This window comes from Paroedura picta, chromosome 11 (assembly GCF_049243985.1).
Source record: "Paroedura picta isolate Pp20150507F chromosome 11, Ppicta_v3.0, whole genome shotgun sequence".
Classification (NCBI taxonomy): domain Eukaryota; kingdom Metazoa; phylum Chordata; class Lepidosauria; order Squamata; family Gekkonidae; genus Paroedura; species Paroedura picta.
Window position 1 is genome coordinate 13,161,558 of NC_135379.1, and position 116,634 is coordinate 13,278,191.

Here is a 116,634-nt window from a genome sequence, read left to right on the forward strand (position 1 = left end):
TCCATTGGCATGCTCTTGCAACAGGGACCTTTTGCGGCATGAATAAGGACAGGCAGCCACACAGGCTGGCGTTTTAAAAGTAACCCCCATCAGTGAGTGTACTGATGCCGCCAAGCAAACCAAGGGAGATATTTGTTCTGGGATGTTATCCAAATATTATGGTGTTTACTTGGCCTTGGCTTTCTTTCTTGCTACCCCTTGGAATCCTCTGGGGAGCCATCTGCCTTGAAGAAGAGTTGGTTCTTATATGCCGCTTTTCCCTACCTGAAGGAGGCTCAAAGCGGCTTACAGTCGCCTTCCCATTTCTCTCCCCACAACAGACACACTGTGAGGTGGGTGAGGCTGAGAGAGCCCTGATATTCCTGCTCAGTCAGGACAGCTTTATCAGTGCTGTGGCGAGCCCAAGGTCACATGTGGGGGAGTGCAGAATCGAACCCAGCTCGCCAGATTAGAAGTCCGCCAGTTTGGTGTAGTGGTTAGGAGTGCTGATTTGTAATCTGGCATGCCAGGTTCGATTCTGCGCCCCCCACATGCAACCAGCTGGGTGACCTTGGGCTCGCCACGGCACTGATAAAACTGTTCTGACCGGGCAGTGATATCAGTGCTCTCTCAGCACCTACCCCACAGGGTGTCTGTTGTGGGGAGAGGAATGGGAAGGCGACTGTAAGCCGCTTTGAGCCTCCTTCGGGTAGGGAAAAGCGGCATATAAGAACCAACTCTTCTTCTTCTTCTTCTTCTTCTTCTTCTTCCTAATCACTACACCAAACTGGCTTGAGACAAGAGCCCCAGCAAGGGTTTAGTACGGGCAGCAGAATTGGGTCGCAAACACATACAAAGCTCTCCCCAGGGGCAAAAAGATCACCTGGTTTGCATATTGGGGCACAAGGGCTGTCAGGCACTATCTGCCTGGCGTCTCCATTTGCTCATCTTCCTTCAGTTCAGCCGCGGCTCCTGGGACAGATCTGGTTTTTCTCACCAACAACCTCATGCAGGACTGCCGCTTTTCCCTCCGTCTAGGATGGAAAGTTCCTCGTTTGTTTCATAAGCACTATGTTATTGTGGTTTTCTTGGCTCGAGGATTTCATTTTTTATTTCTAATCTCTGCCATGTGTCGGTCAATAAGAACGGGGAGTTTGCCTAATCTCTCCTCCGCCCCCTCCTCCGCCCGTCACCCGTAACACATGCATGCAATTCTCCCGCCCCATGTTGCAAGCACATTGTTCTGAGCGGGTGGGAGGCCGCCATGCGGAGCCATGAGACTTTCCCAGCAAACTGAACATGAAAGATCAGGGGAGCAGCATTTGCCCCACTCCTCTGCAGAGAGATTCAGCAGATAATTGCAAGCACAAAAGCAATTAGCAGTAAAACTGTCTCTGCTTTGCCTCAGTCGCTCCAGAAGTTTAGCCAAAATCTGCAGACAGACTGGGTGTGAATTGCCAATTCTCTCTCCCAGTAACTGCGTGAGCCGTAGTGCTTGCTCGTGAATCAGGAGATTCTTCAAGCCTGTAAAAGCACCACCGAACAAAAGCTTGACAGGTCTGTAAAACACACCATTCCACCCCCTTTGTTTTCTGAAAGATAAGACACTTCAGGATACCTTACACAGAGGCAGTTAAGAGGGTGGTAGGGAGGTGTGGTGTGTAAAATATCGGCAAAATATGCCGGCTTGCAAGTGTATGTGTGTGTTAGTGCTGTCAAATCATTTCTGACTCATGGCAACCTCAGGAGTTAATATCCCAACCAATATTCTCTTGTTAACAGTCTTGCTCACGTCTTGCAAACTGAGGGCCGCAGCTTCCGTTATTGAGTTGGTCCATGTCAGGTTGGGCCTTCCTCTTTTCCTGCTATCTTCCAACTTTATTATTATATTTATTAGATCCATCCACTGCCCCTCCCTAATAGGCTTGGGCCAGTGTACGATGTTGAAATATTCTCCACAAATATAAACTCTGATAAAGCAGTAAAGCAATGAAAACCATAAAACTAACCCTGAGTGCCCCAGTTCCCTCCCCTCTGAAACCTTAAAATCAGAGTCCAGGAGCACTTTTAAGACCAACAAAGATTTATTCAAGGCGTGAGCTTTCAAGTGCAAGCACTCTACCTCTTAAACCTTGTTATTATTCCTGTGCTGTATTCCATCTAAGCCAGCGGGGGGGGGGGGGGGGGCAATGATTGTATTTGTTTGCCCTGGCTTCAACTGTATGCCTGGTGGAATAGCGCCTTTTTACAAGCCCTGCAGAAGGTTGATATTTCCATCAGGGTCTGGGTCTCCGTTGTCAGCATATTTTCCCAGGCTGGCACCAGAATCAAGCTGCACTTATTTAGGGCCAGGGACCATCAGCATGTTAGCATTTAGTGTTCATCTGAGTGTATCTTAGGAGAGGTGGTCCCTCAGATACACAGAGCCCAGACCGTGTAACGCCTTGAAGGTCCAAACCAGCACCTTGAATGTGATCCTGAATTCAACCAGTAGTTAAAGCAGCTGGTGGAGGACAGATCTAATATGCATCCACCACAATGTCCAAGAGAGGACCTGAAGACCTGCATTTTGCACCAGTTGCAGATTCTAGGTCAAGGCCAAGGGTAGACCCACATAGAGCGAGTCACAGTAATCTAGCCTGGCACAGATGGGGAAAGCCTGGCCATCTACCTTCATGATCTATTGTGAGGCATCAAAGATCACCCCCCAAGTTCCTGACGGAGTGCAAAATTGTTAGTTGTACCCTGTAAAGGCAGGGGAGATGCGCTTCCTCTTCAAACTCCTTCCTTCCCTGTCTCAGGCTCTGTCTTTTTGGTATTTAGTTTCAGGCAGCTGTGCTGGAGCCATTCCACTACAGCCTCTCCTAGCATCATTTTCTTTTCCGCGGACGTTGTCTACTCATAATGTGACCAAAGTACGAAGGCCTCATTGCGGTCATTTAGCCACGCTGCCTTACAAATAGCAATACGGCCCAGGGGTAGGCAAGCTGCGGCCCTCCAGATGTCCATGGACTACCATTCCCATGAGCCCCTGCCAGCATTTGCTGGCAGGGGCTCGTGGGAATTGTAGACCATGGACATCTGGAGGACCACAGGTTGACTACCCCTGGCCTTTGACTACCCCTGCAATACGCAGTATAAACGCTGTAGTCAGAATTCCAGATGAATGTATATGTTGAACAAGGGGGGGGGGAGGAGGAGAGCACAAGGGGTGTTAATATTACTCTGAAAACAGCGCTATCACAGCCTTGTGTGAGGACAGAAACAGAATGGACCCCCCCCTGCCCATGCCCTATTCATTTATTTAGCTGTTCCTGTCCCACTCCCCCCCCCCAGTGGGTATCCAAAGCAGCTGACCAGGACAGTGTGTGTATAGCGGCTGGTTTCATCTGCCCCCTTTCCCCACCATCCACTTGAGTTACTGGGAGAAGGGATAGGTTTGTTCTATTTTTCTGCCATTCTTTTACATCGTTCATTTGGATGGTGATGTTTTTATGTCTGGGTTTTAATGGGGTTTTATTCAGACTAATAATGTATCCCGCCATGAGCCACTGGGAATGGCGGGCAATAAATCTAAATCTAATAATAAATCTAATAATCATAATAAAATAATAATAATAGTTTAAAATAAGGAACAAACCCACAAACCCACTGAAATCTTGATGGGTGAAAACGCTGCAGGTGAAGGACCAGCTGCTTCAAGAATTCTGTCAGGAAAAGAAGAAGAATTGGTTCTTATATGCCGCTTTTCCCTACCCGAAGGAGGCTCAAAGCGGCTTACAGTCGCCTTCCCATTCCTCTCCCCACAACAGACACCCTGAGAGGTGGGTGAGGCTGAGAGAGCCCTGATATCACTGCTTGGTCAGAACAGTCTTATCAGTGCTGTGGGGAGCCCAAGGTCACCCAGCTGGTTGCATGTGGGGGAGCGCAGAATCGAACCCGGCATGCCAGATTAGAAGTCCGCACTCCTAACCACTACACCAAAAGGCTTTTGCCCCTTCCTTCAGTTGCCTTTCCCACCTGACCAACCCCACATCGAATGGGGTCACTGTGATAACTGTGCACAACGTCTGACTCAGGTCTCCATCGGCTCCTCAGCGACAAGCCTGAACCTTATTCACCCAGAACAACGTTAAGAACATTCTGCTACGCTTCTCTGCACAGGACTCCCAAAGCAGCTGAACAATGTAAAACGATGAATATTTTAAATTAAAACGAACAGCGGCTGTAGAGAAACTCCTGTACTCACAATCACAGACATGCCACGGAACAGCAGAAAAATCCTCATACCTGCATGAGCCGGAAAGTGGATAACCCAGCAATTCCCTTGATAACACTATTCTCTGGGTTGGGAAGGCATATGACAGGGAAGAGAGCTGGAAATATTATTCCTGTTTGTATCACTTCATCTCTCTGTGGGAGGGTTTTCCTTGCAAATTGCAACTATGGGTGAAAGGAAACGGAAGGATTCCAGTAAAGCAACCCGTTGAGCTTTATTATAACATATATAAACAAACTTTAAATATTTAATAAAGATTCTATGTAATAGAATCATGTGTTACAGATAAGCAGTGACGGCTGCCAAAAGCACATTAGGTGGACAGGTTAATATTTGGCCAAATGGGGCCGCTGCAACATGAAGACACAAGAAACTTGAAATGCTTAACAGACAGACATGGCTACAGAGAACAGAACCAAAATATTAAATGGCCAAGAGAAGCAGACACAAATAGATGTTCAGGTGGGTGTTAGCAAACAAAATACAGAAGCACAGGCATGAAAAGATCTAGATAAATAAGCGTGGTGCACATTACAATGGAATAAATCCTAGAAGAACATATACAGTTTTCTATACGTTTGGGAGTATTTTGAAACGTGGTTTTTTTCAAAGGTGACAATATGGCTTCTTCTCTTTATGGCGGCAGGAGTGGATCAGGCGTGGAATCCTGGCTTTAGAACAAATCAGTGTATTACAAAACCCAACACAGCAACACCCCAGGCCTAGAAGCTACTGAGTCAAGGCATCTGCTTGTAAGATCTGGCTTAGCAGTTCCAGTGTGGACATGACCATTTCTGCTGCAGCGAAGACCTTGCACCGCAAAACTGGTGGAGTCCTCAGCTCCTGCATGGCACCAAAATGCCAGCCAGAAACCATTAAAGTCACCAGGGCATGTGCATGTGCCTTTGTGTGTTGTGAGTACCGTAAAAGGCAGGTGTAGATCGAGTAGCAAGAGATGGGACAGAGCTGCCCTAAGAACTGGGAAGGAGGCAGCCAACTGGGTCTTGTTCCCTGGACAGCTTTGCACTGCTTCAGGGCGAGACTTGCACCACCAGAAATGAAGCCATTCCAGGGGGGTTGAGCACAGCCAGCCCTCCACCCGTCTTTCTTTGGTAATTCTAGTCTGCGGAATGTTCTGGCTGGAAGACCGCACCGGATCATTTCCAGCCACGTCCCAACCTGAAGAGCAATGATCCGGCTAAGAAAACTAAAATCTGCGTAAATACACAGGCATTTTAAAGACAAGATTTATAGGCATACACCCACACCCGCGTGTGCACATAGCACACTTCTTTTGTACAATAACAGAAAGTGGTGGCCATTAATAGGGGGATAATCCGGGGGGATAACGTGGAATGTGCACGCGGATATGCCGGGGAACCCCTTCCGCTTCTCCGAAAGCTGCGGCTGCTTAAAAAATAGACAAGGTACATCTTCTCAACTTGGTCAACGGTTCACAATGGCTTACGCAGTAGAAAAATAGATCCCGTTGTACAAAAAAAAAGAATAAAAGAGGAGAGATTTGTTCTGTTCTGCTGTGTTAAGTGAGCAATTTGGTCACATAAGGATCTTGCAGCTATGACATGAACGTGTGTGTGCAGGGGGTAGAGCCAACACGTCGCTGAGTGCAAAAAAAGGAGGCAGGATGGGGCCGCGATTGTTTTGAAACGCCAAGTCCATCGTGGCGTCTGTCCCAATGATTGTTAGTAGAAAGGCATGGCCTCTTCCCTGCTGGAGCTTAAGCGCGAAACTTAAAATCATGGCTAACCCAACTCCCAGCCGAGTTTCCATTCCGTCCTCTTACCCACCGGCTCGTGTTCGCTTGAGAGAACAGCGGCGCTGGATGCTGCTTACGGCGAGGGTTAAACAAAGCTCAGAGTTCAGGGGTTCAGGTGGTTAGCAGGGGAAAATTCACATTCTTTCCAAAATCATTTCGCTAATCTCCTCTGTTTACGCTCCACGCAGAGAAATAAGCCACCGCTCCCCCCCCCGTCCTGTTTACCATCCTGGCTGAACATTGTTAAAATGACCAATCCCTGCCAACTGGAGGCATTAAGTCTTAATACTTAAAAAGAAAGAAAGAAAAAGACAGATGACTCCAAAATGAGAGGACATTTTCTCCCTTCTCTTCTGTGCAAGCTCCATAAAGCAGTGGGAATAAGAAGCACTTATTGGTCCTCTAGCTTTACCAATACGCTCGAGAGCAATCAAGCTGGAAGTGATGTCCGTGTGGTGGAAACCTGCAGAATGCTCCACGGAGGGTGGAGATCTCGTGTACCGGTCTTTCATATCACACCCTTTCCACTCTGCTGGGATCATACGCCTCTGGAAAACAGGAAAGGCAGTCATTCGTATTAGCCACAATTTTGCCATCTCCTGGCTTGGTAGTGTGTTCGTGCAGGTCCCTTTCATTTTACAGAGGACTATTTGGCATAGGATTGTTGTTTGATGCAACATTTTCAACCAGTCAAGAGCTCAAGTGCTTTTACGTTGCTCATTCTCAACCATCATCTTATCTCATAGGTCATTAATAATCCCGTTTCACAGACAGCTCTTTAGGACTGGATAGTTTGTGTACGGATGCCCAATGAGTAAAACGCTATGGTAGGACACAAACCCTATCAGATGCAAGCTCTCAATATTGTTAATGCTATATTAGGATATCCAGTTCATACTTTCACTGGGGTTGGTGAAAACCCATCATGGGTTGAGCCCTGGGAAAGCGGAGAAGTCCTCCCAGCCAATGGAAAAGCTGAGGCCTACAATGAAATGGGGGCAACTAACACATGCATTGCAGAATGCAGCTTGTAATGCTGCTTCCAGATCAAACGCAAGTGTTTCCTGTGTCAATTAAACCTTTAGGATCAGCTTATTTAGTAGACTGAAGACATTAGCTGAACACTGCACGGGTTGCCATGGGGGTTCTGAAAATATAAACTGGTTCAGAGGACGTCTTAGCAATAACCAGACACAGAGTAAATGTTTGGGAATTCTATACAATTCTTCTCCAAGCAGGCCAGGTGACAACTCTGATATATGCATCTACTTATTTAAGGGCCTAACTCTGTGATAATCACACTGTGGCTCAGGAGTCCCATCTGGCTCTTCGACATGTCACTGGAAGCTCTTCTGAGCACCAATGAGGGACCCCCCGAACTAAGCATGGTCATTGCCAGAAGGCTTCTGGTTGGTAGGTGGTTCTAGGACTCCAGTTGCCAGGACTGGAGGATGAGAATGCTACAAGCCTCCCTAGAGTACAAGTCTTATCTCTTTATTTAGGCTGTTTCTGGGCTGGCACAGCTGTAATGAGGAAATCATGCATGCTTGTCCAAGTGCAGAACATACCTTGATTATCTTTTCTCTCCCCTCCCTGAGTTACTACACAGTCATTTTGACCTCGGATCCAACCAACCCGTAAGGTATTGAAGCGTTGACCTGACATTCCGCCTCCCACGTGGTGTTTTTAGGACCTGTGCGCATATCAACGCTGAAAGTCAATAGCCAAATCTTGCAAGTGGCCCTGCCCTGCCGTTGACAGCAGGGCAGTACTATGTGCCCTTGTGCATGGACTGGTAGTGGAGTGGTCCTGCCAACATGTAACGCTGCCCCTGAAAAGCAAGGTTCTTTCTTTGTTGTATGAGGGAGTTATCCTCAGCAAGAAAATCACAAAACCTAAAAGGGGGCGGGGAGAGAGGTTGAGATAACTATGTAAACTGTTTCACAAAGTCAGGCTATCATAGGATAAGTGCCTTTCTCTATGTACTATTCTATATACAAGCAGGCTATCATTGGATAAGTGTCCTTCTCTATATATTATTCCATACACAAGCAGGCTATCATAGGATAAGTGTCCTTCTCTATGTATTATTCTATGTTATCACTGGAGAGTGATAACAGGTGAAAACAGGAAAGAAAGGGATGAATGGGTGTGTGTCATGGAAATAGCAATATCTAGTGGGAAATCATTGGGGGGGGGAATCCTACTTTGCAGTAGGGATGTGGCCAGGGACCCAAGGGGCGGTAGCCCCCAAATGTTTGGGAACCACTGCTTTCACACATGCGTTGGCTCACAGGTTATGAGGTCACCTCTATGCAATGCAATCGTTCCCAAGTTCTCTCATAGCACACAGAATTTCACTCATATCCCCAAAATGCCACTGACCCATTAAGACTCTTGTGTCCCATTCTTAACGAACCACAAGGCAGATGGTTGGCATCATGGCCTTCTCTTTCTGTGGGATTCAATGTTGGTATCTAAGCAACAAGCTCTGTACTTTAGAAGCAACCTTCACATTTCTGAGGGAAATCTGTTCTAGTTGAGGGGGCCAGAACTGAAGTTCAGACCTGGAGAAGGTTCTCCTAAAGCTGTCTGAGATGCAGTCAGCAGGCATCGTACGTACCAGGAGTGCCTGCCTCATCAACAAGCATCCATGTGAACGTTTATAACTAGAATTAAACTTTGTCAATTTTAAAGCTGCTGCTGGTCTCCAACTATGTCCTGCAGCAGACAAAGAACATTATGCTATTACGTTTTAAGAGGTCCCTCTTTGGGTTAAACCTGGAGAAAAACCATGAACACCAGAGGACGTTAAATTTCATAGCTTGCATCTTATCGGCTCCAAAGATCTGGCAGATTCTTAAGACCACAGGCCATGTAAACAAGCAGGCAGTTTCTTGAGACCGACTCTTTTCTGAGGCCTACTCTCTCATTTCAAAATTATAGCCACTTCTTATGGATCACTCAGGAGTTACTTAGTCAATGACCACTCTCTTTGAAGAAGAGGCAGCAGAGAGGGCATGCGGCCGCGGGGAGGGGGCAGCAGAATCCCCACCCGCTATTTCAGATTATTTTCAAGGGAGAAGTCGCTCTGTGTAACTGGCTATTCTCGAGGCACCAAAACAAAAAGGGAATTACAGTAAATACGTTTTAAAAACACATTGTTTTGTAGCAGGACTTTGAACCCTGCTCTGAAATCTTCCTTCCACTCCAGTCCCTCACCACTGCTCAAGCCCAAAACAACAGCCCATCTTTAAATTACAGGAGGACTTTTATAGAAATGGATCCTACTGTCTAAAGCAGGGGCAGTCAAATTGCGGCCCTCCAGATGTCCATGGACTACAATTCCCATGAGCCCCTACCAGGTGGCAGGGGCTCATGGGAATTGTAGTCCATGGACATCTGGAGGACCACAGGTTGACTACCCCTGCTCCAGAGGGTGCAGATATCTCCCATCAAAGCACTAACCATTGGACCCTCCTGAGGAAATTAAAATCTTACCTAAACAAAATAAATCTCTCCCCATCTTCCTGTCACTTATGTTGCCTGAGAGTCCATTTTCCGCCAGTGAGATTATGCGCTTGGAAACAGAACTTCCATGTGCCATCTTGCGGGCAAGGTCGTTGCTGGCAGTGGGAGTGCCGCATCCTCTTTCGTCCGCCTTCCTCGCCTGTTTCTCTTCTTCTACGTCTTCGCTAGAATCTGCGTTCTTGATGCTCAGACGCCTCATGCGAGAGACGGAGTCCACCTCTTTCATCCTCACCAAGCGATCCATGGCAGCCCGGCTAGGCGGAGACGCGAGCTTCCCTTGCAGGGTCTCAATCACTTTTGAAGTGCTTCTGGCTCTTTTTTCCAGCCCTGATGGGACTGAGTTTCTTTCAGGGAATGGGAGCACAACCGACTCGGGAGGGGGGGTTTGGCCTTCTCCGTGCCTCTCCAGGCCTTTGTGATGCTCACAGTCCTGCTTAAGGGACGCAGCTTCTTGATCAGACCTCTGGTCTTCAACAGAACCGAACAGGACGTTTCTGTCTCCGACAAAAAGGGAGCTTTCCGTCCAGCCACACTTCCTCCTTCCCTCGTAAGAGGTGGCTTCAGCCTCCCTCTTGCTACGCGGTGCCCACTCTGCGGACAACTCAAGGCCCTGAGGAACGTCATCAGAGTGAAAATGCTCATCTGGCACCAGTGACTCCACAGCTACGTCTATGCCCAAAATCCTGGCAGCCCTTTCCTGAAGCGACTCGTTTGGGGGGATCTCTGCAACTTCCGGCTTCCCGTTACCGAGCAGCAGGGTGCCTGGCGCATGGCCGTTTTCGAGCCCCACAGATCTCAAATCTGGCTCAGACAGACCATGGGTCCTGTTTGCTAGAGACAAACGTACTCCAGACCCTCTCTCTAAAGCGAGGTTATTCCATGGCACTGTACTATTCTTAATCCTATCAAAATGAACCACATCATCCCTGTGGCTTCTCACTGGAGCCGTTTCTCTGAAGCTGACCCCATTGAACGGATTGTCGTGGTTCCCATCGCTGTAGCTACTCAACAGAACCTTTTTAACTGGCCTGGGACTAATCGCCTGTTTCATTATCCTTTCCCCAACTTCCTGTTTTCTTGGTTCTGCAGTGATAGACCCATCTCCTGGCATAATGGATTCACCGGCCTCTTTTCCCTGGACACAGCTTTGTGATCTACTATAAATACGAAAGTCGCTCCCTGCAGCCCTGGCTCTTGAACTTTCCGACCGGCTCAACCGTTGTGCTTTGATTGTCTCTCTGACCTGCTGGAACACAGGAGCAACTGGCATGTCAGCCTCTGATTGCACAGTGGGTCTGCAGCCCTGGGCCCTTCCCTCTACTCTACAGGCCCCGTTCTCTTGACCTCCTTCCTTCTCCTCGCCTCTCTTCCTCTTGTCCTCACTTCCCACACCGTCCTCGTTACTTTCTTCTTGCTCTTGAAGCTCCTTGTTAAAACTTTCCAGTTCACTTATCACATCCCATGGGCGCCGGCCAACAGGCTTCAGAAGGAACTGCCCAAAGAGCTCCTTGCTGCTGCAGGCAGCGCTGGCTTCCTCCCTGAGAACGGAACCGGTCATGCTCTCCTCCCCAGGAAGTCTTGAACATGATGTGCAAGGCAGGTTCATCTGGCATGCCTTTGGGGCTACTACTGCAGTCCTAGAACAAACCCTACTGCTGGCGGTGTCAAGGTACCCTTCACTTTTCATCCGGTACGCATCTTGCCAACATCTTCTTCCATCAGCAGGTAGCCCAGTTGACTTGACGGGTTCCGTAATGGATACTGCATTTCTTGACACCTGGATCGATGGCCTCTTAGTTAGTCCAGTGGGTTCAAAGCCGTGGGAAAGCTGTAAGTGTTTTGGTTCTTCTGCGAAATTGGTCTGCGTTTGCTGGTCTTTGTAGTGGTCACCTGGCCACGAGCCAGAGTACTGGAGCTCCTTGTGCTTTGTGGGCTGCGAGAGTCTGAGGTCATTCGTTTGTTTGAACTCCGGTCCCCACAACTCTTGTTTGTGCAGCTCGTTCTTATTGGCCATGTTTCCTGTGAGGGCTTGGAGCTCCAAGTCGGTGGAAGAGGTACTTAGGAGACTTTGTTCCTGCAGGACCCTGCTGTTATCAAATCCATTCTTCTCAACGGCACCCTGGGTTAAATTGTTGTTCCTATCAGTATCTGGCAGGTTGAGTTCTGCTTTAACTGGGACGGAGACCAAGCAAAATATCGTCTCGTTCATTTTTTTCCTTGAACTCCTCTTGTGCTGGACTTCTGTTCCAGGTTCAAAGGTTTTTACTTTCGTAACAGTCTCGTGGGGCGGTTCCGCGGAGGGGCTTTGTGCAAGCAGCCTGCTCTTGGAATCCTTACGACCCGTGTCGTTCCCTGCGTCATAACAGTCTCTTTGGAGGAGTAAGGCACAACTGTCTTGATCTACGTTAGACTCTGCTAGCCATCTGCTACTGTTGACGGAGCCACCAGAGACCTGCGGGCATTTCACAACGGCACCGGCGAACGAGTCTGACATATCCAAAAAGGCACTGTTGTACTCCGTTTCCAGAGCACTCTCTTGGAAGGCACAAGGACTTACTCTGTTGGCATCTCCAGGTACTTTGCTCCCCGGGAAGCTCTCTGCGTTGGCTATTTTAATATGCCTGATTCGAGGGTCGTCGAAAGGAATGTACTGCACAGAGGACAGGTGGCTCTCCACGTGCTTACGGTGCCTTCTCTTGTCACAAGGAATCTGATCATCTTGACGGAGCTGTTCCCTAGTCCCAAAGTTACTCGCAGAGGGGTGATAATTGAGGCCGGCTCTTTCCACTGGATGCTGCAAGCTACTATTAAAGCAGACGTCATAGTCAGGCACTTCGCAGGGCAAATGTTGATGTGTACTTTGCTGGGGGGGAGATTTGTAACACGGAGGGGGGATGTACCCGGGGGGCTCGAGACTGGCGTCCGGAGCAGAGGCGTCCTGACTGTGCTCGTTACCTTTGGTCAAATACGAGGCGGCCTCCTCTTTCGGTTGGCCCTCCGGAAGCAAGTTTGCTTCCAGCATCCCTCTGGTTTGCCGATGAAGTTCGTACGAAGGAGGCCTGAGCGGTCGGCCATACTTGGGCTTGGCCAATGGAAGAAAAGGAGCTGCTGGCTCAGGGTGTTTGGAGGTTCCCCCCTGGGCCAACCCGGTTTGGGGACGAGATGCCCTTTTAGTTCCACTCGACGCGTGACTGTCCCCCAAGGAGGGCATTTCAACATACCTCAGGCTGTCCGGTGAAAGGACTCTTGGCAAAGACTGAGATTTCCCTTTATTGCAGGAAGGAACAGTGGCTTCTCCACCGTGCTGGACTGAGTACGGATCTGGAAGCGGCCTTTCTCTGTCAGCATCAGATGTGAGCCTCCCTAACTTGGTTGGTACGGTCCAACCTTCTGTTCTTAAGCTATGCCATCGGTAGTCATCAGGGGGATCCCACTTCTCCTGCAAGTCCATTCGCCTCATTCTCTCCGTCCCTCCTCCTACCTCCCATTGGCCATCTTTCTCATGCCCATATAAGGCGCGGGAAGCTGCTATGCCTTTCATTTCAGCGTCTCCTCTGTCGGTATAGCCAAACAATGAACTAAAATCTTGGCCTCTTCTTCTCCAGTACGCAAGATCTTTATCTCTCTTGGGGTGCAAAGAAGGAGCTAGCTGAGGTTGGTCGTAAAGCCTACAAAAAGAAAGAAAGAAGTCAGTGAATAGGAGTCTCATAAACACATGTCCTTTCTTTCCTGCATAATAATGAGAAGTCAATAGAAAATCAAAGCCCCAACATTATTTCCTATGCTAAGTGCACAATAGAAGATGCTCTTACAGCCTTCCCATGGGGAGCTACACAACAGCTCTGGCTATAGCGGTACTTAAATTACCAACACAGTAATGGTATTTAATGCAATACATATATGTTAGAAAAGTTTTGTCACAAAGGCATATGAAGAGCATCATTAACCTTGCTCAGGAGAGTCCACAGGTACGCAGGAAAATAACTGACCAAAGAGGAAATAAACAAACAATAAAAAGCTACTGAGAACCAAGCATGTTCTAGGAAGCAGGGGATTTTGAGGGCAGTTGGGAGTCGACGGGGAGGGAGGGGTGGGCTCTGAGAGAAGAAGGCTTCAAAGACTTAAAGAAAGGGAGATTCAGTTGAGTTTATTTCCCACTGATTTCTTCCCCTGACTTAATCTGGAAAACTCAGACCAGCCCAATCTCATCAGATCTTGGAAGCAAGGCAAGGTTGGCCCTGAATAGCACTTGGATGGGAGATTTAGAAAGAAGCCCTGGACAGTCTTTTGCCTTAAAAACATTACAGGGCTGCCGAAGCTGGCAGCAACCTCATAGCTCTTTTCCACTATCAGTTGATTCTGCTTCCCCCTGCCTGCAGGGACTCTCCTTCTGTTTGTTCCTTCTGAAAAAATTCGCTGCCAGGAAGACTGCAATCCCACAAGGTGTCATGGCATAAACCAGTCTCATCAGATTTCAGAAGGTAAAGAGGGTCAAGTACTTGGACAGGTGACCTCCAAGGAGGGCTCTGCAGAAGGAGGCCATGGCAAAGCAAGTCTGCTTCTCACTTGCCTTGGCTTGGGGTTGCCAGACGTCTGTTGCGACTTGACAGCACTCACCTACACACAGTCATCAGGGGCCACGACTGACGGCCACAAGGCCCCAATGGGACACTCCTGTCTCCAATCCAGTCCTGCCTCTGCATATGGGATGCAATGACCCTCCCCCGCCCCCGGCACATGTCACGGTATATGGGAGAAGAAAAATCAACCTTGACAGTAGCCCATGGATGGAGAAGAAATAGGAGAATATTCTTTGATTCTCATGGATTCAGATTGCTGGAAGTAAGAGCCCTGCTAAAACAGACCAAAGGTCTACCTGGTTCAGGATCCTGTTTTGTTCAGCAGCCAACAAGATGACTTCAGAAAGTGGAGTTCTCCACTTCAATTGAGTAACATTCTGACTCGATATTTAGCCAATGCTGCTTCAATGATGAGTTTAAATCTTAACATCTTTTTGACTTTAAACACCCCTTTTGTATTTAAATATTTCTTTTTTGCATTCATTTATATTGTGTATTTAAACTTTGGTCTGAATGACCATGAATAAAATTTGATATTCTCTCTCTCTCTCTCTCTCTCACACACACACACACACGCGCACACACACACACACACACAGACTGATTCACATTGTGCATCATTCAATCATTTTTTTCTATTTAAGGACCTGGGTTCATCCTATCAAGCAAAACTGTTCAGCAGAAGCAGGGACTTTATATTTCATCAAAAAGATTAAAACAAATAATCTGGACAAAAAAAATGTCCAGCATGAAAAATTACTTCCTCCCAGGGCAACAAAATGAAAAAAAAAACCAATAATGAAATAGCTTCTATTTTTAAAGGAATAAAATGCTTCTTAAGAAAAGTGTTTCACGTGCACATGATCAGGTCTGAAGACTTTCTCAATTTTTCCTGTGGAAAAATTGGGAAATCTGGAGAAGTACTGGAGGGAAAAAAAAAACCTGCACTGTAGAATTTTTCCCCCAGGGTATTTGTTTAAATGTAAATAATTTTAGCAAAAATGAATCTGTTATAAAGTGTTTAATGATAATCCATTATTAAAGAGTTTAGTGCTTTCAGTGTTATAAAGTTGAGTTTAATATCCAGACAAGCTGGCAGTCCCACTAATTGTGACTCTGGGGCAGACTCTCGGGCCAAATAATATGCTTTCTTTTGTTTACTCCACATTTTGTTTTCTACCTTCAACCTTCAGCTTCCCTCTCAGGCAGCAAAAATGAAGCATGTGTGTGCTATGGCAGGGGTAGTCAACCTGTGGTCCTCCAGATGTCCATGGACTACAATTCCCATGAGCCCCTGCCAGCATTCGCTGGCAGGGGCTCATGGGAATTGTAGTCCATGGACATCTGGAGGACCACAGGTTGACTACCCCTGTGCTATGGTAGCAGAGGATACAGCCATCTGCAGAGCTTTCTCAAGCACCGGGTTCACTTGCATTTTACATCTCTAACAGAAACCCAAGTCCTGTCTACTCATTACGATTTGGGTCCTCTGGTGCTGCATAACCCCAGTCCTCCCGACAGGTACGGATGCCATTTTGGGGGAGCATGGCAACATGTGTATTTCTTAGCTGTGGTAGACAGGAGCACACATCCTAAAAGAGCTGGCCTTCCAATCATGCGTAAGAGACAGAGCAATCCAACGGCATGACAGAGGAGAAAGCACTAAACACCGCTGCCAAAATCGTAACTACCGAATGACGCTCCAGGCATGAAGAGAATAGGGAGCAGTGTTTGGTTTTAACGGGGAACAAGTTGTGGTCTCGGCACGGTCTTCTAAAATAATCTGCGTCTATTCCTTTTGCTCGTGTTTAGCAGACCGGCGGCTGCAAGAAGATGGTTCCAGAGCATGTCTCCCTGAAAGCCCCCAAACCTTCCTATCCCAACTGTTGGAGTTCAAGCGTGCACACCCAATCAGCTGCAGGGCAGTCAAATTGCAGCGACACAATCAACAACAATGGCTCTGGGTGGTATTGATGATCCTTTTCAAGAATTGGCTTTCGAAACCCATTTTATTCCATTGACAGCACATCCTTAGGGCTAAGAATATCTGAGGATCCCCCCCACCCCAAATAGCTGAGATCCAGGAATTGACCAGGCTGTGCACCAGTATTGCTTCATTATCACCGGAAGGAGGGAGGGAGGGATAGATGGATAGACAGACAGACAGATCCTTGCATAACCTCAGATAAATGGGGTTTTTTGAAGGGGGTTATTTTCTTGTAATGGAAGTATCCCACTGTTGGTTGCTCTATTCATCCCTTCAAAAAAAGGAAACTGGCATCTTTTAAAACATAACACAGCCAGGCTCTTACATAGGAGTCACTGGAAATACTCCAATGCCTAGTATTATCTATTTACTAACAACAAAGTCAGCAAAACCTTTGGATACTTAAACCTGGTGACTGGAGCTGTGAATAGGCAAGACAGAACTTTCTGCCGGCCCATTATGCCAGCCATCTCCAGTTTAGAAAACCCAATATGGGAAAGAGTCCAATCGTCAATAAACATCCTCAAAATGTTCTTATCGAGATGCTATCACATTTGTCCAGCAGGGAAGGCAACATGGGCTGATCTCGTAAGACCTCAGCAGCCAAGCAGCATTGGTGCTAGGAAGGGGGACCACCAAGGAAGACTCTGAAGAGGAAAGCAGTGGCCCACCACCTCTGCTTTTCACTGGCCTTGAAAGAACCTTGCTGGGGTCACCGTAAGTCAGCTGACACTTGAAAATACTACACACATACGCATCATATTGAACTGATGTGTTATTTTGTGACTGTGTTATATGTTCAGACTGTTCCATGTTGTATGTGAACCGCCCTGAGCTCTATGGGAGGGCGTTAGAGCAATCAATCAATCAATCAATCAATCAATCAATCAATCAATCAATCAATCAATCAATCAATCAATCAATCAATCAATCAATCAATCAATCAATCATTTTTCCCAGGCTAATTGACACAGACTGGTCACTTTAGACAGCTAGGGAACCCATTAAAAGAAGTTTCAAGTTGTCCTGGATTTCTTCTTTGTATTTTGATTCAAGCTACCTACAGAGACAGCATTCAGAAGAAAGACCCAAAGACAGAAAGGCCAACATCAGAATGTGGTCACCAGTGAAGCGAAGAAGATGGTGGTGGAGAGCTAAACAAAAACTTTAGAGCAGGGGTAGTCAAACTGCAGCCCTCCAGAGGTCCATGGACTACATTTCCCATGAGCCCCTGCCAGCATTCGCTTTGTAGTCCATGGACCTCTGGAGGGCTGCAGTTTGCCCACCCCTGCTTTAGATGATGTCTGCAAATCGAGATGAAGAAAACTCTTACCTCCCTTCTGAAGAATAAGTATTGGCCAAGCTCCGAAAGTCCTTCTGATAACCAGGACCAGGTTGCTGTCCTTGGCTGATGTAACTACTTTCATTGTCATTCAGGTAGCTTTTTGCGGCACTCTTCTTCACACAAGCGTAGGTCCCGGAGCTGGCTGGTAATCCATTCAGTGTTCCACGAGCTGGCCTCCTCTCTGCCACTTCCTGCCGATATCCATCGCATCTGTCCTCATACGAACTGGTGGGCGTCTTAGACAATTTGTATCCATGAGAAATCAGGAGGTCCTCAACGCTGAACATGTTGCAGGGCCTTCGTTAACTCCTGTGACCCCAGAAGTTCTCTTGAGCTGGGGCCATCACTGAAACGAGAAGTAAAAGGGCTTCATAAGTAAGGGAAAACAGTTCTGCAGCTCATAAAAGCTCCACCCAACCGTTTAAAGAACAGTATGCACCGTATGCAGACATTTCAGAGAATCATAGTAGACCTTGCAATCTGTATAGTACAATGAATTTGTTGGTTTATAATTTAATTCATTGATTATTTGAGTTCTACAACCGCCCCTCTGAGCATGGCTCCCTGGAACATTCTTCAGGCTTTCAGAAACCCCAGAAGTAGAACCATCATGCAGAATGTGGTTGGGAAGCAGAGCCGTGTATATACACACACACACACACACACACACACACAGCCCTGAGGCCCCTCCTCTTCCTACCCCCTCCAGGCCCATCATTGGCCATTAGGGAGGGAGGCAGGATGACATGTCCATATATAGTCGTATCACCCAATAAACGTTCAACAAATTTTAAAAATACATTAAATATTAATGAACTCCCACCCATTCAACAAACCCTTACAGGGCCTTAAAAAAAACTGGTTGAGGTTGGTGCTCCCGGCATCCTACTCTGTTCCCACCCTGCTGTTCTCCCTCATAAAGCCCTAACGTAGTTTACAATATCATCCTCCACTCTTCTTATTTTATCCTCACAACCACCAGCCTGTAAAGCAAGTTAGGCTGGGAGAGAGAAAGGAACTGGTCCAAGGTTGCCAAACAATTAACACAGAGAGGAGAGCTGTGGCAGCCAAGTGAATGAGAGAGACCCACAGAAGGCCTCAGAGAGACAGGAGGAGACACTGGTCATATCCTTGGTTACACTTTCAGTGGTGTTGCCCAAGTGTGAGTTAAATATGTGTGTGTCCTGCCTTGATTTTCCAACCACTTCTAATCTGGAGAACCAGAAGGTGGGACGGGGAAGGGCCCTGGGCGGGCGTGTCCAAAGCTATTCTTCCCAACCATATTCTGCCCAACTGTGCCATTTCTGGGGTTTCTCAACGTCTGAAGAATGTTCCAGGAGTTTCTCAATGTCAAAAAGTTGAGAACAACTGCAGAAGTCAAAGAGAGGAATCGCCTCCATGAAAAGAAAAGAGAGGGAAGCTGCCACATTCGAAACAGTCTTGGAACAGAAGGAGAGACTGGTTCAGGCCATCACAAACTCTATTCCATTCCCAATGGCTTTTATTTATGAGCACAAACACCTGGGATTCTGTGAGCCACATGTACGCACAGAACATGGAACAGCTGGTCACTAGAACAATTCAGGCTTTCAAAAGCAGATCCACAGTGACTACCGTAAACAAAACATGGCGGTCGACAGGTCACAGGTGCAAGGACGATATTTGCCCTTGTGGATTATCCACGGACTAATAAAAAAGGTTGTGCGTGTGCAATATCCACTTCCCTGCCATTAACTCACTGCTGTCCGGGTTCTAATGCATCAGAACCAAGAACTGCTCTAAATATGAGACACAATTAAAGCAGTGTATAATCAGAGGCACAATTACAAACAAAGTAATATGCTCTAGATGGAGCTCCAAACTTTTGCTATGCCCCTGAAGGTGAATTGTTAGCCATCTTACTCCTCTCCTGCTCTTTCTCCAGTTCTAAGAGAAGCACAAAGTATTTCGGAGAAGAACATTAGCAATTTCAGAGCAAGGATGCTCTGGAGTGGAGTGGGGGGGGGGGGAACCAAATGTGCTGTAACTTGGAAGCTGAAAACACTGCCCAATTTTTCCCACTGCCTGAGGGAGAAACGGCACCACGAGTTCTTCTCAATAATTCAGCGGTGGGACTCCAACTGGGCAATGGGAACCCATGCTGCGCACGATTCTCCCAATGTGCATAGCTGCAATTTTGTGCAAATGAGGCAACACACGTTTTCCATGCACGTACAAATTCGGTATGCACAAAAAGAACCCCATGCACGTTCATGGGTGCTAAATGTGAAAAGTATACATTGTGTATTACTTCCAGGAAGACCCAAATCTCTTCTCTGCCATGAGCTCTCTGGGGACCATAGGAATGCGATGCTGTCCAAGGCTGTGTTCACAATCACAGCTCAGCCTCAATTTGTTCATGATGGCTAATGGTTGTGCCACAACACTCCGGCCCCTTACATGAAGAAACTGAAGAGTGAAGTCTTTGATTAACTCTAATTAGCTGCCACAACTGAAGGAGGGGGTTAATCCTGGTTTTAAAGCATGGTTTGTGAGAAAGAAACCAACTAACTGGAATCAGCTTTGATCTCCACTTGAGATGGAAAGAAGACGAGTTGGCTTTTATACCCCGCTTTTTGCTGCCCAAAGGAGTCTGAAAGTGGCTTACCACTGAGGAAAACCCCTCGGAACCAAAACATGTCATCTGCAGTTAGAAATGTGTTTTAAAATTATGATGAATATGTTTTTAATATGCACTTTATTTAATAAATATTTGCAAATATATATATATTTTAAAAATTTGCCCCTCAACCATTGGGTTCCTTACTTTTCTGGTTAGGTTGGGTTTCGGCTTCCCGTTTTGGTTTTGTATTGACCCGCCTAGCCTCCCAAAATGGCCAATGACAGACCTGGCGGGGTGGGCAGGGGAGGTGCCCCGGGAGGGCATGTACACAGCTATCTTCCCAACCATATTGTGCACCATCCCACCACTTCTGGGGTTTCTCGAAGCCTGAAGAACGTTTCAGGGGTTTCTCAATGTTAAAAAGTTGAGAAAGGCTGGCTTAGAGGCTCTGGAAGATTTTTGCAAGAAATATATCTGCGTGGTCGGTGGTTGTTTGGTGACACGTTGCAATACATGGGCGGGGCAGAGAAAATGGATGGGACGTGACCGTTACCAGCAAAGGTGACAAAAGAACTTCCGCTGGACGGAAAGAGCCTGGGGCCTCTCCAAACGCACATTTTGCTGGGGAGTGGGGAACCCAGCACAGCTTTGATCTTGTTCAGTCCTTTGTGCAGTTCATGGCTTTGCCCTCAATTAATGTCACAGATTAAAAGGAAGCCCCATCTGACAAGTAAGGGGTTTGCCATCTGAGAAGCAAGGGACTAACTGTGGGCCATGTCTTTCTTTCCAAATACTCTTCCCAGCGGAAACCACCAGAGATTGAATATGCAGACTTCCTGATTCGATGCAACAGTAAAAAAAAATAAAACCCTGGAAACAAACTGACTTTCCTGGAGCTACTTTGTGTTGCTTGCCAATGACATCACAGATGTCAGATAGATTTCGCTTCCTCAGGATGCTTGTTATCTCCGCAGGGTTTCCGACTTGTGGATCAGTGGGAACATAAGCCAGACCCTCTTGGGCTGTCTCTAAGCACTATCAAACTCGGCTACACTGGAAGACTTGCTCAAGTGGCTTTTGCAAAGAAGGGAGAGAGGGAGCTATGAGATCACCTTCTTCTTACTGATCGTTTTTCCTTCTCTGCGCCAGAATAAAGTGCATAAATAGGCACATTTGGGACTGTGGGCCAGCAGCAGACAACATGCTTTTCATGCAGATGGTCTCAGCGTGAGACCTTGGCCATCTCCCGTGAAAGTATCTTTAGTAGCAAGGTTGGGGAAAGACCTTTCTCTGCTTGAGATCCCAGAAAATCTCCACCACTCAGAGAAGGCAGCAATGCACTCAGAGGGGACCCAGTGGAAGGCAGCCTCTCATGATTACAATATGATGTTCTTAAAGAAAGGGTATTGTTCTGGAGCAACACACATTCCACATCAAGCATCACCAGGTCTTATGGCAAAATAAATGCTGGCAAGGATGCTGCTGAAGGTAGCTCTATTACAGTAGCACCCAAGTTAGGAATTTCTGGCAGCTGCTTACCCCTAAGCAATGTGAGCAGAAAATGGGGTTTCTAGAGAAGAACGTCCAACAAAATGCACATCGTCCTCAAGTGACGTTTCTTTGTGCCATCATTCTGCCAAATGCACCGCATGACCGGATTGATTCTTGGTGTTCCTTCTCCCACCCCTGCATCAAATTATCCATGTTGCAATGCTGCTACTCCTAAGCGCAAGGATACCAAAACTGTTGGTGAGCAAACAGGAAAAGTGCAGTTTTTGTAACACCAGCTTAAAAAAATAATTTTTAAAAAAGTTAAGTTTTTTCCCACTCTTCCAGTAGGTCACGTGAAATAAAGCGTGTAACTGTATACAACAGATGTGCTAAACTCCACTTGGCAAAAGTTGCGGCCGGCGGGACTGTGGGCGGGTGAGGAAACAACGCAGCTACTGATATCTGTACCAATTGAGTAAAACTGTTCACCGCCAAAAAGTAAGTTTCTAACCCTTATGGACTTCACAAGGAAGGGCTAAACAAGGCCTAGGGATGTCTGCAGAGTGAGAAAAGGACTCGGAGCTCATAAGGCTTTGCGATGGTCATAGGGCAAGATTTCAGTCCTCTGCATCACGCCTTGAACCATCTTTTGGCTACGAGAACAAAAATCAATACAGTCCCCCCCCCCTGTGCAGTTACTGCCCATTTTCTTCTGTTCTGTGCCCTGATCAGACCCGTACCACTGAATTTTAGAAATGCTACTTTCGTTCTTTAACAGCCAGCCACGTACTAAATCATGGTCTACAAAACCAGATTCTCTCTGGTGCAGAACCGAAGCCAAAGCCTATATTTGGGAATCAAAGCAGCATTCCCGCCCCCCCTCCCCGCATGCACACGGGTAGGTGTTCAGCCCGAACTGCTACTACACACATGTGTCCTACATTTCTTCTTCCCATTTAGCTCGAGGCAACCAAAATAAGATTTCTTTCTTTCCAACTCTTTGAAACGACAGAACAAAAACATTTAATTTATGCTGCACTGCCCACGAACTCCCCTCTCTGATTTGCCCCTGGAGCTGCATAAATAACTGGGAACATAATGAAAACAATATAACATCTATCCCTGAGCCCCACCCTCTCGTTTTTCAAACAACAAAAATATTATTACACGGATAGGGCAAGAAGATGTAGGATTTAAAAATAACAATAAAGCAACCGCGGCCAATATGATTTAACAAAAAACAACAAAAACATCCTGGAATCAAAGTTATGGATTTTTCTTTTTTTTTTCATGAACAGCAAAAGGGGGAGCCTGTGGTTTGAGACCTATGAATTGAGAATTACAGGAACACCCACAACCAGGAGTCACTACACAGGTGTCAACCTGAGGTAACACTCCTAGTAGATGTGTCAGTGTTTGTGTTTTAACTTGGATGCAGGGGTGGGGGTAGCAGAGGGCCTGGCTCGGCCTACCGCCAGGCCACAGCCTGAAATTTGGGCCATAGCTGAGCGCTAGTCCGTGGAAGGCCCCTGGCAAACTCCGGGGATTGGAAGGCAGCGGAGGGGCCTGGCACTTCCGGGGTGTGTGACAGGGAGGCGTGGCCAGCTGACGTAACTTCTGGTGTGCCCTGAAGTCTGAAAAAAATTTCACGGGTGCCTCCACAGTCAAAAGATTGAAAAGGGCTGCTCTAACCCCTTGGAAATTCTCCTAAACGACCAACCTTTCCCCCCAAGAGAATTCTGCGGTGCCTTCAAAGTTGTGAGCCCTGGTTCTCCCTGAGTTGTTCAACAGGCTTTGAATGACAGCCTCACAACACAAGACCGCCCTTTTCCAAAACCCTCCAAAATAGAAGTTCTCTGAACTCCCATCTGTTCCCCTCTGCCTAGCTGAGTCACCTTCTTTGCCAGGCGTAGTCAAACTGCGGCCCTCCAGATGTCCATGGACTACAATTCCCAGGAGCCTCCTGCCAGCGAATGCTGGCAGGGGGCTCCTGGGAATTGTAGTCCATGGACATCTGGAGGGCCGCAGTTTGATTACCCCTGTTCTTTGCCATCCAACCCATTAGCTCCTCTTCCTCCCACAGAAAGGCTGGGGCTAGCCCACGTCCCACTCTCTCCCACACCTTTCACATGCACTGCTGTATTCTTACCTTCTGCATCCTATTCTTCCCTCACACGGGCACGTCCCATCCTTGCCCGAATCCCTGCTCGTTCTCCGCCCCCGCCCCAGCATCCCGACATCCTGCAAAAACATCTGGGAAGGGCTTTCAAAGCACGGGATTGGCATTTGTTTTTCATTTAAAGATCCCACCGAAGGAAGAATGTCAGGAGCAAAACTTAACTATTTCTATCCTCGTCCCCTTTGGGAAATAAAGCCTTCAGCCCCGTCATCCCTTCCAGTGGGTTTTTAAACACACCTGCCGCTGGCAAAGGTGACAAAGTATTGAGTTCCCCTTGGGAGAACAGCCCAGGTTTGTTCCTGCAAAAAGGGGGAGGAAGAATTCCTCAGTAGATTTTACAGGCATTCTCCTCTGAAGATGTCACAGCCTCCTCTACGACTTGGCAGGGACACAAGAGCACATTGCTTCAGAGCAGAACTTCTGCTTCACAGTTTTTGATAAGCACTGCCCATCACAGTGTAAATACACTAGTCAGAATTCCCAAACTGTATCCACCAAACCAAACCAAAGCTGCTGTACTTTCCTGTTGCCCAGCAGCTGCCTGTGGATTTTGCTCCGGGAAAGCTTCTGTAGGGCCAACTAGTCAATATTATTACAAGAAGTTACAAGGGAAGCAGACCAAGTTTTGGGGCAGGCAACATTTCTCCGGGGCTTCCTCCACCGGTCCCCCGAAGCTTCAGGCTTGCCGGTATTTCTTCTTTCATTTCCTTCGATTGATGATTGAATCATAGCTACCGGGTCTCCCGATGGGGGACTCCTTCAGAAGTGACTATGGAAGAACTGCTGCCGCTGCCACACTGGCCACCGGATGCCACAGCCCCTGTCTCCATGAGCCAAGAGAAAACGAGGCAGGGCCTCCATGTTGCAGGAAATCACCCTTGCTGCAGCTGGAGATGGTTTCAATAATAATAATAATAATAAGAGCTTTTTATATATATATATCCCACTTTTCACTACCCGAAGGAATCCTAAAGCGGCCTACAAACACCTGTCCCTTCGCCTCCCCGCAACACACCCCCTGTAAGGTAGGCGGGCCTAAGAGAGCTCTTGGAGAACTGCTCTGTGAGAGCAGCCCTAAGAGAACTGTGACTAGGCCAAGGACACCCAGCTGGCTGCATGTGGAGGAGTGGGCAATCAAAGTTGGCTCTCCACTGCTCTTTAACCACCACACCATGCTACGCCACTAAGCATGTGCTTCAATGCTGACAGCGTGAATGCACAGGCTTTAAAAGAAATGAGGGAGAACGGGGGATCTAGGAAAATGCTTCTTTTGCCAGACAGGCTATCAAGGCAGCACAGGCACACAGAGGAATGTGATGTGCCTCCTGAAGGCATCTTCCACACTGCTAAAAGGATCTGCTCAATAACACTATACAGTCCAAGCAGCCTGTTCCATGGAATCCAATAGAATCTATTCTCTAGGGCAGGGGTAGTCAAACTGCGGCCCTCCAGATGTCAATGGACTACAATTCCCATGAACCCCTGCCAGCGAACACTGGCAGGGGCTCATGGGAATTGTAGACCATGGACATCTGGAGGGCAGCACTTTGACTACCCCTGCTCTAGGGTATGTGCTGCAGCTTCAGAGGCCAAACTCACTTCCAACCACCAACTCCGGGAAGATAGGATGACCACCAGTGTAGTGTTCTTGGCAGAGGTTGAGCCCACTCACTATCGGATCTTGCACCGCTGCAGCCGTTTTGGTCTTAGGATTCTCTCACCCGCTCAGAGAAATCCAGCAGCCATCGATGGCTGTAGCACAACGAAGGCACAAGAGCCTACGTGGTGGAGGTGCCACTGTGGAACTTGCAGTCCATCATCGAAGACTTTGGGAATGGAAATATCTAGATCACATTGCTGCCCAAGGAGCACTTGAAATAAACTGCCTTTCAAAGGTTTACTCCCTTTCCTGCAAGCTACAAACAAGAATACTTTAGTCATCGGGTCGCAAGAGTTTAATAAGGAATCTGCCATGAAGCATGCAGCTCTTGGGAGACGTCAGTTAGAAAGCCCAGGCTCTATGATCAAAAGGAACATACACATTAGCATTCCCCGAACCACAGCAGGATTGATCAACCATTCAGGCTGGGATTTAAGTGGGTGTTTGGAGAGGAAGAGACCTAAACAAATACTTTCCGGATGCCTTTCAAAGGCACTTGATGATTGCAACGTAGACAGAGCTGAGACAGATTACCAACTGGGCAAAGAGGTAGAGATCATACGCAATTACAGGGGGGTGGGAGGTGGGATATGCTGAACACATCCTTCACACAAATAAATGTTTTGCTTGCTTTCAAAAGCACCAGTCTCTGGGCTGATCCACACAACCTTTAAAGTGGCTCACGGAGGGAGGGCTTGTTTTGAGTTGGCCTGGCACGATGTAGCCTTTGATGGGATTGGCCTCGCAATCAGATCGGCAGCCGAGGCTTAGGGGCTGTGAACAGAGAAGTGACCAGGCCACATGACCTGTTTGTATGCCCAGCCGCTAAAGACTTCAAAGAGATTTGACTGAAAAATCCCAAAGTCCAACAAACTCTTAACAAGGTCCCCGAAGCATCAAGCAACCTCCTCTTCATCCCTTGCCTTATCTAAGTCTGGGTTTCCGTAGATCAGATCAATCTCCCATTCTGTAGTGAATTCCACATCTACTCACCATTCTTCATCTTTTTAACCACACTTTGACGGTTACAGTAATACCCTATTCTGCAGAGAAACCTCAACACGCCCATGATGGCTGCATCTGTGAATGCTGGTTAGTGTTGGACTCAGATGAGGGCGATCCAGGTTAGAAGATCCCACCTGCTATGAAATTTACTAGATAACTTTAGGAAAGTCATTCTTTTTTAGTCCAGGGTCCCACCGAAGAGGGGAGAACCATGGTGAAGAAAGTGAATGCAGTCTTGGGACATCACATCAAAATTGCAAGATGTCACAGTCTCACTGTATATTGCATTGGTCAGATCACACCTGGAATACTGCGTGCAGTTCTGGAGGCCTCGCTTCAAAAAGGACGAAGACAAAATTGAGAGGGCGCAGAGGAGAGTGATGAGGATGACCTGAGGCCTGAGGACCAAGCCCTATGAGGAAAGGCTGGAGGACGTTCAGCTTGGAGAAGAGGAGGTTGAAAGGGGACATGATAGCCCTCTAAGTATTTGAAAGGTTGTCACTTGGAGGAGGGCAGGGAGTGGTTCCTGTGTGGTCTTTAAGCAGTGGCTGGACAAATACTTTAGGCTGATCCTGCAATGAGCAGAGGGTTGGACTAGATGGCCTATATGGTCCCTTGCAACTCTAAGATTCTAACCATGCACCCTACTCTGAGTTCTGTGGAGGAAGTGTGAGATAAAAATAACCTACAACAATGGTGGAGTTCTCTACTCATCCTCCTCAAACACCAGCCCTATCTTCCAATAAACAAAAAGCAGACCTGTCCACATTCGTCCTCTCCTCAATTGGGTCGCACCACACTATGTGACCAAGGGAGGCCTCAAATTCCATAAAGGGTCCGGGCTGAATTTTAGAGAGCAATTTCCCAAGCAAGATGGTTTGCTTTACATGTCAATGTGCTAGAAAAACAATGGTTTGTTTTAATATTGGTAATTATTATTTTTATAACCATTTTTTAAACCTTTTGAGCCACCTCCAACAAGTGTCTGCCAAGGTGACCTATGCATCTTCTAAATAATAAGAATCAGTGGCCCCTTACAGAGCTCTCAAAGAACCAATGAGGAAAGTCCTAAAGGACTGGCAGCACCAACCTAATGCTGGGGATGTTGACAAGACAGAAGGTCCAGATAAGAAACACTTCCGGGAGGGGGTTGGGACAGGAACAAATGCCAGGTCTTTCAACCACTGATGGTGAAATCAATGCGGGAGAGAGGAATAAGTAAGATTTATCTTGGATGAGACCTATCCAACTTGGGAGGGTCATCAACTCTGGTCTAAATTACATGTGGTTACAGTGAGACAAGGCCCAAAATAGCCCGGTCCTTCAGACTAGCTGAATGATAAACTCCAGTTGCTTAAAATATTCTCCACTAAGCATAGGGAAGTGGGGGGAAGTATCTTAAACATACAATCTAATGAAGGACAGCACATCCACTTGTGTTGAAGCTATATAAAAAAGACTGAGAAGGAACCTCCAGGTTTCATGACTAGGAACTGAGAATGATATATATCATCCAATGTTATAAATCAGGGGTATTCAACCTGTGGTCCTCCAGATGTCCATGGACTACCATTCCCACGAGCCCCTGCCAGCAAACGCTGGCAGGGGCTCATGGGAATTGTAGTCCATGGACATCTGGAGGACCACAGGCTGACTACCCCTGTTATAAATGCATTGCAGAGGTGTCCTGGAGATGTCAACATGCATTTAAACACTCCTCATGCTATACCCCTAGAAGAACAGCCACTGATGTGATACTGTTGGGAATATCCTTGCTTGGGTACTGCAAGGATTGATGGTTATGATACATGCATTCCGGCAAGTTCTGTGTACGTTCAGTCCCTGATGGGTCCCCATCAGTGAGTCATCCAGTCCTAGGTATATCCTACCAAAGGAATCCCATTCTGGTTGGGTAAGCTTACCAAATTTGCTATTCCAATCTTAGCAGTATTTATTGCTCTTATGCATTTTTACTGTATTTACCTGTTCCTGGAAACTAACCCCCTTGCCTATATGTTTTTAAGGAAATCTGTTTCAATACAACTGAATGAGCATGCATCTGCACACGCTAACCCTCCCAGTTCATGTTAGTGCAGAGATTAACTCTGTTGGTCTTGGGGTTGCCAGGCAGGGTCCTGGGGTCAGAATAGCACTCCAGATCCCTCCTTCAAAGCTCAGTCTGACGAAGGGTGCTTGCACTCAAAAGCTCACGCCTTGAATAAATCTTTGTTGGTCTCAAAGGTGTCATTGGATTTTATTATGACGGCTCTGTGTAACTCATCCTCTCTGACTGGTTATTCCTCAGCTGCAAAAGGGACATAAATAGCGTAAGGACTATCAAAATAAAGATTCAAAGCACTTCCCATATTGGCAGTCCTAGAGAAATGATTCAAAGAGGCCTGCAAGCGGCAACTCATTCTGAAAAGCAGGTATAATATTTTATTAACATAATTTATATCCCGGCTCTCCCAAAGGACCTTGCTAGCACCAAGTCAGCCCAAGCAACCGAGTTAAAACAGCATCAAATTAGTCTAATAAAATAAAATTCTAATAAAATTCACAAAGCTGACAACAAACTGATCATCTGCCAAATAAGTTAGCATTCAGCTTAAAGCCTCAAGGCCCCCAACATGGTTGCTGATCTTTAAACCACCACTAAATAGCCCAACAGCAACGGAAAGATCCCTGGAATCATCTAGTCCAGGGGTAGTCAAACTGCGGCCCTCCAGACGTCCGTGGACTACAATTCCCAGGAGCATTTGCTGGCAGGGGCTCCTGGGAATTGTAGTCCATGGACATCTGGAGGGCCGCAGTTTGACTACCCCTGATAGTCCAACCCACTGCTCAATGCAGGGTGAGTCCAAAGCATCCAGGATAAGTATCTGTCCAGCTGCTGCTTGAAGACTGCCAGTGAATGACCAGGAGAGGGGACTGAGGGAAGCAATTCCAGCACAGAAGCTGCCCTCAAGACTTGCTTCTCCTAGCAATCCATTAACCCTGCAGACAAAGAAGAGAAGGAAGTCAGGAATTGCCTGGAACTCACAGGATGCCTTTTAGGCTGAGTTTGTTCCCTCCTTTGCTTGCCTGGGAGTAGCCAATGTCATGGGCCTCTGAGCACCAGGCATGGCTCTTGGGTTTGTTTGTTTTTTTTTTTGCAAATTTATGCAAGCCATTTATTATTATTATAGATTTATTGCCCATCGCTACCAGCAAAGCCATCTCGCAGCGTGTTACACAGTAGTAAAACCTCACATAAAATATCATTAAGTCCCCCATAAAAAAAACATAACAGCGGCAAAAACCAACCCTTCCCCCGCCCAGTTCAGATAGCTCCCTCTCTATGCCTCATTGACATTCCTTTGGGGAGAAAAGCAGCATAAACAAATTAATATTACACTACAGAAGGGAAGGCAACGTTTTCCTTCTCAAAGAACTGTAACGATCATCTGTAAAAACCGAAACCTATAGCTTTAATGGCCAAGACTAACAGTGCAATCCTAAACAAATTTACTCCCGTCTTAAGACTGGTATAACTTTTCTTGGGCTTGCACCATAAGATGCTCAAAGGATATGGGAGGTGTAGCAGTTGATAACTTAGCACATTTAGGCAAAGGAAATGAAAACATAATGACTTCATGTTGTTCCACATCCTCCACACTAGCTCACAGTTCATTTAGGGTGGCCCGCAGCCAGATCTGTTAAGATGGGAAACTTGCTTCAGCTCCTTTCGATATAAAATCAGCTTAAAAACTTGCCACGTACCACACAAAGATCAGCAAATAAATTCCACGGGATCATTATAACTGAGCCTTGTTTAAGGGCTTAGCGGTCCGCTAACGTCTGCTGCACGGCCTCATCCAAAATTTTGCAACACTTTATGTTATTTGACTATGAGCCTCTTGTGGCGCAGAGTAGTAAGGCAGCCGTCTGACAGCTTTGCCCATAAGGCTGGGAGTTCAATCCCAGCAGCCGGCTCAAGGTTGACTCAGCCTTCCATCCTTCCGAGGTCGGTAAAATGAGTACCCAGCTTGCTGCTGGGGGGTAAACGGTAATGACTGGGGAAGGCACTGGCAAACCACCCCGTATTGAGTCTGCCAAGAAAACGCTAGAGGGCGTCACCCCAAGGGTCAGACATGACTCGGTGCTTGCACAGGGGATACCTTTACCTTTACCTTTATGTTATTTGTGAAGAGCTGATTTTTCTCAACCAGGGTTTCGTAAAACCCTAGGGCAGGGGTAGTCAAACGGTGGCCCTCCAGATATCCATGAACTACATTTCCCATGAGCCCCTGCCAGCATTTGCTGGCAGGGGCTCATGGGAATTGTAGTCCATGGACATCTGGAGGGCCACCGTTTGACTACCCCTGCCCTAGGGTTTCTTGACAGCCCTGGAAGGTTTTCCTGAAAGGGTGGGAGTTAACTCATTTGAAAAATATATTTTAAACATTTATCAGTTGATAGGCCCATATTTGGTCATGTCAACCCACTCACCCCTCTCCTAATGTCCAATGATGGGCCTAGAGGGAAGGGGAAGGGGAGGAGCCTTGGGTGGGTATTTACACAACTACGCTTCCCTAGCATATTCTGCACAATCTCACCACTTCTGGGGGTTCTCAAAGCCTGACGAATATTTCAGGGAGTTCCTCAATGGTAAAAAAGTGGAGAAAGGGTGCCACGGAGATCAGAGAGAAGTAGAAGTGATCAGACCTTCTTGGAGAGTTTGCTAATCCTGGTGCGACATATTGCGAGCAGATATTACAGTGGGATAGCACACACTCCACCATCTCAGTCCTTGCCATGTGGCAGGGAACACCCATTGCGAATAAGCAATGTGAAGGTATCTATCTGCCTTCCAAAAAGGTTGAGGGCAGGACCATGAAGTGGGCTAGAAGGAATATTCTTTAAGAACTTCTAATGTTGTTAGATGGCCTGCTGACAGGAAAGGGTTATGAGTAAGATACGTTATAGTGGGACACCTCAGCAGCCAGGCCCTTTCAGACGGAAGGGCCAGGACCCAAAATCCGTTGTTTAAGTATTCCTTTGGTTTTCTGACAGGCTGAAGGGAAGGAACTGTTTCCTTGCCATTTTTCTTCCGGTTCTGAGAAACCTGAGCAGCATTTCACAATGAGGACATCAGACATGCATCCCCCCTAACAAGAAAAACACTTTGAGCAAAAGGAAATTTGCATTTGTTCAGGTGGCTGCTTTGGCTGCCTCTCCTCTGCCCCCCGCTGCAAATTATTTGTCCAGTGATCCTGGCTTAATTGAGCCGAGTTTTGCAGACACGATTTGCCTTCCATCCCCGTAGAACAAAAGGTCCTGTGTTCATTTCCCCCGGGTGTCCTTTAGGTCATGAGCGATTAATCCAATTATGGATCCTCGGAACAATAGGCCACTGTCAAAGCCGGAGGATCCATCCCCAAATCACGTTAGTCCCACTAGCTCTGGATGAACTGTCCCAAAGTAGGTTCTTCCAGAATGGAAGCCTAAAGGCTGCTAATATTTCCTATAGGACTCTCCCGGGAATACTGAGCTGTCCTCTCCCTCCCCACCCCATGATGGTCAGCAGCCAGGTGTGGAGCAAGCCTAAGCAGGTACATAGGCCTGAACTCCTATAGATTCACCTTATGCAGGGGGCAACTCCAACATGTCTGTGGCGCATGATTGGATCATGACATCAACTCTGGCTCAACGCCAGTGGGCTCCTGCACTGCTTTTGCAAAGTCTTTAGGTGAGCTGGACATCAAGTTCAGGGGGGTTCCTAGGGCTGCAGGTGCTTTCAGGTAGCTTGTAAGTGCTAAAGCATGTTTGGGGAGGGTGCAATTTTTACACAGCCACAAGTTGGAACATGGGGGGGGATACAAAAGTTTTGAAAGATCGTTGGTGAGACATAGCCAAACTTGCTCCTTCTCTAATCTCCCTGCCGGATCATGGCACAAGGGCCTCTACTACATCCCAAGATGTTATAGGGCCAAAAAAAGCACCCCTGGGGAAAAAAAACTGTCTGGTTTTCTTTTTAGGGGTTGTTTTATGCCCCAGGTGCTTTTATGCTTACAGAAAACGAGCTGTTTTTCATACGCCACTTTTCACGACCAAAAGGGATCTCAAAAGGACATCCCTTCCTCTCTCTGCTGCAGACATCTTGTGAGGTAGGTAAGGCTGAGAGAGCTCTGAGAGAACTGCAACTGGCCCAAGGTCACCCAGCTTGCTGCACATGGTGGAGGCACGGGAGAGCAAGCCCAGCTCTCCAGATTAGAGGCTGCCACCCTTAACCATGATACCAAACTGGAACTTCAGGAGCCGTGCAGTCCTGCTTCAGCAATATACAGGTAAAAGGACAAAGTCGCTTGTCCTCTTCTGTATGCCTTCTGCCCAAAAATACCACCATGATGACTTTGCCCCGCCACCCAGATTTTGCTTACTCCCCAGTAGATAGGCAAAGTTTCTGACCCTCTCCTTACACTGACTGAACGGATCTATCTGTCAAGACAGTTCCGGAGGCTAAGGTGGGTTAGTCTAGGGAAGCAAAACAAATAGAAACCCGGTGGCACTTGAAAGACTTAATAAAACATGGCAGCGTGAGCTTTCCTGAGTCACAGCTCACATCTACAGGTGTTTCTTGGAAGCAAATCAGGACAACATTAAAGGAGATGAAGAGGAGGAGCTGGAAGCTCGAAACTATTCTGGCAGGATTCCCTAGGTGAGGGACAGCCCCCCTCTGCTTGTGCTCCTCCCCCCACTCCCTGCCATTCTTGTTCTAAAAATTTCCTTCTAATTAACATCTGAAGAAGCTCTGTTTCACAAAAAAATCAGGCTGGAATAGCTTGGAGATAGCCTCCCAAGGAAGAAGAAGAGGAAGAAGAGTTGGTTCTTATATGCCGCTTTTCTCTACCCGAAGGAGTCTCAAAGCGGCTTACAATTGCTTTCCCTTTCCTCTCCCCACAAGGTAGGTAAGGCTGAGATAGCCCTGGTATTACTGCTCGGTCAGAACAGCTTTAGCAGTGCTGTGACCAGCCCAAGGTCACCCAGCTGGCTGCATGTGGGGGAGGAGCGGGAAATCAAACCCAGCTCACCAGATTAGAAGTCCAGACTCCTAACCACTACACCATGCTGGCTCTCTAAGGAGCCCCAGCTCTCTCTCCCTATCATAAAATGCCCAAAGACGGCAGATAGAGGTGTGGCATGTTGCAGCTGGCACCGGTTACACCTCTGGAGAGCTGCCTGGAGAGGCTTGGCTTCACCAGTGACTTCAACCATCCAATGAGCGATGGCATCTTCTAGCCCATGGCGAAGGTTTCAAGGAGAACGATAAATGCCCCAAGATAAATGCCCCAAGAAGGCAGCGTTACAGTTTTAGAACTCCCAGATGCAGTTCACAAGGACTAGGAGGAGGATTCAGTATTAGAATACTGTTTTGCGCACCAGAATTGAGGCACGATGTAGATAACCAGGAGCATGTCCAGAGGAGGGATATGAAGATGGTGAGGGCTTTGGAGACCAGGTCATGAGTGGAAAGGTTGAGAGAGCTTGGTCTGTTCAGCCTGGAGAGAAGACGACTAAGAGGGGACAGGTCAGCCATCTTCAGGGGCTTGAAATGATGATGTAAAGAAGATGGAGCAGAGTTGTTTTCTGTTACTCCAGAACCAATAGGATGAAAAACATTCAAAAGAATTTACGGCTTAACATCCAGAAATAGTTCCCAACTGTTGGAGAGGTTCCTCGATGGAACAGGCTTCCTCGGGAGGTGGTGGATTCTCCTTCCTCTGAAGTTTTTGAGCAGAGGCCAAAAGCCACCTCACCGAAATGCCGACTCTGTGAATTTAGGCTGATTGTAAATGGGTGGGCAGAAGACATTGTGTCCATGCTTGGCTCTTGTGGCCTTTTCTGGCATGCCCAGGGAAATGTCAATCACCACTTTGGGGTCGGAAGGTGAATTTCCTCCAGGCCAGAGTGTCTGTTTTTTTTTTGGGGGGGGGGGGTGTTCATTTGGGCATGGAATCAGAGTCACTGTGGGCAGGTCAATTTCCTGCATTCTGCAGGGGGTTGGACTAGATGACCATGGAAACCCCTTCCAACTCTATTATTCAGCGAATCCAAATGCATTGGCCATTCTGGCCACGGATGGATTTTTGCCGAAACCCAAACACTGGAAAACCTTCCACTAAGGGTCCCACTCTCGAGGTGCCAACTTTTAACCTGGTCCCTCTGGCTGTCCCCCGTAATATCCCCATCAGGTGACCTCAGTTAACTTCAGGCCATGCAAAAGTTTTGGCGGCCCCTTTGCACTCCGTTAAAGGGAAAGGTCATTCCCCCTCTCCAGTTTGGCAACCTGCAGGGATAGTCAAACTGCGGCCCTCCAGATGTCCATGGACTACAATTCCCATGAGCCCCTGCCAGCTGGCAGGGGCTCATGGAAATTGTAGTCCATGGACATCTGGAGGGCCGCAGTTTGACCACCCCTGCTTCGTAGGCACAAGAGCGACGCTTGAGATCCTTTGGCCTTATTAGCAACCCCGAATCCTAAGCCCAAGTCGCCATCCAAGTCAGGGGTCTCTGCTGCGCCCCGGGCGGCCGGAACGGGGAGAGACGCGCCAGGGGGAGAAAGAAGCCGGCCAACCTGGTCAAGTCTTCGCCTCTCGTCCACGTCCGCTGCGCCGCCGTCCCGCCCTGCCTTCGAGCACTCTGCACATGCTCCGAGGCGCGGCGCCGTTCCCTCTTCCCGCCCACACCCAAGGAGAGAAGCGAAACACAACCCGGAGCCGTCTGCGGGGCGGCCGGCCGGGAGCGCGGGATCGGGCGTGGGCGGCGAGGAAGGACGAGCCGCGGGCGCAGCCGTGGAGCCCCACCCGGGCCCCGAGCACACGTGGGCAAGCGCGTTCCATCGCCGAGAGGAAGCCCCCCCCCCGCCCCCCGAAAAGGAACTTTCTTCCGAATCGTGCCCATTGGCTCTACGGCAGAACAAACCACGGAGATTGGGGGGGGGGGGAGCAATACCAGTTCAGCGATGCCGTCGGCGGCTCCTGTCCCATGGTGGCCGGGGCCGCCCGCGCTTGGGAGCCCGGCGCGAAGCCCCCTGGGCGGCCGAGCATGCCTGCCTGGCAACGGGCCCCCTTCCTCCTCCTCCTCCGCTCCGCTCCTCTCCGGCGCCGCGAGGACTTGCACTGAGCGGGGAAGCGCTGCCGGCCAGTTTGCAAAGGCGGCGGCTGCTCCTCCTCCTCCTCCTGCTCGCCCCCCCCCCCCAACAGGAACCGGAGCCCAGGGCTGGCTGCGACCCACCTAGCAACGCTGTTGTGCCCGTCCGCTCCCCGGCGTGCCGCGGCCGAGCTGAACCGGAGACCGGGCGCGAAAGCCAAGCGCTTTGCAGGCTGGAAAGGAAAGAACGGGCGCGCTCGCTCCAGGTGGCGCCCTGGTGGGGCGGGGATTGCGCCGTGTCCCCACAACAGCCCTGCGAGGTAGGTTAGGCAGGGAGGGTGGGAGTGGCTCGGAGACACCCGGCGGGTTTCCGGGGCGGGGCGGTGCTCCGGCATCCTCGGCCCGGCTCTGGGTCCCGAGGTGAGGTCGCCCGCGGGGGCTTCTCACTTGCCGTGCAGCGCCGGGATTGCTTCTGCTGCTGCTCCAGGATGCGGAGATCGGGCGGTGGCCCGAGGTCGGGGTAGTCAAACTGCGGCCCGCCAGATGTCCATGGACTACAATTCCCATGAGCCCCTGCTGGCAGGGGCTCATGGGAATTGTAGTCCATGGACATCTGGAGGGCCGCAGTTTGACTATCCCGATCTAGGGGGTAGGGGCCTCTGTTACATGCCCGACCCGCTTTGCCAGCAGACACTTCACAGCTTTATCCCACCATGGATTACCGGGCAGCCTTGGCCGGAGGTGGCCACTGCCACATGGTCTCCCCAGTTTATTGGCCTAGCCACACCTGCACCCCTTTTATACTTCACAGTCCCCTTCTAAGGGAGCAGCTTGAAACACCCAGCAGATTTCCCTAGACCCTGGGCTCACAGCATGGGTGGGCTAGGGAAGGGCTCACTTTCCCCTCCAGGGAGCACAGGGGCATCTGTCCAGCACTGCACCACTGGCTCTCTAGTCTGCCCCTGTGGGTTTTCCTTTGCACACCCACCCCACCCCATCCATGGGGCCTTGCAGTGAGGCCTGGGAGCTTGGCAGCTGCTGTCCTTCATCATTTGTATTTCAGGTGCCTGGCATGAGACTTTATGGCACACATGGCCCAGCTGAACAAAGTGCCTTAGTTCTGGCCCTCGTTAAAAGTTTGTTGGGCTCCTCTGTCATAGAGTCCATTTCCTGCAAAGCAGCCCTTTTCTGCTGGGGAACTGGTCTCTGGGCAATTCCAGGAGATCTGCAGGCCGCAAGAAGTGAGGATCTACCAGAAGAGGGGCTTTGTGGCTGAATGATCTTGACCCAGAAAGGTGTCCTCCACACAGGAGATGGGAGCATAAGGGACAGGAGAGCTGGAGGGTTACTTATACCCCACTTTTCACTGCCCGAAGGAGTCCCAAAGTGCGTTGCAAACACCTTTTCCTTCCTCTCCCCACAACAGACACTGTGTGACGCAGGTGGAGCTGAGAGAGCTCTGCGAGAACTGCACTGAACTGCTCCAAGGGAACCCAGGCTGCATGTGGAGGAGTGGGGACTCAAACCTATTCTCCAGGTTAGAGGCCGCTGCTCTTAACCATTATACCATGCTACCTCTGACAGTGTCAGTGCTGGTTCATTGTATATTCTAAATAAATGCACACATTTATGGAACTGACTCATGGTGCAGTTGTTTCAGTTTTGTTTCAGCTTTGGAAAACAGTCTGGGGGGGGAGCAAGAGGCCATTTTTGGGACCATTTTTGCGCCAAATTGGGACCCGGTGGTTGCCTAAAAATCTGTCCCCTGCAGTTGCAGGGCAGCTGCGGGGAAAGTGCATTTCCTGGACCAAAGTCATTTTTAAAAAAGAATATCTCCTTTGACCCTGAAGTTCACATGGAAGGGAAATGTTGCGGGGGGGGGGGCAAGCTGTGGTTAATGCCTCCTCCTGGCCCCTCACATGCCTGCCTTCTGCCTTCTCCCCCCCCCCCAATTTCCTGACCATGAGGGTCTCATTTCCTAGGACCAGCGTTGCCGCCCTCCAGCTGACATCTCTGCCTATGTTCTCAGTGCAAAGTAAATCTTCTGCTTGAGGTTTATGGGCTTCCTCTCACTAATTCCATTCAAGGAATAATTTGAGCATCGATGCCCAGGTGAGCAATCCGGTCACCTGGATAGCTTCAAGGCCTGGTCTCCACCTAGAAGAACAGCTGGATGTTCCCACAGACATCAGGCCAGGGGGGGCATGCTTTGAAAAACAGCAGCCCCCTCCCTCCCCGAAAAAGCCACACAGGTCAAGCAATGACCGCCTCCAGTCATTAGTGGCCACAACAAAGGAGTTGGTGAACTGGGGCAGGAAAGTTTAAACAACCACTTGCAGAATCCCCAGGGAGACCCAAATTGAAGTCCCTTAAGCCTGGGGGTGGGGAGAGAAGCCAACCAAAGCCCCTCTGCAGGGAAAATTGCACAAAGATTACGGGGCATCAAAGGGAAGGAGAGAGGATGTTGTTTTGAAATTTCACCCGGCCTGACAGCTCTGGAGAGAACCCAGGCCAGCACAGCAGAAGGGGGTTTCTGTTTGGGCCAGCAATTTGCTCTTGGTGCCTCCCTGGGAAAGAAGATGCGGGCGAGAGGGAACAGGAGTCCTGTGCTCGAGCTTTGTTGCGTGGTGGCAAAGGACGTGGAACCAATACAAATGCAGAGCCTTCACTGGCCTGGCAAAAAGAGTAAAGCAAAAATACGTCCCGTCACGGCGCAAAACAAAGTTTGCCAGACAAAACGATTGCAAATAGTCGCGGATGGTTGCAAACATTCACAGCAGTGTTCCGTTCCAAGCTAAGATCTAAAACCCAGGCTAGAACCAGTGCAATGGCACGCCTCTTAGCAGGATCCTTCTCATTCAATGATTCAATCTAAGGTTAAATGCTCCGGTGTGCCTGGAGTAGGGCACCCATGCAGCCTCAGCCTTTGGGAAACAGAGAACGTATTAAACCTGCCTTTTGTGAGATTAGAAGGAACAGTGATGTTCGTTCTGGCTAGCAAAAAAGCTCTTCGCAGAAGTGGGTTCTCTAACACTATAAGGCAGGGGTAGTCAACCTGTGGTCCTCCAGATATTCATGGACTACAATTCCCATGAGCCCCTGCCAGCGAATGCTGGCAGGGGCTCATGGGAATTGTAGCCCATGAACATCTGGAGGAGTACAGGTTGACTACCCCTGCTATAAGGTGTTCCATTTGAACACGGAGTTGCTCCCCCGCCCACTCTGCCCCTCTGGGCTTTGTCTCTTTAACAGTAGTTCACTCACAGCAGCTTAATAGGTGAAACATTCCCCCTGCCTAAGTCCCTGCCAGGAAACGCTTCAGCTGCTGGGTTTTCCTTAGACTTACATGGAAGGCACGAGATGCTGGGCCAATTAAAAACAACAAACAGCTGGAGACCTTCTGCAGGAGGTAGGCAGGCAGATGTGCAAGGGGGGAGGATGGAGGGATGTGGGATGGGAGTGGGGTTGCCAGCAGGCCTGGAGGAAAATCTCCTGCCCTCTCAATAGAAGGTTAAGGTGTAGAAAGGCCGGTTGAAGCTTTTCATGGCATGGAGGGGAAATGACGTCAGCTGGTCAATAAAATCCACGCCATTAAGTCTCTCTTCAGAGGACAGGTTATTTCTTTTCTGGGCTCATTTGCCGTTCTAAATGGAAGCCCATTATTTGACCTGTGCTTAGGAAGAAGAGTTGGTATTTATGTCCCACTTTTCACTGCCGGAAGAGTCTCTGAGCGACTTACAATCACCTTCCCTATAATTTTCCCACAACAGACACCCTGCGAGGGAGGTGGGGCTGAGAGACCCCTGGTATTGCTACTCAGTCAGAACGGCTTTGAAAATGAAGAGTTGGTTCTTATATGCTGCTTTTCTCTACCCAAAGGAGTCTCAGAGTGGCTTACAGTCCCCTTCCCTTTCCTCTCTCCACAACAGACACCCTGTGAGGGAGGTGAGCCTGAGAGAGCCCTGATATTACTGCTCAGTCAGAACAGCTTTGAAGGCGACTGTAAGCTGCTTTGAGACTCCTTCTGGTAGAGAAAAGCAGCACATAAGAACCGACTCTTCTTCATTCCTTTTCCCACCTCGTGAGGTAGGTGAGGCTGAGAAAGCCCGGATATTACTGCTCTATCAGTGCTGTGGTGAGCTCAAGGTCAGCCAACTGGCTGCATGTGGGGGAGCGGGAAATCAAGCCCGGCTCGCCGCCATCCTTAACCGCTACACCATGCTGTAGTGGCCTTTGAAGAACATCAACAGCCTCTCTAGCAAAACCACCAGTCGTTCTGGCACTACAATTTTCACCAGGGTTCTCTGTGGCAGGAGAAACCAAGCTATTCCCCTCTCCCACTGGGGATTCTTGTTTTGTTATGAGTCATTTGGAGCCATTTGGTGGGCCCATTAAAAGCATGATGTGTTGGAAAAAATATTCCACCACAGAGCTTAAGGCAAGAAACTTCTGAGTTCCCAGGAGGTCTGGCATCCAGGCACCTGCAGGGTAGTCAAACTGCGGCCCTCCAGATGTCTATGGACTACAATTCCCAGAAGCCCCTGCCAGCGAATGCTGGCAGGGGCTTCTGGGAATTGTAGTCCATGGACATCTGGAGGGCCGCAGTTTGACTACCCCTGTGCTAGACCCACCCATGTATTGCTGTAACCATTGTATCATGGGCATACAAGACCATAACGTGTGTCATTTCCTTCCGACTGCAAGACTCCCGGGAGTTTGCAACCGAAACACAAAGCGTTTATTTGTCGTGCTGCGTAAACTAACCATTAGACTCCTAGCTTCACTCCTAATTAATGTTATTGCGCCTAATTTCTGGAAATGACCACAGGCACACGTCATCCTTACTAGCTGGAAATGAGAGAATGTCTCAACCATCTTTCGAGACCCCCACCACGATTTCCCCTTGCAAAGTTAATAAGCGTGTTAATTTTTCATTGAAAACTTTTTACAGTTTCCCCCCTTGCCCTCAAGGCCTGGTTTGCATTTCAGAGCACACATTAAGACCATTTCCCCTCATCCTTCTCCTTTGACCCTATGCGGTGGCTATTACAGCTACAATGCATTACATGCTCCACCAGCACTGTTCAGAAACAAAATTAGAGTTCTCCCTTCACAAGGGAAATCCCCCTAGATGGTTGGCCACCTGCTTAGAGAAATCTGCACCCCATTTTTCACATCTGAAGCCAAGCAGCTCCAAATATTTTGCAGAGGCAGCCTGGAGAGAGGAGACTTTTGTGCAAAGGAGATGGGTCTTCCTTGCTCATATTCAGCACATTTTTGACCCTGGTCATGCAATGATTAAATTTCTTAACAGCTTTAACAGCTTCCTAACACTGGTTTGCATGCGAAGCCTAACAGCTTGTGGGTGTCTTGGGCCGCGGGGAAACCAATAAGGAATTCTTTTAAGAAGGTGTTCCCTTATGCATCACACATGCTTATTCATTGCCCTTTACATGTTCTGCAAGGAATACTTAGGATGTAATCCACAGCTCATTCACTTCAGGAAACTCCATTATGTCTGTTCAGTAACTCTGCAGTGGCCACAGGTCAAACTAAATAAGAAACCGGAATGGTGAAAGAGCCAGGGCTTTTTCAGTGGTGTCACCGTGTCATTGGGAATGCCCTCCTCTTGGAATCCACCTTGCACCTACCTTATTTCCAGACCAAATAATTTGTTTTTACCCTGGCTGAGAATCCCTGCTTTGTTTAGCTAAGTTAAGGTGACCAGATTGTCCCACTTTTGGAGGGACATCTGGGGGCACCTGGCAAATTTTACTTAATTTAAAAATATATATCACAATACTATTTTTGCGTACTATGAAACTTTTAGTTGCTCCATATAGACCAAATTTTTAATCAAGAACCCCCCTGGTCAATGGTGTCCCGCTTTACCAATGTTAAGATCTGGTCACCTTAAGCTAAAGTTATGGTTTGCTTCTAGCCTGACAAATGTTCCATGAACATTATTTTAGGCCATTCAAATGTTCGTTTTATGCAGCTTTTGTAACTGGGTCTCTTTTCAGTGTTGTCAGGCATGTTTGTTTACAGCTTTACCGGCTCAGACCATGCACAAGGGAAAGGAGGTTAACTGTCTTCTCCCTTTTCACAATCTCAAATGGCTGCTGGAAGCAACTGTTGGGCCTAGAGTGGCAACCAGACAGGTATCTTTGTCTCAAAGAGGCAAAGAGCAATTCCGTGGGGTTGCATCTGGTTGGGAAGATGGAACTGGGGTAAAGGGGCAAACACCCCTGTCCCCAAACTCCACCAGCCCTAGCATCAACTCCATCCCCCACAAATCTCTAGGAAATTCCCAATCTGGAGTTGGCAACTGTATGTCATATAGGTTGCCATTGCAAAGTTCTTGGCAATCTGTAAAAATAGCTCAGGAAGAATGACTTCCAAACACATTCCTAATTCCAGTTAGCCAATATATGTTGGGCTAACTTCCAGGTAGCAGACAAAATAAGGTCGACCCTGAGAGGAGAAACAGGGCTGCCTGCCTCTTTCTATGTTTTTGCCTGCCTGGATGAAGTGCCTGTTTCCTTTAGTTGAATCTTTAATCCCCAGAATTGTTATTGCACCCACACTGAAACATCACTTGTCACAACCACCAGGCTTTTTGCAAGCACGCATACAAGGCCTCACTTCAAACAACAGCCTTTGCTTCTGCATTAAGACATATACGAAAAGTGAACGTCACCCTTCTCTTTAGTATGAAATTGCGTCCTGCTCTTGCCCTCCAAACTGAGAAGCTACAGAGGTGTCAAGTAGGTCTCTCTGGAGAGGCAGCTGTATCTGTTTTCCAAAGAAAATAACTTGCTTCCCAGCAGGCCTGAACATATGCAGCCCATTTCCCTCACAGGATGGGTCATCACACCTCAGTGAAAATCAGTTGAGAAGGGACTCCAAGCTTGTGCTATGGCCTCTGCAGCTCTAAATCAGGGGTAGTCAACCTGTGGTCCTCCAGATGTCCGTGGACTACAATTCCCATGAACCCTGCCAGCGAATGCTGGCAGGGGCTCATGGGAATTGTAGTCCATGGACATCTGGAGGACCACAGGTTGACTACACACAGGATTGAATACTGCAAAACGGATCCATGTGATCCAGCCTTTCTAGACCACACTAAATCAGGGGCAAACAGGCACCTTATCTGAATACCACACATGGCTAAATGTTTAGCCAGCAAGAGAAAGGGCTGGTCAACCTCTGTTCCCCTTTCAAAAACAGAGGGCTTGAACAATAGGTCAGCTGCAGTCAGTCAGGACTAGAATTTACTGGACGTTCTTCTCCCCCCCCCCCCCAACCACCCCCAAATCTACTGTTTGGTGAAGTTTCAGCATTGTGATACGCTTTTGTCTTTTCTTTTAAATGTACCCTTGGGGATATTCATCAAACCATTTAAACTTTACAACCTCGTTTTGCTGATAAGGAAGCAGAGAATTTACTGCAAAGGACCCAAAATCCTCCTTTCAAATAAATCAACAATTAGCAGCTCACATACAATACAAATGCACAGAACTCCTGACCTGCCCATTTACTGTATCAGTCAGTAAATTCTGGTTGGGAAGGGAGGTGGAAAATGCTGTCAAATTGCAGCCAACTTATGGAAGACCCATAGGGTTGGTTCCCCCCCCCCCCAAAAAAAAAGTGGTTAGCCATTTCCTACCTCTGCAGCGTGACCCAGCACTTCCTTGGTGGATTCCCACCCCAGTGCTCAGATGAAATCAAGCTAGCCCAGGCAGGCCTAAAACATAAGAAAGCTCTTTTTGGAAAAAGTCCATGAAAGTTTACCTGGGAAAAATACCTGTTCTCTATTTACCTGACTTCTATCTCTTGTTGCATACTCATGTGTACAGTGAGTGCAAGGGAGGGGGGAAAACAGGACTGCAGTGGGCAGTTCTGCCCCTCCCTTGAATATGTTCAGCTGGGCATAAAGTCTAAATCCATGTGACCTTTGCATGCCCTATCTGGGCACCTGTCTCTTAGAAATCTCCTGATCATGCGGACAAAGCTCATGAAGTGCTCATTGCTGTGACTGAAGGGACTCCCTCGTACACTAACTGCATTGAGAGTGGGAGGGGGAGAGCTGCTTTCCCTTGCTTTGAGGAATGGATGGATGAGAAATTCATGCAGGGAATGCCTTTGTTCCCCTGGCCACGCCTCTTTGCTGGAATTCAACTACCTGGTTGAGTGACCTGACAGCCGCCTTTCAAACGAGTCCATAGGCTGCCGTAGGAGAAGTGCAGGAATTCCCAGCCCATATGATAAAGCATTTAGGGGTCCAGGAAACGGCAACTCTTGGACTTTTCCAAGAGTAAGACCCAGGTAAGACCCTGTCTGAACAATATGCTTTATTCATTAGCTGTGGGGTCCTAAAGCAGAGTTATACCCTCCTGAAACAACAGCAATCGATGGGTCCTGAGGAGCACGACTCTGATCGCATTGCAAGTTTCCCAGTCTTTCTACGCTGACTCTTTAAACAGTCTAAGGTTTTAGAAAGGCCTGTCCAATTTAGCAGTTTAGGATTGGATCACAGCTGCAGCTCCTTCATTGGATCATCTGTCACTCAGAATTGACCACTGAGTATGGGCTGACTCAGGAGAAGGCAGTTTTGTGTTTTCCTGCCCGGGAAAACCCAGGTGGAGACCATCATGCAGTGATTTCTTAGCAGTGGGCTTCCTAGCTGCTCAAATGGCCCAGAAAATGCATTTGAGAAACAGCAGTTTTTTCATGATATGCCTCTATACAGATCTCTCTCCTAGCTCATGGCATTATCATACCTTGTGAGAGTAAAGAAATTGCCTTTCCTCTTGTACAGTCATACTCCGCTTTAGACTCTTCCATGCCATCCTGCTTAGAAATGCATCCTGCTTAAAATATGCACACGCATGCACACATCAGGGACATGGAATAACAAAGAGAAGCATGTCAGCGATGGCTTCTGAAGATTAAACAGCCATGCGCTCCTGTCTTCTTCCGAGAAGGTTTGTTTCCTGCAGTCAGCTGCAGCACGACTGTACGCTTACAATCCCTCTTTCCAAGGGACCATCATTCCTTCCAAAATTACCATGAGAAGTGGAGCCAACCGGCATGCTTCGGGGAGTGAATGTATCTCTGCGTCCAAGTGAAAGAGGTCCAACCAGCAATTTGCTCTGAGATCTAAGCGCACAGATCTGGCATGGCTTGGAAGCAGGAAAACAATTGTGTCCTTTGGAAAGAATATCTTTATGCCGTTTGTGATCACTGTAGCAGCGCTGGGCTGTTTTTGTGGAGTTCCCGTCGAGAGCAGGCGCATGGGCAGATGAATAATACAAGACCGACATTCAGCAAGGAGGGGGCACCCTAACCGGCAGCTGGCAACGGCCTACTTTTGCAAGCCTACAGGGAACTGGGGAAGCCAGACTGCACCAGGATGCGTCCCGGCATAAGAATACTCAGCCTCGTTTGCGGTTAGCCCAGCTGCAGCAACTCATCTGGGTAAAAAGCCAGCCCCTAGGCAGGGGAAAAGGGGCTGTTCAATTTGACTTAGTTTAATAAGGAAAGCAAAGACGCTGACCCCCTTAAAAGCCCCGCTGGAAGTCTAGCTTCATGATGGAGAATAGATCTCCTGGACAAGGGCCACTTTCCTTCCCCAAATGCCTCCAGCCTTGGGAGTCTTCCTGCAACTGAAGTGGCTCTTCCGTTGGAGGAAGAGACACTTCAGTTGCAGGAAACCTTCAAACGTTGCCTAGAACATGGGTAATCAACCTGTGGTCCTCCAGATGTCCATGGACTACAACTCCCATGAGCCCCTGCCATTATTTGCTGGCAGGGGCTCGTGGGAATTGTAGACCATGGACATCTGGAGGACCACAGGTTGACTACCCCTGGCCTAGAACATTGGCAGGCTACAGGCCTTCCCACTACTCCAGACCTATCATTGGTCACTTGGGGAGGGGGCAAGTCAATCTGCCCAAATAAGGGTAGATTTAAAAATAAATAAATAAAAAGTACACCCTTTTGTCTGACAAGCAAGTAGCAATGGAATCCTCCCTACCATGTAATGGATTTCCAAATATACTGTTCAGAAAATTCACTAGTTTGTTTCCTCCCTCTCCAAATCCAGTTGTTTCTGACCTCGGCTCAGGTGGTGGACATAACATCTCAAGCCCTTTCAACTTTCAGCCAAAAGAGCTCTTAGAAACTCCCCAGCATTTCCACGTGAAAAACACACAATCACCGCGGACTTAATCTTGGAGGTTAATACAGAAAGGCACTCAGGTATGCACAGTTGGCAAAAGAAAAAGACGTAGCAATTAAACTTCTTTTGAAACAGGATTGTGGCAAAGAAGGGACAGGAACTCTGGAAGAACAGCCAGTTGCAGCAGAAAAGAGAGGGTAAAGAATGTTAAACTCCTTGGGACTCTAAGAACTGCACGTTAAAAATGTTTAACCATAATTCAAGAAACTGTGCACATATTTTGGTTCCAAGTACTGTATCAGCAGAACTGGTAAAATAGGGGAAGCTACAGTATATATTCCAAAAGAAGATTCCCTCTCAGTCTCGATGCATGGAACTCCTAGCCTGAAGATGAATTTGATGCCTTCTTTCTTTCTTTCTTTCTTTCTTTCTTTCTTTCTTTCTTTCTTTCTTTCTTTCTTTCTTTCTTTCTTTCTTTCTTTCTTTCTTTCTTTCTTTCTTTCTTTCTTTCTCTCCCTGCCTCCCTGCCTTCAAAAGAATCCATGTTTTCTGCATAGCATTTTGTGGATCTTTTGAGCCAAGGGATTGAGGATACACGATTTCATGCTCGTTAAACCTAAGCTTAGCCCAGGTGTCTCTCTTCCACACTGTATTTCTACATCGAATGCTTCTGCCATTGACAACCCAACTGAGGTGATCACCAGACACCATTACATACAACAGAATCTCAGCCATGCTGAAAGGAAGTCCATAGATGGTCTCAGGAACAATCAAAATGTTCTAAGTAAGGGAGTTGATAAAGGTGGAGCTGTTGTCATCATGGATAAATCATCCAGGAGGCTCAAAGACAACTTACAAATGCTGGAGTTTGCAAATAACTCTACTCAGTTGTACCCAGGAATCCAAAAAAATAACTAATCAAGGAAATGCCCTTAGGCCTTTCACACACACCACAAGAACCTTGACCAAGTACTGTTTACCTTCTACCAAAAATACACAAACTTGGCAATCCCCATTGTCTCAGACACAGGCATTCTCGTTGTAGGGGTATTGTGATACATGGACCCTGTTTGAAGGTCATGTGCCATTAATGCTCCTAGTTATGTGCACAACACCATAGATTTTTTGAGGAAAATACTTCCCATGCAAAGATGAATTACAAACTTTCCACTTTTTTTGCTTATGGCTTCCTTGACCTGGGTCTTTAACCATGCAGGCTGCCTTTTAGTCTTGGTGGTACCTTTCCTGACTTGAGTACGGTTGCCTGGCAACTGGTGGAGGAAAGTGAACGTACGTGGTGCAGCAGGGAGATCCATCCACTACACAGTGATGATGTCACTGCCCACATGACCCAGAAGTGACATCATCACATCCAACACATTGAAGCATCACTGGTATTTGGCTTCTACCATAGAGTTTTTGCCCAAATACCAGAGCATCACCCTCAACAACCTCTGGGTCACATCAGCAAGGGATCCTCACCTCCCTCAGGGGTCTGGTAACTCTAGACTTGAGGCAAGCATCAATTAGTGGCGTTCAGTAGATTCCAGGCATCCAGGCCCTCTTCGTTCTCTCTCTCAACTGCTGATTAGTCCCTCCAGCGTTCCCTCTTTTCAACTCTTACTTATTTGTTTGTTATAATAGTAACGCCAGAGGTGAGTCAAGTTGGGGGAAGTGCCTGGAGGGAGAGACTGAAAGGGGACAAACCACAACAGGGGATGCCAAAGTGTTCTTTCAGCCCTTCAATTGCACTGCTGTGTGCATGAATGGGTTAGATGGACATGGGAGGCACATTTCGGTTTGCACAAATAATTTAGGCTTTAGCCCTGACGGTGGCCAGCTGGCTCACTCCAGTGGGAGCAAAAATAGGGGGAAGAGAGTCAACGTTTGGGGAATTCCTACAGTGTGGTTCTGGGGGAGGGGAGGGACCTCAATGGAGTATAATACTATGGAGTCCACCCTCCCAAGCAGTAATTTTCTCCATGGGAACTGACCTTGGTCATCTGTAGACCAGCTGTAATAGCGAGAGATCTCCCAGACAGCCCTACACATCATGACTGAAAGTACTTTCCACCCTTCTGCTGTGTGTAAGCGTGAAAAGGAAACACACAAGCATCATTTTTGTGGGAGAGAAAACCAGAATGGTGTCAGAACATTTGTGTTGTTGTTTGGTTTCCGAATTGACGAAGGCTAGTTTACAGTCCTTAGACTCCTACCGAACCGTCAATTGCTTGTGATATCACAGTCCCGTGAAAAAAATAGGAATTATCCAGGCTATTCAAAATCCAATAAAGAGTTCTTTAATTTCTTCTTATAGTTATCCAAGTAATAGTAAATATTCTTAATCCTCCAAAATAATTTCACACAATCAAAACAGGTTCCCAGGTAAACTCTCCCCCGTTTTCCTTATCTTCATCAGTGATTGTGGCCCTTAATTATATTTAATTATACGCTCACCCTCCCATATTGGTTATTACTGTGGCTCTATGCTCAACATATTTTGAGATCCTTATTTGACAGACCTGTGTCAAAAGAGAAAACCAGAATGGTGTCAATACATTTTTGCTGTTGTTGGGTTTCCAAATTGACAAAGGCTAGTTTACAGTCCCGCCATGCACATATGATTTCAATGTACGCACTGGCTAAAGCATCTTTTTTCATGCTGTCTCCCCCTAATCTTGAGCTATCAATCTGGAACAGGCCAGCAAAGAAAGATGAACACACAAAGCTACGAACAAGACAAAGAGACCCGAACATATGAAACCGTGTTATACTGACAACGTTGGAGTCCAATGGCAGCTTTAAGACCAACAAAGGTTTACTGGAGGCATGAGCTTTCATGTGCCGTCAGACTCAAATTGTGTTGTACTACTTCAGACCGACATAGCTCTCCACTGGAATCTCACGTTATACTGAGTCAGAGCACTGGTCTGTCCAAGTGACAGCAGCTGTCAGGGTCTCAGAGTTCTCTCACATCAGTTGGAGACATTGGGGTTAAACATGAGACCTTCTGCATGCAAAGCAGATGTTCTTCCACTGTGCCATGGCGCCTCCGTGATTTGCCCTCCATCATTATTCCAACCTGGCCATGTCGAGCATGGCAGAAGGGAAAATACAACTGAACACTTGGTGCGCCTTTAGGCACGTACACCCTTCTGTGTTAGCCATGGAAACGCAAACAGGTTTCCCCAAACCGGGTACATTTCGCAAAATAGCATAAGTGAAATGCCAGACTGTTGGACTCTGGTTCTATTTCTACCTGGAACATGTCCCATCAATCCCTCGCACGGCTTGAGATGGAAGATAGCTGGACAGGTTATTTATGTCAGTGCAAACTGGTGGTACCAGTCATGCCTCTTCAGTAGGGAAGGAATATCTCATCCCAGCCTTTCTTTCCCTCCCACCCCCCCCCCGCTCAGCATATATATGTGGTGAGATAATACACATCTGGCACTGCACAGTCATTGGGGCTCTGTAAATCTCTGTTATGCAGCTGTAGGCAGAGCAGCTATCTTTACTTCTGTGTAATCATATCGTATTTTACAGCAAATTAATTTATGACTCGTCGCTCTTGATTTTGGAAAAATGAAGCCTGAATTATCCATTCCCCTTCAGTTAAAATGATCCAGAATCAACTCCAGAATTTAAGCAAAACGTTTCAGGCTTGAAACCCAGTTTCATAATTATATGTTTTCAGGGCACCTTAAACATTTTCCATGTACCCCACAGTTTAAGTATTTTAAAGGCACATAGGGAATGTGGAGGGAGGGAAGGCAGCACGGGGTAGCCTGAACTCTCATCTCGGATCAGGGCTGGTACCTTGGTAGGAGACCACCGAGGGAGATTGCAGAAGAAGGCCATGGCAGACCACCACTGCTTCTCTCTGGCCTCGAAAGCTGAAGCTGCCAGAGAATGGCTGTTACTTGACGGCCCTTATGTATTGCAAACATATACCTGTCTGTGAATCAGCAGCTAAGTGCAGCTGTTTACGGTGTCTACACTTGGTGTTTGAAGCTTGAAAAATGTTTCAGGGGTTTCTCCATTATTTCAGGGGACTTGGGGGGCTAACACATGATAACCCCACCTGTGCAGTCCTAGAGGAAATAAAAGATACAGATTAATGTGTCTGTTATCAACAGCAAGGCTCATGTCCACTTCCCTGCTATGGCCCCTCCAGCGGGGAATCCCAGCCAGACAGGTCATCTGCCAATCTGCTGGCAAATATACTATAGGCCAGTGGTTCTCAACCTAGGGGTCGCCTGGCCCCATCGCTGTGGTCCCCTGGTTGGTTGCTGTGGTGGCGGCTGCGGCTGAAAGTGGTGGCTGCAAGCAGCGACCACAAGCGGCGGTGACTGGTGGCGGTGGGGCAGGGGTGGCGGGTGACGGCTGACAGTGGTGGCAGGAAAGCAATTACAATGGCTGCCTCCACGCTGCCTGACTATTGTGTCCCTGTGCGTGTGTGCGCCTGTGCGCATGCACGCATGTGCATGCTGACCGCATGTGTGCGCACGCCGCTGCCGCTGCAGCCGCCACCACCGCAGATGGGGTAGCGGCATGGGAGCGGCTGAGAACTGCTGCTATAGGCAATCAGGGTGCTACTTAGAAAAATAAATAACTGTCCCGTGTATTGTGTTTTTCTACTTATTGCGTGGGCCTCTTCATATTTGTTTTTATGTCACCTAAGCCAATTTCAACACAGGATTTTTATTAAAAATGCAACTAATCAATCCATATCTCTATCCAGAAACAAAGGAAGAGCCTTGGTGGTCTATTGCTTGTTTTCTCCCCCTGCTCTATTGCAAAACAAACACCAGTGAAGTTGACTTTAGCTTTCCTAGCTGTAATGCAATATCCTTCTTGCCAGGGACCTGAACCTTGAAAGTAAAAGAAACAACATTAATTGTAGGCGGTATTAAAAGATTGCTCATAAAAAATAACACAGAGAGGCACACGGTGGATCAAAAAGCTCCGATGTCAGAAGCTAACCGAAGATGAGGTGCTTTCCCTTGGCCAAAAGCACACAGGGCTGTCCAGGCCAGAGGACAATGGGCTTTCCAGCTGGACTCCTTTAGCTTTCTGTGACCTGTGACTTTCTTTCCCCACAGGCAGGTGAAGCCCAGCAGCTGGCAGAAGAACTTGGGGCCTGCAGTGCAGGGTGACCGACAAGCGTGCAGATCCACCATCCGGGCCTGCTTGTTTGACTGCTTGGAAATGCAGCTCAGGAAAAGCTGCAAGGGTTCATCTGAAAAGGAGGCAGCGGAAGGCCATCATGGTGTCCCATGAAAGGGACCGACAATTTGATTCCAGGAAATATTCTGGACCCAGATGAAAGATATGCGGTAATTGGGAGCGGTTTAAAGTGGCTTTATTTTCTAATTCTATTAGGCTGAAGGTTCCAGATTAAACGCAAATCTTACATGCAGTTACTTCGTCCCCTGTGCAGGTCTTTTATCCCTGCCTTTTACTGGTTGGTCTGGTGTTCTTATGAGTTTATAGGTGTGTGTTTTTTTAGAAGAAGAAAAAGAGTCGGTTTTCATAACACTTTTCACTACCCAAGTCTCAAACAGGCTTACAATGGCCTCCCTATCCTCTCCGCAAAACAGGCACCCTGTGAGGTAGGTGAGGCTGAGAGAGCTCTGACAGGACTGTTCTGTGAGAACAGCCCTGATGGAACTGTGACTGGCCCAAGTTCACCCAGTCGGCTGCTTGTGGAGGAGCAGGGAATCAAATCCGTCTCTCCAGATTAGAGGTCACCTCACTTAACCACCTGAGCCTCTTGTGGCGCAGAGTGGTAAGGCAGCAAACATGCAGTCTGAAAGCCCTGCCTATGAGGCTGGGAGTTCAGTCCCAGCAGCCGGCTCAAGGTTGACTCAGCCTTCCATCCTTCCGAGGTCGGTAAAATGAGTACCCAGCTTGCTGGGGGGTAAACGGTAATGACTGGGGAAGGCACTGGCAAACCACCCCGTATTGAGTCTGCCATGAAAACACAAGAGGGCGTCACCCCAAGGGTCAGACATGACCCGGTGCTTGCACAGGGGGTACCTTGACCTTTTTACACTTAACCACTGCACCAAGCTGGCTCTTGTGATAATTAATTTTAAAAATAATAATTACTGTGAGCTAACATTACGCTGTTTTAGGAGAGGGAGGACAGAAATGAATGGATAAATATTTATTTCGCCGTCTCTTGAAGGATTCTAGAGAAAGCAGCCCTGTAGCCGAAGCATTAATCCTTCCAGGGTCAAAAGGTTCACCTACTGCACTCTTCTCTAGTCAGCCTAACTCAGATGGCGGAAATTAGCCCCAGTCCTTCTCTAGTGCTCCAGGACTGATTGGGGTCATTGGGGTCCCCGAAAGGTCAGCTGACCCCAGATTACTTAATGCCCAAATTGATCAATGAAAGCCAGGACGTGCTAATCCTGAGCTAACACTTTGGGGGTCATATACAAGAAGAACTCCTTGAAAGAATTTCTAGCAGACACACCACCGAGAAGGAAAGGAGAAGGAAAGCCAAGATGAGGCAGGAAGAGAAATTACACCACTTTGTAATGGGGTGTGGGCAAGATTTTGTTGTTTTACCACTACAGAAGTCATGGCTTTGAAACTATACATGGGCATGTTTACAAGTGTATTTATAAGCTGACTTTGTATACCGACTCTCTCCTGCATACACCAAGGGCCATTTCGCACGGCTTCAAAATAGCACAATGGTTGCTAATTGGAAACGCTACTAATTTGCCATAACCCACGACGTCGTAGACAATCTGCAACAATCCTGAAACCGACCCGCAAAAAGCGCTTCGTTGTAGCGCTTTCAGGGGAATCCAGAAAAGTGGATTCACCCTCCGGATAGCGATACACTCCTGCAACCAATCTGCAACAATAGCGCTAAAGACCTGTGCGTTACCATTGTTGCGGGTTCTTCAAAGTCCCTCTTCCTGAGCCTGTCCTCCAAACTTCCGGCGAAGCGATCGCCATTTTTTTTTCTCCGAGCGAGCGGGGATAAACGCACCAGCGAGCCTCTTTCTGTTTAGAGGCTTCCCTGGCTTCAGTCCTTCACCTTTAATCACTAAGCACAAACCACATAAAAGCCCGTTTGCTGAAATAAAGTCCCTTTATTTTTTACACATTAATTCAGCCGAAAATCGGGCCCGTGAGAGGGGGGGGGATTTTTTTTTTATCACTCGGGGCAGCGTGCCAACGATCATACAATCAAACGACAGCTCACATTAGGCAGCTGGATGGGTCTCTCCGTTGCAACGAATCTACCTAGATTCGTTGCTATGGGTCTGTTTTTTTTTTTTTTTAAACCTTTCTTAAAGGGAAAGGGGCTGTTTATCATAGAATCATAGAATCATAGAGTTGGAAGGGGCCATACAGGCCATCTAGTCCAACCCCCTGCTCAACGCAGGATCAGCCCAAAGCATCCTAAAGCATCCAAGAAAAGTGTGTATCCAACCTTTGCTTGAAGACTTCCAGTGAGGGGGCACTCACCACCTCCTTAGGCAGCCTATTCCACTGCTGAACGACTCTGACTGAGAAAAACTTTTTCCTGATATCTAGCCTATATCGTTGTACTTGAAGTTTAAACCCATTACTGCGTGTCCTCTCCTCTGCAGCCAGCAGAAACAGCATCCTGCCCTCCTCCAAGTGACAACCTTTCAAATACTTAAAGAGGGCTATCATGTCCCCTCTCAACCTCCTTTTCTCCAGGCTGAACATTCCCAAGTCCCTCAACCTATCTTCATAGGGCTTGGTCCCTTGGCCCCAGATCATCTTTGTCGCTCTCCTCTGTACCCTTTCAATTTTATCGATGTCCTTCTTGAAGTGAGGCCTCCAGAACTGCACACAGTACTCCAGGTGTGGTCTGACCAGTGCCGTATACAATGGGACTATGACATCTTGTGATTTTGATGTGATGCCTCTGTTGATACAGCCCAAAATGGCATTTGCCTTTTTTACCGCTGCATCACACTGCCTGCTCATGTTTAGTTTACAATCCACAAGTACCCCAAGGTCTCGTTCACACACAGTGCTACCTAGAAGCGTATCCCCCATCCAGTAGGCATGCTTTTCATTTTTCTGACCCAGATGCAGAACTTTACACTTATCTTTATTAAATTGCATCTTGTTCTCATTTGCCCATTTTTCCATTGTGTTCAGATCTCGTTGAACTCTGTCTCTATCTTCCGGAGTATTTGCCAGTCCTCCCAATTTGGTGTCATCTGCAAACTTGATGAGTAGTCCCTCCACCCCCTCATCTAGATCATTAATAAATATGTTAAAAAGTACCGGGCCGAGCACCGAGCCCTGAGGTACCCCGCTACTCACCTCTCTCCAGTCTGATGAAACACCATTGACAACAACTCTTTGAGTGCGGTTCTCTAACCAATTCCCTATCCACCTAACGATCTGAAAATCCAGATTGCAGTCCTTCAACTTATCCATCAGAACATCATGGGGAACCTTGTCAAAAGCTTTACTAAAATCCAAGTAAATGACATCAACCAAATTTCCCCGATCCAGCAAACCTGTTACTTGGTCAAAAAAGGAAACTAGGTTGGTCTGGCAGGACCTGTTGGAGACAAATCCATGCTGACTTCCTTGGATCACCAAATTGTCCTCCAGATGTTTGCAGATCGCTCCCTTTAATATCTGCTCCATTATCTTCCCCACAACAGAGGTCAGACTCACTGGTCTGTAGTTTCCCGGGTCATCCTTCCTCCCTTTTTTGAAGATTGGAATAACGTTTGCTCTTTTCCAGTCCTCCGGGACATCTCCAGTCCTTAAAGAGGTTCCGAAGATGATGGACAAGGGCTGTGCAAGTTCTCTGGAAAGTTCTTTGAGTACTCTCGGGTGCATTTCATCTGGACCAGGGGATTTGAACTCATCCAGTGCAGCTAAATGCCTCTCGACCACCTCTCTATCCATGTTAACCTGCCACCCAGACACTATCCTTTGGCTACAGCCATCTCTAGATGTGCCTAAACACTTAGACCTGTGGGAAAAAACAGATGTAAAATAGGCACTAAGCCTTTCTGCTTTCTCTGCATCTTTCGTTAGAGTTTGTCCATCCGCACCCAACAGCGGGCCTATTGCCTCCTTTACTTTACGTTTGCTCCTCACGTAACTGAAAAATCTTTTCTTGTTACAATGGGCTTCCCTGGCCAATCTTAGCTCACTCTCAGCTTTGGCCTTTCTGATGATTGATCTACAGTGCCTAGTAACCTGTAGGTACTCTTCTTTAGAGCTCTGTCCTTCCCTCCATTTCCTGAACATTTTCCTTTTCTTTCTTAGTTCCTCTTGAAGTTCTCTGTTCATCCAAATAGGCTTCTTAGAGCTCCTGCAGTGTTTTCGTATTTCTGGAATAGTCATTGATTGAGCATGCAATAGCTCTTGTTTGAGTAGTGCCCACCCTTCACATGCTCCCTTCCCTTCCAGCATTCTCGTCCATGGTATGACACTCATCATGTCTCTGAGTTTATTAAAGTTTGCCCTACGAAAATCCAACATCCGCGTCTGGCTACAAGCTTCCTTGGCTCCCCATCTCAAAAGGAATTCTATGAGGACATGGTCACTTCCCCCTAGGGTCCCCACCTCCTTCACCTCATCCACCAACTCTTGCCTGTTGGTCAGTATTAAGTCCAGTATGGCTGAACCTCTTGTGGGTTCATCTACCATTTGATAAATGAAATTGTCAGCCAGGCAGGTCAGAAACTTGCATGACTGAGGACGCTTCGCAGAGTTTGTTTCCCAGCACACATCTGGGAAATTGAAGTCACCCATGATGACAAGGTCCTGCCGTTTGGATATTTTCTCAAGCTGCTCACAAAGTGCAGCATCCACATCCTCTCGTTGGTCAGGCGGTCGGTAGCAGACACCAACCACCACACTGTTTGTTTTCCCCTCGCTTATTTTCACCCAGATGCTTTCCACTGTAGATATGCTCTCCTTCACTAGAATTTCCTGACAGGTAAGCCCTTTCCTCACATACAGTGCCACTCCTCCACCTCTTCGATCTATTCTGTTTTTTCTGAACAGTTCATATCCATCCACCATTACATTCCAGTCATGAGAATCATTCCACCAAGTTTCTGTGATGCCTACTAGATCATACCTTTCCATCAGCATGAGAAGTTCCAGCTCTTCCTTTTTATTGCCCATGCTTCGGGCGTTAGTATAAAGACATCTGAATCCTTTTACTTTTGGTTCCCTATGAGCTGGCCTTGCCGGTTGGGCTGCCTCCGATAGTTTTCCTTCCATACACTCCCTATGTTGATCGTCTCCTTCCCCTAGTGGCTTTAGTTTAAAGCTCTCCTGATGAATCTCCCCAGGTTCCTGCCAAACACATTCTTCCCCAGTTTTGATAAGTGCAGTCCATCAGGTGCTAGTAGGCCTTCCTCAAGAAAGCCTATCCCATGGTCCCAGAAACCAAATCTCTCCTGCCGGCACCAACTACGCAGCCAGTGATTCACCTCCATTATCTTCCTCTCCCGACGCATTCCTCTTCCCTTGACAGGCAAGATTGAAGAGAATACCACTTGTGCCCCCATTTGGGAGCATGCTAACGGCTGCCCATTGGCTGCTTGACGGCCAGGGGCGGGACGAGCTTGGCAATAGCGCTTCCTTTCTAGCGATTTCTGCCGAGACCGGAAGCCTGTGGGAAACGCTAAAAAACGCAACTGATTCCACTACAAAGGCAGGTATGCATAACGACGAATTCCACTATTTTAAATGGCGATTTTTCATTCCGCAAACAATTTGCAACAAAGATCCCCGTGCGAAAAGGCCCCAACTTATGCTCACCCAAATGTCACCATAGATATAGTGGGCTTCCATCCCGGAAAACAAATGCCCCTCAACTCACAAATTGATCTGCAGCTTCAGACCAGCACAGCTGCCCAGCACGGCATCTAGCCACAATAAACCAGTTAGCCCAGGGGTAGGCAAACTGCGGCCCTCCAGATGTCCATGGACTACAATTCCCAGGAACCCTTGCCAGCATTCGCTGGCGAATGCTGGCAAGGGCTCCTGGAAATTGTAGTCCATGGACATCTGGAGGGCCGCAGTTTGACTACCCCTGAGTTAGTCTCTGCTTTCTCTTCCTGCAACAGATGTAAGGCCCATTCCTCAAAAATGGTCATTATGCGCCAGAAACTACGCACACGCTCTCTGCACAGCGCAGTCCTTTGCAGGATGTCCAGATCTGAAGCGCCGTTGACAGGGATTGGAAGCTCTCCCCCTCCCTTTCTCCAGGTCAGATATGAATGGCATGTGGGAGTGGTTAGGAGGAGGCCATCATGTCAATCGAGTATCTGGAAAACAGCACACCTGTCAACAATGGGTAAGAAACCCACAGAAGAGGCTGTCAAGTAAGACAGTAGTTCCTCAGTGCAAAAAGAATGGGCTGGTAGGTAGCCTATGTGCTATGCTGCATGTGCAGGGGTGCCAATCCCCAGGTGGGAACTGGGGATCCCCTGGAATTATAGCGCGTCTCCAGGTGACAGAGATCAGTTCCCCTGGAGACAATGGCTTTTTTGAGTGTAGATTCCTTAGCGTTATGCAACATTCTACGGGAGAGCTTTCAGCTTTCCACAGGACCTGAGTTCTTCCGCCAGACCTAGAGTTGAGGTCAGGGCAAGTACAGGTGGAAGATCAGATGGGGCTCCCCCCCCCGAAAGATAAGCTTCCACGCCGGTCCATTGGCGTGGTCAGATGTCACACCCTTCTCCAGCCACCCCAGCTGGGATGTTAAATAATGTGTTATGGGGTGGGGGGGGGGAGGCTGTTAAATGGGGGCTGTTAAATAATGTGTTATTATTTCCACCATATGGTTTTTGTATTTTCCTCTAATTTTATGGGGTTTTAATGGGAGGGGAGTTTAATTGGAGATTGTGTTATTGTGTTTATTTTGTATGTAACCCACCATGAGCAAGCTTGTCTGGGAGTGGCAGGTAATAAATATAACGACAATAACACTGAGGTCCCTCTCTGCCCCGAATCCTGCCCATTCTTGGCTCCACTCCTAAAGTCTCCAGGTATTTCCCAAGCCAGAGCTGGCCACTCTATCGTGTTCAAACTTGGGAGAGATGCTTTTCAGCCCGAATCAGAAATGTCCCAGCAAAGCACACTTTGAAAGGGCTCTTCACTCTTATGAGGTGTCTCACAGAGAAAGTTTGTAATGAACTTGAGTCTCAGGTGGCTGGCTAGGGAATGGCTTCTCTGGACACTTTGAGGAGGCCAATCTTTATATTTATTTTTGCCCAGAGCGCCCTTTGCATGTGCACCAATCCGGGATTTAGCAACAGAATATTGATTTAACAAGCAACTGAAAGTTCTTCATGCTGGAGCGATGCTGCTAAAGTAACAGCAGTTCTGTGGGCAGAGATTATCGTGACTAATTCTCATGCCTGGTGAGGAGGAGGAGGAGGAGAGTCATGGTGAACACGACACACGTGCATGTAAAGCGGTTGCTTCTTGATTGAGTTCACCTCATTGTCAAGTCAATCACTTGGTTGTCACCTAGATTTTTCAATGACTCATGGATACAGTAGGAGAGTTTCAGGGGCATAATGAATGAGTGCCTTGAAGATAAAATAGATCTTCTATGCAATTCTGGGGGTGGGGGGGGGCTTGCTCAGGATCAGAGCGGCATACTGGCAAAAATCAGAAAGACGTCGTGAATCTCTGAAACTTTCTGGTAGGCAGCACTGACAGCTAAACAGCCAGCCAGCGGGCCAGTGCCAAGGTCTTCCTTTGTGACAGGTTCCTCCTTGGGTAGGATGGGAATCTCTCAAAGTTCCGCTGTTTACTCCACTTTTCTCTACCTTCTCAGGGCAGCTGAGAACCGCCTTCCCTTCCTCTCCCCACAACAGACACCCTGTGAGGGAGGCGAGGCTGAGAGAGCTCTGAGAGAACCATGACCAGCCCAAGGTCATCCAGCAGGCTGCAAGTGGAGGAGGAGCGGGGAATCAAACCCGGTTCTCCAGATTACAGTCCGCTGCACCACGCTGATGGACCATGCAGCTGCTCTCTTCCCAGGTGCCCAGAGAAAAAATGCAGAGTCACAACCGGACAAGGCCTGAAGCTCTTGAACCGGGACCTCGCCTTGGTGAAAACCAGGTTTGCTTGAACGTGCAGGTCCACCCGTGGCTGCCGGGAGCACAGAAGGGCGAAGCTAGACTAATCAGCACTGACAGAATTGAACCACGCTTGGCTGAACACGAGTGATGGTTAGGCAGGGGCTACGAGCATACCTGCGAGGTTAATGCGCTCGCCGAGTTGATGCAGATGAAGGGTTCTTCCTGCATCAGAAACTCAGTGGTGGTGTGTGGTGGTGGTGGTGGGGAGGATGTGTCTAAATGCCTAACCTGCGATTCCATTTTGTCAGAGCATTTAGATCGAAACTGATGGGTGTCCCAATGATTCCAGTTGGCTTCGATCTAGCTGTCAGGTCCAATGTAACTCTTCCTGCAATGGAGGGAAGCCTTTCGAGGCAGGGTAGGAGGAAAGAGCTCCCTGAGAAATTCTTCCCTTTATTGACGCAGAGCATCTCCTGCACCTTTCGGCTTTCTCGGGTTCCTGGGGTGGCTTCCCCGGCCGTAAGCACAGTTTAAAACCCAAATGGTAATCTCTGTGGTTCTGATAGGAGGATGGAGGATGGGGTGGAAGACAACAACGGCAAAACTTTTCTCACTCCAGCCCTTAGTGGGCACGGTAGTGGAGCCCAAGGCTAAGAAGCAAAAAGAGAATGGCCAACTCTCGGAAGCCACAGTTCTGGTAAGGGGCTAGTGAGGTCCCAGCCCAGGATTTATTCCTCCCACTTCCTCACTTTGCTTCAAAGCAAAGGGAGAAAGGGAGAAAGGCGGAGGGGAGGGGAGGAAGGAAGGAAGGAAGGAAGGAGAGATAGAGAAGGAAGGAAGGAAGGAAGGAAGGAAGGAAGGAAGGAAGGAAGGAAGGAAGGAAGGAAGGAGAGATAGAGAAGGAAGGAAGGAAGGAGAGATAGAGAAGGAAGGAAGGAAGGAAGGAGGAAAGAAGGAGGGAGGGAGGGAGGGAGGAAGGAAGGAAGGAAGGAAGGAAGGAAGGAAGGAAGGAAGGAAGGAAGGAAGGAAGGAAGGAAGGAAGGAAGGAAGGAAGGAAGGAAGGAGAATGCCGGCAGAGTTTGAATATGCAAAGAGGTGTAGAGCACCAAGCTGTGTAAAGGAATAAAATAGGTTCATTGTAAAGAGGAATAACTTTGTAAGGAAAGAGAGAGAGGAGAGAGTCCTAGCTGACGTCTGTTCTGCCGTTCATTGTAGAGGCAAGCAGGGAGGAAGGAATTCTCCAAATGAGCCAATCAGGAGGCTAACTATGCTTCATGCACATTTTCTCTGATGCCCCCTGCAGGACGTTCTTGCTATGTCCCTGAGTCATGCCCTCTACAGATCTTGCATCTTCCAAAACAGAGAAAGGCCAAGCCATCGACAGGGACAAGAGCTTTGCAAATCCACTAGCTGGCCCCACTCTTTGCCCTCCCAATTGGAACACCGTGGATGACTCTGGATGAAAACCGAGGGCACCCTTTGATTTTCCGTTCGGCTAAAAGGATTCTGATCACAAGGGAGACAATACATAAATAATTCATAAGGCATTTCAAAGACCGACCTTTCTCTGATCCCTTATGGTACAAGTCAACAACAACAACAAAAAGTCTCCCCTGATACTCGGAAGGCGAGGGGGGAACCCCAGCCCTGCTAGCAAGAAACCGGCCAGCTGGCAGCCTGGGAATCTAAAATGCCAAGAGAAGGCTTAGTTCCCTTGCCAGAATATGAAGAGAGAGGGGACCTAAGATGGAAAAGATAAGCACTTTCAGAGAGTACATCCACATGGACCAGGCATATGGCAGTGATGCTTATCAGAAACACATGTGATGCTCCCGATGTGCGTGGTCAACATAGAATCTGAACAGGGGCAACATCCTTTTTGTGCGTGCATGGACAGCTCTGGCAATGTGAACAAGAATCAGTATTTAGTCTGCAGCTACCAAAGCTGTGCACACAATAGGATCAGCTTGGGGTCAGAGTGGCGTCGTGGTCAAGAGCAGCAGCCTCTAATCTGAAGAACCCTGTTTGATTCTCTGCTCCTCCAAAAGCAGCCAGCTGGGTGACCTTGGGCCAGTCACAGTTCTCTCAGAGCTCTCTCGGCCAACCTACCTCACAGGGTGCGTGTTGTGGGGAGAGGAAAGGGATGAGGCTGTAGGCCACCTTTAGACTCCTTCAGGTAGGAAAAAGTGGGTATTGGGAAATACCAGGAGATTTGGGGAATGGAGCCAAAATCTTGCGGGGTTTGTCTATCGGGGTTTTCTTAGGGGGGTTACTGGTCTATGAGATGTTGTTGTTGTTGTTAAATTTATTCCCCACCAACTCATGGCAGTTTACAAATGTCCAATAAAAACCAATTAAAACCCCAATTAAAAGGACACAAAAACCCAAGACATAAAATCACAATAGAAAAGAGAACATGGCAGAATATCACCCCACCCACCCCTACCTCTAGAGGGGGAGGAAGGAGGGTAGAGATCTCAAGTTGTTGCTTAACACTGAAGGGCAGGGGGTGTGGGGGGCTCGATCTTCTTCACCGACCACTGATTTTATGATTGCAAGCCTCCACCAGTCTCTCGAGAGTGGTGGGACATAGGTCCAAAAAGAAAATGAAACAAATATCTGGAATCTGAAGACATGTGCCTGCACCTGAAAGCTCATACCTTAAATAAAACTTTGTTGGTCTTAAACGTGTCCCTGGACTCAAATTTAGTTCTGAAGTTTCAGACCAACAGGGTTATCCTATCCACTGGATTCCTGATGAAGATCACAGTTAAAGATTTGCTCCACCAGTTCAATATAGTGAACCCAGGGACCATTTTGTAATGTCCCATTTTTCTGGAAAATGCTAATTAAGCACGGAAGACTCTCTGAAAACGAGGAGAGTTCTTTTGCTAAACTGGAAAGCGAAATCTCATAAGCCTTTTGTTTTCTGCTTCTCTATATGTAATCCAAATCCATATTAAAAGGCCTAACATACTTCTCTGGCAGGTTCCCATAAATATTTTCCACAAAAGTTCATTTTTCCACATGAGCAAGCCCTGAGTATGTGCCTGAATATGCGTGCCTTTTTTTTAAAAAACCCAACTAATTCTTGATATAGAACTTAGAAAATTCTTGGCACTATTGTGCGGAGTTAAAATGACATCAGTTTGACGGTCTGTATTGAAACCTAACCACATTTCTTTGTCCTGAACACATTGGCTTGGGTTACATCTTTCGTACGGCCTGACCATATATAGGATGCGATTAAAAAGCGACCCTCTGCATTGGGAGCAGCTTTGGCACCCACCCCACAGAAGCAGAGAAGGCCCAAGAAACGTTTTGCGTTTTGCTTCCAGAAAGCCAAGGAGCATCGTCAGCCTGAAGGATACGCAAACCTGGGATGACTCCATCTCGCCCCTTAACATTCTTGTCCGTGACAGGGGGCATCACAGGCAGACACTGGGTGCTTCCCCCACCCACAAACTCTGAGGGCAAGAAGGAATTTTTTCTATTTCCATATACCTGGCCATCCATCACATGTTTATCCCCCCCACACACACACACACAAACAAACGTGCTTCTCCTGACCTTATTTTACCCTCCCAAGAACCTTGTGAAGTTGGTTAAGCTGGGAGAGTGTGTCCGGCCCACCGTGAATTTCATTGCAGGATGGCACCCAGCAGAACACCAATGGCAAACCCCAGCTTCTCTGGCTGGGCCAGTGGCCTTTCCCCCCCTGAACAGCTCAATAATGCGTACGAAAGTGATACTTCCCTGCCAGAACATTCCTTTCACAAAGGTTGTTTGGATCACTGCGACTGCCGAATAAGATTCCCCCACAAAGGACACGGAAGAGCGCTCTTGCGCTGGAGCTGGGAAGTGCTTATAAAGCAAAGAACATGATGGGTCAATAAAAGATCCCTCTCTGCTTTCCCTCAGCTGCAGCCACGATCCGTCCAGGACATTTTTGCTCTGCCCTTTCTCCAAGGAGATTGGAGCAGTGTACGTAGAGCTCCCATGCTCATTTCACCCTCATAACACCCTGCCAGGTAGGCTAAGTTGGGGGACCAAGGTCTTCCACTTGGCTTTCAAAGATCCTACTCTGATACACCAGTGCAGGGAGCTGTAATGCAGGGCACCCACAAGACGACCACATGAAGCTGCCTTTGGCCCATCAGGGCCAGTTATTGCCTGCTCAACTGGCAGCAGCTTTCCAGGGTCTTTCACATCACCTGGAGATGCTGGGGCTTGAACCTGGGACCTTCTGCATGTCAAGCAGATGCTTTACCACTGAGCCACAACCTCTGGGTTTCCTGGTGCTCACCTGCTTCATGAACCTCGGGGAGAAAATACAAAGGGCTTTGCACGTGAGAGAAAAACAACAACGGGGAGTTTGGGGGCACTTTGAGTCAATGGATTTAGCAAGGACAGGCTGTCTTCAATCTTTGCACTTGGAAGCCAATCTGCGTGACCCAGCATGGAGCGAATTTTCCCCTTCGGTTGGAAACAAAAGCCAAACAGAACCTTTTCCTCAAAGCAAAGAGCCAGTCAACATGATACTTTATTTACAGTCATATAGACCAGAACAAAGAGCCAATCATAGCTTTCTGTTGGCTCCTTGGGCGAGAAGAGTCCTCCAAAAACAAACCAGCCAACAAAAATGCCAGGAGGTATCCCTTTGGCATCTGCCCAGGATGCAGTTGTCTCAACCACAGAAGGATGCTCAGCATAGAACAGGGTTGGCCCAGTTGTGGCATGGTTCTTGCAAGGGATCATGGTCATGGTAGTCCATGGACCTCTGGAGAGCCACAGTTTGGCCACCCCAGGCTTTGATCCTCCAAAGATTTTGTGGAGTCCCTTGACATGTTGTGATAGGACTCAACGCCAGGCAAGCTGTTTTGTGCTGCCGTGACACTTGCTAAATGATATCAAGATTCCACAAGAGCACACAGTGAGCAACATTGAGGGAGGGGGTACAATCTCACCACTGTTCCATCCTGTCACGACCCCAACCTGGTCCCACACTTTCCCCTTTAGTTTGCACTCAGCACCCAATGCATGGGAGTGCACACCTCTGAAACTGAAGAGACGGCTAGCAATGCAATGGATCAAAATGTTTGCAAAACGCTGTGTATGTAGGTTTTCCATCAAAATCCATGCCACAGATACTATCCAATAGGACCTTAGAATCACAGAATCATAGAGTTGGAAGGGGCCACACAGGCCATCTAGTCCAACCCCCTGTTCAACGCAGGATCAGCCCTAAGCATCCTAAAGCATCCAAGAAAAGTGTGTATCCAACCTTGTGACCTACTTTGTTCCTAAACTGTGCCCAAAGGGCACCTGACCAAGCAATCCTTCTGAAACTAACCAGAGCTGGGTCTGGTCAGCGTCTAGATAGGAGACCTCCTGGGAATCCCATTTAATCTGGCTTGAGTTGCAGGAGGGAGGAAAGGAATGACAGCCATGCACAACCCTAGAAGAATCTGAGGGAAGAACTGGAGTTTCCCCAGCACCAAATAATACCATCTGAGTGAACACGTAAGACCCCTGCAACCAAAGTGCAATGAATGAATAATAACCCCATATTGACTGAAGCCCCAAACTTCTCAGAAGTCTTCCCAAAGTAATCTAGCTCCGTGCAAAATGCTCTGTTATAGTCAGTGGACCACAGTTGGGAAACACACCTTCAGGAGGTTGTGGCCCCCACATCAACATCACTAAAAAAAATTTTTTTTTTTAAGTCAATGAAGCCATTCCCTTTTTATGTCCGTATTTTAAAATTTTTAAAGAAGTGGCCATGCGTGTGCACCAAACATCAGCTTGCCTCTCATCATCTGCACCAGCATCAAGAAGATCAGAGTCCAGTAGCACCTTTAAGACCAACAAAGATTTATTCAGGGCGTGCACTCGAAAGCTCACGCCCTGCACTCAAAAGCTTGCGCTCGAAAGCTCACGCCCTGAATAAATCTTTGTTGGTCTTGCTACTGGACTCTGATTTTGTTGTGCTACTTCGGGCCAAGACGGCTACCCATTGGAAAGCATCGCGAAGAGTTAGAGGACACTGGTCCTCTTTGCCGGACTGAATGCAATGCATAGAATTCTTTTTCAGGGCCCGTCTTCGCCTGACACGGCTTTGTTATTTGCATTTCGGCATCAAAGAGGTTTTCTCCCAGAGCAATCCCTCACTGAGCCTTTGAAAGCAGCCCAGCGGACAGGGAGGTGCTCAATTACCAGCGAGGACTGCTCTCGAACACAGGGCTGTCTTGTTACTATAACAACATTCGGACCAACGCTACCAACAGAGCTTGTGTGCTCCTGTCAAGGTCCGCTTTCACCTTTGGCCCAGGGATCCCGCCCCCCAGAGAAACCCAGTCTTTGACGAAGAAGAGTCAGGTAGTGGTAGAGTCTCAGATCCCCATAAACCCATGCAGTTTTGCCTCTGTCCCAAACCTGCAGGTTTCCGACACACCCCGTCCTGTGCCGTGTGATGCCCAAGTGCTGCATGCTACTACCAGGCTGCCGTTTCACGCAGGTTGTACGTCCAAGAATAGTCAAAAGGCCAGCCGAATGCCTTTTCACCCAAATGCTCCTTGTGATATTAATAGCAACAGTTTCTCAGCCATCTCCAAACACACACACCCTTCTCTCTCTCTCTCTCTCTCTCTCTCTCTCTCTCTCTGGCTCACACCCATACAAAGAGCCCCGAAAATCTTTACCTTGCATGCCAACAGCAGAGGCCGGGATGTCCTGTCATGGATCAGGAGGAGGAGGAGGATAAAAAGCCACCCTGCCGGACTCGTCTGCCCGCGGAGAGTCCCTTCAATCCCGCTACAGCGAGCGGCTCTAAGTTTGCGCTCTGAATAGAGGCTGTGTTATTTTAACCACAGGATTTCCAGTCATGGGGGAGGAGAGATGGATTAGGTACGTTTGCAATCTAATGCTTTGCGCTCACCGCTGGAGAAGCCAACAGCTCCAGTCTGAGGGAAAGGAGGACCTGGGGTGGAGAGATACATTTCAAGAGAAGCTTCCCCCCTGCCCCAAAGCCAGTTATGCTTAAACCAACATGCTAAAGGACGGTGTAAAATTCCAGAGGAGTAAGATAACATGCGTTTGTGTTCTTTCCTAAATAAAAGGCATGTGTGGAATTTCATGCCAGGGACTCACACACAGGAGGCAGAGTAAACGTATCCTGTGCAGACCAACCTCTACACAGGGGTAGTCAAACTGCGGCCCTCCTGATGTCCATGGACTACAATTCCCATGAGCCCCTGCCAGCATTCACTGCCAGGGGCTCATGGGAAATGTAGTCCATGGACATCTGGAGGGTTGCAGTTTGACTACTCCTGCTCTAGGAGGATGCCAAAATGTGTGGTAACAAAGGTCATCACCAGCACCTTCTAGAGAAGATTCTTGTAGAAATGGGACCTTCTCAATGTGTCCTCCTGTGGCTCTGATTCCACAGTTCACACTGCTCTGAAATGTGCTACCCATGCAGCATCTTTTACTAGATGCCCACACTTTGAGAGAGTTTTTAATAGCCTAAATAGCCTTTCAAGAGTAGCTGTGTAAAGTCTGCAGCAGATCACCTAGGTTCAAGTCCAGGAGCACTGTAGAGACCAAAAATGGAATTATGATTTTCGAAAGCCTATATCCTGGAAATTTTGTTGGTCTATAGCAGGGGTGACCAAAGCTCTCCAGAGGTCCATGGACTTCATTTCCCATGAGCCCTTTCCCTCTGATAGCAGGTGGTCATGGGAATTGCAGTCCATGACCATCTGGAGAGCTACCGTTCAGTCACCTGTGGTATATGATGCTACTGGACTTGAAGTTTGTTGGTTTAAGCTGCTACTGGACTTGACTCTAGCTCCCCTCAGGAAGAAAACCACAATGGGAAAATGATTCCTTTTGCCTAAGTAACAAAATACAAGAGGGTGAAGCTCCCCTTTGTCAGGATGTACTCCTGCCGTGCTGGTGTCGTCTTTGTGGCCTGCTTGCCAGCTCTGCTTTTAATACTTGATTGGGATTGCTTCACAAAATCGAAACTGCCCAGAATTTGTTCTCAAAATTGTGCTGGTTTGTGTCCATCCCTAGTCCCAGACATAAATCAGCACATAATAAATACAAGGGTCAACAGGCTGGAAGAAGTTCTCACAGATCCTAGCCTTGACACTCTGCTGCACCAGCTCCCAAAATGGTATTCCAAGATTCCAAGCCAGTAAACCGAGACTGGAACTCCAAGTTTTAGACCAAAACACATAGAAGGTAACAATCTGGGTAGATCAGAAAGCTCAAGCCAACTGGGTTCTACCAGAGCATGGTGAACCAAGCAAACAGAGACCTAAACCAATGTGTATGAAGGAACGTATTCAGTTCTTCCCTGTACATATACTCTAGGGCAGGGATAGTCAACCTGTGGTCCTCCAGATGTCCATGGACTACAATTCCCAGGAGCCCCTGCCAGCGTTTGCTGGCAGGGGCTCATGGGAATTGTAGTCCATGAACATCTGGAGGACCACAGGCTGACTACCCCTGCTCTAGGGGGTTCCCTATCTGTATCCATGGAGGCAATCATGCAAAATCTGTTCCACAAGAAAAAGTGGGGAGGGGGAGACACTAGAACACCTGGCCAGTAAAAGCCAGAGAACTCAAGGCCTATTCATTCATTCATTCATTCATTCATTCATTCATTCATTCATTCATTCATTCATTCATTCATTCATTCATTCATTCATTCATTCATTCATTCTATTGCCCTCCCCGAAGGCTCAGGGCAGTTTACATCAAACAGGAACAATACCAATAACTCAGTTTATAATAATGCAATAATAAATATAACATTATGAACAAAAGAACAATGGGGAGAACAATAAATCAGTGCTTACTGATGGCCCAGTGGGGTGGGTGAGTCTGTAGTGATGGTTGTAGGAGGGAGGCTGAGGGGGGCCAATTGGGTGCAGTGGTACTGGTCAACCTCAACCAAGTGTTCGAGTCCCATCAGGGCCTGCCTGATCTCCTCTGGGAGCTCGTTCCACTCAGTTGTGTGAACTGACACTTAAAAAGTCGCACTTCCCTCTCAAAATGCAGGCAACACCCCCTGCCATGCAAGGAGGAAGAATCTCCTAACATGTCTGAACACAAGCGTGTGTGCTAGAAATAATTACAGGTATAATTAAAGGCTCGGGTGAAATAGGGCCTGCAAAACTGGCTTGGAACTTTTGTGTGTCAGTCCTAGGCTTCCGATAAAATACACCGTTCTCGTAGGTAGGTTCATTCTTCCGCACACACCTCCGAGGCCATGGTTAGAAGCCACAGCTAACGGCCCTTTCTCTGTCTTTGTGAGATGAATGCCGCTTTTTGAAAATAAAACACACCCCTGGCCCGAATTTGAGACAGGAAGAAAATTAACACTGGATCAAAAGCCAAGAATCTACTTTACTCCGTCCTTTGAAAGCAAACCACCCGGGCTCAGCAAAACCAAGGTCTATAAATAACCACCCTATGAAAGCCACTCAACAAGAGGCATAATTTTACCCACCCTTGAAGGGCAGGCGTCTCTTGGGGGAAAAGCGGGGCACCAAGGCTGTAATGCTATATCACCAGGGAAAGAAGCAACAGATAGCAAATACAGCTGGAAACGCAAGGGGGGGGGGGTTAGGAAGGGCTGCGTGGATTGTAATTACCAGCTCTGGAACTGGGCCAGCACGTCAAGGCTAATACCCTTCTACTTGTGAAAATGACATGGTGGAGAAGAGCCAGTCTCCACTAACATAAACCTACACAGATACAATTCCTTTGGGTCTTTGAGCAGCGCATTCCTAATAAGGGCAGGGCTCAGAGAGAATTAATGACCCATTGGAACCCCCGTCCTAAATCTCAGCCCAAAGCTTCCGGTGACCTTTTGCGCCACCTAGTGCTTGACGGGTCATTTTGGGGGCCCAGAAGCACATCCAGTTTACAGGATCATCGGCTTGGAAGGAGCCATACAGGGCATCTAGTCCAACCCTGTGCTGAGTGCAGGAGATTGGAATATGCAAGATCTGTAGTGTGCACGGTTTAGAAACATATGAAGAATGACCTGCAGGGAGCACTGGAGGAGATGTGTATTTAGCATTGTTCTCTTAGGAACTTCTTGACATTTTTTCAAATAACATCCCCCAGCAGTCTGGTCAGCTGGTGGGAGACTTCCTGCTCCTCTGAGCACACTGCCTCCCTGTGGCCTCCAGAATGAACAAGTTGAATGAATGCAGAACAGATAGTTAGTTCTGACTACCTCTCTCCTCTCTTGTTTCTATATTAAGTAATTCCTCTTCTAAGTAAAACTATTTTATTCTTTTAAGCAGCTTGGTGCTGCACCTTCTTGCATATTTTAACTCTGTCAACACAGGATCAGCCTAAAGCATCACGTGTTCATCCAGCCACGGCCTGAAGACTGCCACCGAGGGGGAGCTAACTGTCTCCTTAGGCACCATCGCAATCCCACTCCATAATCAGGCAGGGGGAAGAGAGGAAGCATGGTGGTGCCCAGACAAGGGTGGCAATCTTGGAATGGGTGATGATGTCACTTCCTGTTTTTACCAGAAGTGACATCAGCATACCAGTGACAAACTAATTCATGGAATCATAGAATCATAGAGTTGGAAGGGGCCATACAGGCCATCTAGTCCAACCCCCTGCTCAACGCAGGATCAGCCCAAAGCATCCTAAAGCATCCAAGAAAAGTGTGTATCCAACCTTTGCTTGAAGACTGCCAGTGATTGATCAGGCTCTGGTCCCAGGTCCTTCTGGGGGTTGCTAGCTGAAGCCTCAAGGTAATAATGAGCACTTTAAATTGGGCCCAGAAGCAATGCAGTCAGTCCAATTAAGACAAGAGGGAATTGGCAGATGTCTCCCTCAGACGTCTCTTCCACGGATTTCCTGTATTTCCCTCACCTCGCAACTGAGTGGTGGAAACCCAATACGAAGGATTTCTCAGCTTTAGACATGAAAGTCACACCTCTGGACTATCCAGATTAATCAGCGGAGCAGAACTGTGTAAATTAGAACTGTCTCTCACTCCACTTCTAAGATAGATTCAAGTGGATACAGTTCTGGTCTGAAGTAGCTTATACCTTGAATTAAAAAGTGCAAAGCTTGAATAAAACTCTGTGGGTCTTCAAGGTGCCACTGGACTTAGACTTTGTCCTGTTTCTAAGAGCTCTGCCATGTAAAATGTCTACCAACAGCTGAAACACGTGAAAATAAAAACAATCTCCTGCCAGGTCTCCTACCGACTTCCTAGGAGGTCAAATGATCTAGGCTTCTCAAGGGTTTGTGGTGGTTGCAGTTTTACAACAGAGTCAAGAGAAGCCAGAAATGGGAATCATAGAATTTGCAACCTCCGGATGGGGCCTTGGGATCTCCAGGTAACAGAAATCAGTTCCTCTGGATAACTTGGCTGATTTGTTGGGCCGACTCTATAACATTAGACCATCTCCAGGTATTCCCAGATCCAAAGCTGGCAACCCTGTCCTACCTCTGTTCTTCTCAGCCTCCACTTATACATCTCCAGGAATGTCCTAACCTGCAGTTGGCAATTCTGAAGGTTTCTAGGAATGTGCTCAGAGTACATATTTCCTAGAGAGGTAACCAAGAGAAACACCAACTTTAACACGATGGTACCTAGGTTGCCAGCCTCTAGTAGGGCCTAGAAATCTCCCAGCGTTACAACTGATTACCAGATGACAGAGAGTTCCTGAAAAAGCATTCCTGAAAAACCTTCCCTATCTGGAGCCCTAGGGTTCCAGATAATGCGAAATAACGACAGCTGGAAACAATAACAATAATTGCACCAGGAATCTCAAAGAAAAGCCGCATGAAACTAAAGTGAAAATTTCGAACTCGGTGATATCCTCCACAGAACTGAGGCCAATTCAGAGAATCGTGTTACTTACATAATTATTACAATGAGCACACAAGGGCCAGTTTGTTTGAAGCCAGCAGTTCGTGTCATAAAGCTTTGTGAGAGAGACGCAACACCCCCTTCTCAATCGATCATGATTACTAGATGACCTTGAGGCAATCATTCTTGGGCTAACCCGCCTCACAGGGTTGTTGTGAGAATAAAATGGAAGAGGGGTGATCGACGTACACTACTCTGAGCTCCTTGGAAGAAAGGGTAAGATAAAAATGGATGACTGATTAATCTCATACCAGTGTGCTGGGGCACAACTATTACGAAAGAATTCCCCTTGCCAGGATTCTGGTGTGCGTTCCAAATGAGAGGCAATCCCTGTGTCAAAAGCACTTCCCAATAGGAAATGTGGAATGAGCTAAAAGTGGACTTCTTCTTCGCCATGTAACTTTTTTTTTTTTTTTTATATAATAATTTTATTGTTTATTATTATATAAAGCATTTACAGAGAAGTTGTATTGAGAAAGCGACCAGTTGATATGGTTTGCCATCTCTTTTAACATAGATATTTAGTTCTCATCACATATTATTCCTAGTCTAGAAGTTTTTACCACATTTTTTAGCCAAGTGATTATTAATACATATGAGATCTGTTATAGGAGTACATTCTGTTATTATCTTAAATGATATTAGGTCAGTCTCCTTCATAAGTTGGCACTGACCCACGAATTACTACTGTTGTCTTGTTAATGCCTATAAAATATAGTTTGTCATCCTCTTTTGGCATACATATTGACATACATATTCAATTCCCAGCGCATATTAATCCTGATCTAGGGGTTATTACCATCTTTCTTAACAAAGTAGTTGTTGTTACATAGGAAGGTATAATCTATTATAAGGATATATTCTATTATTGTCTTAAGTGATATAAAGTCAGTTCCCTTCATATATTAGACCTGTCCTAAAGGTTGCTACTGCTTTTTTTTTTTCTCACAAGAAGCCAGGAGAATACTCCATTGTTCAGCTCATCTTTCAGGTGGTCGCAGAAAATGAAATTGTATTTTTTTCCATAGTAGAGTGTTTCTGATTGTCCTTCTGTCAGGGCCAGAGAAGTCTCTTGCTTGATTCTTGCTTGTAGTCGCCTTTGGGGGGGCTCTGAGTCCTTTGTCAATCTGGATCTCTTCCTCTGATCGCACAGAAATTTCTCCTGATAGCTTCCTAGTTGTTGTCGCTTTTGAGTAGACTCTTTTTATTTTGCTGATCCAAGTCATTTCCTGCTCTGAATAGACTTCCAGGTTTTTGGTACTTTCCTTCCATGAATCTGTTTTCCCGGGTTCTTTAAAGATACTTTGGGTTTTTACATCTCTGGCACTCTCTCCCTCCTGAAGTTTCACTTGATTTACTGTTAGCTGAGCTGCGTCATCAGCTGGTCTCTCCGGATCTTGGGCTCCATCCAAAAACTCCCCCTTAGTCCCACGAATTTCATTTTCCAGCTTATTGACTGCTTTCAGTATCTCTGAGTTTCCTTTGCATAACAAATGGAAGAGCTGTGTCTTTGTTAATTCTTCCATAGTTCTAGGCAGTCACAAACTATAAACAGAAAGTCTCGTGAGGTCTCGCGGGAGCACGAGCGATCCCAAATTATCAGTTTGTCGATCTCCGTATCAAGTCAAATTCTCCCACTGAACGTTCACCCATAAATCTTCAAAGCACTCTCTTTGTTTGGTTAATGGGTGTAATTAGCTGGGAGTCTCTCACTCGGGGAAAGAAGGAATTCGCTTGTAAATTGGTTGAGGGGGGCGAGGGAAGAGCTTGTGAGAGGAGAGAGAGAAAAGCCAGAAAGCTTTCAATTCTTACTGTTGTGGGTTCCAGCTTCTGTCAGCTTCTGCTCCTATCGATCTGGTAAATGATGGTCTGGGAAGAATGTGAGGTCGGCTGGTCGTTTCAAGCTTGTAGAGTTGTTTGCGACAAAGACGCCATCTTGACCTTGAGCTCAAGCCGCTATTAATCCAAGGAGGTCTTGCTTCTCCCTACGGATCTGTAGGACCCTCAGGTCACCGTTCCCGGTTCCTGGGGCGACCGGTGAGCAGATTTGCGTATCTGTTCAGGTCAGCCAGGTGCATAAGCCCCTGACCCTCGGCATGGCTTAAGAGCTGAACTAAAGTCCAGCTTTCTTATGGCGCCATCTTGAGGTCTCCTCCTTCGCCATGTAACTTTTGAAGCACGCCTCACCCGAGCCTAAGGCTGAACATTTTTTAAAGAACAGCACAAAACCTTGTTTCATGTTTGGAAAGCAGGATTAAGCTTTTAGCACCAATTCTGTTTCCCGTCTGATTTTCATCTGGGTAGTAGCCGAGTTATTTTAGAGCTGTAACCTGCTCCAAGCCCTAGGGAAGGGCGTGCTGGAAATGGAACAACATAAATATATAAATTACCCTCTCCACGTACCTAAAGAGGAATATTGATAGAACTCTGTGAGCCTCATTCCTCAAACAGCAAGTGAAGGCAGACTGTGCAAGGCTGTGTGCTTTGTTATCTTCGGTGGAAACTGGCCATATTTTTAGCTATCCCAGAACCCATGAAATGCATTCGTGCAAACGAAATTCCTATGCCAACATCTCAGTTCAGATGCAACATAAAACTATATTTGAATCAAATGAACCACAGTTAACTAGTTGTCCAAACTTGTACTACCATGCCAATTGCAGCTAATTCAAGTGCCTAAAACCAGAATATAAAGCCAGATGGTTTGTTAATCACAATCTGGTTTCTTTATTTCTTGTGTTATTTATATTTTGCATTATGTACAAATGTGCGTAATCCTGGTTTGGCTCCTGCCAATGCTCTGCACCCAAGCTGCCAGTTTAGTGTAGCCAGTTTGGTGTAGTGGTTAGGAGTGTAGACTTCTAGCTGAGGGTCAGCTCCTCGCATTTCTTTGGGAAATCTTCCTCTGAAACTGAATGCCCTAGCGCCATTTTTCCAGGGACAACACTTTTTGTGTCCAGTTACATCTTGGAAATGATTCATTGTTTTTCTTCCTTGTGCAGGGGCCAAGCTACACTTCCCCGTATCATTCCAGTTTTAGGATATGTGCTGCCGAATCAGGCACAAAAAATATGAAACACTTCATGCATTTGTGTGTCATCCTTGCACAGGGGCCGGAAATGAATCACCTTTTCTTGATGGAGGGAGTGTGTGGATGAGATCTCCACCACTGTCCCCTTCTTGCTGCAGCCCCCGGGGATCCCCTGGAAAGCCACTCCTGAGGGCAACAAAGCCCATGAGTGGAGTGCGACAACAATCAAAGCGTAGGAATCAGTAGAAACGGCCTCCCCCTCTGGGAGAACCAGTTTGGTGTAGTGGTTAGGAGTGCGGACTTCTGATCTGGCATTCTGGGTTCGATTCTGCACTCCCCCACATGCAGCCAGCTGGGTGACCTTGGGCTCGCCACGGCACTGATAAAGCTGTTCTGACCGAGCAGTGATATCAGGGCTCTCTCAACCTTGCCTCTCTCACAGGGTGTCTGTTGTGGGGAGAGGAAAGGGAAGGCGAATGGAATCCGCTTTGAGCCTCTTTCGGGTAGGGAAAAGCGGCATATAAGAACCAACTCTTCTTCTTCAACATGCTTGCATAGATTGAGCAGCCATCCGTGCAGAAATGGGGGGGGGGGGCTCCTGCTGATTCCACATATGTGCTGCAGCTCACTCTTCTCCTGGCCCCATAAAATGGCTTTTCGAAGGGAGCCACATTGTGAAGGAGGCTGTATGGTAAACTTCTCTGGGACACCCAGCTGGCCAAGGCAGAGGCAGGACGCTGTGCTAAATGGGCCATAGCTCTGCATGACAACGCTTACAATTCTTATTTGCTCTGGACAGATTTCTGGAATAGTTCAGCCAGTGAGACTGGGGGCTCTTTGAAACGGCCGTTCCCCAAGCGGGCATTCCTGGTGGCTCCCCTCTTCCACGGCAGGCTGTTGTGCGGTTGAGAAGTTAAGCCAGAGGCACCTGCGACATCTGGGTTGCTCGTAAGCCTTTTTGTGCACAGCCTTTTGCAATGGTAGGTAAAGGCCAAATGGCTTCAGGATGCTCTGGGGGACAAAGGGTGATCCGCAGATGGCAATTTCCCCAGCTGCGAGCCAGCCGGAGAGGAAGTGTGGCTGGGGGACTGGATGACTCAGACAATGCTGGCCAAACAATTGGAGGAACTCTCAAAAGGAAGTGACTAAAATAGCCAGGCAGGCAGGTCCCCTGCTTGGGGCTAACGGAGGGACAGAGAAAAGGCCTGGGGCTGAACGGGATAGGGGAAGGCAAAGTTTGAACACGGGTTTGAGCAGGACTTGGAGGGGATTCCAGGACTGTCAAGAGTCCAGTGTGAGAAAGGACTCTGTGCTGGTGTTATTCTCCTGTATTTTGCGTGGCTTCGGAGTATTTTAATGAGATGGGATCGTTCCAGGCTGGCATACATTTCCATAAATGGCCTTATTCAAGACGCAGGAACAATATTTACACGAGCCGTTAGTGGAAGTTTCAGCAGGAGTGGGGCTGAAGCAAACTTGGTCCAGCGGTCCTCCCATTATAATGGGCACAAGGGGCACCGTCCCCACTGCAATCAAGGGCCTAGTCTGCACACATAGGATAATGCACTTTCAATGTGCTTTGGCAGAACAGGAAAATCTACTTCTAAAGTGCATTGAAAGTGCATTATCTATTGTGTGCAGACTAGGCCAAGGTGTCCTTTTCAAGGTGAAAAAACGTCCTCTTTGGTTAGCCAGGCTCTTTTCCGATCGAATTCAGAACCTTGGGTGTGCCGAAAGACTGCTCTACTTTCAGCGGAGAACACATTTGCCAAGCACGGTGTCTTTTTATCTTCTGCTTCAAAGCCGCCCGGTCTGCAAGCCTTCGCTGGGTTTATCTTAACACAGGCGCTGCAATAAACAGGACTTCCAGCAAAGACAAACCGGGGGCCCTGCCTGTTCCTTTGTTTTACAGGAGATGCATAATATACTTCTTCCCTCCAGCTAGACTTTAAACATGTTCCTTGCCATCGCCCCCCCCGCCCCCATTTTTGCGCAAAGGTTTCCTCTATATAAAAAGCACATATATACATCGTTAGCTTTGATCTTCTCGCGGGCAAACAGCACTTGAATTCGGTCCAGGCCTCTGTATAAGCTAAACGTTATCATATGCTAGGCACTATTTCCTGTGAACTGTATGGAAACGGAATGTGCGTGTCGATCTGAACTATAATGTACACCCTAAAAAAGAAACTTTGAGCGAGCCCCGGCTTAATCGCAAAGTCAGAACTAGCTAGGGTGGCCAGCTCTGGGTTTGGAAATACCTGGGGAATTTGTGGGTGGGGCCAGGAGTGGGAGGGATTTGGGGCAGGGAGGGGCCTCAGTGGAGTCTAATGAACGTGGATATGAAACATACATTGTAAAACATACATTAATTAGCAGCCATGAGGGTTTTTAAATGCCTTTAAAAACTGACTTTCCCTCATGGCTGCTAATTAATTCAGAGGCTGGGCATAAGAGCATGCCAAACTGTCTTTTCAGATTTCATATGAGCACACACCATGACTTGGGCCCATTCCGCACACATAGGATAATGCACTTTCAATGTGCTTTGACAGCCGGATTTTCCTGTGCAGAACAGGAAAATCTACTTCTAAAGTGCATTGAAAGTGCAATATCTATTGTGTGCAGAATAGGTCAGAAGGGATGAAGGCACGGGAAACGAATGTGGCTGAAATCCTTGCATGAGCTCTCTGGGTCCCCGTTGTAGCTTCAGAGAGTAAGACTATAGCCTTTTGGTGGCAATGGGACAAGCGGAATAAATACAGTGGCCGATCTGCAACAGCTAAGTTTTTCTGATTCTTGATAATCCCTCAGCAGTTTGGTTATGTTTAGCTAACAGGAAAACTAGAGAGGCTTATGGGGGGGGGGAAGCATTTAAAAAGAGCCACATTGTGTGAAAACCTTAAAAAAAATTAAAAACCTATCATGATGCTCAAGGCACATTTAGAAGCCAATCCTACCAATGTGTAACAAGATTTCAGCACATTGGGTTCCCTCCCAGGAAGCAGTTCTTCCTTTGTTCATTCCTTTTGCCCGGGACCGAATCAAAACCTAGGTTTCCTGTCTCATGACCACCACTGATTTCTCCATGCCTACTGCCCCTCCGCATATCACACCACATCCGGTCGCACCTGCTACCATCATTCACCTGCTGATGCCGTTTGCTATCGGAAATCACTCCGCTTCCCAATATATAGGAGGGATGGATCCACATTCTTAGCTGTATCTGAGGAAGTGAGCTTGAGAAAGCACAAACTTGAACTTGCTTGATCTAATCCTAGCAAGCTGTTTTCATTTATTTTTATTTATTTCTTAAACTTTTATACCACCGTTCCCTTAGGCTCACAGCGGTTTACAAGATAAAAATTGCAATAAAACCCATAGTTAAAACCATTAATACCAATCCACACTATCAACGTTAGGCAACAGGCGAGCACTAACTAACCCCACCAAAACCCAATTCCTGTGGGATAACTTAATCACAGGAAGGCAGGATGTAATTCTACCCCCCCCCCAAAAAAATGAGATGACGCAGCTATTGCTCTTGAACTGAAGAAAATCACCCAGACATTGGCTCAGCCTTACTGAATGAGCCATTCGCCCACACCAAGAGGCAGAGACACTGGGAACCGTGCCGTCGGCCGCCACCAATATCATCGGTACCGCTAGAGCTGTCGTAGCTTATCAGCATCTTTCGCAACAGCGTGCCAGAAAGCACTTGCATTTTTGCTTTGTGTGTTTTTTAAAATTTATTTTCCACCTAGAGTCTTCTTTAATCCCTTGTGGTCGCAGTGACAGGCCCCCTCGATGCCTCTCAGAGACAGAATTGGCATCGGCTCTCAACTTCCCCTCAGGTTTTAGGCAAGAGGGAGGCCGTAGCTGGCTTGCCTTACGCTCCCCCCCGCCACCCGTCCCCGCCAAGGGGAACTCCTTTGTCATCCTGTATCCTGACATAGCAGGATGTTGCCTTCCTGGGGACTGGCTCTCCTTGCTTTTAACGGTGCTAAAACGCTCGGCTATTCCATTTGTTTGCTGTCACGAACACAAAGAAACAGCTCGTGATTTCCTGCTCTTTATCCCTGGGGGGGTCATCGTCACAGGGAACCGTTGCTTTGGGCCTGCTGCCGGAGGGGGAAATGTGTTTGCTAAAATAGCAGCAGCAACCAAAAAGAAAATAATAATAAAAAGGCAAAAGGCTGGCATATCTAACGTAGCCCCCAGAGCAACTATGCAGAAGACGTCAGTCTGCAGACACCATTCTGGATTATGGTCTACATCTACAACGTAGTGCTCCACCTTTAGACCATGGGAGGAGCCCCTGAAATATTTGTTCAGGCTTCAAAGAGCCTCAGAACCTGGCCGGAAGTGATGTCAGCAGACCACACCTCCCTGCCATGCCCCAGGAAGACCTGGGTGGGGGAAGAAAGGAGGCGGTGTCCCGACTCCGCCCCTTTTCCCAAGCATGGTAACCACATGACAACGCCGGCCCAGGTCAATGGAAGCAGCTGGTTCTCTCCTTTCATGGCAATGCTGGGAATAGCTTGTGGTCGAGTCCATTAAGGTAGAACATTGGAGAAAGGCTGGGAAGCCCCAGGGGAGCTCTCATGGTCTACAGCAGGGGTAGTCAAACTGCGGCCCTCCAGATGTCCATGGACCACAATTCCCAGAAGCCCCTGCCAGCGAATGCAGTTTGACTACCCCTGGTCTACAGAGAGCCTCTACTGGGCTCCAAACTGATTTCCACTGGCTACCCTGTGTAAATCAATCACATGACTTGACTCCGGTGAGAGATTTCTGGAGATTTGTCCCTTTAAGTAGATATTCAGTTTCTCCCACTTTTGTCTCCCAGTGGGGACCCACAGCAGCTTGCCCCACTGCTCTCTCTTTTTCCGTTTTATCCTCACCACCATCACCCTATCATGGAAGTCAGGCCAAGAGGGACTGCCTGGCTGAAGGGCCCTTTGTGTGTTTGCAAATAAAGCAAGGATCCCAAACACCCAGCAAAATGGCAACCAGGCTTCCGGATCACAGCTTTCCCCTCATTTTCCCTGCTCCCGTTGCCATGGTGGCCAATAGAAAAAGAAGAGTTGGTTCTTATATCCTGTTTTTCTCTACCAGGAGGAGTCTTAAAGCAGCTTACAGTTGCCTTCCCTTTCCTCTCCCCACAACAGACACCCTGTGAGGGAGGTGAGGCTGAGAGAGCCCTGAGATTCCTGTTCGGTCAACAGCTTTATCAGTGTGTGGGAAGCCCAAGGTCACCCAGCTGGCTGCACGTGGAGGAGCGCAAAATCAAACCCGGCTCGCCAGATTAGAAGTCTGCACTCCTAACCACTACACCAAGCATGAGGCATGCTCACAAACACCCTGTTCTAACAACACATTGACCAGGCTTTCTCAACATTGTTTTCGTGAAACCCTGTGGTTTCTGGAGGGCTCTGCCTTTCCTGAAAGGGTGGGAGTTAATGTTTACATATGCATTTTTACATTTTTAATTTGTTAAATATTTCTTGGATGATATGACCGTATATGGGCCTGGAGGTGGTGGGAAGGGGAGGGGCCCTGGGTGGGTGTGTCCACAGCTCTGCTTCCCAAACATATTCTGCACGATCGCATCACTTCTGGGTTTTCTCAAAGCCTGAAGAATGTTTCAGGGGTTTCTTAATGGCAAGAAAGTTGAGAAAGGTGCTCTGGACTCTGACATCTCCCCCTTAACTGTCCTGCCCTGGAGCCTTCAGCTGTGGGGCAACATCCACGTTATGTACCAAATAAAATAACGACACGGGCTCACAAACGCTGAGGCATGTAACTGTATGCAGCGGGCCACAGAACACCCTGCTTCTGCTGAGGAGCATTCTGAATTGCCGACAACGTATCGTACACAATTGCATTGTTCTCTTATATCTTTACTGCAAGAACACCCAGGCACCGTTCTTGGCTGTTAAACCCGAGTGCAGGGCAGGCATCGCTGAGCGTTCAGGAGAAGGGAATAACGGGAAGGGTCATCCAGGCAGTGATCCTTATTATGAAAATTAGGGGTTCCTTTTCATCCGCGAAACGGCGGAAAGTATGTAAATGGCAGCCCTTTTCCTGTTTTCTCTGCCCCCCCCCCTTAATAATATGCAACCACACTTTGGTCTGTTTCCAGTCGACATTCCTTGCATTCGACAAACCTTCCTCTCTCGACAGCTGGAAAGTGAACTTTCCGATGTTCGCTGGCTTGCCAGGAGGGTTGCTAATATCCCTCTTGGGCCTCCCTCCCTTTTGCTTGGCTACATCATGAAACAGGTTAAGGGGGGGCTTTGATCTTCTCTCCTTTGTGCTTCTTCCACAGACGTTTGCAGCAGTGGAGGCCTGCAAAATGATCATAGAATCATAGAATCATAGAATCAAAGAGTTGGAAGGGGCCATGCAGGCCATCTAGTCCAACCCCCTGCTCAACGCAGGATCAGCCCAAAGCATCCTAAAGCATCCAAGAAAAGTGTGCATCCAACCTTTACTTGAAGACTGCCAGTGAGGGAGAGCTCACCACCTCCTTAGGCAGCCTATTCCACTGCTGAACTACTCTGACTGTGAAAAAAAATTTCTGATATCTAGCCTATATCGTTGTACTTGTAGTTTAAACCCATTACTGCATGTCCTCTCCTCTGCAGCCAATGGGAACAGCATCCTGCCCTCCTCCAAGTGACAACCTTTCAAATACTTAAAGAGGGCTACCATGGAAATATCATGGAAATACGATGGAAATATATGCGCTGTGTTTGCAACTAGCAATATCCCGGCATTACTATGAAATATAAAGCCATTCAGGGAGCAGTTCTGAAATTTAAAGATGGTTAAACGCAGAGGGTTGGCAGGTCTGGCTTTGGAAACACCTGGAGATTTTTGGGGTGGAGCCTGGGGAAGGCATGAAGAAACCTCAGCAGGATACAACGCCGTAGGATCCATTCTCCAAAATGGCCATTTTCTCTAGTGGAACTGATTTTGATAAGCTGGAAATCATCTGGAATAGTGAGAGATCTCCAGGTGCCGTCTGGAATCCGGCAACCTTTCTAATAAAGGATAAGTATTCAGTATTCAGCATATTGATTGGCCATCGGCCATTTCCATCCAGTGCAAAATGCACACAATCAAGATTTGAAGATAAAACGCATGGAATAAGGAGGAGGGAAGAGGTGTAAACATTATCAAATACATTCTTACACGATAACATAAACACAGTGTAGCAAATCACAATAATTAAATCTCCAAACTAATCACGCAGTTTAGATCTTACCTTCCTGGTGGCGAGGGCAGACAATGCAAGTCTGTTGGTGACTTAGGTATTATCATCTGGTAAGAGAGAAATCAGACTTTCAGTTTGGGAATGACCTGGGGTAGTAAGAAGTATTTTTTTTTCATGAACTTGCCCCTTGGTTCATCATAAATGGGGCAATCCATTACATAGAGCAGGGGTAGTCAACCTGTGGCCATGGGAATTGTTCATGGACTACAATTCCCATGAGCCCCTGCCAGCAAATGCTGGCAGGGGCTCCTGGGAATTGTAGTCCATGGACATATGGAGGACTACAGGTTGACTACCCCTGACATAGAGCACCAGGTCCTCAGCCACTCCATTATCACGTTTACAAGAACATTCAGATAAGGGGAGATGGGAGAACCGGGCACTGTGTACTGCCAAGAGTCATGATTGAAATCTTAGATGAGGAAAGGCCATCGTCAGAGTTAGGGATGGCAGGCCCTCCAAATATAGGGATCGACGATGAGTTGAACTATTTAAATAGAGGGACAGTTCTAGAATGCGCAATTATATCACCATCTAGTGCAGCATCCAGTAATAAGGATAAGCGCGGAGTTCTACATCTGGTTACAAAAAATACATAAGTCATCAAACCCACTCTCATCACCAACTATTAGCTTTTTATTTAGCCAGCAAGTTTTAATGAAGCAATCCTGGCTTTAAGTGGATTAATCAGTGCATGCTCATTTTAACCAGAACAGTTTCACGGTAAAGGCAGGTTTCCTTAATTTTCGAGGCTATTTTTGCCTGAGCATAAGCGGGAAAGAAAGCGAGAACGTCCAAAATGACCTTTCTGTTTAACAATGCCTACTAGTTTGTGCTTGTTAAACTGCCAGCTATCTTACATCTTCTGCCATATCTCCAATTATTCTGTAAGCCATAAATTAAAATGTTACATTGAGACCAGAATAAAACAGGAGTCCAGTGGCACATTAATGACTTACACAGTTTATTTCAGCATCAACTTTCGTTTATATACATATCAGAAGGCGTTGGGGAGGATCTTCCCTGGGTGTTTGAGACTTGAACCAGTTGTCAGGCAAACTGTAAATCTAATGCAGGATGGAAAGAGATAGGCAGATGCTTTAGAAAGTCACAAAGGTAATTGTCCTCTATAAAGAGTGGGATACACCAGTTGTACCTCTGACTTTTGAACCTACTTACATTTACTCATACCTGCTCTGAATAAACCATTGACTTTTTGGATCTTGGATTGGCCTCTTCTTGAAACAACCAGGTTCCTTCTCGGGTCAAATGAAGGCCATCTGTTTTGGACAGGTCCTGCTTGTTCCAAAAGCCATCCCAGCCTTCCTCCTCCATGCAGTGAGACTCCTCTGTGCCTACCTCGCAGGCCCTGAATGTGGGATGGGCAGCACTTCCAAGAAGCAGTTAAAGAAATCTCAAGCCCTTTGTTGCATGGCGACAGAAGTATAGCTCTTGTGCCTTTGCCAAGGAATCTGAAACACAAAATACTAAGGTCTTCTATTCTGAATGGTCCATATGAATAGAAGGGGCATTTGTGTACTTTGGAACGTTTGGGTGGAGAAAGGCAGTCACTGAAAGGGGTTGGGAAACAGCCTGGCTTCCTAGGGTGTATAGTCACACATTTTTTGTGTTCCTCTGCCTTCTCTGGTCAAACTGGCTATGCGGGTTTTTAAATGATGCCCAAACTTGCAAAACCAGCTTACTAGAGGCCAAAAATGGGACACACCGCACATTCACCATTCACAATCATTGGTCTTCCAAACTGCCTTAAACAAACCTCTTAGCAATGCAGAAAGGTGCAATCTTGGCCTTCAAAGCCCTACGCAATCTGGGATTGTATGCAAAGGGATGTTAACTCCCATATGGGCCTACTCACACAAATGAAATCCAAGGCGAAGGCTCTTCTTTGTATGTCACTCCTAGAAGCAGCCTCTAGGGGGCAACATCAGACAGGGCCTCAAACTGAGACACCAAGATGGAACCTGGCGTTCCAGCTTCCCCGAGATTCCCTTCCCTTCCCTATTTTTGTGCCCACCCTGCACCTTTTGGACTAACAGTTCTGCTTGCTGAACAGAGCATGAGTCCAGTGGCATCTTGAAGACCAACAAAATGTCATTCTTTGGGTATTAGCTTTCATGGCATGAATCTAAGTTCTACTTGTTATCCCTTTAAATATTAAAAAATTGGTTCCTCTGCTGAGCATTAAGAACACAGGAGCAGTTGACATGGATGAAACCAAAAATCCCTGTAAGTCCAGCATTCTGATGCCCTCAGCCATCAAGCTGATCCCCCAGGAAGTCTACAAGGAGAGCTCTCAAGTCAAAATCTCCCCTTGTTTTCAGCGGGTGCCTTTGAACTAGGGATGCATTACAGAGTTCAGTTCCTCTGGAGAAAAAGAGATGCTTTGGAGGGAAGATGATATGGTGTTGTACCCCATAGAGGTCCCTGTCCTCCTGTTTCCATCCCCAAATTTCTAGGAGTTTCCCAACCTGGATGTGGGAACCTTACCCTCCATCCACCGGCAGAGGTCATAAGAACCAGGCAACACTATTCTGAACGTGGGCTTTCTATTTAGTTATCATAGTTAACAGCCACTGATAGGTCTGTTCTACTCCCCTTTTAAAGCCAACTAGAACTTGTGGCCATCACCACAAGTGCAGACTTCTAATCTGGCATGTCGGGTTCAATTCCCCGCTCCTCCTCCACATGTAGCCAGCTGGGTAACCTTGAGCTCACCACAGCACTCATACAAGTGTTCTGACCCAGCAGGAATATCAAGGCTCTCTCAGCCTCACCTCCCTCACAGGGTGTCTGTTGTGAGGAGAGAAAAGGGAAGGCGACTGTAAGCCGCTTTGAGCCTCCTTCGAGTAGAGAAAAGCGGCATATAAGAACCAACCCTTATTATTATTAAATTGAAAACCGACAACTTCTAAGCCTTTCCATGTTAGGAAGATACTCCAAACGGTTGATCATTTTGGTCCTCTTCCTCTTTTGGGATAATTGTTGGTTTATAGCTTGCTCTTCTTTGTCAGTGACCCTGAAGGCTTAAAGACTAAAAGACCTGGTGTGCATAGCTCATTTAAATAAAAATGGAAGCAAGCAAGACGTGGGGAGGGGTGCATAAGTAAGTGGCCATGAGAGTTTCATGGAATGCCCACATCCTGAGGAGAGCCAGGCAAGGAATTTTGCTGCCCTCAGCAGCTGCACTGAGAGGCCATCCCCGGAGTCCTCGTAATGTCACAAAGGATTCTGGGGGGACACTTCCAGACTGCACACAGCTCTCTAAGCGCAGGTACTGTTTGCTCAGCTCCGATCCCGATTTGTCTTTCAGGCCTGGGAAGAGAGCTGCCCATTGTGGAAAACAGGAAGTGGGGCACATAATTAACCCTTCCATAATTGCTACTCTGCACACACAGTGAAGCCCACATGCCCGCACCCCACAATCAACATGGCTGTGTTTATGTTCAGTGGCCATTCCCTCCCTCCAAAAAAACTAAGCACGAGCGCTCGAGAGAACAGCCTGAAGGAAATCTAGATGGTGAGTCAAAGGAGCCAGATTTTATGTTTTTCCACCAACTGTTCAGATCCACACGTCAGCCAGCGTCTTTGACTCAAAGGAGATGGATGCAGATCCTCACCAGGTCCTCAGGCACAGAGCACTGCATTTTTTCCCACGCTGATAAGTCTCAAAAGGTTCCTTGGAGAAGCAGGTGAATTAAGATCTACTTATCGCTACTCCTTCAAAGCTGCTCATGGGTTTTTTTTTGTTTTGTTTTGGTTTTTCTTAAGGCACATTTTGCTGTGCCTCAGAGGAAAGGTTCTTTTCACAGCGTGCCAAGAAAAGCAAGCTTGTTACACAACTGCACCTCCGATCACACAGGCTTATTTACCTCAAACACACACACACACACACACACACACACACAGAGCTGGCTGGTGTGTCAATCAACACAGGAAAGCTGTAATTTTCCTACCTCAAATCAAAAAGCTGAGAACACAGAAAATGAAGATCATAACAGGAAGGTAAGAACTGGGGGGAAGAAGCTCCTTAGAGACTTCTTGAGACCATATTTCCATATTCATCTCTTGGCACTGCCCAAGGAGTTGCTTGGCGGCTGATTCCAGGCCGACAAAGATGTTACCTCTGTATTTGCCCGATGCAGGATTAATTTCCTGAATTCACTCACAAGATGTGGGGAATGGCTTCTGCCTTAGGCCCAAAGGACATGCAATCTTTTGTCTTTTCCTTTTTAACCGGACCACAGGGGCTCAATTCCCCCCGGGAGTTCCTCACTGCACATATAGATCCAAACAGGGCAAACATCTCTTCTTCTGGCCTTCTAGGCCAGGGGTAGTCAAACTGTGGTCCTCCAGATGTCCATGGACTACAATTCCCATGAGCCCCTGCCAGCAAATGCTGTCAGGGGCTCATGGGAATTGTAGTCCATGGACATCTGGAGGACCACAGGTTGTAGTCCATGGACATCTGGAGGACCACAGGTTGACTACCCATCTTCTAGGCCATTTGGGGTCTGGAAAATGGTACCGCCTGAAGAGAAGCTCCTCCTTCCTCACATCTCATGGTCTGGGGCCCAAACGGGTCCCTGCTCTGCTTTAAAAAGCAGGTCCTTGCAATGGTGGGAAAGCGAGTCCCGACACTTTAAAAATAGTGAACGGTTGTTTGGCCTTGATGTGGCTTTGAAAGAAGACTGAATGATTCCATACAGGAGGAGTTATTGATGGGAAAGCAGCTTTAGGACCTACTTTTGATACAAGGTCTCTTCGAAACGTATTTGTTTTCTTCATTTGTACCACGCCTTTCCCATCAAAGTATGCTTATCCTCCAAGTATTGATATCCCCAAAGTATTTCTCTCCAATACGATTCATCTGATTGGTCAGGGAAAGCCCATCTCAGAGATGATGGGAGGAAGAGAAGATTCAACCAGAGTCTTCCTCAAGCATTTAAAAGGCAGCCATGTAGAAGATGGAGCAGACCAGAAACAATGGAATTAAGTTAATACAAAACACATTCTGTCTAAACATCTGGAAGACGTTCCTGACAGTCAGAGCGGTTTCTCAGTGGAGCAGGCTTCCTCAGAAGGTGGTGGGTTCTCCATCTTTGGAGATTTTTAAACAGAGGCCTGATAGCCATCTGACAGAGAGGCTGATTCTGTGAAGGTTCAAGGGCGTGGCAGGTTACAGTGGATGAGCGATAGGGTTGTGAGTGTCCTGCACAGTACAGGAGGTTAGACTAGATGACCCAGGAGGTCCCTTCCAACTCTATGATTCTATGATTCTATGAGTCTGCCAGATAATTGTCTCACACCCTTAACTCCTCTGCCACACTGGTTCTTTGTTTATTACATAGCCATCTGCTCTCAGTGCGGCAACTATGCCCGGTGTGTGTTCAGTGTCAATTCCAGGAAGTGCATGTTTTGCTAACAATCCTCTTGCCTGGATATCACTTGTGGTGTTTACACAATGCAAGTCTTCGATGCCTGCCTGGAGTTAAAACGGGGGCGGCGGTAATCAGGCACCTGGCAGGCTCCAGGGTGGGACTGGGCCGGCAGCCCTGTCATTATGAAAGCCAACCGTGACCACTTTGTAAGCACAGAGAGGCCAGCAATCCACAAGCCTCCCAAAATAGCTGCTGGAGCCCCACTTGCCATAATGACAGAAGGACCACCGTGAACGTTTAAAAGGGCTGTTTTCTTTGAAACCCACCAAACTTCTGTGGCGAGGCTCTCTCTGTCTAGGAAGACAATAAGAGCTCCTGGGGAAGACCAAGGACTACAGCCACAATGAAAGAACCAAACGTGGCCCTACAGAATGTCAGTGCAGCCACACTCTCTTCGAAGTCACAGAGGCAGACTGATACTATGACCAGGTGGAAAAAATGGCCCAGGTCAGTAGTTCCCCCCTCTGGCCTTCTCAGTGTATCAGTTTTCTCACTCCCTGACAGCAATTGGCTTTCATTTCTTCATTGTTCTGGCCTCTTGTCTTCATGTCAGTGCCCAAGGCGCACAATTTAAGCTTGAGATGAGGGCCAGGGTTGCTTTTTAGCTTGGTATAGTAGTTAAGAGCCTCTTGTGGCGCAGAGTGGTAAGGCAGCCGACATGCTGTCTGAACCTCTGACCATGAGGCTGGGGGTTCGATCCCAGCAGCTGGCTCAAGGTTGATTCGGCCTTCCATCCTTCCGAGGTCGGTAAAATGAGTACCCAGCTTGCTGGGGGGTAAACGGTAATGACTGGGGAAGGCACTGGCAAACCACCCCGTATTGAGTCTGCCATGAAAACGCTAGAGGGCGTCACCCCAAGGGTCAGACATGACCCGGTGATTGCACAGGGGATACCTTTACTTTTAGTAGTTAGGAGTGGCAGCCTCAAATCTGGAGAACTGGGATTGATTCCCTGCTCCTCCTCCACATGCTGGCTGGCTGACCTTGGGCCAGTCATGGTTCTCTCAGAGCTCTCTCAGCCTCACCTGCCTCACAGGGTATCTCTTGTGGAGAGAGGGAAGGGAAGGCGATTGTAGGCCACTTTGAGAATCTTTCAGGTAGTGAAAAGTGGGGTATAAAAACCAGCTCTTCCCCTTCTCCTTATGGCTTGTTGGTGTCACAAAGGTGCCAATGGCTCTCTGAAGAAAACAGCTGGTGGAATCCACAGGGGTGGTTTCTGCCCACAGAACATAATCTTCTTCCCTCTTCCTGCCACAGTGCTGCAAAATGCTGCTGTCAGGGCCTCTCTTACACTGTGGTCAGGACAAGCTACAGTTTTTGCACTGCACGGCAGGTGATCACCAGGTAAAATCCAGCCAGTGTCTCCACCCACCAGGTGAAATCCATCCAATGTCAATCTCACAGCGAAATCAGCAGCGCGCCAAGGAGCCAGGTGGGCGGGAAAGGACTTTTGTAGACTCTCTCCAGTTAAACAAGACTTCATTTCTACAAGGCACAAACTCAAGGAAAACAAGCAAAAAGGCATAATCTAACTAGCATCCTTTCAGTTCTAGGTTGCATCTGATCGAGGCAGCATGCCTCTACCCTGGTGTACCCACAGCTCCCTTTTTGCACCATTCCTCCTGGGCAAGCACATGCTCCCCAGAGTCCCCACAAGGGAGCCAAGAAGGGCACCCCAAACAAAGGAGCAGTTCCCCTCCAGCTCGTCGAACCTGCACCCTCCCAATCAAGCGCTGTTAGCATAATCAAAGGGCTGATGTGTTCAGAGCCAGCTTGGTGCTGTGGTTAGAGCCGCAGACTCTCATCTAGAGAGCCAGGGTTGATTTCCCATTCCTCCTCCACGTGCAGCCAGCTGAGTGGCCTTGGGCCAGTCCCAGTTCTCTCAGAGCTCCCTCAGTCTCACTTTGCAGAGTGTCTGTTGTGGGGAGAGGAAGGGAAAGGTGTTTGTCAGCCACTATGAGATAGTAAAAAGCAGGGTACAAGAACCATCTCTTCTTCTTCTCTCTCCCACCAGCACAGAGCATCTTCCCCCTTTCTTCCTACCCATGAGATCTGCTGGACTGGATTCCATGACCGTAATTGTCAAAGCACACCCTGTCCCCCTTGCCATTCATCTCACTATAGCCCCCCCCCCACCTGACCCACACTTCAGGGGGCGTTTTGTACTGCACTGAGAGGCAAGAAGGGTGCAGTCCAAAGGTGGGAATCCTTCCTGCAGATCCGGTGACTCCAAGTCAATGATGCAGTTCTGAAGGGGGGGGGAGAGAAAGTGTGTTTGAGGGGGCGATCCCCCTCGGGTGCAGCGGTTCCCCCACACGCACTGTTACTGACCGGGCATGCTCAGTTTTGTGGCGTTCTGGAAGAGAGCTTTAGGGCAAAAGCACAGGTACGCAGTCATACCTACTGAGAGCCTGACTGCAGAAGATGCAGCCACCCCCTTCGTCCCAGAAAGCCCCAATGTTCCTTTTCAGAAGACTCCTAAAACTGAAGCCTGAACTGATTCTTAACCACCAACAACTGAGCTATCATAGGAGAAAAGCAGAGTGTTTTCTTCCCTTTGGCTTTAGCACCCAAGCAGACTGCTCACTAGAGTCATTCCCAACAAACATGGCATTTAAAAAAGCAAGGCCCCCTGAAACCTAAACGTTTACTGCTTCTAAAGCAGGGGTAGTCAACCTGTGGTCCTCCAGATGTCCATGGACTACAATTCCCATGAGCCCCTGCCAGCATTTGCTGGCAGGGGCTCATGGGAATTGTAGTCCATGGACATCTGGAGGACCACAGATTGACTGCCCCTGTTCTAAAGTATGTAGCTGGATAAACCAGAATGAAAAGCCCGCATACCAAAAACAGCTGGCCCTGCTTAATATTTATGGGCATCTGCTGTGACGATGGCAATGCCGCTCAAGAGGTCCGGAGAGGCGAGGTGCCTTTGCATCACGTCAGTTTTGGCCTGTGCGATCTGAAGCGTCTCTTACCAGTATTTGGAGCATAAAATCCCATCGCTTCTGCTTAATTGCCGTGTCCAAGGAACCCCGCGCGAGAAAAGGAGAACTCAAGCAATTCGCAACAAGGAGTGGGTTTCTTTCGCCTGCCGAGTCAAAATGACAGGGCAGATTAAATCCACAGTAGTCCACCCATTCTTAGGCGAGGAGACATCAGGGAAACCTGGGCATTTATCTGGACTAATGTGAGTAAAAATCCTACAAGGTGACGGAAAGCAGGAAGTCAGAAAGGAGGGAGGGGGACTGTGCCTGCTCCCTGCTCTTGATATCCTGCCGATTGTCCGCAGTGACCTAGGTGCTCATCTACAATTGGGACATGTTCCAAGTTGCACAGAAACTGCTCATGCGCATGCAGCACTTGCTCTAGAGGGGCAATGGGAGGCATAGATTGGTGGCTCAGCCTATGTCCTGTCTGCCAGGGACAAAATGAGAAGATCACTTTTTAACAGACCGTCCATTCATTGACCTGTTTATGGTTGCTGAACAGGTTCATTCAACTGGAACTCCCTAGCTCTTTTAATGACGCTGCCATTAATCACTAACCTGGACATTTTTAGTCCCTCTACTATGTTTTCCAAACCGGAGCCGAACCAGAAGGACAGATAACTTTACAAACTCAGCTTGTTATTCCAGCAAGGCTCTTGCATCTCCTAAACATCTTTTGTTATACTGCACAGGGGTTGGGTTTTTTCATGAGGCTGTTCACTAATTTACTGCTAATTTACTCCCTCCCTATTTACGCAGTCTGGTGATTTCCATTGCGTTGTCCGAAGAAGTTTTGCATGTACACAAAAGCTCAGATAACCTCCCCTGCCTCCTAAGTAGCGATTGTGTAGGCAAGCTACATTAGGGATGTCTGCACTTACTTGATTGTAACCAAATATTCAATTTTTTAAAATTCTGTTGTATAAGTGACAACTCAGCAACAACAGAAGGCCTGCGACCTTCATAATATTCCACTATGTCCCCCAAGAACGTTACATTCTAGCAAACAAAATCTGCTTAGGATCCTCGGCCCCAAGGAAGTAAAATTGGCTTCAGTCAGGGACTTTTCAGTCCTGGCTCCGGCCAGGCGGAAGATCTTGCCAAGTGAGATCAGTTCCACAGGGCCTGCAAGTCCGAGCTCTTCCGCCAGGCCTATAGCTGAAGCCTAGAAACAGCTTTATAGTTTGCTGGTCTCCCAGTGACAACCCACCCAATGGAATGTTATCGGAATTGATTTATTACTATTATTTCAATTTGGGAAGAAGGTGCTTGGCAACTGGTTTTGCTATATATTGAATATTACATTCTTTTAGTTGTATTTATTCCTCAATTTTATCCTGCCCTTCCCGGCATGATGTATTCTAATCCTTTTGTAAGTCACGCTGACCTTCCAAGAAAGGGCGGGGTATAAAGAAATGCAATAAATGAATTTAATATATAATATGCCTCAGCCACACTCACTTACCAAAGGCGCCCTTGGTTAACCTTTCTAACTAGCCATGTGCTATAAAGCAGCATGCTTCTCTGAGCCGGAATTAAAAACTCCAAAAACAGAAGCTGTGTTATAGCAGAACTCCTGTGTGCAGCAGTAGTCTATCAGGAAGAAGGCCTTTCAGGCAATCGGACACGAAGTTCCATAGGCTATTTTCATGACAGGACAAACCGAATCCCCATATAGAGGGAAAAACGTATACTATTTCAACAGCATACTTAACTATACCAAAGTTACAACTGCAAACCATTTCAGGGCAGCAATTTCCTACATAGAAACAGCCAATTTATAAGCTATTTTGTTTAAAATAGTAGACTATCAGCATACTATTAAATTTAAAATAAAGTATAGCGAGATGTGCCAAAAAATGCAGGTAATAAACGTAATATAGCCATTAACCCAAAACCCTACCTCCTCACACAGAGATAATAAAACCACCAGCATGATCGCTCTTTTATATAATCTGTGGCATGGCTGCACTTAAGAGGAGAGAATAATTCTGGCCAGCCCATCTAAAAATATTATAGGCCAGAAAACGTACAGGAACAGGCAGTCAAAAATTATGAAGGGGTTGGAGCACCTTCCCTTTTTGGCAGGGTTGAAGACTGAGCAGCTTTTTAGTTAAGAAAATGACAGGGAGAGGGCTTCCTATTATGCAAGGTATGGAGAAATGAAAGAGAAAGGTCTTTCCCCTCATCCATAATACAAGAACTTGGGGCCATCCGGTGAAAATGATTAGCATACAGAACGAACAAGCTAAACAAGCTCTTTTACAGAGAATACATAAATCATTGCTTTGTGACAATGGCCACCAGCTGAGGTGGTTTCTATCAAAATAAAAGTAGGATGCTCAGAGGCCATACACTGAATACCAGCCGCTGGGGGGGGGGGTGCACTAACATTTACCCTTCTGGTAGAAGACTAGGAGACCTGGTAGGCCACTGTGGGCAAATGGGAGACTCAATGAGATGGATCACTGTCCAATGCTTAAGGGGCCTTTGTGCATTTTTAGAACGGACCGTGATGCCTATGACTACGCTGGGGCAACCAATCAGGATACAGCAGCCCCAGCCCATTTCTCCATTCGGAGGCTACCAACTCAGGGTCCTTAGCATACCAGGGCAGGGCCATGCTGGCTTGATCTTCTCCCAATCCCTTTCTTCACTTGCCACTTAGCTACATTGACCAATGAATGGTCTCCCATGTGGTGGCCTCAGGTAATACATGTTTTAGAAGGTGGGCTCCAAATCAGATACTTTGGAAACATTAGTCGGAGCTACTCCTAACAGTACGTCACCACCATGTTTATGTAAATCAAATATATATAAAATAAATTTAGAAACAGATTAAATTAGACATTTCTTTAAAAATATATATGCTCATTCTAACAGGTCTCAAAACATTTATTTTTTTCAGGATTTTTCTTTGCCACCCAGCAAGCCTTTCGATTTTGATCTTATACAAAAGAGGATTTCACACAATAATTTGACCACTGAGGAAGGCCCCTGGGAGTCAAAACACATTTGGTCTATTCTGTCATGTGCATTTAGATATGTATTGTTTTTAATACACTGTTTCCGTGCACTTTGTTGAATAAATATATATTTGTAATAATTTTTTTATTGCTTTGCAGTTCAACTTTTGGGTTCCTGAATCCCACGTCATGACCAAGGAGACTGGCCTCAACCATATTTTTCTTGTTCTTCCCAGCTCTTCACATGGGAAGAGCTTTGGCAACTCTGCCCCACCGTCCAACACCACCTGTAGACACAGCAGTGCAAAGATGCCTGGGGAATAAGCAGGATAGCATCACTGCCTTTTAAAACAAATCCCAACCCACCCCCAAAAGCGTCCAAACAACCCACAAAGGTCTGCATTTCATCCACACAACAGCTCTGCAGGGTAGGCTTGACCGAAAGTGCATGACTGAGAGGCTGGTGGCTCGGTACAGATTTCATTTTATTTACTTATTATTTATTTAGAGGCTTCTCTGCCGCCACCTTGAGATTGCTCAAGGTGAACAACAAAGACTTGGTAAACATAAAAATCAAGATACGTGAATTCTGTCCGAAGCATCCTTAAATCATTAAATTTGAAAATAGAACATAAAATAGCATAAAATAGATTAAAATCACTGGCCAGTGTGGCGTAGCGGTTAAAAGCGGCAGCTACTAATCTGGCAAGCCAAGTTTGATTCCCCACTCCTCCACCTGCAGTCAGCTGGGTGACCTGGGGCTTGTCACAGCCTTGATAAAGCTGTTCTCACAGAACAGTCCTGGCAGAGGTGTTTGAGCCCCATCTACCTCCCAGGGTGGGGAGAGGAAGGGAAGCTGCTTTGAGACTCCTTTGGGCAGGGAGAAGCTGGGTAAAAATATCAACTCTTCTTCTTTTAGCCCCATGGGAGGAGGGGATAGGATGAGGGAGGCCCTAATCAGATGTTTTAATAGTTTTTTCCACTGCCCTCAATCGTGGGCCTGGTGGAAGAGCTCCATTATGCGGGCCCTGTGGAACTCTGCAAGCTCCATCAGGGCCCTGATTTCCCCGGGAAGCTCATTCCACCAAGCGGGAACTAGCATCTCCCAGAAACTTAGCAATACTGGCTCTTGCAATTTGGTCAGCTTAGGATGAAAACACTGACGTGCCTGCTTGGGACGCTGAGATCCACGGGGAGGCCTTTCCTAGACGGGGACTCTGCCGCACAATGACCATCAAGTACGTAATTTAATGAAAGAGATTTCCAACTCGCAGGAAGAAGTCGGCCATAGTTTGAACCGAGTTAACCCAACCCTGAAATTTGCGGGGAATGTTTATTAGGGCCCAAGTTCTATGACAGCCGCTGCCTAGATCATCCAAGTATCACAATCCAGTTAAGAACCTCAAAAAATCAGCTAGATCTTAGCCCCTTTAGAGAGCCTTTTATCTTTCTATGACGTGCAACTAAAAAGACACAACATTTCATTCTGAAAGGACAAACAACCGCCACTGTTGCGTTTCCTATTCCAGGACAGTGATACAACATTGCAACCACGGAGTTCGGTGTAATTTTATTTTGTCTTCCGCCACTGACGGGCATGGAAATTAGTTACAAAACTGGTTACAAGGGGTTTGATCAAAACTGGTTTGCAGTGCACTGCGTCGGCCGTTTGGCGGGGCGCATGTTTCCCTGGAAAGAGACGGCTAGATGGTTTGTTTTTCTCCCTGCCTCCTTTCATAACCCCAAAGGCTCCTTCTCAGTTCCATTGTTTCTTCCTCTGTGGCCTGTATCTTATAAAGGTACCCGGAAAACAAACTGGCCGTTTTCCACATAGAAGTCCAGGGACTTGACACCTTTGCCCGTCCAACTGCAGAACACCTGAAGGCTGTGCTTTCCCACAATTCCACGCCCTGCAGCAGTGACGTTCAAGTGATGCTGAGGCCAGACGCTTTGGTGAGTTCTGAGGATGTTTCGGCAGCTACCGTGCCCATGTACTGAAGGTCTTTCCCCCATTGCTATCTGTCTTTAAGAAGTCCAGCAAGTTTCTGATTCTTTCGCTGGTGGTGCCCTTCTTCCTCCTCACACCCTTGGTGGCATTTTTTGCAGTCGCCGCTGGAAGAATGGCTGCCATGCCCCAGGGCTGGTCACTGCTGGAGGAAGAACGCTTGGTCTGTTCCAGAAGCCAGGCGCTCTCTCTGGCCAGACTGACAAACCGTTCAAGTTGCGTCGTGTTGACGTTCCTGCTGATGTTGAGGTTCTGCTCAAAGGGATTCTGTATATGCAGCGGAGAAGAATCAGGCTTGTTTTGCTCCTTCCCCTGCAGATTTCAAAGGAGAACTACTTTTAACATTCACCTGAGACCTTGTAGGATGCAACGACTCAGAGCGGATATGCTGCTGTAAACTCATTGTTTTAAGCAGACTTCTAGCAATTGCTACACAGAAAGAGAAAAGATTATCTACCAAGAAGCCTTAGAGCAGCTGTTCTCAGCTTTTTTTTACTGTTGGGAAACCTCTGAAACATTTTTCAGGCTTTGAGAAACCCCATAAATGGCACGATTGTGCAGAATGTGGTTGGGAAACAGAGCTGTGGACATGCCCACCCAGGGCCCCTTCCCACCCTGAGAGAGGGCTGAGAGAGCTCTGACAGGACCGCTCTGTTAGAACAGCACTACCAGGACTGTAACTATCAGGATTAGCTGAAGGTCACCCAGCTGGCTGCATATGGAGGAGCAGGGAATCAAACCCACTCGCCAGATTAGAACTGGCCACTCTTAACCACTACGCCACGCTGGCCATCTTGGACAAGGCCAATGGCCAATCCAGTCCAACATGCTGTGTCACACAGAGGCCAAATCTTAGGTGTTATCAGGAGGTCCATCAGTGGGGCCAGAACTCCAGAAGCCCTCCCTGTTGCCCCCCAAGCACCAAGATTACAGAGCATCACAGCCCTGAACATAGTGTGCTACCAAGTAACGTCAAAAGGGATTTCCCGCCCAAAACAGGTGGGGTCACAAATGTCAAATCTGATATTGCTTCAAAATTCTAGATGTCTGACCACACTTTGAAGAGTTACCAGCAGAGACAGAACAGTCAAATATTTTTACCTCACGAATGTTTAGCGAATACTTATTGAAAGGGAAATTCCCAAAGTATTCAAAGAAGTCACCCAGCAGCACATCTGAAAGACAAAAAGAACGTCACACGAAGAAGGGAAGAGGCCACAGTTAATATTTGACTGTTGAAAATGTTGACAGCTAAGCTCCTTACCCAAACTCTGTGTGTTTCCTGTGGGCTTAATTTTGTTCAAGTCGCTAACAAACGTGCAGTCGTGACCCTCAATCACCTGCTTATCTTGTAGATCTAGAACAAAAACAAGCTGGCTGGAATGACCCCAGTTGAGCACGGCACAATTTTACAAGTTAAACGTAATGAGATTATATGGAGAAAACCAGTTTAGATAAGCATATTTTACTGGATGAAGGATCCAGGATACATTTGTGTGATAGATTACAAAGATAATGACAAGCATTTCAGTTATTAATAGAATTCAAACAGTGAAGCTGCAGATGTGCCCAGAGGGGAAAGGACTGTGCTCCCGGCTTTTAAATGCACTCCTTTTCTAATCGCTGTCAACACCGCCAAACACCTGCTCTGCTTTGAAATGCAAATGAAGGGTACAGGCTTCAATGCTGCTGTCAATGTTTGGGTCCAATGATAAAAACAACACATGACCTTTGTGAGTTCAGACTGGCCAGCCCTTTCAATGGGCAGCAATTGTACTTTAAATGTGGAGGATTTAACAGCGAGGGCATTGCTATCCAAGTGGCACGCTTTGCCCACAGCAAGAGGGTGCAGCGATCAGAAGCATGTTATTGATCCTGAAACAGTAAATTATTTGTTGTTGTTCCTTAAGACCAGGGGTAGTCAAACTGTGCCCCTCCGGATGTCCGTGGACTACAATTCCCATGACCCCCTGCCAGCAAATGCTTAAGACTTTGTTTCCCATAAGGGACGCTTGTCACACACGCCCCAAGTCCAGAACAATCGTCATTCTATCAATCTGGACAATGCAGAGCGCCAATCACTAGACGCTGTACTACTTCAAGGCCATTCGGAAAAGGGTTTTGATCTGGTCATCATCCCTGTTTCTAGTCCTCAGGTTGGCAGGAATGAATTTGACACTGTTAGCAAGTCAGCTAGGGCAGGCCAAAAAAGAAAAGAAAGAAAAGGCAAACAGAAGCAAAATATCCAGAGGTAGAAATGGACCAGCCCCTTCCCTTTTGTGCATCTCCGCCACTTCTTGCATGCTGGGCACTGTTTGAACATTGAACACAGACATGAAAGCCAAAAATCGTGGGGAACAGGCAGTATGAGTGAAATTCTGGCTGTGCCTAACACAGTTATGCAAATTATAAGCAAAGTATGCCAACGCTTTACACTAATCACCATTTATGTAGCAAATTCCAAGTGTCCAGACTTTCTTGCAAGCTTTATGGTAAACCAGGATCGCCACCTATGTATTCCAGACAGTGACTGCGGACAAGAGGGTAGCAGTTTGCCTGGGGTCACCAATGTGTGCAGGGCTTTGAACCAGAAACTCCTCATCTGGGCTGGGAACCCGTTCTCTTCACTGCAGCGCTGCACCAACTCCCAAGCATTACTGTAACATGTAAAAGTGTTCTAAAATGAGCTTTCCTTTTGGTCGACAAAACTGCCCTTGAATTAAGATATGGGCAGATTCCTACTTTTACATTCTTTAATTTGGGATGGACCAACCCCCTCCCCAGTTACAATCCACATATCAAAGGTGGACGTGTGTAAGAAGAAGAAGAGTTGGTTCTTATATGCCGCTTTTCCCTACCCGAAGGAGGCTCAAAGTGGCTTACAGTCGCCTTCCCTTTCCTCTCCCCACAACAGACCCCCTGTGGGGTGGGTGAGGCTGAGAGAGCCCTGAAATCACTGCTCGGTCAGAACAGTTTTATCAGTGCCATGGGGAGCCCAAGGTCACCCAGCTGGCTGCATGTGGGGGAGCACAGAACCAAACCGGGCATGCCAGATTAGAAGTCCGCATTCCTAACCACTACAACAAACTGGCTAAAAGAAGGGCAAAGGCATTCTGAGGAAGACTTCAGATCCTGATTTCAAAGTATCAGGGAGTGCCAGGGACACATTCCATGCACGTAACTGAGTGAGGGTCTCATATTTCAGGGCCCAGTAGCTACAGCCAAGAAGGTAACATCGGATGAGAAGGAGCCTTTCGAGTTCATCGAGAGCCACTCGCCCGCACGTACAAAACCACCCTGCTGCTTACCAGCCAACTCCTTCAGGTGATTCAAGGTTGGAATGATGGCAGGATCTTTCCTTTGCAGAAAAAACAGAGCCATCATCGTTAGGGAGAAATTTGTAATCCACGCGCCGGGAATGCTGCTGGTCAGTCCATGGGCCCTCGCCCAGCACCGCACACTGAACACAAGAGCTCTCACACGTGGATCAAGGCTGCCGTACGTATAAAGAAGTTCAGAACTTCGCATGGCAATTCTGTTGGAACAGAGAGAGTCAAAAGCAGGAAGGATCAGTGCTACTGAGAATGACTGTGAGAACAGGTATAACAAGAAATATTTCCAGCTTAACACTTGGACACCCCAGCGCCCCCCCCCCCACAAGAGCCCACATGCCAGTCACGGTCTGAATGCCCAGCAGTGTCGCTGGTTCCTTCAACACAGCAGAGGAGGAAAATGATGGGAAGTCACAGAATGTAGCCGCCCGCTCTTGGGACTGCTCCAACTGGGGCGGCAGTCAAGAAGCTCCTGTGAGGGAATGCACTGGATTGGGCACTTTTTCTGTAGCAAGGTCACAAGGATCCAACCAGGAAATGAGAGCAGAGCCAGGAAGAGGAACAGAGGTAAAAAAAAAAAATGGTCTGTACTTTACAGCAGAGAGGGGGCCTGGAGGAGAAAGATGGCTCCACGAGGGATTGAAGCGGAAGGAGAGAACGGACTGCAAAAGGCCTCACTAGCTCTGACAGATCCGCAGCCTCAGGGCACAGGGCTCTATCAGGGATGGCCTCATCTGGAGGGTCTGAAAATATAAGCCATCCTGGAATTTTCAAAAAGGTTGTAAAGTATTACTTTTGCAGGTGCCAGTGGGTGGTATATTTCTTGGCCTTTGCAGATACATATTTCTGAAAATCTTCTGCCTCTGATCGCTAATCCAGAATTAATTACTACTCGACTGATTTGCCATTTGATCATATTAGTTTTTAAAGATTTTGGTTCGAGTTGGCTAGCCTGGAGGCCTTTGGTATGAGAGATAGAATTAAAACTCTTGAACCCCCTACAGGGCTGGACTACAGGGCTTTGAATTGATGGGACAGTGGTACAGAAATGCTTTAAGATAAGGATAGGCACCAAGACAGTAGCATTAGGACAGAATGCTTTAGCCATGGGTCAAAAGAGGGACCAAACGTGGCTGGTAAGACACTGCTGCAGACAGCCAAACTGCAATTTTGTCCCAATACACAGAAGTTACTGTTGCTAATGTAGCAGATACCCAACAAAAGAGGAAGGTTCTTGATTTTCACAGTACGTTTAGCTCTATAACTCAACTGGAGGAAACTGTAGGGATCTGTATACAGGAAAAAACTATAGGAATCTGTATACAGTCTTGGTAACTCCCCATACACAGATAACGGAATATGAACCTTTTAAAAAATCAGTAAGATGTGAGGATAGGGGGAAAAAAGACCTATTCTTAAGAATCCTGCTCCCCCTACTGGCCACATTAGTGAACAACAACTATCATAATCCAGCGTGACTGCTCATGTGTATATTTAGCTCGAGCTGCACTGAATGACTGGCAAACCAAGCTTGGGTTATAAATCAAAACAAAACCACTGTTTATTATAAAACTTTGGTTAGTTTCGTCCAAATCCTGGTTCGCCTCAACAAATGCCCATTCCACTTCTTTCACTCTTCCCCACTTGCCCCATGGAGACCAGTTAGTTTCCCAGACTGTACTGAAGTCAAGGGGTCCCAGGCCACAAGCCAGGGTCCCTGAATCCATGCATTACACCAAATCATATTTAAGGTTCCATATCCAGTGTTATGTCCCCCAACTGACCATGGCTGGTGGAGTCATCGGCATTCACAGAATCACACCTGGGTGTAAGCTGCATGGAGCTTTTATTGCAATTCCAGGTGGATTCAGTCCCTGCCATCTACACAGAATGCGATTTCCGTTTTGAATTGGGGTGATTTAAATATTCCCTCTGCAACAGACATGATTGATCCGGAGTGACCCTACCTTTCCTTCGCGATTTCCTGGAGTGCTTTTAACCCTCGATAAATTTTAAAATCGCATGCCTAAAATGTGCAGCTGTCTGCCTTTCCCCGACCTAAAAGCTGCTGAGCCTCCGAGCTTCCTATTGGTCAGGGAGTCCGTTCAAATGCTTCCGGTTGCGAAACTTTCCTCCCAAGATGCATTGTTTCTCTTTGTTTCCCTCTGGAATTTATTTCCCTCTGGATTTGCCTCTTCTCTGAGAAGCTGCCGGCTAGCTGGCTTTCTTTATTCTTTTTTAATGAACATTATTGCAAACCCGGAGGGGGGGGGGCGTTTACCTTCAGGTGCCTGCAATTTAGACAAGCCTCCTATTTCAAAAGGACCATGCCCAGATATGTTGGCAAGAGGACGACATGGTGGTAACTTCCATTTAGGTAAAGGTAAAGGCATCCCCTGTGCAAGCACCGGGTCATGTCTGACTCTTGGGGTGATGCCCTCTAGCGTTTTCTTGGCAGGCTCAATATGGGGTGGTTTGCTAGTGCCTTCCTAGTTTACATACTACATACATACATACATACATACATACATACATACATACATACATACATGCTAGTTTACATACAATGAATTAATATATAACATAGTCAAATATAAAAACAATAAAGGTAAAGGTATCCCCTGTGCAAGCACTGGGTCATGTCATGTCTGACCCTTGGGGTGACGCCCTCCAGCGTTTTCATGGCAGACTCAATACGGGGTGGTTTGCCAGTGCCTTCCCCAGTCATTACCGTTTACCCCCCAGCAAGCTGGGTACTCATTTTACTGACCTCGGAAGGATGGAAGGCTGAGTCAACCTTGAGCCAGCTGCTGGGATCGAACGCCCAGCCTCATGGGCAGAACTTCAGACAGCATGTCTGCTGCCTTACCACCCTGCTGCCTTACCACAAGAGGCTCTTATAACTTCCATTTACACAGCCCTTAATTCCTCGGAGGAAGGGAAAGATATGGGATTTAAAGAAATGGGATAAAAACATAACATCTTTTCAAAAAACGTACCTGTTGTGAGCTGTCAAATCACACTGAAATCCTGAAGGCTGATGGGAAAACCTCAACAATGGACAGCGAGCGTTAAGGATCTTTTGAACACCAACACACCCAGGGCCAAAGTTGTCAATGAACTCCCCGATCACATAAAGAATTTTCTGTGCTGCAACCCGGACAGAAGGCACTCTCTTCATTTGATAATGCAGATTAAAGGCACCTGTTTTCTAACACAAGAAGGACATGGGTAGGTTGTTATTTTCAGGAATAAAATTAAGTCCTGTAGCACAGGGGTAATCAACCTGTAGTCCTCCAGATGTTCATGGACTACAATTCCCATGAGCCCCTGCCAGCGTTTGCCCCGGGACTTGTCAGCATCCCCAAATGCAAGTCTTAAGGACAAAGAAAACTTCCAAAGCAGTAGGATGAAAACCTGAAGCAAGATGGAATTGTCAGCAAAACCCCGGCTTTAAGCATGAATGGGCTCTTACGGTACCCCCGGTGGAGTTTAGGACTAATCTGCCACACCCTGCAAGCTCTAGGTATATAACTGTTTGACATGATTACAAATAAAATGTAGCCTAATGTTGAAAAACCCTGATATCCACAGAATGGGAGGGACCTCCTTTCCCAGCATGCCCCCAGAAGAAAATGGCGATTCTCTAACACGCATGTTGGTGTTTCCTTGGCCAGAGCCAGGGCTTTTTCGGTCATGGCTTCAGCTGGGTGGAATCAGTTGCCATACGAGACCTGGGACCTAACGGCACAACTTAAGTTTCCCAGGGTCTGTAAAGTGGTGCTATTCCACCGGGCTTACGGTTGAGGTCAGAACAAGTAAATATGATCATACGGACCCCCCTCTTTCCCTTTTCAGATAATTCCACCACTGAACAAATGGCTGAGCAGTGGGATAATCAGAGCACTCCAGGATATTTATTGCTTTTACTGTTTTTATTGTATTTTAGTCAGAATTTAAATATGCCGTAAACCAACCTGAGCCTGTCCACAGTGGGAGGCTGACTATAATTTCAATAAATAAGAGGCGGAGAAAGTGGGTTAACGGAGGGAGGGAGGGAGGGAGGGAGGGAGGGAGGGAAGGGTGGGGAAAAGAGATGCACTGATCTAGAGAAGCAATATATCCCAGTCACCCTATGGGTGGCCAAACTGTGGCTCTCCAGATGTCCATGGACTACAATTCCCATGACCCCTGCTAGTACCATGCTGGCACGGGCTTATGGGCATTGTAGTCCATGGACATCTGGAAATCCACAGTTTGGCCACCCCTGTAGGACTCAGCCGCTTCTAAATTATGCCTGTAACTCATTCCACAGCTTAAGCCCTGAGCCTTCGGGGAGGGCGGTATATAAATCTAAATAAATAAATAAAATAAATAAATAAAGTTATAGGGACACAGCTGGAGAAAGACCTTACCTTTCTGGTACTGCTTCTCCCAAATTCATCAAGGTCCATAAACATGTCTAAATCACAACCCAGTTTACCAAAAGTGTTCACAGAAGAGCCAAAGGGTTTCACAGTGCAGTCTGGGAAATAGGCACCTGCAATGTCTTGAACCAGAGAACAAGTCAGAAACCGGAGTTTTGTGTTTTCTTCCGTCAGCTGATACGCCTCTGTGAGCATGTGCAGCTGGTCACTCACCTGGACAGGAGGGGAGGAAACAAAACAGCAGTTACTTGTGCTTCAGACCAGAATCCTAGGAATGTAAATACTTTGATCTTCCTCATGAAGCAAGTAACTGTACTTTGACAAGTTGCAAAAACAAGAACTGGCAGCACAGAGAACAGTGAGAATAAAGGTCTTAGCATCTTTCATTTCCAAATCTATACCATCACGGGGAAAACAGCTGGAAAAGTTAGTTTGTAACAGCAGTACTCTACAGGTCACATCTGCATTGACCAAAAGAACCGTGTGACTACTGTATGTGCACCATCCTGAGCAAGAACATATAGCTATAACATAGCCCTTTTTAATCTGAAGAGTTACATCTCCACTGCACCATCTGAATTCTCCATCTATGGAATGAAGAAGTATTTCTTGACAGATTCATTGGTGTGGAAATGGTTTCGTAAAGCAAGGAGGTTGGAAAGCCACTGTTCAAATTCAGATTTCTGAACATGTCATTCTTTCCTTGATTGTATTAAGCAACACAGACCTATTCAGGTGGCCGAAGCGTTACATTTCTGGATTTAGCAGTCTGTATGCCCTATACCCCTTCGTAGCTACTACAATCATGTAAAAATTAACTTCCATCTGTTTCATCAACTGTGAGAGAAAACTTTCTCTGCCCTACTTATAAAGGAAGGAGAGTCCAATCCCACTGTTCATAGATGCACTGGATTAACAGGCACTGCTACTGTCATTTTCTAAAGTATATGAATAGATTTTATTTACTATGTACACTTAATGTTAGGAAATACATTTTACCATTTTTTAAATCACAACAGTTCGTTACTGCTCCTTTAAGTCAGTTTTCTTACAGATGAGCACAAAACTAATGTTGTTTGTTTTCTTTTAAGAACATGTAACCATGAACTTACACTATCAGCAGTACATAATTTCTTGATCAGTACTTCCAAAGGAACAGTGGACAACTTATGAAGATGAACTGGCATCTGTTCAGAAGCCTGGCCAGGTGGGTTTTTCAATGTTAATGTAAAAATTCTAGATTTAAACGGCACGGGACACTCATCCTTAAACTGCGGGGTGCTAGTGGCATCCTGCAGTGATGCTATGCTGTCCTTCTGAGAAAACTCCACAACGGCATACGTGCCCTGAAGCAAGATGAAAAAAGTAACAGAAAAATAAATGTGTTGCATATGCAGCTCAACAGATTTAAACTGAAAACAGAGAATGCTTAAGTTAGGTTTTTATTTTTAATGGTCAGCATGAGGCAGGAATTATTTCTCCCCCCTGATTTTATGTTGTATCCCACCCACCAAAGATCTCAAGCATGGTATTTTACCCAGTTGTCTCAAAACAGTTCTGCATGGTTGGGGTAAGATGTTTTCCATGCAGGCCTCCCAGTGCTCAGGATCACATTCAAGCTAACCTTTCAGCTACTTTTTGTGACCTTAGCATGCCAGAGATGCACAACCTTGCTGAAAGTTGCACACCACAGGCACAGCAGTGTCTAAATGAGACGTGGGGGGATGTACAAAGAGAATTCCATATTGCCTGCCAGTGCCACGTTTAAAACAGGCCTCAATTAACTGAGAATAAGGGATCATGACTTGCCCAAGATAACCCAGGAAGTGCCCGGGGGTAGCTGGAATTGTGACCTGAAGTGTCCCAAGTATATTCACACTATAGTAAAGTGACTGTATGTTGTTCAGGAGGGTGTCTGACAAAATCCCCTTCACAGAAAATTTGTAATATTTAGACAAGATTTTGGTGAATTTAATGTCGAGCAGGAGAATCTCAAAGTTGCTTGCAGATGTCTGACAGCAAGCAAGCAAACTTTATTGCAAGATCAAATACATAGTCAAATTGTACAATACAGTAGAGAAGATCAAAACAAATACAGATCTATCATGGTTATCAACTAAACAGAATAAACATTACATTTAACCCATCTACTCTGCTCATCAGCTGTTTAGAAGGTCCACAGTATTTGCTACAAGAGAAGTTCAAAACAAATACAGATCTATCATGGTTATCAACTAAACAGAATAAACATTACATTTAACCCATCTACTCTGCTCATCAGCTGTTTAGAAGGTCCACAGTATTTGCTACAAGACCGGCTCGAATTTTTCTTGTGGCCAATGTAAAGGGGGCACCCGTGACAGGCAACGAATCCATGTCAGAAGGCAAATGCCTTGATTTATCATGAGCTAAAGAAAATGCCCCTGGAATACTTTATTCAGATCCTCCTTGGATCTGTGTAAAGTGCACATTCCAATAGATAATGCAGAAGATCTTCACATATACAGAGAAACTGTGAAAATATGTCAGAAGAAGAAGAGTTGGTTCTTATATGTCGCTTTTCCCTACCCGAAGGAGGCTCAAAGCGGCTTCCATTCGCCTTCCCTTTCCTCTCCCCACAACAGACACCCTGTGGGATGGATGAGGCTGAGAGAGCGCTGATATCACTGCTCGGTCAGAATAGCTTTATCAGTGCTGTAGTGAGCCCAAGGTCACCCAGCTGGTTGCATGTGGGGGAGCGCAGAATCGAACCTGGCATGCCAGATTAGAAGTCCGCACTCCTAACCACTACACCAAACTGGCTGGAATACAATGGGTGCTAGATGGGGGGGGGGGAGGGGATGGAAGAAATGTGGATGGCCTCTCCCTCCCACTAGGACCTGGAAAGGCTGCAGGCTGGAGGCCCCCGGGGAAGGGAACTCATTGGCAGGGGCAGCTCTCATGCAGCAGGGATCTGCAGCCTCTCAGCCTTGGAGGGAAGTGGAAGGAGGAGGGGGTGGTCAGGGGTGGGGGATGAAAGGCAATTGGCTGACTGCTGGACAGGCAAGCCAGTTGGAGGAGGAGGCAGCCAGGGTCGGGATAGCTGCCCTGAATGGGTATTAAGCACTGAGTGGCACTTAAGCCATGAGACATGTTCCTCCTCCAAGGCCTTACCAGAAACAAATTATGTGGAACAGATTCCCATTGGTTTTGTCAAATAAAGGTTACAGTCAATATAGAATTCCAAATAATAATAGTACTCTTTAGCGGGACAAATTAGCTGTTAAACAGTCATGTCATTTTGGGCAAAAATGGTCTACCTAATAAGAATTAAACTAGTGTTTGTATCAAGGAATGCACCATGCAATCACAGTCTGTCACTGAAACAGCAGATCACACTCTCCAAATACTCCTGAGTTTCATTTTGAAAATGTAGGCCGTAATGAAGAAATAAGCCAGAAATTACAGCAGAGTTAAGACAGCCCTGGAGTGACTGTCGTTAAGGATGAGAATGATATAGCTTTACAGTTACCTAATCTGTTTATAGCAACATAGAAAAGGTCCACAGCATTTGCCACAAGGAGAACAGCCTAACAGATCTGCTATGGAATTACACTGTGATACAGAGAAGCAAGTAAAGTGATAAATTAATTGTACTGATCCAGTTTCCCTTTAGCCACTCAGCAAACAAATTAGGCAAAAACTACCTTCAGTGTCACACTACTCTAGGGAGAACAGAGGAGACAGGAATCATACTTGTTGCCGTTTCGATTTCAATGGCCCATGCTCCAGGTACTTACACGACTTTCATAAAAGAAGTGATTCTGGATCTTTCCATGAGGTGACAAGTATTTAAGAAATTTCTTCTCATTTACTTTGGATGGGCAGTCAATCAACACTGTCCGTTGAGCTTGTTCTAGTCTTTCTGCCAGCACTTGACTGAATGTCTTCTTTCGGGCACTCATTTTGACGGCTGGATGAGAGAGAAGGGGGGGGGGTCTTGCTGTACTTAAAATAGCCCAATGTATGATTTGTGTTCACAGCTTGGCATCCGTACACACATATAAGTAAAGGTAAAGGCAAGCACCGGATCATGTCTGACCCTTGGGGTGACGCCCTCCAGCGTTTTCATGGCAGACTCAATATGGGGTGGTTTGCCAGTGCCTTCCCCAGCAAGCTGGGTACTCATTTGACCGACCTCGGAAGGATGGAAGGCTGAGTCAACCTTGAGCCGGCTGCTTAGATTGAATTCCCAGCCTCATGGGCAGAGCTTTAGACTGCATGTCTGCTGCCGTACCACTCTGCGCCACAAGAGGCTCTACACACATATACTAAGTCATTTATTCATTTTTATTTATTTATACTTTTATACCGCCATTCTTTACAGCTCTGGGCGGTATAAAAACCAAAGGTAAGCCCTAGCAGTACACGTGTGAGCACAGCCTCAAGAAACCCGGCAGTCTTCGTGGCTCCCTTCCCGCCCCCGGGCCTGGAGGCCGCCCAGCCTCCAGCAGCAAGGAGGCAGCGAGGAGCGGGCGGCGCGGCTGGGGCCGAAGGGCTTACCCGACGCCTCTTCGCCAGCCAGGGCTTGTGGCTCCTTCCATGCCGCCGCGGCAGCCTCCGTCGAAGTGCAGCGCGCCTCCGTCGCCCGCAGCTTCGCCCTAACCCGGCGGGGAAGGAGCAACCCCCGGCCTTGGAGCAGCGGCGGCACCCGCCCCATGGGAGCCGCCATGATCGGGACACGGGAAAGGACGCTTGCGCGCATGCGCCCAGTGACGCCGCCGGTGTGCCGTACGGACTGCCGTAAGGGCCAATCTTCCTGAGCGCGCCTGTTTCCTGGTTCACGCGGAGGAGGGACTCACCGGGCGGGCTCAGACCGAGAGCGGGTTCATTTCCCGCCGCGCGCCTGATGTTGTCGGCAAAATGACGAGGGGAGGGGAATAACCGCGCTCCTCTAGAGTTTCTGTCGACACTGAATTTTTAGATCGACTTTTCGCTGCTCAAAGCAGTTCACATACCTGATCCCCCTGGGATGTTTGCAAAACGACCTTGTAAGGCAGACTGATACTTGTCAGACTGAGGTAGACTGCTTCTGGACATGGGGGATCCAGCCCTAGCTATGAGGCTGGTAACAGTTGGTGCTCCTATCAGCCATTTATTTATTTCAGGCAGGCTAGTACTAGTCAGACAGAGGTAGACTGCTTCTGGCCATGGGCGGTTTCGGTCCTAGTTAACAGCAGTTGGTGCTCCTATCTGAAATTTATTTATTATATATATTTCCGTTCTGCCCTTCCTCAAGTGGAAGCCTGTCCAATGCAGGGGTGATAGCCCATGAAGCTACCTTACCCACCAGCCTCACCCCTGTCCTGCCTTAATCAAAATTTCTTTCTCTTCTCCTAAAGGATTAAATACAGCAGTCAAGTACTAGCCCAGGAAGCAGGCATCAGCATTCAGTAGGTGCCGTGTTCTCTGACGAACACCGTGAGGAGCTTCTGTGGGACCCTGTTCTGTTGTTAGAGGTAAAGGTAAAGGTATCCCCTGTGCAAGCACCGAGTCATGTCTGACCCTTGGGGTGACGCCCTCTAGCGTTTTCATGGCAGACTCAATACGGGGTGGTTTGCCAGTGCCTTCCCCAGTCATTACCGTTTACCCCCCAGCAAGCTGGGTACTCATTTTACCGACCTCGGAAGGATGGAAGGCTGAGTCTGCCTTGAGCCGGCTGCTGGGATCGAACTCCCAGCCTCATGGGCAAAGCTTTCAGACGGCTGCCTTACCACTCTGCGCCACAAGAGGCTCTCTGTTGTTAGAGAAACAGGTCCAAAGAAAGGGCATTCATGGACATTCACGATAGCTGCTCTGATGCTGTGGAACAGTCTCCCACAGAGCATCAGAAGATCCACGTCCCGTCTGCATCTGTCTGAGGTGATGCAAGGCTAAACATTTCAAAAGGTCATTTGGCTTGACTCAATGAGGGTTTTTGGTTATCTAAGTTTGAAAGACATCTGCTTGGACTCCATTTTTCACTTGGTTATTTCAGGCTGTTTATAATGGCTGTTCTTTGTGCTTTCACCTTATAATTAACTTTTGGCTGTTCTTCGATGTGTTAATGCTGTAACAGTTTACACACACATACACACACACACATAGACCTGCTTTGGGTCCTAGTTTTCTGTGGGTGAAGGAGGTATATAAAAGTTTTAAATAAATGAATCATGTCTCGGAAATGAAGTCAGTTACATACCCCTGAACCACCATCTGACTTTTTGGGTTTTATTTTAGCTGATGATGATGATCAGACCAATGTTATGTGGAAGGTAACAGGTTCTGTCTTTAACCAGGGAGGCTTCCCCAAGGCTTTCACTCGTTGTCCAGCTGCCACCCATTTTATTGGATGCCTCACCCAAGGAGGAGTCCATGTACCACTGGGCAGACTCCGCAGGGCTGCCTGGGGTGGCCAGTGAGGATGAGAGTGAACACGTGAGCATAAACAGGAAGAGTGATCTCTGCCTTCCACACCCAAATGTGAAGGGGCCGCCCATCCTGCTTGCTAACTTTCTTTGCTCTTTGTCATACTGAAGGAATTGCTGAAAGTAATGCAGCCTGTTAAAATGCACATTAATGAAGTAGTCACGGAACGGAAAGACTGAGATATCATATATGTCACAATATATATAAGGCAACTAGGCTATGTAGCTATGTGAGTTGCCAGTCAGGCAAACTCAAAACAACTGCTTTTTTTTCTCGCCATGCAACACAAATTTTGTCATTTGTTTTATGGTGACATACCGTTCCACCTGATCATGTGCACTGCTGAGGGCAGTCCAGAAAAAATTAAAACTGGAACGCTGCATGGATGGGGCTGTCCGCTCATCTGTTTCAACAGAATTTAAATTCTTACCTGCAGAGGTCACTGGGACACCTCATCACTTGCATTGCTTCCATGTCAGATTGGGGATGATAAGATTCTTTCGACCATGTGAGAAAAGAGGTATAATTTGATTTGGTTTTGACCTGCATAGCCACTCAAGTGAATTAGTGTTTTGATTTTTAAAAATGGGGCGATAACGTGCTAGGTGTGAGCTTTTATCCCTGCTTACCTGCAAGGCACACAATTCTTGGTGATAATCACTTGAAAGATGTTGATTGTGACGTTTAATGTGCCAGGCCAGCTTAATATTGTTTGGCAATGGCCTTTGCTTAGTATTATTCCATTCGATTCTTTGGAGCCAGTGTGGCAGAGTGGCTGACCCCATCTGGAGGACTAGGTTGTGATTCCTCCCTCCTCTACATTTAGCCAGCTGGGCGATCTTGGGCCAGTCATGGTTCTCCCAGAACTCTGTCAACCCCACCTACCTCACAAGGTGCCTGTTGTGGGGGAGAGGATGGGAAAGGTTACGGAAAGCCACTTTAAGAGTCCTTAGGGTAGGTTTGGTGTAGTGGTTAGGAGTGCGGACTTCTAATCTGGTGAGCTGGTTTTGATTCCCTGCTTCTGCCCCACATGCAGCCAGGTGGGTAACCTTGGGCTCGCCACAGTACTGAGAAAGTTGTTCTGACCCAGCAGGAATATCAGGGCTCTCTCAGCCTCACCCACCTCACAGGGTGTCTGTTGTGGGGAGAGGAAAGGGAAGGCGAATGTAAGCCACTTTGAGACTCCTTTGGGTAGAGAAAAGTGGCATATAAGAACCAGCTCTTCTTCTTGTTTATTTTATGGCATGTGTAGCATAGCATTCCCATGGTCATGTAAGGAGTTCTTAGTCTGAGGAAGAGTGCTTGCACTCGAAAGCCCTGAATAAATCTTTGTTGGTCCCAAAAGTGCCACTGGGCTCTGATTTTATTGTGCTACTTCAGACCAACACGGCTTCCCATTTGAATTCTTCTTCTAGAAATGGCAAACTTTTCATCTAAAAATTAAGCACTGGTCATCTCTGGCCAAGTGGTCTTTAAGACTTGTTGTGGCTCTCAATAAAATATATGCTGCGTCCATTGCACAGACCTTAGTCAGAAGATCTGAAAAATTCTATTTATAAACCCCACCTCACTCTCTTTGCTGACTAGAAGGCTGACTATGTCTTGGGACTCTCATGGTAGGCCTGATCGCCAAATAACTCAAAAGTGTGTAAGGTAAAGGTAAAGGTATCCCCTGTGCAAGCACCGGGTCATGTCTGACCCTTGGGGTGACGCCCTCTAGCGTTTTCATGGCAGACTCAATACGGGGTGGTTTGCCAGTGCCTTCCCCAGTCATTACCGTTTACCCCCCAGCAAGCTGGGTACTCATTTTACCGACCTCGGAAGGATGGAAGGCTGAGTCAACCGGCTGCTGGGATTGAACTCCCAGCCACATGGGCAGAGCTTTCAGACTGCATGTCTGCTGCCTTGCCACTCTGCGCCACAAGAGGCTCATCAAAAGCGTGTAGAGTGGCTCTAATTTCAACAGGCTTAGACTGGCATTACTGCACAGGGTTGTGCCGCTTAGCAGCAGGTTTGGTAAACTGCTTCTGCGCTGCTCTGAAAAGCTGCTCTGGCAAGAGGCCACCAGTCAGAATAATCAGCCCTGAGCTAAATGAACCAAGGGTTGGACTGTCAGGGTGGCTCCCTGGGTTCCTCATGAAGTCACAAATGCCAGCCGACTGCTTGAAGATCCAGTCCCGGCTTTTCACATGTGGATCTCATGATGAACTAGGACGTTGTTTCTCAACTTTTTTTTTTTTTTTTACCCTTGAGAAACCCCTGAAACATTCTTCAGGGTTTGAGAAACCCCAGCAGTTGCACCATCATGCAGCACATGGCTGGGTAGCATAGCTGTGCATACTCACAACCGGGGCCCCTCCCGTTCCCACCTCCTTCAGGCCCATCGTTGGCCGTTTTGGGAGGGGGTGACACATTGCCAGATAAATGTTTTAACATTTTTAAAATATATATAAACATTAATTAACTCCCACGCATTCGAGAAACCCTTCCAGGGCCATCAAGAAACCCCGGGATTTCTCGAAACCCTGCGTTGAGAAAGCCTGAAGTAGGACTAAAGAAATCATGGCACAGTAGGGAAAACTAAATAATCATTAGCATGCTCAGGTGGCTATAATCATAAATTTGCAGGGTTCTGTCTTTCTAGAAGTAGAAGTAGAAGAAGAAATTCAAGTGGGTAGCCGTGTTGGTCTGAAGTAGCGCAACAAAAATAGAGTCCAATAGCACCTTTAAGACCAACAAAGATTTATTCAAGGTGTGAGTTTCCTCAGACTAAATGTACAACCCTCATTAAGATGGCACTTAGAAGAAGAGTTGGCTCTTATATGCCGCTTTACTCTACCCGGAGGAGTCTCAAAGCAGCTTACTATCAGTTCCCTTTCCTCTCCCCACAACAGACACCCTGTGAGGTGGGTGAGGCTGAGAGAGCCCTGATATTACTGCTCAGTCAGAACACCTTTATCAGTGCTGTGGTGAGCCCAAGGTCACCCAGCTGGCTGCATGTGGGGGAGTGCAGAATCAAACCCGGCATGCCAGATTAGAAGTCCACACTCCTAACCACTACACCAAGCAGGTCCCCCCCAGCACTAACATGTCATATCACTTTTGGCCTGAACTAGCAACTTCTTAGAACAATTGAGAGATGGTTAACTCAAATTCCTAGTCTACACAGAGAATGCTGGGATGTTTCAGACATGTCAACGCCCACTCCCTATCATGGGTCAATTACTGGTGATGGTGTTTCTCAAGGGAATGGAGAACCACACCCATCTGAGATTACAAGATCTGTCCCTCACCCCATGGTTGAAAAGGTGTCAAGAACCTGTGATCATGCCAGCGGCTACTGTCTGCCCACTGCAACCCTTGAATCACCCCTTGAATTCCAGAATTGCTGTCCCAGGATAGCAAGTTGCATAAACCCTGGTTGAACATGTATAATTAGCCCTGCATACTATACTGTGAAATTCGCATTCAACTATCAGACACAGGCACAATTACTTCAGTCCCACTTATCACAGTTTTGCATGGCTGCCACAGAATTTCACTTTGCAAAGTTGTGCTTCATCTTATAATTCCCCTTGGTGATATCTGATTCGACCCCACCCAGTACTTTAGTGGCTCGAGAGTCAAGCCACTGGCATTTAGGGTAAGGTGACCAGATTGTCCCACTTTTGGAGGGACATCTGGGGGCACTTGGCAAATTGTTCTTATGTTGAAAGTAAAAAATATATATTACAATACTAATTTTGCATTCTATGCATTCTATGAAAATTTTTGTTGCTCCAGATAGACCAAATTTTAATCAAGAACCCCTCCCCCCGGTCAATGGTGTCCCGCTTTACCAATGTTAAAATCTGGTTACCTTAATTTAGGGAAGCTGTCAAGTGATATGTGTCACCAATACCATCGCACTTGGAATTGAGCGTCTGTCTCCCACAAGTTAACTGTGAGCGTTTATTTTTATTTTTTTACAGTCCCTCTCTGCATCTTTAGAAATGCCTTCTCAGCCATGATAAATAATCTCACATCAAACTGTGGTGCATTAGTGGAAACTTGAGATAATCTTTGATTCGGCCCTTGGGCAACAAATCAGAAGTTGTCATGAGTTTATTTGCTTTTCCAGGATAACAGATTGTGTTAAAGTGGTTTTAGCCACGGATACACCTGATATTCCATGCTTGTTGCTACCTTGGATTTTCTCATGTATGCACAATCAACAACAACATGGAGAGACAGCTTGGCATAGTAGTTAAAACTGGTGGCTTCTAATCTGGATTCGTGATTCCCTGCTCCTCCACATGCAGCCACCTTAGGCTGGTCACAGTTCTCAGAGCTCTCTCAGCCTCACCCACCTCACAGGGTGTCTCTTGTGGGGAGAGGAAGGGAAGGTGATTGTAAGCCGCTTTGAGACTCCTTCGGATGGGGAAAAGCAGGGCATAAAAAACAACTCTTCTCTTATGGGGTGCTCCTCTTGATGGTCCAGGTTTGTAGTATTGGTATAGCTGAGGCTTAATATTCCTTGTAGAGTTCCGATAGTGGCAGTGGTCAGAACCACATTGGACCAGGACCGTTTCCACACTGGAAACTGTATGCAAGGCTGCAGACAGAAGTTTGAGCCACGGCAGATTGCCTTGCTTCTTCCTGGGGAACATTTGGCCTGGTGCACCTTGTCTACCCTGGATTTGTGCTTCCGCAGGGCAGTGAAGTTCCCAGTGCAGAAACAGTCCAAAACTGCGGTCACTTAGCCCTACTTGTACACGCTCGGATGAGTTCCACACTAGGCAATTGTCACATGTTCTGCATGGGGCTTTGAAGAGTTCTTGGAACCTTCTTGGTTCCATGAATCTAAAGCTCTTTTCAAGCTGTTTACTCCTGGGGTTATCACTGCATCCTCTGGCAGCAAATTCCACATTTTAATCACTCTGTGTGTCAAGTAGTATTTCCTATTGTCCTGAACCTATTACCCATCAGCTTCATTAGATGCCCTTCCTTGTATTTTGGGAGAGGGAGAGAAATTAATCTTTGTCAACTCTGCCCATCGTCCTGGCATAATTTTATTAACCTCTATCATGTCCCCTCTTAGCAGGCTCTTTTCTGCTCTCAGTCTCATAATTTATCTCCTGCTGCTTTATTGAAATCAATGGGTTTAGCAGGGTGTAACTGTATAAGATTGTACCGTTATTGATTTTGAACTGCTGTGTATTGATTGCATGCGTGTATGTGTTTTTAAAAAAAATGATTTGATTGGAAGCCACCCTGGATAATATTTGATTTGACAGGCAAGTTTGAAGACAGATCTGTTTAGCCTCAGCGTGCCCCCCATCCGTGGATTTAAGTATACAACAGGCTTTTATCAGGTCATATGACTATGTATCAACTTGTACCCCCTCCCAAAATGGCCAATGATGGGCCTGGAAGGGGGGGGGGGTCTCTGGGAGGGCATGTTCACAGCTATGCTTCCCAATCATATTCTGCACCATCGCACCACTTCTGGGGTTTCTCAAAGCCCAAAGAATGTTTCAGGGGTTTCTCAATATAAATTTCAGGGGTACAGATATAAATCCATTTTTCTCTTTCTTTGTTGTCATATAAAGCAAAACCAGTTATTTTTCCTGCCATGAGTGTCAGTGTTCTCTGTTCCACACCTCCGACAAATATATTTTCCTGTAGGAAGAATTATGCATTTTCGTACATAATACTTCAAAATATATGATGTCCGTTGTCAATTACTACTGTTTTACCATCCTGGTAAAGGTGAGCCAAGGAGCAAATGGGCAGGTGAGCCGCCTTCACTGATTTCTTGTAACACGTGCTACCCGCTAAACTTTCCTTGAGTCCTCCTCCTCCTCTGGAGTAATTGCTTGGAATCCTGCGACACACCCTCCTAAATCCATCAAAGCAACTTGAGAAAGAGACGCCTCTTCTTCCTGAGAGGCTGGCCTGTAAGAAATTTGGTGTCATTGTAATTAATTGTGGGCCTAACAGCCTTAATAAGTTGGGCAGGTTTTGAAAATAACAACACCCGAAGGTTTAGCTGTCCACGAGCTACTGGCGTTCAGATGGGTCCTTTTACTTTGCTCCACCTTTCGTGACTATCTTCATCATTTCGTATCCCTTCCAAGTCTCCTTGTCCCACGCCTGACAAACTTGCTCTGCCTCGGTTTTTAATATACTCCTCTTTTATGCGGAATCCGTCAAGGAGTTAGCAGAGTGAGAGAAGAACTTTCTGAATGATGAACTTGGTTGGCTCCATCTACAAGAAGGTGAGTTTCAAAGTTAAATGGGAGGAGGAGCTGAGGGATATAAAAGGGGAGGATGTTACCTGAGAGGGTCCTCCTGACCCGATTCTATGTATGTTGAGGGTGGGATAACACTTGGGACAGAAATGAACCTTCCAGTGAATGTTCCTGACAACTGTACATCTTTTCTTCTTGACTTGGATAAACTATTTTAGTTGAGCTGTGACTTGCTGCTTGTTTTGCTTTGTGATTTGTGGATGATAACCATCCCCTGGGATGAAGTTGGCAATGAAACCCTTTGCAGAGTTGACCTAAATCCCCGGGCTTGGCCTGGAGTAACTCTGCATAGGACTACGGTGATATGGAAACCAGGGTTCTCTTCCAATCCCCACTTGGTCATGAAGACTTCAGCCTCACTTATTTCACTGGGTTGTGCTCTGGGAAGCTCCTGGCTCAGTAGTCTAAGCTTGGACAGGACGGGCAACGAATTAATTGGAATACTAAACATTTAATTGAAGTTCCATGTTACAATGGTAGTGACTGGGGAAGTATGTGATGTCACCTGCCAGTTCCCAGTTACCCGTGACTCCCCTCCAGAGCGTATCTCAACACCTTGCATACCAAGATAAACCAGCCTGTGCAAAGATACTTTTAGGCATGCCGTATTTCTCCAAACGGTGGACAGGGCTTGGCTTCCTTTGGAAGAAGTAGCAGTTCTGGCACATTTAAAGTATTTGGTTAATTTACAAACATACAGCTAGAAGTATGGGCAGCAGATCCACTGTTCTATCTGTGAGTAGGAGAGCGAGCGAGAGAGAGAGGAGCTGTTTTTTACACCCCACTTTTTACTACCTGACAGTGTTTCAAATCACCTTCCCTTCCTCTTCTGAGGCGGGTGAGGCTGAGAGAGCTCAGGGAGAACTATGACTGGCCCAAGGTCACCCAGCTGGCTGCATATGGAGGAGTGGGGAATCAAACCCAGTTCTCCAGATTACAGGCTGCCACTCTTAACCACCACACCAAGCTGGGGGAGGGGGAGGGACCTGCTCTTTGCCCTCCTCGTCTCCTGTGGTTCCCCTCCCTTTGGGGACTTTCCCAGTTCTCATTACTGCATTTTCTGGATTCACTTGCAGATCATCACGAGCAGTGGGAAATGCAACCAGTTCTTCTAGTGCACAAGCCTTTTACGGGTCCCCTTAGCAAAATACTTTCTCACCCCCCATGCCAGATCTCCGGGATGTGGAATGGTATTGCCCCATCTTGCCAGGCCTCAGAAGCTAAGGCGGGTTGGTGCCTGGATGGGGGACCGCCAATGAGCCTCTGCAGAGGAAGGCAATGGCAGACCACCTTTGCTTTTCACTCATCTTGAAAACCCGGAGTTGCCAAAAGCTGCAGCTTGATGGCACATTCCACCCCGACTGGCTGGTTTCTGTATCTGGTGCCAAGAGAGTCGGCTGGTTAAGGACCCCTATGCATAGGCCCAACATTTTGATTTGTATTGCATGACAACATGTCGAGGCTATGGAAAGCCCCCAAAAGCACTAGATAGATTTAGTGAATGAAGAAAAGATATTCAAAATGCATTGGCTGCCTGCTTAACCCTTTCATTGCATTTTGAGTTTGCATTACGCTCGCTTTCCCTCCTTCTCCCCACAACAGCATTGGTTGGATCTCAAAGGTCATCACTTTGAGGTGGGAAACTGTGGAAGAAGCCAATGCGACTT

At 47.3% G+C, this 116,634-nt stretch overlaps 2 protein-coding genes, 2 long non-coding RNA genes and 1 other non-coding gene across 8 annotated transcripts; 1 reads left to right on the top strand and 4 right to left on the bottom strand.

Moving 5' to 3' along the window:
• Positions 1-4,447: 4,447 nt before the first annotated feature.
• Positions 4,448-65,798, bottom strand: JCAD (junctional cadherin 5 associated). 3 transcript variants are annotated; one of them, XM_077302633.1, is made up of 4 exons: positions 65,514-65,798; positions 17,467-17,824; positions 9,537-13,234; positions 4,448-6,583 (listed from the first exon to the last, which is right to left on the bottom strand). In XM_077302633.1, exons 2-4 carry the CDS (start codon positions 17,763-17,765, stop codon positions 6,549-6,551), a joined length of 4,032 nt encoding a protein of 1,343 aa, XP_077158748.1. In that variant the 5' UTR covers positions 17,766-17,824; positions 65,514-65,798; the 3' UTR covers positions 4,448-6,548. The 3 variants fall into 3 exon arrangements, with proteins under 3 accessions (XP_077158748.1, XP_077158749.1, XP_077158747.1); XM_077302634.1 differs by lacking the exon at positions 65,514-65,798 and adding an exon at positions 35,692-35,846; XM_077302632.1 differs by lacking the exon at positions 65,514-65,798 and adding an exon at positions 35,410-35,596.
• On the top strand, positions 35,717-52,501 carry LOC143820169 (uncharacterized). 2 transcript variants are annotated; one of them, XR_013225264.1, is made up of 4 exons: positions 35,717-35,867; positions 36,974-37,084; positions 39,477-39,633; positions 50,836-52,501. It is a non-coding gene; the product is annotated as an uncharacterized LOC143820169 (long non-coding RNA). The 2 variants fall into 2 exon arrangements; XR_013225265.1 differs by lacking the exon at positions 39,477-39,633.
• A 7,899-nt stretch (positions 65,799-73,697) lies between the features above and the next one.
• On the bottom strand, positions 73,698-73,799 carry LOC143821185 (U6 spliceosomal RNA). The gene has a single exon (XR_013225725.1). It is a non-coding gene; the product is annotated as a U6 spliceosomal RNA (small nuclear RNA).
• A 5,532-nt stretch (positions 73,800-79,331) lies between these two features.
• Positions 79,332-82,751, bottom strand: LOC143820770 (uncharacterized). The gene is made up of 4 exons (XR_013225499.1): positions 82,240-82,751; positions 82,008-82,115; positions 81,040-81,095; positions 79,332-80,117 (listed from the first exon to the last, which is right to left on the bottom strand). It is a non-coding gene; the product is annotated as an uncharacterized LOC143820770 (long non-coding RNA).
• Positions 82,752-94,021: 11,270 nt separating this feature from the next.
• On the bottom strand, positions 94,022-107,001 carry MTPAP (mitochondrial poly(A) polymerase). The gene is made up of 9 exons (XM_077303042.1): positions 106,770-107,001; positions 106,007-106,179; positions 103,340-103,573; positions 102,216-102,440; positions 100,800-101,011; positions 97,777-98,003; positions 95,733-95,825; positions 95,570-95,643; positions 94,022-94,780 (listed from the first exon to the last, which is right to left on the bottom strand). Exons 1-9 carry the CDS (start codon positions 106,969-106,971, stop codon positions 94,442-94,444), a joined length of 1,779 nt encoding a protein of 592 aa, XP_077159157.1. The 5' UTR covers positions 106,972-107,001; the 3' UTR covers positions 94,022-94,441.
• Positions 107,002-116,634: the final 9,633 nt, after the last annotated feature.

Excerpts from the sequence above, each read along its gene's own strand:
- MTPAP (XM_077303042.1), bottom strand. The coding sequence starts at position 106,971 with ATGCGCGCAAGCGTCCTTTCCCGTGTCCCGATCATGGCGGCTCCCATG. Across the intron at positions 106,180-106,769 it reads GGCTGGCGAAGAGGCGTCGG|CCGTCAAAATGAGTGCCCGA; the intron begins GTAAGCCCTTCG and ends TCTCTCATCCAG. Across the intron at positions 103,574-106,006 it reads ACTTCTTTTATGAAAGTCGT|GGCACGTATGCCGTTGTGGA; the intron begins GTAAGTACCTGG and ends ATCTTGCTTCAG.
- JCAD (XM_077302633.1), bottom strand. The coding sequence starts at position 17,765 with ATGTTCAGCGTTGAGGACCTCCTGATTTCTCATGGATACAAATTGTCT. Across the intron at positions 13,235-17,466 it reads ACTTATTCTTCAGAAGGGAG|GCTTTACGACCAACCTCAGC; the intron begins GTAAGAGTTTTC and ends TTCTTTTTGTAG. Across the intron at positions 6,584-9,536 it reads GAGAGATTTATTTTGTTTAG|AGGCGTATGATCCCAGCAGA; the intron begins GTAAGATTTTAA and ends CCTGTTTTCCAG.